Source organism: Saccoglossus kowalevskii, chromosome 21, assembly GCF_978046115.1.
Source record: "Saccoglossus kowalevskii chromosome 21, keSacKowa6.1, whole genome shotgun sequence".
Taxonomy (NCBI): Eukaryota; Metazoa; Hemichordata; class Enteropneusta; family Harrimaniidae; genus Saccoglossus; species Saccoglossus kowalevskii.
In genome coordinates, this window is record NC_140661.1 from 1,221,921 (window position 1) to 1,366,099 (window position 144,179).

The 144,179-nt window shown below is 37.7% G+C and overlaps 1 protein-coding gene and 1 long non-coding RNA gene across 2 annotated transcripts; both read left to right on the top strand.

Annotated features, from left to right (window-relative positions):
- Window positions 1–2,208: 2,208 nt before the first annotated feature.
- Window positions 2,209–82,594, top strand: LOC146729510 (uncharacterized). Its single transcript, XM_085495382.1, has 4 exons — window positions 2,209–2,379; window positions 47,892–48,002; window positions 70,602–70,665; window positions 82,491–82,594. Exons 1-4 carry the CDS (start codon window positions 2,209–2,211, stop codon window positions 82,592–82,594), a joined length of 450 nt encoding a protein of 149 aa, XP_085351508.1.
- Window positions 82,595–91,599: 9,005 nt separating this feature from the next.
- Window positions 91,600–96,210, top strand: LOC146729511 (uncharacterized). Its single transcript, XR_014928103.1, has 3 exons — window positions 91,600–91,683; window positions 93,502–93,579; window positions 94,392–96,210. It is a non-coding gene; the product is annotated as an uncharacterized LOC146729511 (long non-coding RNA).
- The last annotated feature ends 47,969 nt before the right edge of the window (window positions 96,211–144,179 follow it).

Here is a 144,179-nt window from a genome sequence, read left to right on the forward strand (position 1 = left end):
CAAGTGAGTCTGTACGTTCCTATGCGATAGCCCTAGAGGACATTCTACGTACCATTGAAGAGAAACAAAACGGAGGACTAGCTTTTCGAGATAGAGATTACAAGCTAACTCAGCAATTCATGAGGGGATTACATGACAGTACAGTCTACCAACGTCTTGCCCCCATGAAAACCAGAGAGATGTGTTTTAAAGATCTGAAAAAAGAACAAAGACACATAACATGTGAGAGAAAATACCAAGTGTTGAGAAACCAAAGAAAGCAAAAAGTCAGCCCCAATACACACACAACAATGAGCAAAAGAGTACTCCAAGTGGTGAAAATACTGCTTCTGAAATAAAACAGTGAACAGAAATGGTAAAACAGATGGCCGCCAATCAGGAAAACTATGGAAAAAGAATGTTGTCAATGGAACAGAGGATGGAGCAAATGGTAACTGTAACGGGCAGCAATACAGGCCAACATCAACAAGAAAATACCCGAAGACCAACCTATCGGCCACAGCGGAGATATGCAAATGAGCCCGTGAGATGTTTTGCATGTGGACAGGAGGGACACTATGCTAAAGAATGTGCCTCACAACCACCAACAAAAACAGATGATTCAAGCAGACAAGCTCCGTGAATGACAGCCCTAATGTAGTAGTAAACGCGCTACAAACTTCATCTGGTGAATGCCTAACTAAGAATGTTGATGGTCCCCAACTTGAAGGAACTGCTTTTATGGCACCCCATCAGCAATTAGTTGGTCCAACAAATGAGGATACATTAATGGTGAATGGTAAATTATGTATTGCCCTGGTGGACACTGGATTCATGGTCACTACAATTACAGAGACTTTTGTGCAGCAACATCCGGAACTATGTCAGCAAAAGTTGGAGCCTAGTAATGTAGAGATTGAGGGACCAGGTGGATATGCTGTTGCCCATCATGGTGTAGTTCGTTTATTAATTTCTTTCTTGGGTCGTACTTATGCAGGTGTTCCAGCATTCGTTGTCCCCCTTGATGAATATAGGAAGGATGTTCTATTACTAATTGGTACAAACCTTATTAGAGCCAGTCGAGATGAGGTGAGAGCTAAGCATGGTAGAAGCTATTTGATGCGAACCAAGCAGCAGTCTAGTCTGTGGTATGGTGTATACACACAGATTGGTAAGACACACACACAGGACCTTGAGGTGGGAATTACATGGCTATGGTTGAGAGGCCTGAAAACAGAGACTTGCCAAGTGGAATACTGGTGGGAAGAACCCTGTCTAATACTGAAAATGGGCGCGTCAAAATTTGCAACATATCTGCTAGACCAACCGTTATTTGGCCTAACACGGTGTTAGGGGAGCTGTTTGTTGGCACAAAGGTAGTTGAGACTTTGCCAGCTAATGTGAATAATAGAAATGCTGATGTTATGGTTTCAACTACAGACAGAGGTCGGCCATTACGACCAAAGTCACCCACTAGATGTTTCCAATAGCTATCATGTACAGAAAACTTTGGATGATGCTGTAATTCATAGTGAAGATGAGCGCACACAGTTGTAAGACCTGTTGTACAAAAACAGAGATGTCTTCTCAAAACACCAACTGGATTATGGGCGGACATCTACCATACAGCTTGAAATTCCGTTGATTGATGATAGACCTTTTCGATTACCGCATCGCAAGATAATCCCTGCACATTACAAGGAGGTGCGTAATGCTATTAAAGACATGTAGGAGTCTGGATCTATACAACCTAGTCAATCACCATATGCTTCACCCATAGTGGTGGTGCATAAGAAAGAAGGCACTGTGAGAATATGCGTAGACTATCGCCAGTTAAACGCTCGCACTGTTCGTGATTCCTTTCCCTTACCAAGGATTGATGATGCCTTAGAAGCTTTGGGTAATGCTAAGTATTTCTTCTCTTTAGATCCTACCTCTGGTTATTGGCAGGTGGAGGTTGCACCAAAGGATCGTCACAAAACTGCTTTCACCACACCATGGGATTGTATGAAAGTACCCGGATGCCATTCGGCTTGTCAAATGCACCAGCTACGTTCCAGAGGCTAATGATGTGCTGTTTTGGGGACCAGAATTTTGAAACTCTACTAACATATTTAGACGATATAATTGTATAATTGTCTTCCCAAAAACTTTTACAGAACACCTTGAAAGACTGCAGATGGTCTTTGATTGGTTGAGAAAGCATGGTTTAAAACTTAAATCACAGAAATGCCGTTCCTTAGGGAACGTGTCACTTATCTTGGTCATGTTGTTACCGCTGACGGAATTGAGACTGACCCTGAGAAAATAGCAAAGGCAAAACTGGAAACGACCTTCGAACCCCAAAGAAGTTCTTCAGTTTCTTGGTTTCTCTGGATACTACAGACGGTTTATCAAAGGGTATGCGCCACTGTATAGATTAACCACTGGAGATCCACGAAAACAAGTAAGGAAGAAAACAACCATATGTAAACCACCACCATTTCAGTGGACGCAAGAATGTGAGACAGCTTTCACACTGCTGAAGGAGAAACTGACCACTTCTCCAATCCTTGGGTATCCTTATTTCAACCAACCATTTCTTCTGCAAACAGATGCATCAATATATGGTTTGGGTGCAGTTTTGGCACAAATAAAAGGTAAAGAGATCATTCTCTTTATATTGATGACATTATATTGAAACTAATGGAATTGTATAGTACGTACTAGAAATAAAGTTTGTACAATGCATTGGTTCATGGTTTCTTAAATTCACCGTTACACATTGAAGAAAACAGTGACTGCAAAACATTCGAGAAATATAATACATTTTACAGCAATAATTCAAGGCAGTGAATCACTATTGCTTGAAACATCAGGTATGCTAGGGACCTTTATTTAATAGTATATATAGCACAATACCCAGTACAAATTGGCTTCCAAAGTTCTAACATGCAGTATGCTAATTAGCATATTTGCATATGTCTATATTACGAGAAAATGTTTTGTGTTTATGATTGCAATTACAATTAAGGGCTTTGTGATGCCAACATTTACATTATATAATCATGTATACAAAAATAACATGGGATATGTTTGCATCACATAACATAATGTTTGCACCTATAATATGTTTAACCCTCTTAACATGTTTGCACAATAACACATTTTTTTCACTATAACATGTCTGCACACAACTTATGCACCAAAACCTACATTTTGCATTTTTTAACATAATACTTACACACCATGACATAATGTTTACACACCGTAACATAATGTTTACACACCGTAACATAATGTTTACACGCATAACATAATGTTTACACACCATAACATAATGTTTACACACCATAACATAATGTTTACACACCGTAACACAATGTTTACACTCCGTAACATAATGTTTACACACCATAACATAACTTTTAAACACCATAGCATAATGTTTACACGCCATAACATAAAGTTTACACACCATAACATAAAGTTTCAACCCGTAACACAATGTTTACAGTATCATAATATAACATAATTCTTGCACCTTATTATACAAAACATAATGGCTGCACCTCATAACATGATGTCTGTACCCCATAATGTTATGTTTGCACACCATAACATGATATTAGTTAATATAATACATGTCACATCAATATGCTTGATTCTTAGTTGTCTGTGTATGATTATAACCATAATTTTTACGGGGTTTTCATTATCGTGCATGGAAACACATTGCGTGAGACTAATCTCACAACCATATTTCTCAACATTAATGTATAACGACAGACCGATCATCGTGATCACATCTTCGTCACGCTACTTAAGTTTCAATTGATCCATATCACAACTGAACGGAAATTGCATCTTTTTCGCCTATCATGACTTACTGCCTGGTCGAACAAACGAATGAAACGACGCTAATTGCATTACAGTAGTTAAATATCTAAATGATATCTTATGTCAAACTACGTATACGCGTGTTTGTTGACCGCTTGCTAAACGCCATAGTAACCTCTATTTTAAACAGACGTGGAATCTTCTCATTGAAGAGTTTTTTTTTAAATAAATTGCTTTCAGTCTATAAATTCACATCCATGTAAAAGAATGTGCCGTTAACCACAGTGTGATGGTGTCTATTATGTACCATACAGCGTGCCTTGTATAGTAATACATATACATCAATATGTACGTGATATGTGTATGAATCATTAGGATCATATCACCCAAGCTGTATTTATAATTTATGTAATGCTAAGATTATAGTGTAAGCTTGTGTAAATATATCAAATAAATTTGTCTTCGAGGACTTTCACATTGAATTAATATGTCGGGCTAGTTATTATACATATTCTGCGCAGCTATACATGGGAAGAAAGAAAGAAAGAAAGGAAATAAATCTATTTTCTTTCCATCGTAGCAATACCATCGTATCAGGTCTGAAAAATTAACTATATATCGAGCCATATATGAAAAGCTTTAATTCAACTACTCGTAAAATCCTCGGTCTTGTCTGCCAATAAGAGTGATTTATTTTAATCACTTTAAACAAGTAGGTGCGAAAAAAATAGCCCACTTGGATTTACAATCGAATGCTGAGAAACGAGAATCGAATCAGAAATAAATAAATAAATAAATAAATAAATAAATAAATAAATAAATAAATAAATAAATAAATAAATAAATAAATAAATAAATAAATAAATAAATAAATAAATAAATAAATACAAGCATATATTAAAACCTGCATCCATCTTTTATTATTTGGCCATCGATAAAACGTACATGCATAAGGGAGTGAGTAGAAATTACTGAATTGAATTGAATTCGTTGATAAACTCACCGCGGCAAGATTCCTCGCACAACACAAGATATCGATGTCCCTCGGTGACATGTTAGGATAAACTGAGAACATATTGTCGGTATTGACGTAAAGGAATAATTCTGAGAATATTGTCGATATTACAGTGGAGTTATATATCAACATACTTTCTACTCGCTGTATTTTCAAGTAGCATCACATTAAACACTGTTAAATTATTCATCACCAAATATCTCTTACGTGCTTGTATTATACATGTACGGTTATACAGTGAAAACCACGGGATACATGATTGGATGCATGTCACTAAATAAAGGAATTGAGAGCTGAGTTATGACACAAATCATTACCAAAATAGTGCCTTCATGACCATGAAATATAAATGTAATTACAAATATGTCTTTATTTTTATCATGTGATTGACTCTTGTATCCACAGTCTGCAGTTTCTATAATTATTTAAGGTTTGAACGGTGTTTTATTAACCACACCTAATGGCAGCATTCGGTTGTAATGATACCCGAACCCGTGAGATACCCCCATTAAGTCATAATTAATCCCCAGTTATAACTTCTACGTTCAAACGCGGTTTAAACGAGATATTAATGAAGCTATTGTAAACGAAGTCTCACTTGTCACACATTAGTGATCCGTGTTAGATCATAACGTAAATAGAGCTACGTAACGCCTGTTCATAGAAACACTCTTTAATTACACAAGATCTTATAATATATTATAAAATGTATTTATGTCATACCATTACCGCAACATGATATTATTATCAATGTATGTTCAGATACACTAATTATTATCCCCATGCTATTACACATGTCAACACATACGTAGTTATAACTGTTTGAACATATTTGTAATTATGTGAAACGTACAGGAATGGGATTTATATTATTTCTTTGTAAAATGTTATTATTTTGCGTTAGTTAGCAGCAGATTTATCTCTCAACGCTCTTTATAGACTCACTAGGAGCTTACAGATTCGTAATCATTGATGTACTTTACTTCCAAATAAACCTGCTCTGACAAGAGGTGAAGAAGGTTACACAATCAACAATTAAATCCTAGGTTTAATACATTTATTAGGTAAATTACTTTATAAGTACACTGATAGAACGAGTCATTGTTCTATAAACTCTGTTGTGAGAGGTTAATACAGAAACATCACATCTCGTTTTTGTATAGATCGTACAGTATTACATTTTTTTGCTAACTGGCTCTATACTGTTTTTATTGACATTTCGCTGTGAAAGACAAATTATTATATTATATAAACGTTGTCATTATATATTTACAACTTTTGATTTCAAGGAAGGATTATGCATGTTGATATGTTATTGTATAATTTTAATATTTAATATTCGTGGTCAACGTAGGCGGTTTTCTTGGAAATAACAACAACATACACATTGGCTCATGGTGTGTAGCGTCCTCATATTGCTATTCTACGTTGTATCATATTGCATGCTAACAGAATAGACGTGAACACTAATCTGGATGATGGAACATGTTCACAATAAGAGTTTCTTTAGAATTTTAACTGAAAATAGATTACCAATCAATCTTTCTATAGAAATTATGAACTATGTAGTTAACTCGGCCACAACGTTGCAACGTTCACCTGCTCTCATAGACTCACTGTAAATATTATATTTAAATGTTATATTTTTCAATAAAATAAAAACTTCAAATGTTATTGCTATTGTATTGAACCATGTGTAAAACCAATAGTATGATGTTATCCGCAGTAAAGATTAGCATTGCTTTTATCACAAACTGTTAACGATTGTTAATGATGGCCAATTTGAATAGAAAGAGCGTGTTTAAAATATATTTATACAACGATGCCACGAACAGATACAAAGTTACATCAATGTCATTCCTCTCAAATCGCTGCATAGAGGCAATCAATATTACGAGCAGTTTGAACGAACGTGTTCTTTATATTGTAGTAGAGTTGTTAAGCATCAAACTTAATAAAACAGTTTCTTGTGACGGCCTATGACATTTTCCGGTTATAGAAACAACGGGGAAGTGACCGACTATGGCTGACACATGCCATGGAACGTAAAACGACAAAATGTTAAAGTGGATAATATTTCACTTAATCTAAATAGTGCTAATAAATACTTACGAGACTGTAAACTGCTGTTACTAAAGTCCCATTACGTAAGGTACAGCAGCAGCATTTTGTAATGATCGCCATAATCGTCACTGTAAATAGTGTGTCTTGTCTGGAAGCGTCTTTAAAATGGTCTGCGACAGGCGACGTCAAGAACCTGTGTGTTGGAAAGAGGCTCTTCTATGTTATGTCTCCACTCGCGACATGCACTCGTCACTGTCGTCTTTTGTATACATTGTATACATTTGCTGTCTAATGTAATGTCGTCACACCCTAATCACAATGTGATGTCTATGGTGTAGAATTTATCCATTACACCATATTCGTTTACGTAAGTTTATATGTATTACAATTACAATTGTTTAATCAGTCTGATAAATGCATAAAGTAATTACAAATTATTACAACAATTATTCAATTGTTTCCGTGGTTCAATTTAATCTGACTGGATTATACATTAGATAGAAGGGCAGATAAAAAAATCAAAAAGTACGCATGGTTTGTCTACAAAAAGTGACTTGAAAAAAAATGTAATGCCTTCACATGCCTTGTATCATGTCACGTATAAGTTATTAAACTTCTATTAATAATTCACTGATTGCTACCACGCATCGTCAAAATAACGTGTATTCAAGTACATTCCATTGCGTATAGCAAATGTCCATAGCAACCGTATATTTGCCCACAGGGCTAGCAATTACTCATACATGCGTGTGTGTGATGTTACATGTACATTTCATATTCTCACCGCATTTAAGCATAGGTACTATTCATATACATGTTCTGTCCCGGGTTAGGGGTTACAACCGAAGGACATTGATCGTAACAGTTGATGGCATACGTATTTTGTACAGCCAAGTAATATAGATCGTAACAGTTAATGGAATTCGTATTTCGTACAGCTAAGTAATGTAGATCGTAACACGGGGTGGCATACGTATTTTGTACAGCCAAGTAATGTAGATCGTAATACGGGATGGCATACGTATTTTGTACAGCTAAGTAATGTAGATCGTAACACGGGATGGCATACGTATTTTGTACAGCTAAGTAATGTAGATCGTAACACGGGATGGCATACGTATTTTGTACAGCTAAGTAATGTAGATCGTAACACGGGAAGGCATACGTATTTTGTACAGCCAAGTAATGTAGATCGTAACAGTTAATGGAATTCGTATTTCGTACAGATAAGTAATGTAGATCGTAATAGTTGATGGCATACGTATATCGCACAGCTAAGTGATGTAGATCGTAACACGGGATGACATACGTATTCTGTACAGCTAAGTAATTTAGATCGTAACACGGGGAAGGCATGCGTATTTCGTACAACTAAGTAATTTAGATCGTAACAAGGAAAAGGCATACGTATTTCGTACAGCTAAATAATGTAGATCGTAACACGGGATGGCATACGTATTTTGTACAGTCAAGTAATGTAGATCGAAACAGTTAATGGAATTCGTATTTCGTACAGCCAAATAATGTAGATCGCAACACGAGATGGCATACGTATTTTGTACAGCCAAGTAATGTAGATCGTAACACGGGATGACATACGTATATTGTACAGCTAAGTAATGTAGATCGTAACACGGGATGGCATACGTATTTTGTACAGCCAAGTAATGTAGATCGTAACACGGGATGGCATACGTATTTTGTACAGCTAAGTAATGTAGATCGTAACACGGGATGGCATACGTATTTCGTACAGCTAAGTAATGTAGATCGTAACACGGGACGGCATACATATTTTGTACAGCCAGGTAATGTAGATCGTAACACGGGATGGCATACATATTTTGTACAGCCAAGTAATGTAGATCGTATCAGTAAATAGAATTCGTATTTCGTACAGCTAAGTAATGTAGATCGTAACACGGGACGGCATACATATTTTGTACAGCCAAGTAATGTAGATTGTAACAGTTAATGCAATTAGTATTTCGTAAAGCTAAGTAATGTAGATCGTAACACGGGATGGCATACGTATTCTGTACAGCTATGTAATTTAGATCGTAACACGGGGGAAGGCATACGTATTTTGTACAGCCAAGAAATGCAGATCGTAACACGGGATGGCATACATATTTTGTACAGCCAAGTAATGTAGATCGTATCAGTAAATAGAATTCGTATTTCGTACAGCTAAGTAATGTAGATCGTAACACGGGACGGCATACATATTTTGTACAGCCAAGTAATGTAGATTGTAACAGTTAATGCAATTAGTATTTCGTAAAGCTAAGTAATGTAGATCGTAACACGGGATGGCATACGTATTCTGTACAGCTATGTAATTTAGATCGTAACACGGGGGAAGGCATACGTATTTTGTACAGCTACGTAATGTAGATCGTAACACGGGGGAAGGCATACGTATTTCGTACAACTAAGTAATTTAGATCGTAACACGGGATGGCATACGTATTTTGTACAGCCAAGTAATGTAGATCGTAACACGGGATGGCGTACGTATTTTGTACAGCTAATTAATGTAGATCGTAACACGGGATGGCATGCGTATTTTGTACAACCAAGTAATGTAGATCGTAACACTGGATGGCATACGTATTTTGTACAGCTAAGTAATGTAGATCGTAACACGGGATGGCATACGTATTTTGTACAGCTAAGTAATGTAGATCGTAACACGGGATGGCATACGTATTTTGTACAGCCAAGTAATGTAGATCATAACAGTTAATGGCATTCGTATTTCGTACAGCTAAGTAATGTAGATCGTAACACGGTATGGCATACGTACTTTGTACAGCCAAGTAATGTAGATCGTAACAGTTAATGGAATTCGTATTTCGTACAGCTAAGTAATGTAGATTGTAGCACGGGATGGCATACGTATTTCGTACAGCTAAGTAATGTAGATCGTAACACGGGATGGCATACGTATTTTGTACAGCTAAGTAATGTAGATCGTAAGTTAATGGAATTCGTATTTCGTACAGCTAAGTAATGTAGATTGTAACACGGGGGAAGGCATACGTATTTCGTACAACTAAGTAATTTAGATCGTAACACGGTAAAGGCATACGTATTTCGTACAGCTAAATAATGTAGATCGTAACACGGGATGGCATACGTATTTTGTACAGCCAAGTAATGCAGATCGTAACACGGGATGGCATACGTTTTTTGTACAGCTAAGTAATGTACAGCGTAACACGGGATGACATACGTATTATGTACAGCACAGTAATGTAGAGCGTAACACGGGATGGCATTAGAATTTCCTACAGCTAAGAAATGTAGATCGTAACACGGGATGGCATTAGTAATTTGTACAGCTAAATAATGTAGAGTGTAACACGGGATGACATACGTATTCTGTGCAGCTAAGTAATGTAGAGCGTAACACGGGATGGCATTAGTATTTCGTACAGCTACGAAATGTACATCGTAACACGGGATGACATACGTATTTTGTAGAGCTAAGTAATTTAGATCGTAACACGGGGAAAGGCATACGTATATCGTGCAGTCAAGTAATGTAGAGCGTAACACGGGATCACATACGTATTCTGTACAGCTAAGTAATGTAGATCGTAACACGAGATGGCATTAGTATTTCGTACAGCTAAGTAATGTAGAGCGTAACAATTTATGGCATTCGTATTTCGTACAGCTATGTAATGTAGATCGTGAAACGGGATGACATACGTATTCTGTACAGCTAAGTAATGTAGAGCGTAACAGTTTATGGCATTCGTATTTCGTACAGCTAAGTAATGTAGATCGTAACATGGGATGGCATTCGTATTTCGTACAGCTATTTAATGTAGATCGTAACACGGGATGGTATACGTATTTTGTACAGCCAGGTAATGTAGATCGTAACACCGGATGGCATACGTATTTTGTACAGCCAAGCAATGTAGATCGTAACAGTTAAAGGAATTCGTATTTCGTACAGCTAAGTAATGTAGATCGTAACACGGACTGGCATACGTATTTTGTACAGCCAAGTAATGTAGATCGTAACAGTTAATTGAATTCGTATTTCGTACAGCTAAGTAATGTAGATTGTAACACGGGATGGCATACGTATTTTGTACAGCTAAGTAATGCAGATCGTAACAGTTAATGGAATTCGTATTTCGTGCAGCTAAGTAATGTAGATCGTAACACGTGATGGCATACGTATTCTGTACAGCTATGTAATGTAGATCATAAAACGGGGGAAGGCATACGTATTTTGTACTGTCAAGTAATGTAGATCGTAACACGGGATGGCATACGTATTCTGTACAGCTATGTAATTTACATCGTAAAACGGGGGAAGGCATACGTATTTTGTACAGCCAAGTAATGTAGATCGTAACAGTTAATTGAATTCGTATTTCGTACAGCTAAGTGATGTAGATTGTAACACTGGATGGCATACGTATTTTGTACAGCTAAGTAATGTAGATCGTAACACGGGACGGCATACGTATTTTGTACAGCCAAGTAATGTAGATCGTAACAGTTAATGGCATTCGTATTTCGTACAGCTAAGTAATGTAGATCGTAACACGGTATGGCATACGTATTTTGTACAGCCAAGTAATGTAGATCGTAACAGTTAATGGCATTCGTATTTCGTACAGCTAAGTAATGTAGATCGTAACACGGTATGGCATACGTACTTTGTACAGCCAAGTAATGTAGATCGTAACAGTTAATGGAATTCGTATTTCGTACAGCTAAGTAATGTAGATTGTAGCACGGGATGGCATACGTATTTCGTACAGCTAAGTAATGTAGATCGTAACACGGGATGGCATACGTATTTTGTACAGCTAAGTAATGTAGATCGTAACAGTTAATGGAATTCGTATTTCGTACAGCTAAGTAATGTAGATTGTAACACGGGGAAGGCATACGTATTTCGTACAACTAAGTAATTTAGATCGTAACACGGTAAAGGCATACGTATTTCGTACAGCTAAATAATGTAGATCGTAACACGGGATGGCATACTTATTTTGTACAGCCAAGTAATGTAGATCGTAACACGGGATGGCATACGTTTTTTGTACAGCTAAGTAATGTAGAGCGTAACACGGGATGACATACGTATTATGTACAGCTCAGTAATGTAGAGCGTAACACGGGATGGCATTAGTATTTCCTACAGCTAAGAAATGTAGATCGTAACACGGGATGGCATAAGTATTTTGTACAGCTAAATAATGTAGAGCGTAACACGGGATGACATACGTATTCTGTGCAGCTAAGTAATGTAGAGCGTAACACGGGATGGCATTAGTATTTCGTACAGCTACGAAATGTACATCGTAACACGGGATGACATACGTATTTTGTACAGCTAAGTAATTTAGATCGTAACACGGGGAAAGGCATACGTATTTCGTGCAGTCAAGTAATGTAGAGCGTAACACGGGATCACATACGTATTCTGTACAGCTAAGTAATGTAGATCGTAACACGAGATGGCATTAGTATTTCGTACAGCTAAGTAATGTAAAGCGTAACAATTTATGGCATTCGTATTTCGTACAGCTATGTAATGTAGATCGTGAAACGGGATGACATACGTATTCTGTACAGCTAAGTAATGTAGAGCGTAACAGTTTATGGCATTCGTATTTCGTACAGCTAAGTAATGTAGATCGTAACATGGGATGGCATTCGTATTTCGTACAGCTATTTAATGTAGATCGTAACACGGGATGGCATACGTATTCTGTACAGCTAAGTAATGTAGATCGTAACACGGAGGAATGCATACGTATTTCATACAGTCAAGTTATGTAGTTCGTAACAGTTTATGGCATTCGTATTTCGTACAGCCAAGTAATGTTGATTGTAACACGGGATGGCATACGTATTTTGTACAGCTAAGTAATGTAGATCGTAACACGGGATGGCATACGTATTTTGTACAGACAAGTAATGTAGATCGTAACACGGGATGGCATACGTATTCTGTACAGCTAAGTAATGTAGATGGTAACAAGGGATGACATACGTATTCTGTACAGACAAGTAATGTTGATTGTAACACGGGATGGCATACGTATTTTGTACAGCTAAGTAATGTAGATCGTAACACGGGATGGCATACGTATTCTGTACAGCTAAGTAATGTAGATCGTAACACGGGATGGCATACGTATTTTGTACAGACAAGTAATGTAGATCGTAACACGGGATAACATACGTATTCTGTACAGTTATGTAATGTAGATCGTAACACGGAATGACATACGTATTTTGTACAGCCCGTTAAACAACTTACTATATTAAACTTCAGCACAATATTAATCATTAATTTTATTCACATATGTTTTGTTGAGAAGCATTGTTACTTGTAATATATATTGCAAAATTGTATTGACTGAGAAAACATGTTCAGTGAAAACATGTTTAAGACCGTTGAGTAAAATTTATTTATTTGTCGGCAAATGTGTATTGATGTTACTTCTATGGATTATACAACTTACTGTTCTTGGTGACTGTTGTAGACGCCAGGTACGTCTGCTATTAACACGTATGTAAACATTTGGACACTCTTTATACATGTATAGTCATTTCCCATGGCCTACATCTGTACACGTCTGTGATAATTTCTATTGAGTCTGCAGGCCCGTAGTTTTTTTTTTTTGGGGGGGGGGGGTTCGGGGGGTTTGGTCGAACCCCCTAAATTTTTGAACTGAATAGATTTATGATCGTAGATTAGAACATAATAAAACAAACAGTATTAATTAAAATAATTATCGTTGATTAAATCACTTGACTCCGTGATGTAACTATCAGAGTAATGTAATGAGTAATGCATAGTAATGAGCATTTAGGTGGCAACGAGCTTTAAATGTCAATCTTGAAGTTATGTTGTCTCAGCTCAACAGCAGCCAACCAAAACAGGTTGTTATAAATAGGCATCTTTTATTCGGTTTTTCCGCGATGGTGTAATGAAGATCGCGTTCAAGAACCTGATGTTAAATGTTAAAACAACATTGAAACAATAATGTAATGATAGTCACTATCTGAATAATGTGGTGGTCCTGAATAGGGCAGTTTGTCTTGTGCTAATGTTCGCTCAGTTAGTAAAGTGTGGGGATCGAACGGGATTGACACGACAACACGACACTGTACTTTCCTAGTTTGGTTCATTAGTTTTGTATTCTTCAAGTTAATGATGGCATATATACTGTTTTGTTCCAAGTGTATCAGCCAAATGTAGTCAACGTATTGTATTAGTACGTGTAGCCTCTGTTATTGGACAATAGTGTACAGCTACGGGTTGGACATATTAAAAAAAATGCCGAAGATTTATCATCACGAGTTGTATAGGTCGAAGAGCTTCTTGTAGCCAACAATTTACCCTACAGTTTTGCTTCAGCACAGAAACTATGCGATGAATCATAAATTGCAAACATATTTTTTTTTACACGTTTTTTTGATGTCTCAGAAAATTTACTATATTTTTAATGGGTTTATAAAAGGAGTTGTAGTCATTGAAGTCTATTGACACCGCTGCTAAACTGCCACTGTATGCATATTATATTACCGCCCTCTAAAAACAGATTTACAGTGAACCAAATATATTTACATACTGTAAGAAACTTGGTAGTATGCCATTGGTTAGTGCATTTAATTTGTTTGATGCAAGCATTGTGCCAACTATTTCTTATGGTAGCGATATGGGGGTACCTAAATTCGGAAATCGAGATGGTACAGATAACATATTGCAGATATCTACCCGGTACTTAGCATTAATAGTTGTACAAACAATGTAGCGATGTTAGACGAATGTGGAAGGCTGCCATTGTGCTGTGGTTATTTCAAGCGTTGTATCTCATATTGGTTAAAATTACTGAAACCCCAAAACATGTTATATCATGCTTAAACGATTAGACAAGACCGGCAGACTTGCTTGGGAAACCCACATAGAAATCTCCTGTTCAAATATGGTTTCGGCATTGTCTGGTTTGAAAAACAAGTTGGAGATACTGCAAATTTCTTAGGTATATTTACTCAAAGAATAAAAAAATAGTGGCATGCCTCAATTTCACAATCATCCAAGCTGTGTACTTTTGGAAAATCAAAGTAGTATTATAACCTGGGAGATTTATTGGCAAGCAATTATAGACTAAAATATATACTGACGAGTTTTCGCTGTTTTGGCCATAAACATAATGTAGAATTAGGCAGACACAAATAGATACAGTTAGATCAATATTTTTTTAGTTTTTGCAGTGATACGATCGAATTTAGCATGGTAGAAAATGAAATTCATTATATAATGATTATATAATGATCTAAGGGCTGATCTTTTGTCAGTAACCCTATGCAATTATGCAAATACTGACAGTCTGGGCTTACTTCGTCGCTACACAAACTGCCACACCATATATCAAATAGCTCTATATTTTTTAAAAGTTTTCAAGCGACGAGATGAATATGAATTCAGCTTAACTTAGTACCATATGTTTACATGGATGTTGTATTGTGTTTAAAACGTGCTATGCACTTTTCTACCCATTACATTTTGTACAATAGGCTGAGGCCCTGTACAGAAATAAAATTACATAATACAAAATTGACTAATACTATGTGCGCTAACATCTGCGAAGAGCGAAAAAACTCGTAAGTAGCCTTCTACCTTAAAATACTTAGACAATAATGCTAAGATAAGTACAGTCTTGTCTTTTTTGTGTACAACATTTTACCGTAGTGGATCAATGGTGTGGATATGTTTGTCTGTAGGTGGGGAATGGCTCAGGACCCCTTCTCTAAAATGGGAAAATAGTCCAAATATGTTATGTGAAATATCTTACCAATGTAACGCAAAGTAAACCAATTGAATGTAGAATCGATAATATAAAAATGTCTGTAACAGAGCTCAAAAAAACTTTTTGAATATTATAAAATTCACACATTTCACATCAAATATATAATTGTTGTTTTCGAACCCCCTATTCAAAAGAGCTGGCTACGGGCGTGATCTGGGAACAGATAGTTAGAAGTGCACAGGAATATATGACATAATACAATAGCAATGCGAGTCAATTTAAACCTAATTACAACATCGTACCTGACTACTCAACCCTAACATCTAAGAATGCAATCAGAGGTCAGCTTGTTTGTTGAGTTTTCCGTTTGTACATGCTTCTACTCACGGAATAACACGATTAGCTAGTATGCGTTGAAAGCCTGATATAGTGTGGATACCTACATCAAGTACGGCATCGTTACGTTTATAACAGTCAACCCGCAACCGCGAAGTTAAGAATAGTTAACCTACAAAAAACGACTGATGCCAAGAGTAAGAAATAAAAATTACAATTGTAAAATCATTGCTTCTTTGCTGATCTGTATATGAATCATTAAATGTAACATCTTTGTTTACTATGAAGTGCGATCAATGCACAATGCAAAATGCAAAACTTCTAATTATTAATTCATTAATTCCATGACTGGTAAGTCAACTTTCCTCGAGCTGCTCAGATACGTGTCCAACTCATGTCTGCAAACGTGAACTTTTATTTAAATATTGCTGAAACGAATTATACCTGTATGCATGTGATTGGAGTTTTGTTTTTCTACTTTAGAATAATGAAATGAGAACGGAGAACTTTTATTGGGAAAAACACAACTTGCAAACAACCACAAAAACACACAGAAATGAACACAGTGACTGCGGCGAGATGTGCATATTCGTATCCATTTTTCGTCACAGAATAACACAAATTTAATTATTACTGTGGTTGTAATAAATTGCTGATATGGACTGGCTATATATGGGACGACAATACGAATGTTCACCAACCCTACGTATATCGTTGTGTTGATCGAACAGACGAAATAACATTGTTGTTGGATATCGCCTGTCCGTGTGATACTACCACCACAATTGTAACAGGTCACAAAAACAATATATTATTTTCATAAACTGTAAGGTTGACTAATTTGAATATCACTGTGACCATGAAGGTGTACTAATTTGAATATGAAAAATAGGTAATAAATGCCGGGACTGTAGTAAGTATGCAGTATCTGTGTAAATCAATTCATCAATGACCATTTAATGCGTTGTTGTGCTGGATCGGTTTAGAACAGTAATAGTAATTCCGTTGTGAATAAATCTGTTTTTTAATATGAGTTGCCTGAATTTACGCCTTGACATGTGCATCTCTATTATTTGGTGTTACCATGCGTCGTATACAGGTTAATGTTGTTTATCAATTCTTTTTCGAGAGAAGTGTCAGTCATATTAGAATCGTGGGTTAACTAGTTTAGTTATTACTACTAACTAAATAGAATTTTTGGCAACTATTGTAGGTAATTCAAATGGATATTTTTCTGCATTAAATATTAATTGTAATATCTAATTTGACATTGTCATAATTGTTTGTATGTATTTGTATTTGTATTTGTAACATCACAAATATGCCCACTGTACATCGGTATACTTTTTTCCCAATATGTCTATCAACGGGCGCAATATTTTCCCAACTCTTGTTTATGAGTAAAAATATTTCAAACTATCTGCATAAAGAAAATATGCCATGACCGGGTACAAATTCAGATGTGTTAAATGAGACACACTCGTAACATAATACTATTTTTCATGATTTTGTGTACAAAATATATATTGTATAAGCTAGTAACAAACCATATTATCAATGAAACAAAAAGAAATATTAAACCATTACAGTATTTGCACGTATGGTTTAAAGTAACCATTTACATTAACTGTTCTGTTCTATGTATCCTAGTATGGCAATGGCAATGACCTTGAAAATGTGCTTTGAAAACTGCGTTAATGCAATGAAAATGCAAACTATTCGTATACATAACAGCTGGAATACAGGAACCCCATTACTCCATTTCGAATAACACTTACGGACCACATACTCGTGTAATGCGGTGATATGTATTGTTATGTATCATGCAATTACGACTAACAGGCCTTGGACTAATAACATACATACGTACTATTTCCTTATACATAAATAAACCGCTGTGTCCACTCGTATGTGACGTCACTAATATTCCTCCTTGTGGCAAATTGTCGTATTATATTTATTGTGTTGTAAATAAGATGGTCACATGGGTCCACCTAAAGCCTTAAATCATTCTTTTTTGCCCACGAGGCGATGTCTTACGTTGGCGCACCCAACGTCCTTTGCTCTTTCATTCAGACAATTCACGCAGCGCTAGTGTTCAAATCCCATTATGAGAACAGTTTTTTGAATATGCCTAATATGCCGTCATGTGATATAAATGTGATTTTATCTATCCTCCCTGGACAATATTTTCATTTCATTATATTGAACACATTAAGTGCTTTATAAATAAGAAATTTTAGAACGAGTTATATATTCGTTTACAAATATGTGTAATATGTTGTTGTTGTCGGGATTTGAATACTTTATTTGTTGTGTTTAGGTAACACAGAGGCAGTTATAATACCACTGGTCGACAGATGGCCTGAATACTAAATAACGATCAAAACGACTACTTCTCAATATACATTACACCGCTCAATAATTGTATCACATTTACCTTTCAACAAGACTGCTAATCTACTAACTGAATATGTTTTTATTCGTTTTGAAAATCCGATATTCTCTTAAAATGACATGATCTGTTCCACATATATTATTTTTATTTTTCGGATTTTACTTAAGCCAGGTTGTGTTTGGATGACACGGTTATTCTGTTAGGAATCAATTTGTTGCACTGAAAATGTACTAAGAGCACAGAAACTCTCGCTCTTGGTCGAGGTTATATTGCATATGCCTGATACGTACGTTGTATTTACAGGCCATACAGTGAAGACATTTTCTGTATTTTACAATACGTCAAATATGTGGTCATATTTTACTTAAAAATCAAATGAACCGCACGATCTGTGTAAGATAATACGATTATATAGACAATGTTAACGCCGACAATACTTTGGTTTACGTGCAGCATATAAGGACTTCAAAAGGATGAAAAATACGCTTGATATATCGTAGCCGGCAGGGGTTGACATTTGTAGTATAACACACAATAAAACGCACAATACCGTTCACCAGTTCTCATGTAGTTAGTACATCGTTCTAATCGCGGATCGCTTTGTATTTTTAGAATAGATAATCTTTTTCAAAATAATTACAGAATTATTATGACTTTTGTAAACAACTTCTAACCAGCCATCTGGTATTGCAATAGACGACATAGTGTTCACAACTATGACATACGTGCGCGCACAAAAAAGAAAATCAGCAAACTGGGTCCATTCAGACTAACAAAAACGCAATAAAGCAAGAAGCTTAGATTACATGAAATGAATTATTTAATCTAATCACGCATGAAAGTATAATACCGCGATGAAATAAATAGAATCACACAAAATACAAATCTACGCAAGGGTTCAACATAACAGGTTAAACCATTCACGTGCCCGTTATCTGGAATATATCGAAAGTGATGAACGTTCATCTACATAGATGAAAAAACTGCACAATTAGTCCTACAGCATGGAATTGAACACTTGAAGGAGGTTTAACCGGAATGATTACATATGTCATCATATATATTAGTAATCCATGCTTAGAGATTCATGAAAGCATTCGATGATAATCCCTAAAATGCAGGCAATTTGCATACGCCACCATTTTCCAAGATGGTCGACACAACATTTCCTGAATGCTAGATTATTAATGCCGTGCAGTGTTATTGCATTTAACTATGAAAACTATATCTATACAGATCTCAGATATACAGTATGATTTGAAAGTACCACTAAACATTTTTATTAAGAGTAATAACAATTTGAGAATTTGACATTGTTCCTTAATTTGCATACTTTGGCCAAAATATTGTGTAATCGAAATACCCATTTATATTCATATCTATTAACTTATGCAAATTATTCACAAACCTCAAGTTAACCAAGCAATAAAACATGTGTTGTGCATATTGATCTCATTTTAATGCACATGTTCATAGTATTCAGAAAAAAATATAAGTAGCACTTCTCAGACAAGTAATTTGAGTGTAACTGTAGACAGTACTGTGGCCTTACTACATTATGACTACGACAACACTGTATGGTACATCTGTAGTAAATGCAAGATTGTGCGTTTACAAAGACTACAACATTGTAGCATGTGTATCATTTACAAATTTTAAAATGTAATACTAGAATTCACTAAAAAGTGCTGGAAAATATATGATAACGTGTTTCACTGCGTACAATAATTTTACTTCCACATATTTAAATGTTTTCGCAAATATTAATTTAGACTCATTACTATGGTATTCATTTATATTTACATTTAGATTTTTATAAATATTCACTGAAGTTCATAAAAACTAATACCTGGAATAATATTCCAGCTTGTGTTATAATGCTGAATAGCTTTTAACCTTTTAAACGTGATTGCATCAAAAACTTGAATAAAATATACAATTATGTATTTTAAACAATCTCCATTAACATAGCCACAACTATATTTTATATTGCCTGACTGAATACCCATAATTCAATGTCAATTCTCATATAAATAATGTCGTAATTAATTACCAAATTCAACAACTTTATGTATATCTTTAATCAGATATAAGAATCTGTTCTTTCAGTTTTTTGGTTAAGTTATGTTAATTAAAACATATTTTAAAAAGGAGGAAAAATTGTAGTGAAAATTATAGGATAGTATATGCTAAGGTAAACATTTATAATTCTGACAGACTGTCATCTACATTGCCGTTTAGACGTAAAGCGTGGAAGTATGAATAACTAGTGCAGCAAGAGTGATAATATGTATTTCATTTACTATAAACTGTCGCTATCTTCAATTTATTTTGATTATTTTCAATTGTGTTTGCAAAAGTAGAACCTTTGTTTTCATTAAACCAATTGCTTACCCAATACCACTTCAGATTACACATTTGCCTCTTATATGCAAATACTTTTAATTTGATATATTACAGAATAATTTTGGAAAGTATTTAAATTTCCTACATTGATAATGTTGCATTTAGAAAATATGAAAATGGCGGCGTATGCAAGTTGCCTGCACTTTTGTAATTTTCATCGGATCGTTTTATTTATTACATATACATGATGACACATGTTAATATTCCTGCCCACAACCTAATACACTTTCAAATACCTGCTGCAGGATTAGGTATCACCGGATTTATTTTGATTTGGTTGCTCGTGGGTACATTGCATATTCAATGCTGCCAACATAAGTTGGTAGTATAGATACCTACGATAGCTAGAATGGAATTACAATTATGCATAATAATTATGTCACATGACACACACACCCTTAGTCAAAGTTTAATGTGTACTACTATGGACGAGGATTTAATATGGCATTATAATACAATCGAAATGTAAAACAAAGTATTGATCCATAGTAACTTACAATGTGTGATATCCATACATAGTTTGACTAAATTAAGTTGTACATGAAACCGCTGCAGGATGTGACAATATACAAATGTATATTATATAACAATGTCCAACTCATTTAACTGGTTGTATTTAGTACAAATCATAAAAAAACAAATGCGAACGAAGCAACTCACTGCAAACTTGCAATATACACGCTACTCTTAAACTAAATAAGCCATTATAGATGAAGATATGTAATGTAATGACAGTGTCTTAACATCGTCGTTATACATGGTCTACTTGCTGCTTCGCTGGATACATCAGTTTATCAGTTGTTGTCAGTGCATCGTGGAAAGGGAGATTGTTTTGATTTGAATCGTGTTCCTAATGCAATAAGGAAATTAAGTTCAGTTATACCAACTTAGTTAGCATTAAAATAAAGGTTATGTTGGTTTAATCATCGTGATGTCATTTAGGTGAAGGAAAGTAAATGACCGCAAGTCATTACTATGATGAAAGCAAAGGTGACGTCTAATCCCTATTAAGCTGGGCAAATCACGATCCAGTGTATATTCAGTCAGTGCTTCCATACATTCCTAAATAGAAGGCAAACACTGTATTCTATTATATAGGCTGTTTTCTAAAATATTCTAATTATACAAGAGTAACTATTCACAACTCTCCACGACTATTACGCTATGTAATATATGATTATCTCCATATTGTTACATGTAGTTTGACACGACCCAGGTAATGTAATGCATTTAGGTCATCAGTTGTTCGATTTATTCACACATTGCAAAGGAATCAGCAATGTCACAGCTCTAACATTCGCGTTATGTCTACGAAAGCCAAAAACAATATATTTTATTCGTCACTGGGTGGTCCATGTCATATATTTCATAAAACACCATATTTATTGTATTATATCGCATACGATACTTTATTTACAATATAACGCCACATTGTAAAACATTTGGGTATTGCCTCCTAAACACTGTTCTTATTGACATCACAGAAGTATATATGAGGATGTGTGTGATTCTAATTGGTAAATACGTCACCAAATCGCCTAGCACCCCCTCAGCCATACCCTAGCTTATTTCTCACTGAGTACGTGCAACCCTACAAGGCAAATTGAATGCATACATCATACATCGGCGATGAAACCTCTCCTACCTTGTTAGTAGTACACGGCAAGATGGTAAAATAGGAAGAAGTGAGTAGCCGAGCCAATCGAGTTTATCTTCACTCATTTATCTACGAATTATTTGGGCTATGTTTCACTAATTACACAAGATCGTAGGATATACAACAAAAATAACTGAAAATTTATCTATTCAATAATTGGTTGACATATGAGTCATATTCATTTACAGTTTAGGGGTCAGATGTACTTTTGAACCACATAAAGGTAAACTGGATAGAATTAGACTGCTGCATAGCAATACAATAGGGATCGTAATCTGAAAAGTAACCATGTTACATGTAATGATACCCAAGTATAGATGAAATGTAATCATAATCGTATCATAATGTTTAATACTGCCATATGCAGTGTTGGTCTCCTTTCTGGTGATTCTTATTGCGAGAAATGCTAAATGCGATTCAAATGACATCTATTATGTCATGTGTATGTTTTCGTCAATGAGTAAATAATTACAACAGTAGCTGTTATTATCAGTCTTCTTTGTCATTCTAAATGAGGATACGAGTGAGTGGACTGTTCTGTCCGTCACCACAATGCTGATAAACCATATTTCAACTTGTAAAAGCAACAACTACCCGCGATATGTTTATGTCCGACATTTCACTTGACAATTTCTCTTCCAATCAGCCCGTTCTCGAAAATGAGTGACAAATAGTATTTTTGATTTGTGTCCAGGATTGTCAACTTGTCGATTCGTATTATTTGCTAGATATGCATCCATTTTCATTCGTTAATCAATATCCAATTGATTGGATACATATCTATTGTAGCTTACTAGATATGACAAGATTCAAGACAACTGGAAAATTAAATAATCGACTACATAAAATACTCTCCGAACAAACAAACAAACGATTGATTTCCTCCTTCATTTAACGGTAGTTATATAGTTTTAATCAATTGTACAATAACATGAGAAAACTAAATTACTGCATTGATTATGGGTGTAATGTTTAAATTGTATATCGTCAACACGTAATTGTTTAGTTGGATGATGATTATACCTGTATCAAACCTAATCGATTCGCAAATTAGGTATGTTCAAAGTTCATAATATTATTTGGCAAAATTTACAGTTTTCATAAATGTGTATATGTATTATAGAATTGTTTTTTGTTTTTTTTTTAAAAAGGAATTATAAATGTTGTTGGCATGCCAAGTACTACACATGGTTGGTGGATTAATTATCAAGTATAATGTCACTGTACTCCAGTGAATCTATGGCTGCATATGTGCTTACTATGGCAATGGCTACCTTGTTATCAGATTCACATGCAGTTTGACATTTATACAAGTAATTACTCTGACTGTCTCGGATTAGAACACATACAAGCCTCTATATGCAGACATACAGCTGTTCCATTGAGTTAATACGCCACCCTAGCTCGTTCTTATTAAGTGCAAATAACACAGACCACATATTGCGTTCAGGTGAATGCAATTCTGTTGCATTTTCTTGATTGTAACAGTATCACATTATCTCGATATATATTATTGAACCACTACGCATAGCTATAGATAAAACACTAATATGTTTAGCATTTATCAATAACATGTATATGTCAGGATTCATATGGCAATCTAAGTAATATTTCAATTATGTTAACCCAATTATGTCAAGTTTGCACAATTAGAGACTAGAATTCAAATATGCTGATTAATATAAATACTTTACACTGAATATTTGTAAATGCCATGTACAGTCCCTTGCAAATATTTGTAGTAGGGGGTTGGCCAATAGTGACCCTGGGGTGAATTTCTGGGGAAAATTGTAACATATTTATTGCCAGTGTACAAGGACAATCACAGCAACACTATGCTTATAACAAAGTCACGCATATAGAAAAAAGCAAAAAATAATATTACATATATACATTAATATCATTCTGATAGACAATTTTGCTAAAAACTAAGAGTATAACAATAACAATATTGTGTAAATCAATATACAGCGACAGTAAGCACCACAACTGTACATTATATGTCATAAGCAGAATTATATTTGGGATTAGATCAACGTTTGATGGATGAGCTTAATTATGAATCAGAGCGTAAATTATGTGTACGTATATACCCTGCAGTATAAGTCATACAACAGCTGCATGCTAATTGCTAATACGTTAAATGTCGTCAATTTAGTTAAATTTCCGTTTAAATGACCCGCCTCGGGCACAACATGTGTACTCGAATTCTTCCCTCATTAACAAATAATTTGGTCTAGCTAGCTTTAGGTGGATACCGCTTTCAGTCATATAGACTGTTATTATGGTCAGTACTCAGTCAACATGAATTGTCTTTGTTCGATATATATAATATAATGTAAATATGAATCAATATTTGCATTTTCATTTGCATATAACCATTGTAGAGAACAGCAAAGGAAATACGGTCAAATAGACAAAGATATTGTTGTTATATGTTCACTTATTCTATCTCCACGATGATGTCAATTACGAATTTAATGTGCTCAATTCAGCATACTATGTTGACGTTCACAATACATACATAATGTTTGAATGCACTATATATGTAAGTAACGCAAATTATTCAAATTTCAAGAAGCCTTGAAACCAATTATGGTTTGCAGCAACATTTCTCAAGAATTATCTAAATATGAAAATTATATTATCTTTGCTGACACCCTAAGTAAGATGATTGATTTCAACCACCGTACAATTTATTGTTAGAGTTATGATATATTTTATTGTTATTGAAATATCTCTTGTGAAGTAATTTATGACAAAGTAATACTTGGGGATTGAGTATTATATGTTAATCTGAAACAAAGTATACAATTTTACCATGCAATTAAGAAACATCACTTTCTAGTTAAAAAACGGTTTCTGCGGACAATCTGGCTGCTTCAGGACAGACAGAGATAAAACCAATGCAATTTGAATTAATCTGTTGGTATAAATAGTTATTGGATGAATGTGAGAGGGTTCCCAGGTAATAGTGAATAGCATGATTCTGTAATGCTGACGTGTGGCTGGGGTTAGTTGTGTGATTTCTTTTACAAATGTCTCTGGGCGAATAACGATTCATTGTATATTCAGTGAGTGCTTCCGTAGATTCCTAAATAGGATTTGTGTAGCTTTTCATCGATCATATATAGTTTTTGTAAATGAATTATGATGGCTTCAAAGACTGTATTGTCTCCACTGCGACCAGTATATGGAAAGCCCTTACGTAAGCGTTCCATAAAATTTTAATGAGATAACGGGGTGTGTTTTATTCCTTCATTTTAAGCATCACACTAAAATATTATATAACAATATATCTATTAATATAACTTAATTAATTAATTAATTAATTAATTAGAGTACTATAATACAATAGTTGACAGTATCTACAGTAACTTTGAAAACCAGGACGCAGTATTTAAGGTTATACCAATTTACAATTTTATGCAATTAGTTTGACCTGTCGATCTCACCAGCCAATCAACATAAACATATAATTTATAAGAAATTAAGTCTCGTCAAATAAAATCTATTTTCTATTTAAAATAAAATATAGATAATCAAACCCTCGGTACCCCACTCGCTAAACTTCAAGTTGTTCGCCGTGGCTGCATTGGGAAGAATTGGGAAATAACCGTACTTGGCTCACTCACGCTGTAAACGCTGTGTGCTTCATTGTTTTATCGGTGTATAACATTTTATCAGGTTGTAAAAATGTTCACATAAATGTATCCAAGTTGGATTTAATATCAAATTGCAACCGGGATTACACTTTTATTAGGATTGTAACAAAGGGAATCTCTTGATAACAGTGTCACTATTATTAATTGTGTTGCCAATACTCAAATCTAGAAACGTGGACGCAGCGTGCTTATGTTGCCTAACATTTGTTGTACATCAACAATCGACTTATTTATTTAAAAATATGTACAACATAAACCTCACGAGAACTGAAATGAATGAATTGTCTCTTAAATGAAATAATTACGTCTTTTATCAAGCAGTTATAAGCTTTGGGTACACGAGTGTGAGATATTCGACGAAAACAACACGGGAATTGCATAGGTCACGCAAAATGCGATATGGTCCAAAAATCCCAATTCAAACATAGTGAGTCTGTGCTTATTCACAAATCGTGTAATACGTGCGTTTTGCGTTTTTGAATGTGGCGACAGCCTCGCTCATGTCTGTCTACGCAATCGAAAATTTCCAAGCACCACCCACTGCGTTCTGGGCCGCCATTAGTTCGAATTACGTTTAATTGACCCGCACAGACTAGGATCACGTGTTCGTTTATAACTACACATGGTTATAAAGTTGTATACCAAATTAATACAATTCCTCACTTGGATAATAATGATTTGTATGAGTTAAATTCCAAACGTACAAGTTTGTGTACATCAAAACTTCTTGTTATACTCGTGATAACCATATTATTGTGCCTCTGTACAGCTTATGGACATTGTTTAGCAATCAATGCATTATCTCCAAACATTACAGGTAGCTTGTAATATGTAGTCAGTATAAGATCAATCATGATGACGTAGTTGCTGAAACACGTGTCCGCATGCCGATGGCGCTCATATAACTGTTGAGCAATGGTTCAATGGCTGACATAAAATAATTGCATGTGAACATTGCGTCGATACAACGTATTACCGTGAAAAACGATGAAATTGGTTATTTTGACAACAATTCTGAAGCTAATCTTCACTTAACAAAATGTGTCGTGTCTTACCAAAATACAAAACAAAACAACAACGCACCTTCCACTGTTGTATTGCCAATGCCATTTGTGTTTATTATCGGTAACCGTCGGCCTCCTTAACTATAAATTGGCTAAGATGTTGTGCGTTATTAGCATAAATTTACACATGATTTGTGAGGGTCTTTACGTCATAGTACGATTTATCAGTTATTCAAAAAGCTGGTTGATACGTGTAGCGTCATGGTATTCGTCAGAATATAAACACAGAAAGAGGAAACACATTTTATTCAGACTTGTATCTGTTGCCTTAGCCGTGATGAGTATGTATTCTACAAGTAAGTTCGTCGTAGTGCATTAATGAATGCAGTTGTTTTCGGCCATTCATCAGAAAATGGCAAGAATATAGCGCATAAAACGCATTGAGTGTTTGCATTTAGACAATTACCCGACAGGTTACATCATTCTGATAGATAGGGGTTATTTCCCCCAGATGACCAGCGGGCTAAATATACTAAATATGACAGACTAGAAAAAACATTATTCAAGTCAGTATAGATAGCATAATGTCAAACAATTAGGACACACACAGAATTTACTACTGTGGAGGTATTCAAATCGGTTTTATGATTTTTCTATGGTTTATTATTCTCATGAATTTAATTAATAAATAATCAAAGTATAGAGTAAAATATTGTTACAAATAACAGTTATACTAACTTTGTATCTTAGAGGATTTTCAAGGCAAAAAGTTAAAAAATAGTATCATATCGTGTACTCAATGTCATATTTAATTACGTGGTTTGAAATAGATCACCACAAACATATTTTCATGTGCTAATTATTAAAATAAGGAAATAGTATAGTTAACCTCTCAATGTTGCCTGATTGTGTTCAATCCATGCTTCATAGTAGTAATGTATTCATTGCTAGCTGAAATCAAACATGGCTTTCTTAATGCAAATACAAATAATCGCAGTGTAAGTAATTTAATTACAGTGAAATCAAACACAATCCTACGCTCTAAGTCCATTATAAAAGTGTACGTTTTTCACATTGATATGTCTCATTGGCCTTAAATTAGATCTATCATTCTATCTGGCAACTCGGTAACCTTTAATTTAAACTATATTCAGGGAGTCCTCCGCGGAGACTATGTCCGGAAATTGATGTGATGCGCCGTGAACTGAGCCGACAGCTACAATATACTTTGCCTATGTTGTTCATTGTAATGTGTTCGGAATATACGATTACTTACTCTAGCTTACCACTGAACTGCCTTGGCACATAATACAATTCCGACTGAACTTGAACTTCACTTTCCAAATGTAGCGTCATGTTCTTTTTGGCGACAATCTGCACTGTTTACTCTTTTGTAAATATGAAAAAAATTGTTCAATTATAAATAAAATTTGTATTACATAACAACATCACAAAAACAACGCAGCAAGCAGTGTTTGCAAATGACCCTTTCAGAATTAAATTTGTAAATGTTATTCAGTGCAATATATAATCAATAAATAACTATCATAACAATGTTTATGTCAGGTTTTCAATAATGTATCAATAATGTGCATCCGTATAGCAATGTAATCATCAGCAGTAATTCTGATTTTGTTTTAAGGATACGAATTGCAATTGTAAGCTGCCGAGAAGAGTCGATAGGCCACACAGCTGTGGTAATCTTGTATCGCAATATTGAATAATAGCCCGCGGACACCGGAAACACGTTGTTAAATATCGTAAACCAACTGCTTATACAGAGCAATGTTATACTGAGTTATTCCCAATAACCAGAAGCAACGCTAACCCACGATAATGATAGCAATCATTTCTGTCTCAGACATTAACTTTAATAACTTCCGCAATCGAAATGTCATCAAGCATTTATTTTCCAACTAGTATTTGAAATCACGTGATTAAAGCGGGTCTGTCATCTACTTTCCCGGGTAGTGCAAATGGTCTGGAACACATTAAAATGTAATGAATCCACAAGTTACAAGATTGTTGATTGGTTCCTAGTGTACCAGGTTTTATGTGTACACAATTAATTAGCTACTATGTGACAGGCACATATGCCATAATATTCTACGCCACAGGTTTTTTTTTAATCTTCTTTAAAGACTCAAAGCGAATGTTTAATATCAATTAACATAACTTTGTGTTATTTATAAAACGTCATAATATGCGTGACATATGAATGATACTGACCTGCAAATGACACGTATAATGCTTATAAAATTATTTTCATTTGAAATGCATACATATCATCATCTGAAATCCAATGCTCCATAATGCTGTCAATAAGGGTTGTTCGGATATTGTAATTTGACAATCATTCGTATTTAAAGTGTGTATTATCCTAATTCAATCAATCCTACCAGTGTATGTATAGAATATCGAATGAAAAATGTCAGTCATTCTCACATCATTATGTTATAACTGATTACTAATTATCTTACTCGTATAATCATAGCTCGTTTAGAGACTAAACACATTATTCTGTTACAGTTTGAAAAATTATCAATCCTAATTTTCTCGCTATATGCCGATATGCATTCACCAATATGCGTTTTTATTATAAAATCGTTTTTGTTTACGGATACGCCACTAACTCATGCCAACAAACTTAATGTTATGAAGAATGCTATTAAATAACACGACGTTCGGAAATTTTACTAAGTTTCATTATTCGTTTTCTCAAATGTCATGGCTTGTCTAATAAAAAAACGTGGTTTTAGTCACAGGTCTTGCCACTGGAAATAGTCTGGATTTAGACAGTTAGTTCTTCCCTACTAATGAGTCTGGAAAAGCAGGTCTTGCAGAACTCTGAATGCTGTTAGGGACTGAATCCTGACAAGAAGGAACACATAGACATACTATGAAATACTGGGGTGTACGAACATTCCATGAGAAACATTACTCGGTATATTATTTTTAGAATAGGCGGAACGGGTCGTTTTGGGGATACTTACGTCTCAAGCATACAAGCAAATATTGCAATAGATGCGACATATGTATGAAGACGAAATATACAGCGTGCGAACAGAAATATTTGGCTTTACGTCGCTGTAGGTCAGGTGACCTTCTGACAGGATTGGTAAATTTGAAAGTTACCTGCCCTGGTTCTCAATTTTAAGAAATTTCAAACAATGGTATAACATGGATTTAATTTACGTTTTACGGAAAAGTTTATATAAACTTAATTCTGTAGTAGTAATATAAATAATACACTTTCAATAATATGATAATATAGCGTTTTGGAGATCGCCAGAAAACGCTTTGAAAACTGTAAATCCTCGATGCAATGTTAACTTGTGGTTCAGTCAATGTGCTTACCGCGTTCATTTGATAATCAGGCTAAATTATCATATGCACAGTATTAGTCTGACACTGGCAGTGTAACGGCCAATTTAATATTATTGTATTTACATCGAGTTCCAACAACGAATTAAAGAAACAGGCGCCATCTAGTGACGGGTGTGAAACCTTGTTAAGGTCAGATGGCAGCTATAGTTTTTGTTTCGATTTTTTGCAAGATATGGTAAATATTTATGTGAAGAAAATTCATTCCTTTCACACGGTTTGATTGAGGGATTCGTTTCAGCAAGCAATGTTGCCACCGGGTTAGCTTATTAGTTTGCTACCATACTCAGATTCCTGTTATTTTGTGTTGACAGAGCTGAAAGTCCTGTTGCTATAAATATTGAAAACTGGAATCAGTGGTTTTTGTTTTCCCTGAAACTTGAAATATTGTCCATATCTATGATACATACGAATGTGCAGTATTATTTTTAAACTCAGTGCTATACTCAAATATTGTATTTTACTTTAAATTTCACTGAGACGAGTTAACACGTGGTGCTACAGTGTTATTATATAGGACGTTGTACCTGTGATTACTTTGTGTTGTAAATACTTTTTAGAACCATATTATTGGTTTGAATTATATTGCCATATTATTGAAGTCACAATGTAACCTGTATATTTTGGCCATTTATTGGATTATATCCCAGGGGGGCACCAGCTCCAAAACTGTGTAGAGGGTGCCATTCAGCCTGCTGCTGCTATTGTTTTTGTCAACTCAATGGGCATGCGCAAAATGTGCATGTAGTCATTAATATAGTTGTGTCGTCTATTTCACTCTGTGAATCTGCCTGGGCTACATAAAAGACGTCGCTAGGGGTAATCGGAACAATTTAACGATATTTAACCAAATTTCGGGCAGGGATATAGGTCTTGCATATATATTGTTTATTGTTTATTCAAAATATATACCCTGTACAGCTAAAATATGTATGCCCTGAATTTATACCTATTTGGACTGGAAATAGGACCTACATTTATACCTACAATCTTGAAAAACATAACCAATTTCAATGGCACCGCCCCACCGCCCGGAGATTATACAGGATATATTTACTGTTGTTTAATGTGATCCTCATGTAGTTATATTCCTTCTTATTATTTCAGTTATTGAGAATTTGAGAATTAAGCATTCTGAGCTCGTGGGATAAGACAACAATTCATTTGAGCTGATGCTAATGAGTGACAGGTCATTTGTAAACAAAAATAAAGTGTAGAATATTTCGTTGCCTGTGAGCACCTACACCTACACCTACACCTACACATACACCTACACCTACACCTACACCGGTGCTACCTACACCTACACCTACACATACACCTACACTGGTGCTAACTATACCTACACCTACACCTACACCTACACATACACCTACACCTACACATACACCTACACCTACACCGGTGCTACCTACACCTACACCTACACATACACATACACCTACACCGGTGCTACCTACACCTACACCTACACCTACACCTACACCTACACCTACACCTACACCTACACCTACACCTACACCTACACCTACACCTACACCTACACCTACACCTACACATACACCTACACCTACACCTACACCTACACCGGTGCTTCCTATACCTACACCTACACCAGCACCTACACCTACACCTACACATACACCTTCACCTACACCTACACCTACACCTACACCTACACCTACACCTACACCGGTGCTTCCTATACCTACACCTACAACAGCACCTACACCTACACATACACCTACACCTACACCTACACCGGTGCTTCCTATACCTACACCTACACCAGCACCTACACCTACACCTACACATACACCTTCACCTACACCTACACCTACACCTACACCCACACCTACACCTACACATACACATACACCTACACCTACACCTACACCGGTGTTACCTATATCTACACCTACGCCTACACCTACGCCTACACCTACACCTACACCGGTGCTACCTATACCTACACCTACACATACACATACACCTACACATACACCGGTGCTATCTACACCTACACCTACACCAGTGCTAACTATACCTACACCTACACATACACCTACACCTACACATACACCTACACCTACACATACACCTACACCTACACCGGTGCTACCTACACCTACACCTACACATACACATACACCTACACCGGTGCTACCTACACCTACACCTACACCTACACCTACACCTACACCTACACCTACACCTACACCTACACCTACACCTACACCTACACCTACATCTACACCGGTGCTTCCTATACCTACACCTACACCAGCACCTACACCTACACCTACACATACACCTACACCTACACCTACACCTACACCTACACCTACACATACACCTACACCTACACCGGTGCTTCCTATACCAACACCTACACCAGCACCTACACCTACACCTACACATACACCTACACCTACACCTACACCGGTGCTTCCTATACCTACACCTACACCAGCACCTACACCTACACCTACACCTACACGTACACCTTCACCTACACCTACACCTACACCTACACCCACACCTACACCTACACATACACATACACCTACACCTACACCTACACCTACACCTACACCGGTGTTACCTATATCTACACCTACGCCTACACCTATGCCTACACCTACGCCTACACCTACACCTACACCGGTGCTACCTATACCTACACCTACACCTACACATACACATACACCTACACCTACACCGGTGCTACCTACACCTACACCTACACCGGTGCTACCCATACCTACACCTACACATACACATACACATACACCTACACCTACACCTACACCGGTGCTACCTACACCTACACCTACACCTACACCTACACCTACACCTACACCTACACCTACACCTACACCTACACCGGTGCTTCCTATACTTACACCTACACCTACATCTACACCTACACCTACACCTACACCTACACCTACACCTACACCTACACCTACACCTACACCTACACCTACACCTACACCTACACCTACACCGGTGTTACCTATACCTACACCTACACCTACACCTACAACTACACATACACATACACCTACACCGGTGCTACCTACACCTACACCTACACCTGCACCTACACCTACACCTACACCTACACCTACACCTACACCTACACCTACACATACACCTACACCTACACCTACACCTACACCTACACCGGTGCTTCCTATACCTACACCTACACCAGCACCAACACCTACACATACACCTTCACCTACACCTACACTTACACCTACACCTACACCTACACCTACACCTACACCTACACCGGTGCTTCCTATACCTACACCTACACCAGCACCTACACCTACACCTACACCTACACCTACACATACACCTACACCGGTGCTTCCTATACCTACACCTACACCAGCACCTACACCTACACCTACACATACACCTTCACCTACACCTACACCTACACCTACACCTACACCTACACCTACACCCACACCTACACCTACACATACACATACACCTACACCTACACCTACACTTACACCGGTGTTACCTATATCTACACCTACGCCTACACCAACGCCTACACCTACACCTACACCGGTGCTACCTATACCTACACCTACACATACACATACACCTACACCTACACCGGTGCTACCTACACCTACACCTACACCGGTGCTACCTATACCTACACCTACACATACACATACACCTACACCTACACCTACACCAGTGCTACCTACACCTACACCTACACCTACACCGGTGCTTCCTACACCTACACCTACACCTACACCTACACCTACACCTACACCTACACCTACACCTACACCTACACCTACACCTACACCGGTGTTACCTACACCTACACCTACACATACACCTACACATACACCTACACCTACACCGGTGCTACCTACACCTACACCTACACCTACACATGCACATACACCTACACCGGTGCTACCTACACCTACACCTACACCTACACCTACACCTACACCTACACATACACCTACACCTACACCTACACCTACACCTACACCTACACCTACACCTACACCTACACCGGTGCTTCCTATACCTACACCTACACCAGCACCTACACCTACACCTACACATACACCTACACCTACACCTACACCTACACCTACACCTACACCTACACCTACACCTACACCTACACCGGTGCTTCCTATACCTACACCTACACCAGCACCTACACCTACACCTACACATACACCTACACCTACACCTACACCGGTGCTTCCTATACCTACACCTACACCAGCACCTACACCTACACCAACACCTACACGTACACCTTCACCTACACCTACACCTACACCCACACCTACACCTACACATACACATACACCTACACCTACACCTACACCTACACCTACACCTACACCGGTGTTACCTATATCTACACCTACGCCTACACCTACGCCTACACCTACACCTACACCGGTGCTACCTATACCTACACCTACACATACACATACACCTACACCTACACCGGTGCTACCTACACCTACACCTACACCGGTGCTACCTATACCTACACCTACACATACACATACACCTACACCTACACCTACACCTACACCTACACCTACACCGGTGTTACCTATATCTACACCTACGCCTACACCTACGCCTACACCTACACCTACACCGGTGCTACCTATACCTACACCTACACATACACATACACCTACACCTACACCGGTGCTACCTACACCTACACCTACACCGGTGCTACCTATACCTACACCTACACATACACATACACATACACCTACACCTACACCTACACCGGTGCTACCTACACCTACACCTACACCTACACCTACACCTACACCTACACCTACACCTACACCTACACCTACACCGGTGCTTCCTATACCTACACCTACACCTACATCTACACCTACACCTACACCTACACCTACACCTACACCTACACCTACACCTACACCTACACCTACACCGGTGTTACCTATACCTACACCTACACCTACACCTACACCTACACATACACATACACCTACACCGGTGCTACCTACACCTACACCTACACCTGCACCTACACCTACACCTACACCTACACCTACACCTACACCTACACCTACACCTACACCTACACCTACACCTACACCTACACCTACACCTACACCGGTGCTTCCTATACCTACACCTACACCAGCACCAACACCTACACCTACACATACACCTTCACCTACACCTACACCTACACCTACACCTACACCTACACCGGTGCTTCCTATACCTACACCTACACCAGCACCTACACCTACACCTACACCTACACCTACACCTACACCTACACATACACCTACACCGGTGCTTCCTATACCTACACCTACACCAGCACCTACACCTACACCTACACATACACCTTCACCTACACCTACACCTACACCTACACCTACACCTACACCCACACCTACACCTACACATACACATACACCTACACCTACACCTACACTTACACCGGTGTTACCTATATCTACACCTACGCCTACACCAACGCCTACACCTACACCTACACCGGTGCTACCTATACCTACACCTACACATACACATACACCTACACCTACACCGGTGCTACCTACACCTACACCTACACCGGTGCTACCTATACCTACACCTACACATACACCTACACCTACACCTACACCTACACCAGTGCTACCTACACCTACACCTACACCGGTGCTTCCTACACCTACACCTACACCTACACCTACACCTACACTTATACCTACACCTACACCTACACCTACACCTACACCTACACCGGTGTTACCTATACCTACACCTACACCTACACTTACACCGGTGCTACCTATACCTACACTTACACCTACACCTACACATACACCTACACCTACACATACACCTACACCTACACATACACCTACACCTACACATACACCTACACCGGTGCTACCTACACCTACACCTAGACCGACACCTACACCTACACCTACACCGGTGCTTCCTATACCTACACCTACACCTACACCTACACCTACACATACACCTACACCTACACCTACACCTACACCTACACATACACCTACACCTACACCTACACCTACACATACACATACACCTACACCTACACCTACACCTACATATACACCTATACCTACACCTACACATACACCTACACTTACACCGGTGCTACCTGCACCTACACCTACACCTACTCATACCTACACCTACACCTACACCTACACCTACACCTACACCTACACCTACACCTACACCTACACCTACACCTACACCTACACCTACACCTACACCTACATCTACACATACACCTACACCTATACCGGTGCTACCTATACCTACACCTACACCTACACATCCACATACACCTACACCTACACCTACACATACACCTACATCTACACCGGTGTTACCTATACCTACACCTACACCTACACCTACACCTACACCTACACATACACCTACACCTACACCGGTGCTACCTACACCTACACCTACACCGGTGCTACCTACACCTACACCTACACCTATACCTACACCGGTTCTACCTACACCTACACCTACACCGGTGCTACCTGCACCTACACCTACACCGGTGCTACCTACACCGACACCGGTGCTACCTACACCTACACCTACACCAGTGCTACCTACACCTACACCGGTGCTACCTACACCTACACCGGTGCTACCTACACCGGTGCTACCTACACCTACACCTACACCGGTGCTACCTACACCTACATCTACACCGGTGCTACCTACACCTACACCTACACTGGTGCTACCTACACCTACACCGGTGCTACCTACACCTACATCTACATCTACACCAGTGCTACCTACACCTACACCGGTGCTACTTACACCTACACCTACACCTACACCGGTGCTACCTACACCTACACCTACACCGGTGCTACCTACATCTCTAATAACGAACTAGCTAATGGTTGTTTACTACATACTACAGACATGAGCAAGATAAAGGGTACGGTGTCACAGATGATATGGAACATTGCAAAACTCCTGAACATGAAATGACATAGTAAGCAAAATAGTTGGAGTACAACAAGAAAGTTACGTTTGAGAAATTGATATATAAGGATAATTTAAATGAGATTAGAATAGAGTACACTGATTGGATAAAATTGTATGAAAAATTTGTTAATATTAATGACGCATACTATGAAATGCTTGTCTAAACAGGAGGAAAATGGTGACTATTTGGAATGGGGATTCAGTAGGAGGTTCAAATGATAGAATACTCTACTGAAATAGAGTTAGAATTATGGCAACTAAATTCAAGTGAAACTGATAAAAAAATATTATACTGTACTGTAAGAATAGACGTGCACCACTGGTGGTGAAACAAACTTTACTCCATGATATGAAACCATCCTCTCAAAATGCATGTCTTACATTAAATACAAGACACTCAATTCCCCGGGACAACGATAGTGGTACACACTCCAATAGTAGTGGAAAGCCATCCACAGAAGTAATTATGGCATTAGTGCAAGAACTGAAAAAAAACTTAAGTAGAGGCATTGTAATGAGAGTTCAGAAGAGAAGAGAAGAGAACAGTTTATATAAAGAAGCATATCCAAGTACATTACATTGCGATGAATATAATTCGAAAAAGTCATATTCCAGAAAACTCCATTAAAATTAAGAATAATAGTCAAGTCAGAACTTGTCCACACAGATATGCAGATGCATCAATAATCACGGTAGCTATAGTATCAAAGATGTTGGGTTACGACTAAGTGATTTACGGGGTCAACATACTATTGGCCTTCCTGTTTTGCATACTAGAATAGAATACCAGTAACCAAACAATTCGGCCCAATACACATTCGTTTTTCACAGTCGCGAGTCACCGCCATGTTGGATAAAAGCATTTTATATAGCAGGTGGCACTGCCCTGACACAATGGGGTATGTACTCCGATTTGAGCGACGCTCATATGCGTCTTTATAGTTTCTTTATAGTTCATAGTTGTGTTCAATCTTGCGTTATGACGAATTGATTCATGCGGGCGTAGTATTGCTATTTTTTATAATAAAATCATATCACAACCTGCATAGGTCTTTTTAAAAAAATGTCTCATCTCAACATTTAAGCGTTTCCATGATAGATAGTATGAACTGTTGACAAATAATCTAGGCAGATGACCTCTAATTGTTACAACATCATTTCCTGTGTAGAAGGTTATTTCATGAATCGACTACTCAGATTTATAGAAATCCCTATACGATTATTGATTATCGGCTAATGGATTGGCATGTCAGTGCTGCCTATTTGAATTTGAGACTATTGTCATGATTAACATTCATAACCGTAGACAATGTCTTATAAATTAATCCAATGGTTTGGGACGTATACATTTCCCAGGGAAGTGTTGGGATGTTATGAAACCTGCCTGTAATTTGCATCGGAAACTTGACAGATTTTACGGTGACTGGATTTTACCCAAAACTGTGGTTCATTCATTGTTCAAAATCAACTGCTAAATAACCTCACATATAGTTGATTGAATTGCGTTAATCACAGTCCCTTTATTCCTCTATAGAGGGACTGTGGGCTAATCATAGCCACATTTTTTTTTCACATTTCAGGAGTTTGATGAACTTATGTGTTAGATAATGTATGTAATTGTCTTGTAATTTATGACACAAGTGCACAAGTGCAATATAACTAAAATAAAATACAGACACTTTCCGGGGTACATTAGAAATGCCCACATTTGCAGGTCGTTATTTCCATTTAATAATGTAATGCAATTTAATGTTTGTCTATCCTCGTCTCCCTTCATCGCTTAGCTTATTTCGCCAAATACCACAATACCTATGACTGATCATATATCTACCATTAGTGGGTGGGGTTATTCGATTCAAGTCCGTCGAGCGAATTCACACGTTATTGCCCTGGATTATACCAGCAAACAAACCTAACCCACTCAGTGCTCACCTAGCCCGAGGTGTGGCACTCGTTTTATGTATGTATTTTTAGGTTTACGTATGTATATACACCTAACACGGATGTTAAACCTATGCCGGTTGTGAGACCCTAAACTCCGGTAAATAAAGTAACACCAATCATATGTTTTTGTGATACATTATGAATCTTGTCTTTTCAATAACAAGATCAGTGTTAGATGACCTGAGGCCACTATGACCCAGATCATAACAGTCAACCAAGTCACATATTAAATAAATTTCAGCAAAAATATTTAAAATTGTATAGACAGTCAACAGTACTTTTAAATGTATTTTCACAATTGCGTAGCCAAGGCAAATCATAAAGTGTACATGTAATGTGGTCAGATTCTTTTAAAATGACGAGTCTATTTGCTTCCTTTTGAACAGATTAAAGTTTATATAGCTCAAATTGAAGGCATCCATAACATTTAATATTACAGTAGTCTAATCTCGACGTCACAAATGCATGGACCAACTTCATCGTGGCCGCTTTATCCAATAGAGTCCAAATGTAAGCTGACTTACAAGATGAGTATTATGGGTGCCCCAAAATCACCACTAGTTTTAAAATGAGCTCCAAGATTGCGGACTGAGCTAGACAGATTTATGTCAGACCCACCAATTCTCAATGAGTTCAACATTTCAGTGTTCTTTTTAAAACGCGATAAAAAATGAATAATATTCGATTTCAACCAGGCACGAATATCTTAAATACACGTCTCAATACACGATTAATTGAATCGGATGGCTTATTATAAGTTACATATAGCTGAAAATTATCGGTATATAGCATCAAATCAATATCATGACGTAATAATAATGTCTTCAATGTGTAAAGTGTAAACAGAATCAGGCCAAGGACGGAACCTTGAGGGACACCGAATAACAAATTAGTTGGTAACGATGATGATAATGAGTCGAACGAGATATTGAATGAACGATCTGTAAGACAGGAAGTGAACCCTTGAAGAACTGTGCCTGTAATACCAAAACTATGTTGGAGACGATGAATTAAAATAGAGTGTTCCAAGGTATCAAACGCGGCGGAAAGATCGAGCATGGCCAGCATAACGTCCTTTTTAATGTTATCTTTAAGGAGCTTCGTATGTAGAGTATCCAAAGAACAATATTTATTTGACGATTTAGTAATGGGTAAAATCTTTAAATACCCTGTCAGGTAGAACTACTGAGCCAACTATTTTTCTCTTCACCTAGTTTTGAGATGTATTTTTTGATACATATATATTTTGCTGTTAACTACAGATATCTCAATACCCTTTAATCTAATTCAATACAGCTGGTTATATATAGCTGCAAAGATATTACAGAAATGCACTAAATCTAAATATGGAAATCTATTGCATATGACAACACACGTGTATTTATGGATGTATGTATATGTGTGTCTGTTCCACCAATATCTCAAGAACAAATAATTCAATTTTAATGATGCTTTGCGATGATGCGCAGACCTGATACGGTTTCAGTGGAAATCTGTGCTCGTTACTGAATATATTATACTGCTATACACTAACCTACTCAATAGAGAAATGTCATTCTTTTTTTGGCAAAAACTGCTGAGTGACAGGCTATTTGTTGATCATGGCAATTTTACTTTTTTGTGACAACCGCTACTCCAATTGCCTTGATAATAGATATCTGTGTATCTTGGATGGGCCTCTATTAGATTAGTTCTTTCTGTGACACTACGGGACACTTAACTAATTCATACATATATAATATCACTGATGTTGATGAATCCGCTTCATGGGTACTAATAATTGTGTTTTCTGTGATAAAACAAACACACGTGTTGAAACACATATAATAGAATGGAAACAAAGCCAAAGTCGTTTGATTCCTTACTTTGATTTTTATGTAACTATACAGAACGCTTGTTAATTTGAATGCTCATATTTAAACATCCGTTTTGTGAAATAAATGCTCGTTTTTTATATTTACTGCTCATATTTTAAATTTGAAATGTCATATTTCAATGTATTATGGTTTTAATTATAGCCCTAATGCCCTAATGTTATGGTGTGATATGAGTTATATAGTATATACTATGTCGTCTAATTATTTAAATTTATTTCAATAATAATCTTTTCTATAATAGATTCTAGATAAGATAGTGGAACATACACATTTAACCCCAGCACATTTACTACCAATAATCCATAGTTAATAGAAAGTATATCCTCCCTGAATTGACTTCATCTTCAATGTCTTCAATGTTGCTGACAAAACTCTTAATGAGTTGTGATAGTGCAGACATGTAATACATTTACTATATGCTTACCACAATTGCATTATATGTGTAATGTGTCTGATCTAATAAAACGTAAATTACTTCATTCCAAAGTGTGTATACTGAACATTTGATACGTAATCGCAATGAACATTTCAATCAACGCAATAGCAGTATAATTATAGTACAGTGCTAAGTTAGTATGTACTAAAAATGATAAACTGCCCACACCAGAACAGCAATTTAGTTGACATTGAGTGATATAATGTCAATTGACCAAATAACCCACAGTGATTACTTATATCAGTGTAAGCGTAATCTCTCGTAAAGGTTGTTTATTGTCTAGCCACATAACCTTCTCACTTGTAACCCCCTTGGAAACTAGACTTTTACGAATGATCTAGGTCTTTGTCATTAATCTTATTGTTATATGTAGAGTGTGTCCCTAAGACATTTGCATAAATGTATTTTTGTTGGCGTCAGTATATTCACAACTTAATAACGGAAACGTAATGTTTTGTATTCATGACCGAATGATTCCTTTTGCTTAGAACCACCACTTTCATAATAAAACAAAATAAAGATGACAACGGAATACTGGACTAATGACACATATGTCAACAAATCATATTGTCCAGATGTACACGGATTGTGTTTGTCTTAATGTGATAGAGTGGTTACACTGTTTGGTCCAATAGTCTAAACTTGTCTTTCAATATTGCGATGTAATTTATTGAAGTAACTATACAGTTGAATCTTTGAGTATTTGAAAAAAACAAATGCAATACAGGCGTTTTCGCTATTATGAAACAGTGTTCGTTGTGTACGCTTAATGTACCTATATCGCTTCAGTGGTCAAGATATAAGTCAAACTTAAAATGACAAATAAACGGAGCTTACTTTACAACCCCTAGACCGGAGTAAATGTAATAATATTTGTATTTAGCTATAGCGATTGGGGCGGTTGAGCGCGGTCAGGTCAACACTTATGAATCTACTTATTTAAACGGCCACAATCTATATTTACATACACCCAGTATATCCCATAGTCATTCGGCAAATCCGAAACACTTTCCTGTAGACAACAGTTGAAGCCGTTGTGAACAAATATAGGTATCGTTACCTGGAGAATGTCAACATAATAATTCTATATTTATTTTCCTCAATGTCCGTTACCATGTGTAAGTTCAAAATGTGTTGAACCCTCAGTCTGATTGCCACTTTAAGATAGGTTCGTTCGTCAAACATTTGCAAAGAATTTAGAACTAACTAGACACAAACTAAGATACATAATTGAAAATCCACAAGTACAACTGACCATTTAACATTTAACTTTACCACAAGCCTAAATTTAATTAAGGGAATTCCACTTTGTGTTAAGGGAAAATCATATCTTATCTAAAGTCCCCTAACACAAAGATAGTGTTCACCAACACTAAACAATGATATTTTTTTCTACTTTTGTTCCCCCATTGGATAGATACACATCACACTTTTCCTTTTAACTGGAACACGTGTGTGTGATCTTCTCAGCCGCTAAATTATATTCATATTTTCTGTAATATGTCAGTCAACTTTAACGTGTTATTGTCTTCATTATTAAATAGATTATTAAAATCTAAAAGTTTGTTTAAAAGTATGCATAAACAATTTTATTACACTATATACTGTTATCTTCCCTTTATTTGCCATACCAAAATTAAGATACATCTCGCAATATATCCATTACCTCGCCACACGTGAAGAACTTTTGCAGTTTCCAATGCTCAGCATAATGGAAAACAACATTTAAACATGTGACACATACAGTAATGCAATAAATATAGTCAGACCATTGATATTACTTGTCATACATCGATTTAGTCAGTATTGTGCTTAACAGACATGTATTGAAGAAACAGGTCGAGTTAGTTGTCATACCATCTTTTCACGTTCTAGTCCTGTTTCGTATGCATATATTTCCATGATTTACTCCCACTTAAACATTAAACGACTCCACTTTAGAAATATAAACAATTGATTACTGCCAATAGAAGCCCACTTAACTAATTGGGAATTCCTACTTGTTCCTAAAGTTATATTTGTTACTTGGCCAGAAGGATTCATTAGCAGTAAGGTGGGTTATTTATGTACATTTCAACGTAGAAGCAGACTCAATTTCAACATTGCAAGCGTTTGTTATTCTGAGTGTATTTTAGTGTGAGTAAAATGCGTACAGATCTGCAGGCATAGAATTCATTGTATCATGTAGTTTAATTCATTACTGTATATTCACATTTTCCCTGCATTGCACACGTGATTGTCCAATAATTCAATGCAATACAGTGCACAATTGTGACATGATTAGTTTGATGGTCTAATTACGCGTCACTAAGTCACAATGCATGCTCTAGTTCTACTTTTACCTTTGTCATGTATTGTATCTAGGCCATTCACGTAAAACGTACATATAATACAGCAATACTGTGCTGTTTCCTCACTTCTATGACAAATTACACAAACTGGCGATTGTGTTGTACTTATTATGCAACACTGTATGAGCTCAATGCAAATATTGATAAGAAAGCGATGCAATCAGGATACATGAATGTGTTATATAGTGTACTAATTTAAAGCCACAAACTAGACACGCAAAGTACATTGTATCGTTTACGGAGACCTGTACATTGACATATCACCTATATACACGTAATTAAGTTACATGGTCGTATTAGTAGCTAAGCCTTGTTTTGCTAACGAGCCATGTAGACACGCCATACTGTTATAGTTTACTTAACACATAGTATTCACTAACGGCAGCGTAATCGACCATATATATGAATGTGGTTTGTGAAACCCTTTGGCGAAAATCAATAACACCTGAAATATGTATTTCGTAATCAACAAACCACCATTAGCGTGAATAACGATCATTCATATAACCCGATATCTAAAGATGTTGTATATTACATATTTAAATTGTATGTTCATGTTGTATTCAATTAATGGTTTTCAGAGCAAATTCTATGCGTTTGTACGTACAGTTACTGCATAGTATCGAGACAATCATTGATTTATTGAACGAGTGCAGTAACGTGCATTTTACTCGTGTATATCCCGTATTCTCGTTTCAAAAAAATCTAACACAAGAATATTGCTCATTTCGTTTACACATATGATCGCCGCTCGTTAATTTATCATACGACTCGTCAAATACGCAAATTAGTGTTGCTTCGCGGCATGGATTTTTCATTTATAAAACTGCGTATGACCACTGGTTGACGACTAGATATTTTACGCACTTTGCATGTTCTAGCAGGCGTTTCACGGTCGATCGAGTACGAGTAATGAAACAAAAAATAAGGTAACATTCAACAGAGTAAACTATGGTATAACATTTGGAACCTAATGTTATGTAATCACTTTCACTCGGACATTCCTTTTACACGTGTATATCCAGGCCAATATTGTCGTGCCGACAGAGTTATTTAGTTCCAACCCAATAGAGTTGCATGGCTAGATTTAAACTGAGTAGTGTTCCACGAACTGCTACCTAGAGTGTACGTATTTGTGTCTCGTTCAAATGACGTTTGCAATGCACGCAACTAGATATAAGGTGTTTGTTCAAAAGTACACCATATATTGTGAAACAATTCATGAACTAGTGATTAAGACAGAACAATTATTTATTGCACTATGTTTTAATTAAGTTTAGTTTTTTAAATCGTGATATCTTGTGAGTTACATTGCATGTCTGATCGAGCATGTACCTATGAGACAGTATGTTATATTGCGCCTCGTAAGTTTTATGCTGAAGTATCGTATTGCCACGTCGTTCTATATGTTTAATTTGTTTTTCGTGGTTTTGGCTATAAACCAAAAACTTCAATTCTATCATTGAGTGCATGTAGCATGATATTCTGTTTGAAAAATTATTGGCCAGGGATTTCCATATGGTTGTTTACTTGGTGGCTACAAGGTCAACCACCTGGTATATGCTGATGACATTGTCATTTTTTTCTACTGGATCATATGGTCAGCAGATGTTAGTGGATGCATGTGGCCAGTTAGGTAACCGGTGTTCAGTTCTCTTTAATGAAAAGAAGACTGTATGTATGCTTTTTCAACCTCGCATTAGAATAGTTAATCCGGACGAGTGTATATCATTTTAAATGGTAGAATTCTTAAGTATATTGACGTGTATAAATATTTGGGTCATTAAATAACCTCTGATCTTAAAGATGATAGTGATATATGTAACAAGACTAAAATGTTTGATGTTAGGGGCAATGTTATTATTCGTGATTTCCTGTAAAGTGCAATTTGTTTTCTGTTTTTGTGATGTTTCATATTGTTTTTATTTATGGTGTAATTACACCATCCAGTCTTATTGTAATTTACGCAGAGCTCAGTCACAAGTTTTTCTAAAATTGTCCAGTTATAAACACTCTTCAAAGCAATAGTTTGATGTTTGTTGGTTTATCTCTTTTAACGTTTGACAAAATTATTAGGTGTTTAGGTTTTCTTTCACGTTTACACTTGTCTGACAACCCACTTGTAACAGCTGTATTATCTATTTCTATTTTGTAGGATAGTATTTTATGGAAACTGTGAAGCAAGAGAATTTTTTGATGTGTACATATTGTTTTAACTTCTATGGATTATTCCTTTTTTTAATCTGAAATAAACCTCAATAATAATAATAATAATTGTTCATAAAATTCTCATGTGCTGTTGAATAAGGCCGAAATAAGGTCTGAATGTGTTTGAGGGAGAAGGGTCAATACATTATGAAAACTACCATAACTTTTAGTATATATGAACAATTTCTTCAAATTTTGTGTGTGCATGTTTTTCTACGTTTCCATTTGCATGGCATCCTAGCAACTATAACCATAACATAGCAAATATGCATAAAAGTACCTGTTTAATGATACAAATTGACCTCATTGATATGCATACAAATTGTTACAAGCAAACAATTTTAGTTACAGGTTGCTACCAGATAGATAAGATCAACATTCAACATTAATTTTCATTATATTGAGTAAAACAGGATATCTTCACACACAGCACCCCATAGCAACCAATTTAAAACTTAGTAGTCAAAAAATCCTGACCAATACAGTTAATACTTTGATTATGCATTCATTTTGTTGAAAGTTTGTTGGTGAGTATGATCCTAATAACCACTGACATTCGTAGCAACGTAGGTTCAGTAGTTTATTGGCCCAAGCCGGACATTGCTGCTCGCAGCTATATTTTCATATTCTTGCACTCACCAGATTTGTATCACGTGATAATGAGATATGTATTACACGGAGCAACCACGATATATGGTGTAAATGTATTTACCCTTTATACAGTGTAAGTACTCGGTAAACTTTTACTTACGCAAACTATAAACACGCCTCATTCTGACAAATTGCGTAATCAAAATCGCCAGGTTTTACATATTATAGTATCCACGCAAATTACAAAAACGGATTGTCCCGATTAAGGGGATGTACACTTTACCTATGTTGCCATCGTTACAAACACTTCATAATTATTGCAGGCGTGATATTGTCGCCAACGATTTGTATCTCTGTTGTGTGCGTTACCATCGTTACATGGAATCACAACAGACGACACTGACGTGATGCTAATATGAAATCACGTGTCAAGTTACGCAACTAATTATATACAATAATTCAAAATATTGACATCGAGAAAAAAAACATCATATATAATTGTAGGAATTCATACTTATGTCCAGACTCCATTGGTTTATAAACAAAAACAGAATCTGGTATGTAGAACAATGGCGTAATTATTGCCTACCTACCTGTCATAAAAGTGATCCTAGTATTACAAATTACTAAGTTCTTCAAAATGAACATCATACCCATTGGGATCTTCGATGACATGTCAGTAATCATGTCTTGTTACACCGAGTAGATTGCGTGTGGGGCGTGATAATAATGTATGGAACTGCTGCTATATGTTTATACATGCTCAACCATAGCTTGTGCTTCAGTGACGAATGGCTACCTGGGGAATGACAAAGAATAGAACAGCATCAACTCAATACACATTTTCCCCGACGTATGTTTCCGATCTTTCAGACAGCGTTGGGTGAGGCACGGTTCCAGACGCAGTTTAGAATGGCAATTCTTACTAAATGCTGTTGTTGTAATTTACGAGTTGGGAGTTTAGTAACAGCCGTGTACACACTGGTGAGTGACATTCTGATATATATATATATTATTTATTGTAATATGTCCAAGTAACACTACTAGTGTCCTTGGCTGTGACATGCAGAACAATGTCTAACGTACAATACAGTGGCGAGACGGAGGTCACGTGATAAGAGATCTCAAATGTCAAGTTTAATTTCGTATTTATTTATTTTCTGACAGTTGTTGATTAATATCTGAATATCTCTGAAAATCATTATAATGGCAAGGTCGTTAAGATAATTATTGGTTTCTCTATATACTGTCATATTCATCGAATATGTATGGTACATCTTTTATATGTATGGTACATCTTTTTCACCTTCAGAAGTAGACATATTGCAGGATAGTCAACAAAGTGAATAGGAAAAGCATAAATTTATACTCAGATAACGACGGATATAATTGTTAAATATTCTGTAACATATGTGAAATGAATTGTTTATCTGCATATCAGTTATCTAAATGTGTAATGACGTGGTATTTTTTACAGAATTATGAATGTTTAATAACGCATGCGCACAACACCTTGCTTGACACAATCACTGAGCTATAAACATTGCCGACACATATAGAAACAACTGATTACTCCATTTTAAGAGAAGACTATCTGTCGTGAAGATCGTATATCATCATGATTTATTCTCTTTACTTATTCATAGTTCATGCGGTGGTTTTACTGCTAGTCATACGTCTATTTCGTGACACTATTAATATTATTACGCTATACCAGTTGTAGTGAAATGAAACACTAGTATACAATTAACGCAATTCTGCAAACAGTGTTAAGCATAAGGCAACTAGGGCAGTGCTGCGTGACAAATACTATTTAAATTGTTTGTATGAAGGAGGATAACTGGAATTTGTGCGTGTGGAAATGCATTCAGTTATTGTGACAATGAATGGAGTAGACAGGACACTTCTTTGCATTATGTTATATACAATTTATATTTTTTGAAAAGCAGGTGCGTCTACTCTAATCACGATATAAAATTGATTTGACAAGAAAATAAGCTGTGTTGTAATATAAACAATTTAATTTCGTGACTACTGTGTATAATTACGATGTTGTTCATATGTTTTGTTGACAATATCTCGGGGAATTGAAAATAGATAATATTTTATGTGAAATTATAATACGTATGCAATTTGAATGGACTATGTACACGCAATACGACGTTCATCAATTAGTCCTTTAACCGGCGTTGATTTCAATACGTAACTTTCTAACGAAAGGTGGGTGGTTAGACTTGAATATTACTCGTGTTGTACGGCATCTCAAGTTTCCAATGAGGAGGTCACTATATATAATACAGAGAGGGTGTTAAGGCAATGAACAAATGACTCGGAAATTGCGTAGTGGTCATATTTCAAGAAATGCTTTGTATATTTATATGTGCTATGTAATTACAACATCCACTTTGATAAGGGTCATCATTATTGGATTTGATGGTACTGAAACGTCTTTCAACAAGAGGAACACAGCTTGCCAATTACCCTTATAAGATCTCTAAATTAAATTTAGTCACTAACTTCTATATAATATAATTCATAATAACACAATATTACTGTTATGTTCGCTTATATATCTGAATATTTGTAATTTGCCAGTAGAATATTAACCATCCGTATGTTCTTGTCTACAAATAACAGCAGAGGAAAATACAGTACATATAATGTGCAGTGATAAAAACATCTGAACGTTCAGGATGTTTTCAGCTCATTATATCCTACATTATTAAATTCATTCTATATTGAGCACGATTTCTGCCTCTACTATTAAATTATTTTATTATTAACAGAATATGTGCAAATTAAGTACAGTACTAATGTGTTTTTAAAGCACGGGATCGTTTCACCGAAACCAATTCGTTGATATTATTACTGACTGTAAAATGTGTGGTCGACGCCATGAACACTCATAATTTATATCTTAAATTCAGCCGATTGTTATTAAGAAACACAACCTGTGGCAATATTAAATATACAGTACAAACTGAATAAAAAATATTTTTCATCAAAAACTATCAGGGATGTATCAAATATAAAATTTATGTTTTATTCACTCAATATATATATATATACGGCATACGATTGTTTCATATGAAAGACTAGGTCAATAATAATAATGGGATATGACTTGGGAAACGTTTATGTTTATGCTTATGTTTAGACACTCGATTTTTATTAAGTAAAGTAACATATTACTTACCTAACAGTAAGTGGTATCGGGTTAATACTTATTCAATGCTAGTAATATAAGCATACTTGTATATAAAGCACACTCGATAAATTAGGAACAACTCGAAACAGAGAGATGGTATATACCATATCAGAGAACAGTAGGTAATATTCATAAAATACTGGATATCACCTGAAATTACTGTGCGTGATTTCCCAACCTTTATACGAGTACAGGTGTGTATAAATATCCATTTATGAATACATGAGTGAGTTGCGATGTCAATATACAGTGTGTGATTTGAAGGATGTACAAGAAAGGCATATTTACGGTCAAACCGTTTAGTCAAGTCAATCTGCTCCCTTCACATAAATGCGTGTTTAACGTCATAGTCCAAGATTTGACATCGAGATTATTACACAATTTCAATCATCTTGCGTCGATGAAAAGTCTATGAATGAGGATATGGGCATCACAATACGTTAATCATTTTTGTTCATCATTTGGTCACTCAGCAAAAGCTCACTAAATCCGGGCATAAATAGCAGTGTGTATTATGAAATATGTCACAACATTCACAGAAACAATATCAATGGGTATTATTATATCATTAGTTTAAATTATTATTATTATATATTATTCAATCTGTTCATAGATACATTGTAACAACGTTAGTGCATGTAAGTGGATTATTGTCGAGTCAGAACACGATATAACTGTAAACACTATCTTACGGTATCCCTTTACATACTCAGGCAAGTGTTATACAGGCTATAACATATTACAATTCTGGATAACATTATATCGATGTGGAAAAGAAGGTTTCGTTTTATTTTGAATGAATAAAATAATCTTACATAATAGTTGGCACTGACATAACATAAATGTAAACACTCTCCGATTATTACCTTGATATCGAATCTATGTGTGTGTCTTTCTTTATGGAAATGAAACATGAAAAGAGTGATTAGCCGTTGCGACATATCCTATTTACGCGTTGCTATATAATAGAAACGAGTCATGCCCAATTATAGATAAATCTTTATGAAACATCATCGTTATTTGACCTTGTTGAAGGTATATTTATTAAGTATTGCTCAGCTAGAAATGATTTACCTTGTGTTATTTATAGCTGGGCACGTTATTGATTGCGCTGTACGTAAAGAAAATCTCCTTTCTACAATACTTAGAAAATTTATTGCGCTTTTAATATCTTCAAATGTCATCTAATGTGCGCTAATCTGAGACCAATTCAGATGTAATATGTTACCTTCATTCAGTGCGTTTATCACGTCTGCCACTCTTGATTGCTGCTACTCCTTGATGAATATGTATAAGTGGTGAATATAACACTTTACAAACCGACCATTCTACTTTTATTATGTCAATATTTCAAGTAAGGTCTGATTTTTGTATCGTTATATATCAGCACATACTAGTTGTTAGGATGTTAGTTTCACTGATAAATTGTGATATATATATATACATATGTATATATATGCATAGATTTGAAAACAAAATAATGTAAATGTGTTTGAAGTAATTACATTTCTTACAATCACGCAGAGCTATGATGCAATATATGCACAGCGTTTAGGAGAAGAATTAATCATACGGTAATAGCAAAGAGGCTGGAGTAGTATGCGTTCATACAGACTTGGATTGGCCATGATTGTCAGTCATCGTTGTATCATATGTAATGGCGTGATTCAAGGAACCTGTTGATTGTACTCCGTACACTCACATTTCACGTCTGGTTGTCTCAATTCAGGTTATCATACTCAACAGTATTGCCAAAGTAACCTTGGCAAATATTAGAAATATTGTAGACGTAATTTAGTTTGTGTCAATCATTTTTCAGTACGCATTACATAATCTTATATAAATGTGCTGACATTTTTAATCAAAGCTTATTACCAAAAGAAATTTGGAGTAAATACTGATTGGATCTTATATGAACTCTTCCTTGCTTTATATATTTTAAATTGGCCGAGAAAAAGCAATGGCAACTCGTTCAGAGATCACATAATTGCGGGTTATATTTGAACACACATGGGCCATATATATATACGACATGTTGTGTGTGTTCCTCCAAACGCAAATAGCATCCAAGGGTATCTAATTTTAGATAATACACTACACGCAGAGCTCTTGTACCCAGGCGCAAAATGGTCTCTAATAAATGTTTCAACGGAGTGTTAGACAAGAAGGTCCCTTGTCCCCATATTTGTTCATTATCTGTGTTGAATTGTTAGCTCAATCTATAAAATCGAATCCACAAATTAGGGGTGTAGTAATTTCAGGCTCACAATTTTTACTCGGACAATATGCCGATGGTACATTCACCATCATTGGTGGAACGAAAAACATTTATGCCATATGTAGAGTTCCAGCAACAATATATAATTTGAAAAGTGATTGTATTACATACCAATCGATTTTATATTCAATTCCAAAGACATGGAAAACGGAAATAGCAAAAGAAAGAAAAAATGTTAAACTCGTTAAAAATTTGGATAAGATTGTTGACACTGGAAAACTTTCAAAAAATTCAACAACCATCTAGTGAATGGAATTAAACGAATGCCAAGTAAAATCATGTATAAATGGCAATCTAAGGCGAGTCAGATAATGAATGGTATATAATATTTGCTAGACCGTTCAAAATAACTAAAGAAACCAGATTGCAAGGTTTTCAATATAAAATCATTCACAGGTCTTTAGCTGCAAACTATAGTTTAATTAAAATGGGAAAAACAGAATCGGCTTTGTGCACATACTGTGAGTCGAGTCTGGAAACAATAGAACATTTATTTTAAGAATGCGATTGCATTAGAATTTGTTGATCACTTTTTGTTAAATGGATTAAAGACCAAACTGACTATATAGATATACACCATTTTACATTAAAAGATATATTATTAAGTAATGATAGACACTCGGCACTAATAGGTAATTTGATCTTGCTCTGTAAATTGTTCACTCTAAAATCAACAAAATAAAACCTCGATTCCAATTGTAACTACCAGACAGACATCGCCATTTCTAATCTGGAAGGCCACAACAAATTTAGACAGAAGTGTGACAATGTCATGTTCACTTGACTTTTAAGGTATATTGAATTATGTAATAGTTTATGGACTCAACTAATTGTTGTATTTTTTCATTTTTCTGCTGTGTATTCCTTTTTCTTTGTTGATTGAATAAAAAAACATGGTGTAGCTACCTAAGGAATATAAACTAACAAGATATGTGGAATAATCATTACAGACAAATTGCACGGCATCTTGTTTAGGACAACCAGTTACCACTATTACAAGTGACACATTACTCAATAGCAAGCATACTTACATACATTGTTTGCTGACAAAATACACAGCCACGGTTACCCTGTTTCAGCCTCTGTGACTGTTTGACTACATTCACAAGTCACCTAGCTTGAAGCGGTAAGCATCGGCGTGGCACGCGTAGAAAGGATCACAGCGTAGAACGCGTCACAACGATCCCGGATGTGACGTTTCAGTGGCGGCCGTTCATATTTGCTCTATATAAAAAATATCCTTAATATCCATTCTTGCACGTTTGCTGTCTATTTCTAATGAATTAAGTTCCTCCAAATCTTTGAAAGCAACCCCAAAGCAACAGTGACCGGGACAGCACCAGTGTAGCGAACGACAATTTGTTATGCGCAGTAGTTTCAGTGACGTCATTCATGTGATATGCCAATTGGCGGGTAATATACAATGTAATATTCATTTTCATTCAATGTCAGGTGACTGAGTCTCAACCAATTACAGAATGCGTAACATAAGTGAAATGTGATAACTAAATAATAACACACGCCTGTGAATGTAATATGACGATTTTTGCCTGTCTTCACATGTTTATTGCACTACTACGACTGTAGATTAAGTCTGTACATTTTTATTGCTACTACTACGACAGTAGATTTAGTCTTCACATGTTATTGCACTGCTACGACTGTAGATTTAGTTTGCACATGTTTATTGCTACTACTACGTCTGAAGATTCAGTTTGCACATGTTTATTGCTACTACTACGACTGTAGATTAAGTCTGTACATTTTTATTGCTACTACTACGACTGTAGATTTAGTCTTCACATGTTATTGCACTACTACGACTGTAGATTTAGTTTGCACATGTTTATTGCTACTACTACGTCTGAAGATTCAGTTTGCACATTTTTATTGCTACTACTACGACTGTATATTTAGTCTTCACATGTTTATTGCACTACTACGACTGTAGATATAGTCTACACATGTTTATTGCTACTACAACGACTGTAGATTTAGTCTTCACATGCTATAGCACTACTACGACTGTAGATTTAGTTTGCACATGTTTATTGCTACTACTACGTCTGTAGATTTAGTCTGCACATGTTTATTGCTACTACTACGACTGTAGATTTAGTCTGTACATGTTTATTGCTACTATTACGACTGCAGATTTTGTCTGCACGTGTTTATTGCTACTATTACGACTGTAGATTAAGTCTGCACATGTTTATTGCTACTACTACGATTGTAGATTTAGTATGCACATGTTTATTGCTACTACAACTACAGCACTGTAGATTTAGTTTGCACATGTTTATTGCTACTACTACGACTGTAGATTTAGTTTGCACATGTTTATTGCTACTACTAAGGTAGCACTGTAGATTTAGTTTGCACATGTTTATTGCTACTAATACGACTGTAGATTAAGTATATACATGTTTATTGCTACTATTACGACTGTAAATTTAGTCTGCACATGTTTATTGCTACTATTACGACTGTAGATTTAGTCTGCACATGTTTATTGCTACTATTACGACTGTGGATTTAGTTTGCAAATGTTTATTGCCACTATTACGACTGTAGATTAAGTCTGCACATGATTATTGCTACTACTACGACTGTAGATTAAGTCTGTACATTTTTATTGCTACTACCACGACTGTAGATTAAGTCTGCACATGTTTATTACTACTACTACGGCTGCAGATTTCGTCTTCACATGTTTATTGCACTACTACGACTGTAGATTTAGTCTGCACCTGTTATTGCTACTACTACGACTGTTGATTTAGTCTTCACATGTTTATTGCACTACTACGACTGTAGATTAAATCTGCACATGTCTATTGCTACTACTACAACTGTAGATTTAGTCTGCACATGTGTAATGCTACTACTACGACTGTAGATTTAGTTTGCACATGTTTATTGCTACTACTGCGACAGCACTGTAGATTTAGTTCGCACATGTTCTTATTACTACTACTACGACTGTAGGTTTAGTCTGCACGTGTTTATTGCTACTACTACGATTGTAGATTTAGTCTGCACATGTTTATTGCTACTATCACGACTGTAGATTAAGTCTGCACATGTTTATTGCTACTATTACGACTGTAGACTTAGTCTGTACACGTTTATTGTTACTATTACGACTGTAGATTTAGTCTGCACATGTCTATTGCTACTACTGCGACTGTTGATTTACTCTTCACATGTTTATTGCACTACTACGACTGTAGATTTAATCTGCAATGTCTATTGCTACTACTACAACTGTAGATTTAGACTGCACATGTTTATTGCTACTACAACGACTGTAGATTTAGTCTTCACATGCTATTGCACTACTACGACTGTAGATTTAGTTTGCACATGTTTATTGCTACTACTACGTCTGTAGATTTAGTCTGCACATGTTTATTGCTACTACTACGACTGTAGATTTAGTTTGCGCATGTTTATTGCTACTATTACGAATGTAGATTTAGTCTGCACATGTTTATTGCTACTACTACGATTGTAGATTTAGTATGCACATGTTTATTGCTACTACAACGACAGCACTGTAGATTTAGTTTGCACATGTTTATTGCTACTACTATGACTGTAGATTTAGTTTGCACATGTTTATTGCTACTACTAAGGCAGCACTGTAGATTTTGTTTGCACATGTTTATTGCTACTAATACGACTGTAGATTAAGTCTATACATGTTTATTGCTACTATTACGACTGTAGATTTAGTCTGCACATGTTTATTGCTACTATTACGACTGTGGATTTCGTTTGCAAATGTTTATTGCTACTATTACGACTGTAGATTAAGTCTGTACATGTTTATTGCTACTACTACGACTGTAGATTAAGTCTGTACATTTTTATTGCTACTACTACGACTGTAGATTAAGTCTGCACATGTTTATTACTACAACTACGGCTGCAGATTTCGTCTTCACATGTTTATTGCACTACTACGACTGTAGATTTAGTCTGCACCAGTTATTGCTACTACTACGACTGTTGATTTAGTCTTCACATGTTTATTGCACTGCTACGACTGTAGATTTAATCTGCACATGTCTATTGCTACTACTACAACTGTAGATTTAGTCTGCACATGTGTAATGCTACTACTACGACTGTAGATTTAGTTTGCACATGTTTATTGCTACTACTACGATTGTAGATTTAGTATGCACATGTTTATTGCTACTACAACGACAGCACTGTAGATTTAGTTTGCACATGTTTATTGCTACTACTAAGGCAGCACTGTAGATTTTGTTTGCCCATGTTTATTGCTACTAATACGACTGTAGATTAAGTCTATACATGTTTATTGCTACTATTACGACTGTAGATTTAGTCTGCACATGTTTATTGCTACTATTACGACTGTGGATTTCGTTTGCAAATGTTTATTGCTACTATTACGACTGTAGATTAAGTCTGTACATGTTTATTGCTACTACTACGACTGTAGATTAAGTCTGTACATTTTTATTGCTACTACTACGACTGTAGATTAAGTCTGCACATGTTTATTACTACTACTACGGCTGCAGATTTCGTCTTCACATGTTTATTGCACTACTACGACTGTAGATTTAGTCTGCACCTGTTATTGCTACTACTACGACTGTTGATTTAGTCTTCACATGTTTATTGCACTGCTACGACTGTAGATTTAATCTGCACATGTCTATTGCTACTACTACAACTGTAGATTTAGTCTGCACATGTGTAATGCTACTACTACGACTGTAGATTTAGTTTGCACATGCTTATTGCTACTACTACGACTTTAGATTTAGTATGCACATGTTTATTGCTACTACTACGACAGCACTGTAGATTTAGTTCGCACATGTTTTTATTACTACTACTACGACTGTAGGTTTAGTCTGCACGTGTTTATTGCTACTACTACGACTGTAGATTCAGTTTGCACTTGTTTATTGCTACTACTACGACAGCACTGTAGATTTAGTTTACACATGTTTATTGCTACTACTACGACTGTAGACATAGTCTGCACGTGTTTATTGCTACTATTACGACTGTAGATTCAGTATGCACATGTTTATTGCTACTACTACGACAGCACTGTAGATTTAGTTCGCACATGTTTTTATTACTACTACTACGACTGTAGGTTTAGTCTGCACGTGTTTATTGCTACTACTACGACTGTAGATTCAGGTTGCACATGTTTATTGCTACTACTACGACTGTAGATTTAGTCTGCACATGTTTATTGCTACTATCACGACTGTAGATTAAGTCTGCACATGTTTATTGCTACTATTACGACTGTAGACTTAGTCTGTACACGTTTATTGTTACTATTACGTCTGTAGATTTAGTCTGCACATGTGTATTGCTACTACTATGACTGTAGATTTAGTTTTCATGAGTTTATTGCACTACTAAGACTGTAGATGTAGTCTGCACCTGTTATTGCTACTACTACGACTGTTGATTTACTCTTCTCATGTTTATTGCACTACTACGACTGTAGATTTAATCTGCACATGTCTATTGCTACTACTACAACTGTAGATTTAGTCTGCACATGTGTAATGCTACTACTACGACTGTAGATTTAGTTTGCACATGTTTATTGCCACTACTACGACTGTAGATTTAGTCTTCACATGTTTATTGCTACTATTATGACTGTAGATTTAGTCTTAACATGTTTATTGCTCTACTACGACTGTAGATTTAGTTTGCACATGTTTATTGCTACTACTATGACTGTAGATTTAGTCTTCACATGTTTATTGCACTACTACGACTGTAGATTTAGTCTGCACATGTTTATTGCTATTATTTACGACTGTAGATTTAGTCTACACATGTTTATTGCTACCAGTACGACTGTAGATTCAGTTTGCACATGTGTATTGCTACTTTTATGACTGTAGATATAGTTTGCACATGTTTATTGCTACTATTACGACTGTAGATTTAGTCTGAAAATGTTTATTGTTACTATTACGACTGTAGATTAAATCTGCACATGTTTATTGCTACTACTACAACTGTAGATTTAGTCTGCACATGTGTAATGCAACTACTACGACTGTAGATTTAGTCTGCACCAGTTATTGCTACTACTACGACTGTTGATTTAGTCTTCACATGTTTATTGCACTGCTACGACTGTAGATTTAATCTGCACATGTCTATTGCTACTACTACAACTGTAGATTTAGTCTGCACATGTGTAATGCTACTACTACGACTGTAGATTTAGTTTGCACATGTTTATTGCTACTACTACGATTGTAGATTTAGTATGCACATGTTTATTGCTACTACAACGACAGCACTGTAGATTTAGTTTGCACATGTTTATTGCTACTACTAAGGCAGCACTGTAGATTTTGTTTGCCCATGTTTATTGCTACTAATACGACTGTAGATTAAGTCTATACATGTTTATTGCTACTATTACGACTGTAGATTTAGTCTGCACATGTTTATTGCTACTATTACGACTGTGGATTTCGTTTGCAAATGTTTATTGCTACTATTACGACTGTAGATTAAGTCTGTACATGTTTATTGCTACTACTACGACTGTAGATTAAGTCTGTACATTTTTATTGCTACTACTACGACTGTAGATTAAGTCTGCACATGTTTATTACTACTACTACGGCTGCAGATTTCGTCTTCACATGTTTATTGCACTACTACGACTGTAGATTTAGTCTGCACCTGTTATTGCTACTACTACGACTGTTGATTTAGTCTTCACATGTTTATTGCACTGCTACGACTGTAGATTTAATCTGCACATGTCTATTGCTACTACTACAACTGTAGATTTAGTCTGCACATGTGTAATGCTACTACTACGACTGTAGATTTAGTTTGCACATGCTTATTGCTACTACTACGACTTTAGATTTAGTATGCACATGTTTATTGCTACTACTACGACAGCACTGTAGATTTAGTTCGCACATGTTTTTATTACTACTACTACGACTGTAGGTTTAGTCTGCACGTGTTTATTGCTACTACTACGACTGTAGATTCAGTTTGCACTTGTTTATTGCTACTACTACGACAGCACTGTAGATTTAGTTTACACATGTTTATTGCTACTACTACGACTGTAGACATAGTCTGCACGTGTTTATTGCTACTATTACGACTGTAGATTCAGTATGCACATGTTTATTGCTACTACTACGACAGCACTGTAGATTTAGTTCGCACATGTTTTTATTACTACTACTACGACTGTAGGTTTAGTCTGCACGTGTTTATTGCTACTACTACGACTGTAGATTCAGGTTGCACATGTTTATTGCTACTACTACGACTGTAGATTTAGTCTGCACATGTTTATTGCTACTATCACGACTGTAGATTAAGTCTGCACATGTTTATTGCTACTATTACGACTGTAGACTTAGTCTGTACACGTTTATTGTTACTATTACGTCTGTAGATTTAGTCTGCACATGTGTATTGCTACTACTATGACTGTAGATTTAGTTTTCATGAGTTTATTGCACTACTAAGACTGTAGATGTAGTCTGCACCTGTTATTGCTACTACTACGACTGTTGATTTACTCTTCTCATGTTTATTGCACTACTACGACTGTAGATTTAATCTGCACATGTCTATTGCTACTAATACAACTGTAGATTTAGTCTGCACATGTGTAATGCTACTACTACGACTGTAGATTTAGTTTGCACATGTTTATTGCCACTACTACGACTGTAGATTTAGTCTTCACATGTTTATTGCTACTATTATGACTGTAGATTTAGTCTTAACATGTTTATTGCTCTACTACGACTGTAGATTTAGTTTGCACATGTTTATTGCTACTACTATGACTGTAGATTTAGTCTTCACATGTTTATTGCACTACTACGACTGTAGATTTAGTCTGCACATGTTTATTGCTATTATTTACGACTGTAGATTTAGTCTACACATGTTTATTGCTACCAGTACGACTGTAGATTCAGTTTGCACATGTGTATTGCTACTTTTATGACTGTAGATATAGTTTGCACATGTTTATTGCTACTATTACGACTGTAGATTTAGTCTGAAAATGTTTATTGTTACTATTACGACTGTAGATTAAATCTGCACATGTTTATTGCTACTACTACAACTGTAGATTTAGTCTGCACATGTGTAATGCAACTACTACGACTGTAGATTTAGTTTGCACATGTTTATTGCTACTACTACGACTGTAGATTTAGTCTTCACATGTTTATTGATACTATTTCGACTGTAGATTTAGTTTGCACATGTTTATTGCTACTATTAAAAATGTAGATTTAGTCTGCACATGTTTATTGCTACTACTACGACTGTAGATTTAGTATGCACATGTTTATTGCTACTACTACGACAGCACTGTCGATTTAGTTTACACATGTGTATTCCTACTACTACGACTGTAGACATAGTCTGTGCATGTTTATTCCTACTATTACGACTGTAGATTTAGTATGCACATGTTTATTGCTACTACTACGACAGCACTGTAGATTTAGTTTACACATGTTTATTGCTACTACTACGACTGTAGACATAGTCTGTGCATGTTTATTGTTACTATTACGACTGCAGATTTTGTCTGCACGTGTTTATTGCTACTATTACGACTGTAGATTAAGTCTGCACATGTTTACTGCTACTACTACAACTGTAGATTTAGTCTGTACATGTGTAATGCTACTACTACGACTGTAGATTTAGTTTACACATGTTTATTTCTACTACTACGACTGTATATTTAGTCTGCACATGTTCATTGCTACTACTACTACTGTAGATTTAGTCTTCACATGTTCATTGCACTACTACCACTGTGGATTTGGTCTGCACATGTGTAATGCTACTACTACGACTGTAGATTTAGTTTGCACATGTTTATTGCTACTACTACGACTGTATATTTAGTCTGCACATGTTTATTGCTACTACTACAACTGCAGATTTAGTCTTCACATGTTTATTGCACTACTACGACTATAGATGTTGTCTGCAAATGTTTATTTCTCGTATTATGACAGTAGATTTAGTCTTAACATGTTTATTGCTACTATTACGACTGTGGATTTCGTTTGCAAATGTTTATTGCTACTATTACGACTGTAGATTAAGTCTGTACATGTTTATTGCTACTACTACGACTGTAGATTAAGTCTGTACATTTTTATTGCTACTACTACGACTGTAGATTAAGTCTGCACATGTTTATTACTACAACTACGGCTGCAGATTTCGTCTTCACATGTTTATTGCACTACTACGACTGTAGATTTAGTCTGCACCAGTTATTGCTACTACTACGACTGTTGATTTAGTCTTCACATGTTTATTGCACTGCTACGACTGTAGATTTAATCTGCACATGTCTATTGCTACTACTACAACTGTAGATTTAGTCTGCACATGTGTAATGCTACTACTACGACTGTAGATTTAGTTTGCACATGTTTATTGCTACTACTACGATTGTAGATTTAGTATGCACATGTTTATTGCTACTACAACGACAGCACTGTAGATTTAGTTTGCACATGTTTATTGCTACTACTATGACTGTAGATTTAGTTTGCACATGTTTATTGCTACTACTAATGCAGCACTGTAGATTTTGTTTGCACATGTTTATTGCTACTAATACGACTGTAGATTAAGTCTATACATGTTTATTGCTACTATTACGACTGTAGATTTAGTCTGCACATGTTTATTGCTACTATTACGACTGTGGATTTCGTTTGCAAATGTTTATTGCTACTATTACGACTGTAGATTAAGTCTGTACATGTTTATTGCTACTACTACGACTGTAGATTAAGTCTGTACATTTTTATTGCTACTACTACGACTGTAGATTAAGTCTGCACATGTTTATTACTACTACTACGGCTGCAGATTTCGTCTTCACATGTTTATTGCACTACTACGACTGTAGATTTAGTCTGCACCTGTTATTGCTACTACTACGACTGCTGATTTAGTCTTCACATGTTTATTGCACTGCTACGACTGTAGATTTAATCTGCACATGTCTATTGCTACTACTACAACTGTAGATTTAGTCTGCACATGTGTAATGCTACTACTACGACTGTAGATTTAGTTTGCACATGCTTATTGCTACTACTACGACTTTAGATTTAGTATGCACATGTTTATTGCTACTACTACGACAGCACTGTAGATTTAGTTCGCACATGTTTTTATTACTACTACTACGACTGTAGGTTTAGTCTGCACGTGTTTATTGCTACTACTACGACTGTAGATTCAGGTTGCACTTGTTTATTGCTACTACTACGACAGCACTGTAGATTTAGTTTACACATGTTTATTGCTACTACTACGACTGTAGACATAGTCTGCACGTGTTTATTGCTACTATTACGACTGTAGATTCAGTATGCACATGTTTATTGCTACTACTACGACAGCACTGTAGATTTAGTTCGCACATGTTTTTATTACTACTACTACGACTGTAGGTTTAGTCTGCACGTGTTTATTGCTACTACTACGACTGTAGATTCAGGTTGCACATGTTTATTGCTACTACTACGACTGTAGATTTAGTCTGCACATGTTTATTGCTACTATCACGACTGTAGATTAAGTCTGCACATGTTTATTGCTACTATTACGACTGTAGACTTAGTCTGTACACGTTTATTGTTACTATTACGTCTGTAGATTTAGTCTGCACATGTGTATTGCTACTACTATGACTGTAGATTTAGTTTTCATGAGTTTATTGCACTACTAAGACTGTAGATTTAGTCTGCACCTGTTATTGCTACTACTACGACTGTTGATTTACTCTTCTCATGTTTATTGCACTACTACGACTGTAGATTTAATCTGCACATGTCTATTGCTACTACTACAACTGTAGATTTAGTCTGCACATGTGTAATGCTACTACTACGACTGTAGATTTAGTTTGCACATGTTTATTGCCACTACTACGACTGTAGATTTAGTCTGCACATGTTTATTGCTACTATTATGACTGTAGATTTAGTCTGCACATGTTTATTGCTACTATTATGACTGTAGATTTAGTCTTAACATGTTTATTGCTCTACTACGACTGTAGATTTAGTTTGCACATGTTTATTGCTACTACTATGACTGTAGATTTAGTCTTCACATGTTTATTGCACTACTACGACTGTAGATTTAGTCTGCACATGTTTATTGCTATTATTTACGACTGTAGATTTAGTCTACACATGTTTATTGCTACCAGTACGACTGTAGATTCAGTTTGCACATGTGTATTGCTACTTTTATGACTGTAGATATAGTTTGCACATGTTTATTGCTACTATTACGACTGTAGATTTAGTCTGAAAATGTTTATTGTTACTATTACGACTGTAGATTAAGTCTGCACATGTTTATTGCTACTACTACAACTGTAGATTTAGTCTGCACATGTGTAATGCAACTACTACGACTGTAGATTTAGTTTGCACATGTTTATTGCTACTACTACGACTGTAGATTTAGTCTTCACATGTTTATTGATACTATTTCGACTGTAGATTTAGTTTGCACATGTTTATTGCTACTATTAAAAATGTAGATTTAGTCTGCACATGTTTATTGCTACTACTACGACTGTAGATTTAGTATGCACATGTTTATTGCTACTACTACGACAGCACTGTCGATTTAGTTTACACATGTGTATTCCTACTACTACGACTGTAGACATAGTCTGTGCATGTTTATTCCTACTATTACGACTGTAGATTTAGTATGCACATGTTTATTGCTACTACTACGACAGCACTGTAGATTTAGTTTACACATGTTTATTGCTACTACTACGACTGTAGACATAGTCTGTGCATGTTTATTGCTACTATTACGACTGCAGATTTTGTCTGCACGTGTTTATTGCTACTATTACGACTGTAGATTAAGTCTGCACATGTTTACTGCTACTACTACAACTGTAGATTTAGTCTGTACATGTGCAATGCTACTACTACGACTGTAGATTTAGTTTACACATGTTTATTTCTACTACTACGACTGTATATTTAGTCTGCACATGTTCATTGCTACTACTACTACTACTGTAGATTTAGTCTTCACATGTTCATTGCACTACTACGACTGTGGATTTAGTCTGCACATGTGTAATGCTACTACTACGACTGTAGATTTAGTTTGCACATGTTTATTGCTACTACTACGACTGTATATTTAGTCTGCACATGTCTATTGCTACTACTACAACTGCAGATTTAGTCTTCACATGTTTATTGCACTACTACGACTGTAGATGTTGTCTGCAAATGTTTATTTCTCGTATTATGACAGTAGATTTAGTCTTAACATGTTTATTGCACTACTGCGACTGTAGATTTAGTCTGCACATGTTTATTGCTACTACTGCGACTGTAGATTTAGTCTTCACATGTTTATTGCTACTACTGCGACTGTAGATTTAGTCTGCACAAGTTTATTGCTACTATTACGACTGTATATTTAGTCTTAACATGTTTATTGCTACTACTACGACTGTAGATTTAGTCTTCACATGTTTATTGCACTACTACGACTGTGGATTTAGTCTGCACCTGTTATTGCTACTACTACGACTGTAGATTTAGTCTTCACATGTTTATTGCACTGCTACGACTGTAGATTTAATCTGCACATGTCTATTGGTACTACTACAACTGTAGATTTAGTCTGCACATGTGTAATGCTACTACTACGACGGTGGATTTAGTTTGCACATGTTTATTGCTACTACTACGACTGTAGATTTAGTCTTCACATGTTTATTGCACATTATGACTGTAGATTTAGTCTTAACATGTGTATTGCTCTACTACGACTGTAGATTGAGTCTGCACATGTTTATTCCTACTATTACGACTGTAGATTTAGTCTGAAAATGTTTATTGCTACTATTACGACTGTAGATTAAGTCTGCACATGTTTATTGCTACTACTACAACTGTAGATTTAGTCTGCACATGTGTAATGCAACTACTACGAATGTAGATTTAGTTTCGACATGTTTATTGCTACTACTACGACTGTAGATTTAGTCTTCACATGTTTATTGCTACTATTTCGACTGTAGATTTAGTTTTCACATCTTTATTGCTACTACTACGACTGTATATTTAGTCTGCACATGTTTATTGCTACTACTACAACTGCAGATTTAGTCTTCACATGTTTATTGCACTACTACGACTGTAGATGTTGTCTGCAAATGTTTATTTCTCGTATTATGACAGTAGATTTAGTCTTAACATGTTTATTGCACTACTGCGACTGTAGATTTAGTCTGCACATGTTTATTGCTACTACTGCGACTGTAAATTTAGTCTTCACATGTTTATTGCTACTACTGCGACTGTAGATTTAGTCTGCACAAGTTTATTGCTACTATTACGACTGTATATTTAGTCTTAACATGTTTATTGCTACTACTACGACTGTAGATTTAGTCTTCACATGTTTATTGCACTACTACGACTGTGGATTTAGTCTGCACATGTGTAATGCTACAACTACGACTGTAGATTTAGTTTGCACATGTTTATTTCTACTACTACGACTGTAGATTTAGTATGCACATGTTTATTGCTACTACTACGACAGCACTGTAGATTTAGTTCGCACATGTTTTTATTACTACTACTACGACTGTAGGTTTAGTCTGCACGTGTTTATTGCTACTACTACGACTGTAGATTTAGGTTGCACATGTTTATTGCTCCTACTACGACTGTAGATTTAGTCTGCACATGTTTATTGCTACTATCACGACTGTAGATTAAGTCTGCACATGTTTATTGCTACTATTACGACTGTATATTTAGTCTTAACATGTTTATTGCTACTACTACGACTGTAGATTTAGTCTTCACATGTTTATTGCACTACTACGACTGTGGATTTAGTCTGCACATGTGTAATGCTACAACTACGACTGTAGATTTAGTTTGCACATGTTTATTTCTACTACTACGACTGTAGATTTAGTATGCACATGTTTATTGCTACTACTACGACAGCACTGTAGATTTAGTTCGCACATGTTTTTATTACTACTACTACGACTGTAGGTTTAGTCTGCACGTGTTTATTGCTACTACTACGACTGTAGATTTAGGTTGCACATGTTTATTGCTCCTACTACGACTGTAGATTTAGTCTGCACATGTTTATTGCTACTATCACGACTGTAGATTAAGTCTGCACATGTTTATTGCTACTATTACGACGGTAAATTAAGTCTATACATGTTTATTGCTACTACTACGACTGTAGACTTAGTCTGTACACGTTTATTGTTACTATTACGACTGTAGATTTAGTCTGCACATGTGTATTGCTAGTACTATGACTGTAGACTTAGTTTTCATGAGTTTATTGCACTACTACGACTGTAGATTTAGTCTGCACCTGTTATTGCTACTACTACGACTGTTGATTTACTCTTCACATGTTTATTGCACTGCTACGACTGTAGATTTAATCTGCACATGTCTATTGGTACTACTACAACTGTAGATTTAGTCTGCACATGTGTAATGCTACTACTACGACTGTGGATTTAGTTTGCACATGTTTATTGCTACTACTACGACTGTAGATTTAGTCTTCACATGTTTATTGCACTATTATGACTGTAGATTTAGTCTTAACATGTATATTGCTCTACTACGACTGTAGATTGAGTCTGCACATGTTTATTGCTACTATTACGACTGTAGATTTAGTCTGAAAATGTTTATTGCTACTATTACGACTGTAGATTAAGTCTGCACATGTTTATTGCTACTACTACAACTGTAGATTTAGTCTGCACATGTGTAATGCAACTACTACGACTGTAGATTTAGTTTCGACATGTTTATTGCTACTACTACGACTGTAGATTTAGTCTTCACATGTTTATTGCTACTATTTCGACTGTAGATTTAGTTTGCACATCTTTATTGCTCCTATTAAAAATGTAGATTTAGTCTGCACATGTTTATTGCTACTACTACGACTGTAGATTTAGTATGCACATGTTTATTGCTACTACTACGACAGCACTGTAGATTTAGTTTACACATGTTTATTGCTACTACTACGACTGTAGACATAGTCTGTGCATGTTTATTGCTACTATTACGACTGTAGATTTAGTATGCACATGTTTATTTCTACTACTACGACAGCACTGTAGATTTAGTTTACACATGTTTATTGCTGCTACTACGACAGTAGACATAGTCTGTGCATGTTTATTGCTACTATTACGACTGCAGATTTTGTCTGCACGTGTTTATTGCTACTATTACGACTGTAGATTAAGTCTGCACATGTTTATTGCTACTACTACAACTGTAGATTTAGTCTGTACATGTACAATGCTACTACTACGACTGTAGATTTAGTCTTCACATGTTTATTGCACTACTACTGTTGTAGATGTTGTCTGCAAATGTTTATTGCTAGTATTATGACAGTAGATTTAGTCTTAACATGTTTATTGCACTACTACGTCTGTAGATTTAGTCTGCATAAGTTTATTGCTAGTACTACTACTGTAGATTTAGTCTTCACATGTTTATTGCACTACTACGACTGTAGATTTAGTCTGCACATGTTCATTGCTACTACTACTACTGTAGATTTAGTCTTCACATGTTTATTGCACTACTACGACTGTAGATTTAGTCTGCACATATTTATTGCTATTATTTACGACTGTAGATTTAGTCTACACATGTTTATTGCATCCAGTACGACTGTAGATTCAGTTTGCACATGTTTATTGCTACTTCTACGACTGTAGATTTAGTATGCACATGTTTATTGCTACTATTATGACAGTAGATTTAGTCTTAACATGTTTATTGCACTACTACGACTGTAGATTTAGTCTGCACATGTTTATTGTTATTATTTACGACTGTAGATTTAGTCTACACATGTTTATTGCTACCAGTACGACTGTAGATACAGTTTGCACATGTTTATTGCTACTTCTACGACTGTAGATTTTGTTTGCACATTTTTTATTGCTACTCTTACGACTGTAGATTTAGTCTGCACATGTTTATTGCTACTATTACGACTGTAGATTTGATCTGCAAATGTTTATTGCTATTACTACGACTGTAGATTTAGTCTGCACATGTTTATTGCTACTACTACGACTGTAGACATAGTCTGTGCATGTTTATTGCTACTATTACGACTGTAGATTTAGTATGCACATGTTTATTGCTACTACTACGACAGCACTGTAGATTTAGTTTACACATGTTTATTGCTGCTACTACGACTGTAGACATAGTCTGTGCATGTTTATTGCTACTATTACGACTGCAGATTTTGTCTGCACGTGTTTATTGCTACTATTACGACTGTAGATTAAGTCTGCACATGTTTATTGCTACTACTACAACTGTAGATTTAGTCTGTACATGTGCAATGCTACTACTACGACTGTAGATTTAGTCTTCACATGTTTATTGCACTACTACTGTTGTAGATGTTGTCTGCAAATGTTTATTGCTAGTATTATGACAGTAGATTTAGTCTTAACATGTTTATTGCACTACTACGTCTGTAGATTTAGTCTGCACATGTTTATTGCACTACTACGACTGTATATTTAGTCTTCACATGTTTATTGCACTACTACGACTGTAGATTTAGTCTGCACATATTTATTGCTATTATTTACGACTGTAGATTTAGTCTACACATGTTTATTGCATCCAGTACGACTGTAGATTCAGTTTGCACATGTTTAATGCTACTTCTATGACTGTAGATTTAGTATGCACATGTTTATTGCTACTATTATGACTGTAGATTTAGTGTTAACGTGTTTATTGCACTACTACGACTGTAGATTTAGTCTTCACATGTTTATTGCTACTATTATGACTGTAGATTTAGTCTACACATGTTTATTGTTATTATTTACGACTGTAGATTTAGTCTACACATGTTTATTGCTACCAGTACGACTGTAGATACAGTTTGCACATGTTTATTGCTACTTCTACGACTGTAGATTTTGTTTGGACATGTTTATTGCTACTACTACGACAGCACTGTAGATTTAGTATGCACATGTTTAATGCTACTACTACTACGACTGTAGATTCAGTTTGCACATGTTTATTGCTAATACTACGACTGTAGATTTAGTCTGCACATGTTTATTGCTACTAATACGACTGTAGATTAAGTCTGCACAAGTTTATTTCTACTATTACGACTGTAGATTAAGTCTGTACATGTTTATTGCTACTACTACGAATGTAGACATAGTCTGTGCATGTTTATTGCTACTATTACGACTTTAGATTTCGTCTGCACGAGTGTATTGCTACTACTATGACAGTAGATTTAGTCTTCACATGTTTATTGCACTACTTCGACTGTAGATTTAGTCTGCACATGTTTATTGCTACTATTACGACTGTGGATTTAGTCTGCACATGTTTATTGCTACCAGTACGACTGTAGAGTCAGTTTGCACATGTTTATTGCTACTACTACGACTGTAGATTTAGTTTGGACATGTTTATTGCTACCAGTACGACTTTAGATTCAGCTTGCACATGTTTATTGCTACTACTACGACTGTAGATTTAGTCTGCACATGTTTATTGCTACTATTGCGACTGTAGATTTAGTCTGCACATGTTTATTGCTACTATTACGACTGTAAATGTTTTCCAAAATGTTTTAGTCTGTTAAAAACTAATCCACATCAAATAGGAATATATGATAGTCGTTTAATTACAGACCAAAACTAGTAGAAGGAAGGGCATCCTATAGATGTCACATAGCTATCCAGCCCGTGAGAATTCAACTGCAAACATACTGCATTTCGCGATAACTACGTAAACATATATACGTGTATAGAACGATAAACATACTATCCATATACTGATAGAAAATATTGACGCAATGTAAACATCTTCAACAGGGATACAGTAACAGAAGAATTAAATAAGCAGTTGGAAACTTGTAATGTATTATGTGTGTGTTTGTATTGCAGATTATTTCTTGCCTACAGCTTGGACTAAATTCGTACTTAGTTGTGTTTGCTCCGTTTACCACAGGTGAGTGAGACTGGTAATACAATTGTATATGACTGACTTCATTCAATGCTGCTTACAGAACATAATGACTTGCATTGACTGATCTTTTTTATGTTTTGTAAGTTGTGATTTTTTTATAGAAGGACATTTAATGCAAATCTCCTGATTAAGACTTCAATATGTTCTCTATTCGATGTTATTAGCGATATAGTGATTAATCTCGATTCCTAACGTGAATTACTTGTCATATTTCAGATATACAAACATTTTAAACTTGATTTCCAATAAATATAGTTACATATTGTCTGAGTCGTATGTGACAAATTTCACAGTTGATGGTACTTCAATCAAACCAAAATATTGGATTTAATCCATTGACATCAAATATTCATACTCTACAAAATTGTTCTATAAATAATAAATAATATGTCGTCCCTGTATAAAATAGTACATTTTCCAGGTCCAATTAGTGTTTATCATACACTATTTTGCTTTTAGCTTTCTCAAAATAAAGGTCACGACTTGACAACAATGTGACGGCTGAGTGGACGGTGGCTGAAGTGAGTCATTTCAGTGTTATGTGTATGGATGAATCGAGGCATACTTACATAGAATTGTCAAGTTATTTCGACATGATACAACACGATTATTTCATAAGTTTATCAAGAAGAGTAAAAAATATTCTACTCAAATGAGTCTAGAACAAATATAAATTCTAATAAAATAGAGAACTAATATTAAGAAATTATATAAAATATTTCTCAAAACCTAAAGTTGTGGTCGACTGCCTGTCATTATTTCTCTTCATCCGGATACAATTAAAAATGTAAACTATACTCGAACAACCATAACGAGAGTATTAATAAGTTTGCATTTGTGATCGAATAAAGAATATTATTATACATTTGTCACCATGGCTTTGAACTTCGCTGTGCGTCGGTCGATACTCCCGCTGTACTCCCGCTGTCACCTTGGCAAACCATGCAGTCTCACGTCGGCAAAACATGCCGTGTCACATCGGCAAACCATGCCGTGTCACTTCGGCAAACCATGCCGTGTCACTACGGCAAACCATGCCGTGTCACTACGGCAAACCATGCCGTGTCACATCGGCAAACCATGCCATGGCACATCGACAAACCATGCCGTGTCACATCGGCAAACCATGCCGTATAACTTCGGCAAACCATGCCGTGTCACATTGGCAAACCATGCCGTGTCACATTGGCAAATCATGCCATGTCACATCGACAAACCATGCCGTGTCACATCGGCAAACCATGCCGTATCACTTCGACAAACCATGCCGTGTTACATTGGCAAACCATGCCGTGTCACTTCGGCAAACCATGCCGTGTCACATCGGCAAACCATGCCATGGCACATCGACAAACCATGCCGTGTCACATCGGCAAACCATGCCGTATAACTTCGGCAAACCATGCCGTGTCACATTGGCAAACCATGCCGTGTCACATTGGCAAATCATGCCATGTCACATCGACAAACCATGCCGTGTCACATCGGCAAACCATGCCGTATCACTTCGACAAACCATGCCGTGTTACATTGGCAAACCATGCCGTGTCACTTCGGCAAACCATGCCGTGTCACTACGGCAAACCATGCCGTGTCACAATGGCAAACCATGCCGTGTCACATCGGCAAACCATGCCATGTCACATCGACAAACCATGCCGTGTCACATCGGCAAACCATGCCGTGTCACTTCGGCAAACCATGCCGTGTCACATTGGCAAACCATGCCGTGTCACATTGGCAAATCATGCCATATCACATCGGCAAACCATGCCGTGTCACATTGGCAAACCATGCCGTGTTACATTGGCAAACCATGCCGTGTTACATTGGCAAACCATGCCGTGTTACATTGGCAAACCATGCCGTGTCACATCGGCAAACCACGCCATGTCACATCGAAAAACCATGCCGTGTCACATCGGCAAACCATGCCGTATCACATCGGCAAACCATGTCGTGTCACTACGGCAAACCATGCCGTGTCACTTCGGCAAACCATGCCGTGTCACATTGGCAAACCATGCCGTGTCACTTCGGCAAATCATGCCGTGTCACATCGGCAAACCAGGCCGTGTTACATTGGCAAAACAAGCCGTGTTACATTGGCAAACCATGCCGTGTTACATTGGCAAACCATGCCGTGTTACATTGGCAAACCATGCCATGTTACATCGGCAAACCGTGGCGTGTTACATTGGCAAACCATGCCGTATTACATTGGCAAACCATGCCGTGTCACATTGGCAAACCATGCCGTGTCACATCGGCAAACCACGCCATGTCACATTGGCAAATCATGCCATGTCACATCGACAAACCATGCCGTGTCACTTCGGCAAACCGGCATGGTTACATGCAATGTGTTACATTGGCAAAACAAGCCGTGTTACATTGGCAAACCAAGCCGTGTTACATTGGCAAAACATGCCGTGTTACATTGGCAAACCATGCCGTGTTACATTGGCAAACCATGCCATGTTACATCGGCAAACCGTGGCGTGTTACATTGGCAAACCATGCCGTGTTACATCGGCAAATAATGCCGTGTTACATTGGCAAACCATGCCGTATTACATTGGCAAACCATGCCGTGTTACATTGGCAAACCATGCAGTGTCACATCGGCAAACCATGCCGTGTTACATTGGCAAACCATGCCGTGTCACATCGGCAAACCATGCCGTGTTACATTGGCAAACCATGCCGTACTACATTGGCAAACCATGCCGTGTTACATTGGCAAACCATGCCGTGTCAAATCGGCAAACCATACCGTGTTACATTGGCAAACCATGCCGTGTCACATCGGCAAACCATGCCGTGTTACATTGGCAAACCATGCCGTGTTACATTGGCAAACCATGCCGTATTACATTGGCAAACCATGCCGTGTTACATTGGCAAACCATGCCGTGTTACATTGGCAAACCATGCCGTGTTACATTGGCAAACCATGCAGTGTCACATCGGCAAACCATGCCGTGTTACATTGGCAAACCATGCCGTGTCACATCGGCAAACCATGCCGTATCACTTCGACAAACCATGCCGTGTTACATTGGCAAACCATGCCGTGTCACTTCGGCAAACCATGCCGTGTCACTACGGCAAACCATGCCGTGTCACAATGGCAAACCATGCCGTGTCACATCGGCAAACCATGCCATGTCACATCGACAAACCATGCCGTGTCACATCGGCAAACCATGCCGTGTCACTTCGGCAAACCATGCCGTGTCACATTGGCAAACCATGCCGTGTCACATTGGCAAATCATGCCATGTCACATCGGCAAACCATGCCGTGTCACATTGGCAAACCATGCCGTGTTACATTGGCAAACCATGCCGTGTTACATTGGCAAACCATGCCGTGTCACATTGGCAAACCACGCCATGTCACATCGAAAAACCATGCCGTGTCACATCGGCAAACCATGCCGTATCACATCGGCAAACCATGTCGTGTCACTACGGCAAACCATGCCGTGTCACTTCGGCAAACCATGCCGTGTCACATTGGCAAACCATGCCGTGTCACTTCGGCAAATCATGCCGTGTCACATCGGCAAACCAGGCCGTGTTACATTGGCAAAACAAGCCGTGTTACATTGGCAAACCATGCCGTGTTACATTGGCAAACCATGCCGTGTTACATTGGCAAACCATGCCATGTTACATCGGCAAACCGTGGCGTGTTACATTGGCAAACCATGCCGTGTTACATCGGCAAACCATGCCGTGTTACATTGGCAAACCATGCCGTATTACATTGGCAAACCATGCCGTGTCACATTGGCAAACCATGCCGTGTCACATCGGCAAACCACGCCATGTCACATTGGCAAATCATGCCATGTCACATCGACAAACCATGCCGTGTCACTTCGGCAAACCGGCATGGTTACATGCAATGTGTTACATTGGCAAAACAAGCCGTGTTACATTGGCAAACCAAGCCGTGTTACATTGGCAAAACATGCCGTGTTACATTGGCAAACCATGCCGTGTTACATTGGCAAACCATGCCATGTTACATCGGCAAACCGTGGCGTGTTACATTGGCAAACCATGCCGTGTTACATCGGCAAACCATGCCGTGTTACATTGGCAAACCATGCCGTATTACATTGGCAAACCATGCCGTGTTACATTGGCAAACCATGCAGTGTCACATCGGCAAACCATGCCGTGTTACATTGGCAAACCATGCCGTGTCACATCGGCAAACCATGCCGTGTTGCATTGGCAAACCATGCCGTATTACATTGGCAAACCATGCCGTGTTACATTGGCAAACCATGCCGTGTCAAATCGGCAAACCATACCGTGTTACATTGGCAAACCATGCCGTGTCACATCGGCAAACCATGCCGTGTTACATTGGCAAACCATGCCGTGTTACATTGGCAAACCATGCCGTATTACATTGGCAAACCATGCCGTGTTACATTGGCAAACCATGCCGTGTTACATTGGCAAACCATGCCGTGTTACATTGGCAAACCATGCCGTGTTACATTGGCAAACCATGCCGTGTTACATTGGCAAACCATGCCGTGTTACATCGGCAAACCATGCCGTGTCACTTCGGCAAACCATGCCGTGTCACTACGGCAAACCATGCCGTGTCACATTGGCAAACCATGCCGTGTCACATCGGCAAACCATGCCATGGCACATCGACAAACCATGCCGTGTCACATCGGCAAACCATGCCGTATCACTTCGGCAAACCATGCCGTGTCACATTGGCAAACCATGCCGTGTCACTTCGGCAAACCATGCCGTGTTACATTGGCAAACCATGCCGTGTCACTTCGGCAAACCATGCCGTGTCACTACGGCAAACCATGCCGTGTCACAATGGCAAACCATGCCGTGTCACATCGGCAAACCATGCCATGTCACATCGACAAACCATGCCGTGTCACATCGGCAAACCATGCCGTGTCACTTCGGCAAACCATGCCGTGTCACATTGGCAAACCATGCCGTGTCACATTGGCAAATCATGCCATGTCACATCGGCAAACCATGCCGTGTCACATTGGCAAACCATGCCGTGTTACATTGGCAAACCATGCCGTGATACATTGGCAAACCATGCCGTGTTACATTGGCAAACCATGCCGTGTCACATCGGCAAACCACGCCATGTCACATCGACAAACCATGCCGTGTCACATCGGCAAACCATGCCGTATCACATCGGCAAACCATGTCGTGTCACATTGGCAAACCATGCCGTGTCACTTCGGCAAACCATGCCGTGTCACATTGGCAAACCATGCCGTGTCACTTCGGCAAATCATGCCGTGTCACATCGGCAAACCAGGCCGTGTTACATTGGCAAAACAAGCCGTGTTACATTGGCAAACCAAGCCGTGTTACATTGGCAAACCATGCCGTGTTACATTGGCAAACCATGCCGTGTTACATTGGCAAACCATGCCATGTTACATCGGCAAACCGTGGCGTGTTACATTGGCAAACCATGCCGTGTTACATCGGCAAACCATGCCGTGTTACATTGGCAAACCATGCCGTATTACATTGGCAAACCATGCCGTGTCACATTGGCAAACCATGCCGTGTCACATCGGCAAACCACGCCATGTCACATTGGCAAATCATGCCATGTCACATCGACAAACCATGCCGTGTCACTTCGGCAAACCGGCATGGTTACATGCAATGTGTTACATTGGCAAAACAAGCCGTGTTACATTGGCAAACCAAGCCGTGTTACATTGGCAAAACATGCCGTGTTACATTGGCAAACCATGCCGTGTTACATTGGCAAACCATGCCATGTTACATCGGCAAACCGTGGCGTGTTACATTGGCAAACCATGCCGTGTTACATCGGCAAACCATGCCGTGTTACATTGGCAAACCATGCCGTATTACATTGGCAAACCATGCCGTGTTACATTGGCAAACCATGCAGTGTCACATCGGCAAACCATGCCGTGTTACATTGGCAAACCATGCCGTGTCACATCGGCAAACCATGCCGTGTTACATTGGCAAACCATGCCGTATTACATTGGCAAACCATGCCGTGTTACATTGGCAAACCATGCCGTGTGAAATCGGCAAACCATACCGTGTTACATTGGCAAACCATGCCGTGTCACATCGGCAAACCATGCCGTGTTACATTGGCAAACCATGCCGTGTTACATTGGCAAACCATGCCGTATTACACTGGCAAACCATGCCGTGTTACATTGGCAAACCATGCCATGTTACATTGGCAAACCATGCCGTGTTACATCGGCAAACCATGCCGTGTCACATCGGCAAACCATGTCGTGTCACATTGGCAAACCATGCCGTGTCACATTGGCAAACCATGTCGTGTCACACCAGCAAACCATGTCGTATCGCATCGGCAAACCATGCCGTGTTACATTGGCAAACCATGCCATGTCACATCGGCAAACCATGTCGTGTCGCATTGGCAAACCATGCCTATAAATTGGACAGACTAAAGACAGTTTGGGTCGATCATTTCCACTTGGTGTCCGTCACTTAAACTTGCTTTCCTTTGTGTTCTGCTACGATACGATATTACAGGCTACAACCATCATTCTGTGAGACTTGTATGAACTGCTCTACGATCTCCTTCTGTCAGCGGTGCCCTCCAGAATACCAGCGTTCCTCTGCAGGCAAGACTCCTGTATTTCTGCGTTGTTGTATTGAAGAAACCATTGACTGTCGTCCAATAATACATCCTGGAACTGTGAGTTATCACCAATGCACGCTTCCCTAAGCAATCCCCTATTTTAGTGACTTTATTCATTGTATTTTCTGTGCTTTATTTCTTGTAATTATTTTGAGAGGTATTAAAAACCAGGAGCTTTAACCCGATATTTTTGTGTATGTGTATTTCATTTCCAGTACTATTGTCTTGTCTACCCCATACTAGCAGTGAACGAACCCCCTGTCCAGTGTGAGTTTTGTGGGTGGCCCTCTCAATTGCGATAAGCAGGCTCTTACACTGTGACACCGTGTCATATTGGAAAACCATGCCGTGTTACATTGGAAAACCATGCCGTGTTACATTGGTAAACCATGCCGTGTTAAATTGGCAAACCATGCCGTGTTACATTGGCAAACCATGCCGTGTTACATTGGCAAAACAAGCCGTGTTACATTGGCAAACCAAGCCGTGTTACATTGGCAAACCATGCCGTGTCACATCGGCAAACCATGCCATGGCACATCGACAAACCATGCCGTGTCACATCGGCAAACCATGCCGTATCACTTCGGCAAACCATGCCGTGTCACATTGGCAAACCATGCCGTGTCACTTCGGCAAACCATGCCGTGTTACATTGGCAAACCATGCCGTGTCACTTCGGCAAACCATGCCGTGTCACTACGGCAAACCATGCCGTGTCACAATGGCAAACCATGCCGTGTCACATCGGCAAACCATGCCATGTCACATCGACAAACCATGCCGTGTCACATCGGCAAACCATGCCGTGTCACTTCGGCAAACCATGCCGTGTCACATTGGCAAACCATGCCGTGTCACATTGGCAAATCATGCCATGTCACATCGGCAAACCATGCCGTGTCACATTGGCAAACCATGCCGTGTTACATTGGCAAACCATGCCGTGATACATTGGCAAACCATGCCGTGTTACATTGGCAAACCATGCCGTGTCACATCGGCAAACCACGCCATGTCACATCGACAAACCATGCCGTGTCACATCGGCAAACCATGCCGTATCACATCGGCAAACCATGTCGTGTCACATTGGCAAACCATGCCGTGTCACTTCGGCAAACCATGCCGTGTCACATTGGCAAACCATGCCGTGTCACTTCGGCAAATCATGCCGTGTCACATCGGCAAACCAGGCCGTGTTACATTGGCAAAACAAGCCGTGTTACATTGGCAAACCAAGCCGTGTTACATTGGCAAACCATGCCGTGTTACATTGGCAAACCATGCCGTGTTACATTGGCAAACCATGCCATGTTACATCGGCAAACCGTGGCGTGTTACATTGGCAAACCATGCCGTGTTACATCGGCAAACCATGCCGTGTTACATTGGCAAACCATGCCGTATTACATTGGCAAACCATGCCGTGTCACATTGGCAAACCATGCCGTGTCACATCGGCAAACCACGCCATGTCACATTGGCAAATCATGCCATGTCACATCGACAAACCATGCCGTGTCACTTCGGCAAACCGGCATGGTTACATGCAATGTGTTACATTGGCAAAACAAGCCGTGTTACATTGGCAAACCAAGCCGTGTTACATTGGCAAAACATGCCGTGTTACATTGGCAAACCATGCCGTGTTACATTGGCAAACCATGCCATGTTACATCGGCAAACCGTGGCGTGTTACATTGGCAAACCATGCCGTGTTACATCGGCAAACCATGCCGTGTTACATTGGCAAACCATGCCGTATTACATTGGCAAACCATGCCGTGTTACATTGGCAAACCATGCAGTGTCACATCGGCAAACCATGCCGTGTTACATTGGCAAACCATGCCGTGTCACATCGGCAAACCATGCCGTGTTACATTGGCAAACCATGCCGTATTACATTGGCAAACCATGCCGTGTTACATTGGCAAACCATGCCGTGTGAAATCGGCAAACCATACCGTGTTACATTGGCAAACCATGCCGTGTCACATCGGCAAACCATGCCGTGTTACATTGGCAAACCATGCCGTGTTACATTGGCAAACCATGCCGTATTACATTGGCAAACCATGCCGTGTTACATTGGCAAACCATGCCATGTTACATTGGCAAACCATGCCGTGTTACATCGGCAAACCATGCCGTGTCACATCGGCAAACCATGTCGTGTCACATTGGCAAACCATGCCGTGTCACATTGGCAAACCATGTCGTGTCACACCAGCAAACCATGTCGTATCGCATCGGCAAACCATGCCGTGTTACATTGGCAAACCATGCCATGTCACATCGGCAAACCATGTCGTGTCGCATTGGCAAACCATGCCTATAAATTGGACAGACTAAAGACAGTTTGGGTCGATCATTTCCACTTGGTGTCCGTCACTTAAACTTGCTTTCCTTTGTGTTCTGCTACGATACGATATTACAGGCTACAACCATCATTCTGTGAGACTTGTATGAACTGCTCTACGATCTCCTTCTGTCAGCGGTGCCCTCCAGAATACCAGCGTTCCTCTGCAGGCAAGACTCCTGTATTTCTGCGTTGTTGTATTGAAGAAACCATTGACTGTCGTCCAATAATACATCCTGGAACTGTGAGTTATCACCAATGCACGCTTCCCTAAGCAATCCCCTATTTTAGTGACTTTATTCATTGTATTTTCTGTGCTTTATTTCTTGTAATTATTTTGAGAGGTATTAAAAACCAGGAGCTTTAACCCGATATTTTTGTGTATGTGTATTTCATTTCCAGTACTATTGTCTTGTCTACCCCATACTAGCAGTGAACGAACCCCCTGTCCAGTGTGAGTTTTGTGGGTGGCCCTCTCAATTGCGATAAGCAGGCTCTTACACTGTGACACCGTGTCATATTGGAAAACCATGCCGTGTTACATTGGAAAACCATGCCGTGTTACATTGGTAAACCATGCCGTGTTAAATTGGCAAACCATGCCGTGTTACATTGGCAAACCATGCCGTGTTACATTGGCAAAACAAGCCGTGTTACATTGGCAAACCAAGCCGTGTTACATTGGCAAACCATGCCGTGTCACATCGGCAAACCATGCCGTGTTACATTGGCAAACCATGCCGTGTCACATCGGCAAACCATGCCGTGTTACATTGGCAAACCATGCCGTGTTACATTGGCAAACCATGTCGTGTCGCATCGGCAAACCATGCCGTATTACATTGGAAAACCATGCCGTGTTAGATTGGCAAACCATGTCTTGTCATTTCGGGCTGGTAGCTATAAGTGGGTTCACTTATCCAAGATGGCAGAACACGAATGGGAAATGCGATTTTTTTCATTCATCTTTTGGACATACCTTTCATTTCGAAGTTTTTGTGCGAAAAGTGTGGAGGTGGTTATTGTATCTCAGATGTCTCCTGGAATAATATCGATTATTTTAATTGGCCTGCAACGTGATCCGTCATTATGTTGATTGTTCTTGTCGAGATTAGATTTTGACTTAAAATAGATTTCATCACTACGTTGAGAAAGTTGATATGTAGAAACATTAATGAATGGAATAGTTTCAATTTCCATAGAACATCTTTGAAGGTAAATTGAGAAAAAAACATGTTCATTCGAATGAATCGCATTGCAGACAGTCACAATTGTCGTGAACTAGCAATGTACAGTATAGGTTGAATGTATTATTGCGTTACAAATGTGTAATGGTATTATTTTGATCACTTTCACATCATTACACTACATTAGATTATGTTTCTTGTACCCCCTTGTTTCCAATACGACATTCACTGTGTATGTAACTTAGTTGTGTTGACTGCATAATGACTGTACAACTGCTTACCATGTGAGCTTATTAACTAATTGATTTGTAAAACACGGCGAATTGGTCGAGAGCGAAATGTCTGCAACATTCTACATACAATCTGTTGCGTTTGCGTAATTGTGCTTTGCAAAATGCAAAGTGCTGGATACATCCAAGATAGTGGTCGCAAATTTGACCTTACATTGATTAATCTCAATTACAACAATGCACGTGTTTTAACTCTTTGTTCCCGCGGGCATTCTATGACAGATTGTCCCAGTGCGGGACAAAACCAAAATAATGCCTACACGCCCTCTAGATACAAGTCAACACTCGTGTCATTTTAGAGATCATAATTCTCTGTAATCCCATATATTTATGGAAAATACTATAATATATTTATAGAATAGACATAATTCAACACTCACAATAAAACAGGGAAGTGGTCATATGTCATGGAGTGTCACACATGGGAAATTAAAAACCGCCTAATAACACCGAGAATTCGTAATTTCAGCTTTCTTATTCAACTCCTCTTGAATCAACTTTCGAGACATAGTAGGATAAAACTAACCTGTATCACGACAGTCTAAACCAAGCTAACGTTCAGTGATATACGTCTTTCCGTGGTTCATAAGCGTGCCTGAAACAAATTTAGTAAAGAAAATCATGAATAAATAAATAAATAAAACTCAAAAACGTCACTATGCCAAACAAACAGGTCACTGAGCGGCAAGTGTCCTACATTGTCTGCACTGGTGAATGAAAACCTCCTTGTTTGCACAAAATAAATTTGCAAATATCTGAATCAATAAAATTATTACACATATTATATATATATATGAATAAATATATGCACTTCACAAACCATAAGTTGGCATAAATGAAGGTATTCAGGGTGTTGTGTGAATGGTTCAATAGAGCTGTACATTGTGTTGTACGACATGTGTTACTATGTTTTCCATTGTTGTATGGCTCTCTTCCAGACATACCGTGATCTGAAGTCTCATCCCTCGTACATTAGCTTTTGTCATGAATCAGTCATGGTTCAAACTCATTGTTAGTTCGGTAGCTGTTTCGAGTGAACAGTAACAACAATTGTCCCTACGGTAACAGAATTAAATGAACAAAGAGAATATTCATATTGTTGTCATTGGAGGAAAACACGCACGTAACGTAGACGTTAAGTTCCAAATATAAAAACACGTAATTTTCCGGGTTTACACAATCTTTATTATTGGAGGTAAAATAAACCACTGTATAAAACAACTTTGTACAATTATAAATAAATAAATAAATTTCTTTTCTTCTTTTCAGTGATTGTAATCAGCTGTGCGATTAATTTAGCTTCATTTGGATTACTTTTTGTATTTTCTATCTTATTGGTCATAAGTAATCGAAAGGTAAGTGTTACTGAATAATTTAGTTTTAGTTTCGCAGTTGTTCCCTTAACGCCAGAAAAATATTTCTGATATATTCTGTTTGAACGATATTGTTTAACACTTGTAGTAGTTATTACCAAACTTGTAGGTAAATGTATAATAATTCCTCCAAAAAACAATGTTGTAATTGGATCAAAACAACACTTATAACAACATGTTGCAAAGCCTGACTACCTTTCTGTCGCCGAATTAGTCTATCGGCCTAACAATCAAACAATGGAACACACCTAACTGGTCGTTATTCAGAATAAAAGGTCGACACTGAATACAGTTTATTAATTTTCAACATTGCTAAAATTGTTGGTGTAACTAAAACACTGTGTTCTGGGTATCAACTTACCCATGAACCAATGGTACTTTTTTGATAATCAAAAATGTTTTATTCAGTTGTCAGATAAATAAATATACCCCAGCTTCTAACATATATGTATGCAACACTGCACTCGTAAACAAAAAATAGGATACATATAAACCGAACTTGTTACACTTGGAGACTACGCCAATCCAAGCATTGGGTCTTTCAATCTGGTTGTACAGATGAAAAAACTTGTACCAATCTCCACAAGATATGATAAATTACTGACAATGTTTTCTGTACAAAGAAATACATAATAATTTGATACCATGGATGAAAGAGGCAATAGTTGTGAATTGAACATTTATTGTGCAAATATGACCAAAAATTACTGAAATATTGTTTTGGATTGCAGGGACAAAATGGTCCTACACCATTCTAATATAACATATAATGCCGCGCGTAAACGTAAGGTCACGTGACGGGGACATTAGAAAATTAAAACGCACGACGCACACTATTATGTAAAGTGACAGATGGTATCACTAATGATCGACCGTTAGAGAGATGGCAAATGATGACAAAGTATTCGACATTTCACCAACGGCGAGCAGTAAGTTGCCGTATTGTATCGTAATCCGTGAGATTCGCTTGAGAAAATCGGATGTCTGTAGATGGCGCGCTCTGAAACCTTGACGCAATCCCGCTACCATTTTTTTCACTTGCAAAGTTTAAGATGCATCGTCGGTATATAGCGTGTATGCTAAGCTTTCATATTTCAATGACTGCCGTTACACTAATGACATAGAAAATGTTTCATTGAAAATGAGCATCAAAAAAAAAAGATCAATCTTAAATTTGCATATTTGTTGTAAATTACATCGTATACAAGTATGTGGTCATCAAATATATTCTAGATATTTCATATAGTTCACTTGTTTTTAAATTCCTGACATACTTTTATATTTAATAGTATAGAAGCTTTCATTTGCATAATACAAATCATCATCTAATAATCGTATGAAACATAATATCCGCACGTTCTGCAATAATAATCAGCTGTGAAGCAATTGGCATGTATCGGGTTTTGCTGTGACATGTCTCGTCTATTATGATAATACGGTAATGCAAAGAAGAAATGTTATTTCTTAGATATTTCCATTAGTTTAAATGGGTCGTCATTGAAATACGTTTCTACAGCATCGTTAGTGGTTGCTGTATAAATATACGATTGAGTATGATTCCTGCCTACTTCTTTGCACAGAGTTGTACAGATGTGCTGTTGTTACAGCAACACGCGAGACAAACTTCACCCACGCACCCATGCCGGGTGAACTGATTTTCGACATGATTAATTAAGTCGATTATATCGAGATCACGGAGTGGGGATAACATATTCGCCAATAACTGTAAATCATTCCGAAGACTTAACAATGAAGGCTGCACCACTTATTTTTGATAATATAGCATGTCTGACTAAAATAGTGAAACAGTGTTTAGTCACGTAAATATCAGTTACAATACACATTTGCTTATCTTGGCATTTTTTTAAAACTATAAATAAATAATTATCACAACACAACCTATTAATTTTTTATCACAGTTGACTAGATACTCAATGATAATTATTAGGTTTCCATGGCAATACTAAAAATAATTCTAATATCAATATCATCATACGTATATTAAATATACATATGTCTGGGTGTCGCATACAACTTGTTTACCACTTACGTGTCACTGAGAATGTTCTAGAACCATACTGTGTCTGGGTGGAATATTCTAGATTTTTTTTAGAAACTGGTTGAATATGCAATAGAACACTGTAGAAGGCAATAGAAGGTAATGGAACATTCTAGAAATTTGTAGTAAATTCCAGACTCATTATGTATGCTGATGTAATGGTCTATTTACAGACAGTGGGGGTATATATAGGGGAGTTGTTCAGCACTAAGTTCAGATCGGAGATCTCGTTGAATTGTATTGGAGTTTAAGTATCTAGTTATTGGAGTAGTGGAGTTTTACCGCGTTATTGTACTTGATGTTTGCAGAGTACCAGTACCAGTTGAAAGCTCACCTGTTGGCTCCGTGTTCGTATGTTATCATCACCGTCAGGGAAGTCTTTCTGTTTCTGTTGCCATTTTGGTATTTGAACCATAACACCTGTACTATACCAATTACGGTAATATTACGTTGCGTGTGACACTGGGATGGTTTTATGATATCATAACTTTGTGGGATTGATGAAAATATATATAACAAAATAATCAACTTACTTCAAATACATTTTCTCTAACGTATTATGCACGTTCGATTGTTATGTTATTCTAGTGGAACAAATATCTAATTGAAAGTTGTAAATACGGATTTGTCACGAAGTATTTCCTTTAATTGAGGGTGATATGCAAAGCACGTCATGTTTCCGATTCGAGAATTAGGAAATAATATTAGAATTACAATTTTATGAGTAACTCAAATTGAATCCTGATATGAATATTTGTATATATTTGAACAATTTTACCGAAGTAATCTACACAGTTACACGTTTACTCGCGACTGTAAACATGCGAATTGTAGATGAATACGAATTTCGAGTAAAAGCTAACACCAGCTAGCCACAGCAAGGAGTCCATGGTTCTTGCATATGTCAGATATACATACCCAATGTCATAGCAACGCATTGTTATGGGGTTTTTATTAAATGTTTCACAACAGTGAAACAGTCTTTTGATTTTCCCCGAATTCTATTAGATTTGTTCACAAATTGATACTCCTACAGTGGGTGTGGTGGGTTGCATTTTGCACGCATGAGTACAGGAAATATTCGTGACTTTCTCTCTGTGCGATGATATTTGTAATATCACCCACGTTATTGAAAGATGCGACGGTTATTCTAGCGACTCTATTGTTTACTCTTTACGTGTGTTCAACGAAGGAGTGAAACACCGCTGACTAACATGCAAATTGCTTTGACAAAAAAACTATGTACAACATTACTTAATCCAGATGTTTGTCTTCAGTCAAAGGATAATGATCGAAGGTAATCCTGGTAATGTCATCTGATGTGTCACTACAACGGTTACTAATGTACACGTTTGTTCAATTAACCTTTGAAAGCGTAATTTTTAAGAAATGTATTCTGCTCGTTTTAAATAAATTCCATTAAATAAAATCTACTTTTGGCAGAGTCATTAAATCATAGCATGCATAGATTCAATTTTTTTCAAACACATTGTGTTCTGTTTATAGGATATTGTCAGCTTACATCTGCCATGGATCGCCATTATTCTGTTTGTCACAATTATACAATTTACAGTGGTTATAATTCTGATCATAATCATGGTAAGTTGTTTCCATATTGTTATATACAATCACAATTTGTCATACAAATTAATAATATATAATCGCCAAAATTCTACAATATTAATACTTGACAAGTGTTGTTATGTGTTGTATCATTATATGTGTCGTATCAGTAATTTCTTTGGAATTCGGGTAAATAAAATGAAAGACAATCACATTAAAGAAACCAAAACGCAATGTAAGAAGGCTGGTGACACCGGATTGCGCAATTCAATAGAAAATTTAAACATTCAAAAGCACAGGATAAGTAACATAAAAATATACGCTGTTGCGTTGAACCTGGGAAGCACCGGCTTCGTTATTAACACCCGTACTTGAGGGTTATTGTGCAGGTTCTTGAAAACATAAAATCGATCTAATTCTCCTTGCAGTGGGATTAAAAGATCGGAAAAATATTTCTCGAGAATATCACTTATATAAGGAAAAAACAAATATCCCTTCACACAACATTCGATCACAGCAGCGTGATCTCATTGACATTCCATTGAAATTGTATGTACAAAGAGTTGAAAACACGGATGAATGCATCACGGAGACCATTAGCATTGTACGTTGCACTAGAAATGAATATATCCATGCCTATGTTTATAAAGGTAATATCAAATAACAGGTGCAATGTATTTAGAAAGAGCGTTGCTTAAAATTCAACAATGTGAATGGCATTAGTTTTGCTGTGATTTTTTATCCTGTCAAATAATCGTTGAGTATGCCGAGAGTAGAAATATTGGACAAGGTGCTTTGTAAGTATTTAAATAAAAAACCCTTTTATGTTTCTAATATAGTGGAGACGTTAAATAACCTTTAATAGTTTTAGTGGTTATGTTGGATTCAGATGAACCTAAAGCACATATATCTGACATAATTGGACCCCCCCCCGTCAATATAATTTGATTCATCATATTGCGACTCATGGTAAATTTAGATGTAATCACAAATTGTAATTTCAAAACACGGGTCTGATGGGAGGGGGATAATTTCCTTCACCTCACTACATTCGACCTTGCTTTTGTAAAGCAAATTCAGCATAGACACGAATAGTAACATCACCTAAATCATTGACTGAGTGATCGACCAAGGTAAAATGGATTCGTACAATCCTTTCGTCAGACGCATTTGTTTTCTAGACAAGATTTTCACCTTTGTTACATCTTTTGTTTTTTTGTTTTTATCTGTTACCAACATGTAATCACTAGTAGTGTGGAACTATTATTAGCTTCAAGTGCCATGATTCTGATTTTCATTTCAGTGTATCTATTAATATATTCATCCCAAGTTACATAAATACCTATATCTTCAACCTTAACAGACAATAAACCTTTAACATTACCTTATTCAAGTGAATTGAAACATGCCAGTGGAACAATCCTACATGTTTTGTAGTAGGTCGCTTACAGCAAGGTCGAAAAGAACCTCACCTTTTTTAAATCCAGTCATTAATGGTGGTACAAAAACACATTAGTTCCTCTGTGTTTGTATATGCTAACCTCAAATGTTGATACCCACCTAACAAACCATAATACACGAAGCACGACGGCAAGGCTCGTAAACCTGCATCAATAGAACTATCACCGACTAATTCAACAACTTTCTCAGCATAATGGTGTAATTTTCAGGTATTGAATAAAAATTAAATTAAATTTATGATCGTTCTCGAGGTGAGTGTGGAAGATGACCTATTTGAATAGTGCTTATGTGGGGTTAAGAGTCAGCTAAAGTGGGTATATTTTACATTTTACTTGTGTTATAAACAAGTCTTGCTACTCGTTATTCACAATAAGACATGATATGAGGGGAATAAAGAAAAACGACTGAAAGAAAGAAAAAAAACGCCACGTGCTCTTTCTCATTTAACTCTAAACTGAAAGTAGAATACTTATCTTATTTATCAATAATATTTTCGTTTCGTTTATTTGTGCAGAGTGTATCTGTTTCCATCCTTGTCAATCATATTCGTTACAGTGATTATGTTTGTTGAATTTAATGTAAATTCATCTAATAGTATCAGTAGTGTTATATTAGTACTTATTGTTATAGATAAATTAGCATTATTTAATGGTTAGTACATAAGTGGCATTTGTTCGTGAATTGTATTGTGGACTTTCATGATTAATTTTAAAGCGCGGTAGTCGTCGCGTTGCGCATGTGCGAGATATATGAGTCTCATATAAACAAAGATGGCGACTTTGACTGTTGCGCAGATCAACTAGTGCGAACTGACACGTTTCCAAGCTTTAATTGGGTAATTTTCATGTGATTGAAAGGTTTCGAAGGAGTCACCGGCGGTAATTAGTGCAAGTCGCGCCCAGGTCAACCTCATACTTACGATTTCCATTTGAAGAGCGCATTGGATTGTGGGAAAATCAATGTTTATCAACACAAATGTCGAACATGCGCAGCGCGACGACTACCGCGCTTTAATAACCATAACATCCATACTATTACTGTGTATTCATTCAATCATAAATGCCCTCAATATTTGATATTCGACTTACAAAATCAGCAGGTAATAAACCCAGTTATATTTACATTATTCAAATGGATAATATGCCGTTGATGAGAATATGCGTTTTATGGTAGGTCATTTACTTAAGTAGTATCGAACGAACCACACACACAGATACGTGTATCTGAGGTCACCTCGCTACAGGCCCGATGATCAACGGCGAAATTGAAGATGTCAAGAAACATCAACAAATATCTCAAATAAACAGAGAAACAGCAATACAAACACAGACCACAATAAAGTACACGCCACTCTGATCACGTTGTATTGTATTCGATATGTTCAATGTTTGTAATGTACATGTTCCATGGTTTGATAGTGTGGGTGTGTATATACATAACGTATTCCATAGTTTCATTGTGTAGGTGTGTACACACGGTACGTATTCTATAGTTTGATTGTGTGCGTGTGTACAAACAGTACGTGTTCCATAGTTTGATTATGTCGCTGTGTACACACGGTACGTATTCTATAGTTTGATTGTGCGGGTCTGTACCCACGGTACGTGTTCCATAGTTTGATTGTGTGGGTGTGTACACACGGTATGTGTTCCATAGTTTGATTGTGTGGGTGTGTACACACGGTACGTGTTCCATAGTTTGATTATGTCGCTGTGTACACACAGTACGTGTTCCATAGTTTGATTATGTCGCTGTGTACACACGGTACGTATTCTATAGTTTGATTGTGCGGGTGTGTACCCACGGTACGTGTTCCATAGTTTGATTGTGTGGGTGTGTACACACGGTACGTGTTCCATAGTTTGATTGATTGGGTGTGTACACACGGTACGTGTTCCATAGTTCGATTGATTGGGTGTGTACACACGGCGTATTCCATAGTTATATTGTGTCGGTGTCTACACATGATACGCGTTCCATTGTTTGGTTGATTGGGTGTGTACACACGGTACATGTTCCATAGTTTGATTATGTCGCTGTGTACACACGGTACGTGTTCCATAGTTTGATTATGTCGCTGTGTACACACGGTACGCGTTCCATAGTTTGATTATGTCGCTGTGTACACACGGTACGTTTCCATTGTTTGATTGTGTGGATGTGTACACACGGTACGTTTCCATTGTTTGATTATGTCGCTGTGTACACACGGTGCGTGTTCCATAGTTTGATTATGTCGCTGTGTACACACGGTACTTGTTCCATAGTTTGATTATGTCGCTGTGTACACACGGTACGTATTCCATAGTTTGATTATGTCGCTGTGTACACACGGTACGTGTTCCATAGTTTGATTATGTCGCTGTGTACACACGGTACGCGTTCCATAGTTTGATTATGTCGCTGTGTACACACGGTACGTTTCCATTGTTTGATTATGTCGCTGTGTACACACGGTACGTTTCCATTGTTTGATTGTGTGGATGTGTACACACGGTACATGTTCCATAGTTTGATTATGTCGCTGTGTACACACGGTACGTGTTCCATAGTTTGATTATGTTGCTGTGTACACACGGTACGTACTCCATAGTTTGATTGTGTAGGTGTGTACACACAGTACGTGTTCCATAGTTTGATTATGTCGCTGTGTACACATGGTACGTGTTCCATAGTTTGATTGTGTAGGTGTGTACACACGGTACGTATTCCATAGTTTGATTGTGTAGGTGTGTACACACAGTACGTGTTCCATAGTTTGATTATGTCGCTGTGTACACACGGTACGTGTTCCATAGTTTGATTGTGTAGGTGTGTACACACGGTACGTATTCCATAGTTTGATTGTGTAGGTGTGTACACACAGTACGTGTTCCATAGTTTGATTATGTCGCTGTGTACACACGGTACGTTTCCATTGTTTGATTGTGTGGGTGTGTACACACGGTACGTGTTCCATAGTTTGATTATGTCGCTGTGTACACACGGTACGTTTCCATTGTTTGATTGTGTAGGTGTGTACACACAGTACGTGTTCCATAGTTTGATTATGTCGCTGTGTACACACGGTACGTGTTCCATAGTTTGATTGTGTAGGTGTGTACACACGGTACGTATTCCATAGTTTGATTGTGTAGGTGTGTACACACAGTACGTGTTCCATAGTTTGATTATGTCGCTGTGTACACACGGTACGTTTCCATTGTTTGATTGTGTGGGTGTGTACACATGGTACGTGTTCCATAGTTTGATTATGTCGCTGTGTACACACGGTACGTTTCCATGGTTTGATCGTGTAGGTGTGTACACACGCTATGCCTTCCATAGTTTGATTGATTGGGCGTGTACACACGGTACATATTCCATAGTTTGATTGTGTGGATGTGTACAGACAGTACGTGTTCGAAAGTGTATTTGGTTGGGTGTGTACACACCGTACGTTTTTCATAGTTTGACTGATTGGGTGTATACACAAGTAACGTGTTCCATAGTTTGATCGATTGGGTGTATACACCTGGTACGTGTTCCATAGTTTGATTTATTGGGTGTGTACACACGGTACATAATCCATAGTTTGATTGTGTGGATGTGTACAGACAGTACGTGTACGAAAGTGTATTTGGTTGGGTGTGTACACACCGTACGTGTTCCATAGTTTGATTGATTGGGTGTGTACACACGGTACGTATTTCATAGTTGTATTGTACGGATGTGTACACACGATACGTGTTCAAATAAATTCCAAGTATGTGTGTTTTCTAATAAGTAAAAGTGTTTCTCAGATCATTTAATTTGTACTCCTTGAAAAATTAATAAAAGTAGTAAACGTCACAGAAGTGTCTGAATAAAATCATTCAGAACAGGAAACACACACACATTCAGTTCGACAAGTATGCATATGTACAGCGGCGTAATCTGACTTATGTATGTCTGTTTCTTTACCCAGGGTTTCACTGTTTTCACACTGGCCAGTTTAGCCTTATGGGTCGTCAGCGCTTGTCTCAATGTGAGTATTCATCCTAACACTGTATATTTTATATAACCATGAATAAATTACTCCATGTTTTTTTTTTATAAAAATAATATTAGATCTAATAATCTTTTCAATATGTCACTTCCTCAAGCGACAAAATGCTAATATGGCGTCAAAATCACGTAGAAGGTATAATATCGTTAAAGTCAACAACTATAGCTGTTCTTTATTGTTCAGTTTTGAAGCTGTAAATGTTGACCCTTTACTCACGTGACAGAACCACGTATGGTAATCCAAACGTACGTCTGTTTTAAAATTCTCCATATCAGTCTAAATCTCACACCCATGGTTATTGAATTTCATCCACATTTCATATAGTTTGTATTTTGTAAAATTCATCCGTGAGTAAGTGTTTGTATATTTTTCGGGTGAAAACACATACTATAAGGTTATTACGAAGATACCTCAAAGTATGCCCGAAGACAGTACAGCGGCAGTATCGACCGACGCGCAGCGGAGGTCGATGCGACAGCGTACTGTCTGAGTGCATACTTTGAGGTATCTTCGTAATCATCTTATTATTATACATCTTTTCCTACTAAGGATACATCATGGGAATGCCGAAATCCAAAAAAATTAGAACAGAATCAGCGAACTTCTTTGTGTGAAGTCCAGTCAAACCCTGGTGGCAGCCATCATTTTTGTTTTTATTATGAGAGGACGCTTACGCGAATAATCATTCCATATTTGAAATTCGCATTTCCTAATATGGTAGGATGAAAATACCCCGTAAAATACCGCAAAATTACGGCATGCTGTAACTTATGGCGTTACGGTAACAGATGTAACAGCCCAGGGGGTTCTTTTGTAAGATTTATAATAATTGTTTCAGTATTACATACAGTGGCGTAGTGCTCCATTACGACTCCAATGGAGGTAATAACGTGTACTGAATAATTTAATGTAACATTAGCTGCATGTTATTGTCTCTACCAGTTCTTTTATATATTGAATCAGAATAAAAATAATACAGAACAGTGCACACTAATCTGTTTAAGACAATGCGATAACGTCTATTATCCTTTGCGTATAAACCAATTATAAACGTGTGCAATAATTCAATGGCAGTTAAGGTATTCTACGCCACTCAATATAGATGTATAATAATATATATGTGTTTTCAGAAAGCTGTTATTTAGGAATATATAATATATTTTCGTTTAATATTTGCCTAAATTGCCGAAGTTTCCGTAAACCGTCGGATTGGATCTTTTCGCGCTGGTCAAAACCAATATATCGTATTGTTATTGACTCGCCTGAGATGCGATGGTTGCAATCTTGTAGCTATAACTCAAAATAGCTTATATAACGCATATCAGAGTGTATTTTATCCTATTTATCGGTGATATAATTTGATGACTTCCCAATAAAGTCACTATAGTTAAAAAATGCCAAAATACAATCTTCGTATTTTGCCTCGTATAAACAACTAATTTATTATCAAATGCACAAATATCTAAAGTACTAGTATATATATAGTATTGATATTCCGTAAAAATACAACTAACTAATGAAACAAGATGACGTATGGCACAAAAACTGATTTATTCTAGAGCATTCTTATGTAAAATTAAACTAAAATTACGAACCAACCAACCAAATAATTGAAGAATGCAATATAATGTTACATAATCATAACATTTGAATTTTTTTTTTTTTTGTGTCAGAAATCCATAATTCCAAATCATAAATATACGTCCTGCAGACTAATGTATATCAACTAGTTATCATGTGTATGTTCCCTAAAACAATAAATTGTTTTACATTTGGTAATTTGTTTCGTATTTGAAGGTGTATGGATTTCTCTGTGTATTTTCGCATTATCAAGATCTAAAAACTGGAAGAGGAAATGACAGGCATGTACAGGAGGTGAGGGCATGCATTCAATGAAAGTGGATTTTAGTTTCTGTTATTAAATAATATATAATTATATTGATAAGATGTGATGTTATGAACCAGTATATTTATTAGAAATGTCACCTTTATTATGCTTACAAAGACTCCCTGGAGCAGTCCTAACAATGCCCTAGTGCAGGCTTAACGGGTGTTACAATGTTGACAGTTGCCATGTGAATTAATCCGATACGCTAGAATATGCGATTCGATTAAATGATTATCGACTCGTCTTGCGGTATTCGCATTATCTTCGTTCAATTCCATGTTATTTTAATGAAGCCCCGTGATTTTATAATCGACTAAATGCCTCGTCACTTGCTGTAACTTTTCAAACAGAGCAGCTTGAACTAGTGTGTACTCACTATGACCAGATGCACAACTCGAATCTCTGAGACGCAGAATTAATTTCTACACACAAATAAATGCATGTATATCATGGTCAGAATTACCTACTAAATTACCCTTGAAATAATCTTGGATGGAATCGCATTTAACCTAAATAACATAAATTTAATATGTAATCCATCGTGTATATACGTTTTAGTATTTAATTATAAAAACAGACGAAACTATTTATGTAAAGTAAAAAGAATTGCTAATTTTAGTATTGTAAATATAAAAACCAATACATTATATGTTACAAGCAAAAAGCAATTAGTCCACGACGGTCGGATTGTAAACCGATTATTTCGTACATTCCACATACTGCATGGGAATTGTCTCTTTGTGATGGGTCAACAGATTGAAATCAATAACCTAATTAACTAGATCGATTTTCACTCTAGGGTGACGCTTTGTCTAGATCACAAAGGGAGCAGCAGTACACGTGTACTAGACCATGCAAAGACGAGCAACAAGCCATATACATGGGTGAACCAATATCACGAAGCAACAGCAGTGAATGAAATCTCAGATTTGTGTCGAGGCAAGCGTGTGGGGAGGTACTGGGCACAGACACTGAGAATTCACTTCGCAATATTCTTAGATGTGTTTAAACGGACATTATACAAGCAGTTGGAGGCATTATAATTTAATCGCATATTTATAAATTTCGGTTTGTAACAAGAAGTTGGTAATATAATAATCTGTAATCTGTGTAAACCTGCTTACCTTCCTAGATTACAAAATAGAGAAACAGATATTTGATTTTTGTTTACTTTTTCATTTAAATAACAATTGACAAAGCTTTTTGAACGATGTGGACAGTCCCAATAAATGTGAACTAAGTTCGTTTTCTCCTTGATCGTTTGAATTTATATTTCAGTTCTACTTTTACTACTGGGATGGCAGTTACACATGCTTTAGATGCTTATAATAGAGTAGCTGTTCAACCTTATTTACTTACATATTTGCTCTGAATGTACTGTCATGGCGAACATATATTTATCCCTGTACATATTTGTACTTTTTTGCTTTAGCAGATTGAAGCATGTTTCAAAATTAAACTGACATAAAGCTGCCATTGTTTGCAATGTAATACTTGTTATATCAAATGATGGAGCACATGGCAATATGCCATAACAAATGTATATATATATATATATATGAACCAACTATTCACGCAGAATGTTTATTTATTTATTTATTAGACGTTTATTTATTATTATTATTATCGAAAGATTGTATTTTAAACTGGGGGATTCATTATAGATTAAATTGTGAAAAACTGACATATAGGGCATGTTGTGTCATATCTATACCGATAAACAATATTCAATATGATGTTTTACACTTTTACGAAGTTTTACGATTTCCTATTGTTCAGTAAATTAGGCAGACGTATTCGACAACTTCAAAGCATATTTTAAAATATTTCTTTTATTCAGAACAGAAATTTTCTACTATACCTTGCATAAATACTCTCATTATGAAATGAACTGTGAAAATATTTCTCCCAATATGAAACGTATTAAGCTATGTAAATTATATTCAAATTTTGTGTACGAATATTGCAGAATAGACAGGAAATTGACTAGAAATGAAAAAAATGAGAAGTCTTAGCCAGGTCAGCAAGGACTATTACATCTGTACGTCGCGTTTATGGTTGTCCACGAGTCTGCTTTGAAAAGACATTCTACAGTTAAGTTATTTGGAAATTACCATGTGTAATTTGTTAAGTGAACCTTTTGAGTAAACTATTACTCTATTTATTTGCTTAATTACCAATAATCACGTTACAGCTGAATTCTATGTGATGTCTTATTCTGCCTTCGTTATGTCTGTACGAAGCGTTCTTTCCATACTACTGGAAACGGAACACACACATGTCAGTGACGAGCAGAACACAGATATGAAACCAGAATAACAAAGTGTGTAAAACATAAACCCGGCGTTGCCAATTCAAATGAGAACTGTTTTTGTTTAAAGATTGTGTTCAGTATTTGTGTGTACTGGACTTTTTGTAATTTCCTTTTCGCGGGACATCATGCTAGTCTTAGGGTATTGTACGTAGAATGTATGGTACACCTTGAATCATACTTATATGTTAACGATTTGAGCGAAAATAATTCAAGTTTCCGCTTCAAAAAAACAATTTTATTTCGTGTAATGTCTTTATATTATTATGTGTGTACCAGCTCCATATAAAACATTTCTATACATCAATTGAATAGTCTGCTTTGTTTTTTTTATATCCTGATCTGCTGTTCTTGATTTGTTATTTAATCTAATATTTAAATCAGGTTTATCAATTGTGTATTAGCTCAGTAGTTGAGTTGATGAAGTCGTATATTATCGGGTTGGAGATTCGCCGAGTTTTACTTGTTCTATTATCAGGGGGAAATTCTTCTCCACAGGGTTCTCCACACTTGTCAGGGGGGAATCTCGTCTCGTCTCTCTATCTCGTCCCCTTGAGGTACGGGATCGGGAAAGTCACTTTAGCTTTACAGTCAAATAAGACACACACAACGAAATACGTTTCAACTCTCGTCTTAGTCGATCTTTTGGAGCACTCTATAAGACACAGCGCCCTGGGGAAAAGTCCCCAAGACTCTCACAAGGCTGAACCAAGACTCGCCCAAGACTGGACTGCCTCAAGGCTCGCCCCTGGACTGGACTCTCGACTCTCCAGGACTGCACTCTCTCTTCTGACTCTATCGTGCTGTGCTCCCCAAGACCAACTCAAACTCTCTTTATTCATTTTCACAACTCTAACCAATTACAAAGCAGTAAAAAGACTCTAGGGCGTAACCTTCAATCATAAAGCCAATCACACTAAGTACTGAATACGTCATATCTTTTGATTAATCGTTCACTACATTAATAACTATGGATACCAACTGTCAGAATCGCGACGGATATCTCGTAATTAGTTCCAAATCACTGAGCCAAGTTCCGTCCAAAACTTCAAATAGGCCTAAACGATGACAGACATAACACAGCAATTCAGCTAATAATCAACTAATTAAGTCGGTCAACAGATACGCAAAAACAAATTCATGACACTATTTTGGTTTCCAATGCTTGACAAAAAATACCTAATTCAATGTACATATAAACACGAACAAAAAACTACATTTGAATTCACCTTACATTGCATCAAATTGAACACGAGTCTGAACTTGTATCCATACGTACATAACATGTTCACAACAACCCACGGCACCGGTAGCCTCAAATTAGGCAGCTATTCGAGGCTGAGATGCGAGGGTAACGTGTCTACCTCCAGAAGGTAATTATTTCATGTTGCTCCAGCGGATTCCATGGGACTACAAATACTAAAAAATGATATCGTTAGGATGTGACTGTTGCAATATAATGGCCAACCATTCATACACCCCTAACGCGTCGAAACATGCTGAATTTATTCAAGGCAGTTCACAGTAATCAAACACATTTCCATACAGTGTAATATATTCCAAATAATCTGATTGGTCCTTGCCAGCATATAATATACAACTTTGTTACATCATGACTGACAATCCCGAAATACACCATCTCAGTATGTTGGGGAGTTGCATTTTGTAAATTGTATACTAGTATATGCGGGGAACGCCATTATTAGAGCACCCAATCTCAACTCGTTTATCCCAAACTGTAAAGATCACGGATTATTGACCCCAACTACTACCGTTACCAATGCGTCTGCAAAATCGTACATTGATTGCTCCAGGCATAACATTGCATGGGGGTAAACTGTTGGTAATTGATGTTCATTTATGCAAAAGGCCTAGTACAAAGTATGATTTATTGTATATCGATTATGTACCGTTAGAAAATGTTTTTTGCATTCATGCAATATTCAGTGTATAGATAATTACATAGCTGACGCCGAGCAATTGCGTCAGTACACAGTAGACAGATCAGTAGGGGTCACTGCCAGTTACTGGTAATGTTATGGCTGTAACGCATTCCATTAGCGTCTGTATTTGAAAGATTTTTGTAATTTGAGAGTTTACTACATTGGAAAAAATAAATAACAGACTTGTAATAAAATTTGCAATCCTACAGTTTGTAGTAGAACCACTTATCCTAATTAAACTACCATCTTTTGTAGACACATTCTCATGGCCCCAGAGATTTACTTGATGTTAGCAAATATTGTACTACATGAGGGTTACCTTATCAATAAAAAATCACGATAATTTCGTTTTTTTGTAATCAGTCAAATTAATGTTTCAAATGTCATCAGATTCACAAATTGGTACATGAAATATAAGTTACAGTATGGAAACTCGAAATGATTTTTCATCTGAGCCTTGTTATCCCCTGCTTCACTCACTGTAGCTTTCAGTTCAAATGTTGAAATTATGGTTAACGAGATAAAGCAAGTGACTCAATATTCACATGTGACTAAGTATGTATAGTTTAGGGTACACGGTAGGTTATTGGTTGAAAACTCACCGAGAGTAATTATGTACATACATGAATCTGGACAGAGGTAAATTGCAAGGCATACAAACACAAACGTCTGTGCAAATATCGGTGTACCCGATGAGCAAGTGGGAACAAGGACTAACAGATACATAAACGAAAACGATACATCGATATCTAAGTTGTTTTGCTATCACACAAATGTGTTTTCATACGGGGTTTTACCGTTCTGCATATAATAATGTGACCTATGAGCATATGGGAAGACCGTCTGCATGGAATTATCGTGCCGAAATCGGTTACCAAATATTCATGAAGTTTGCGAAATGTATCATTCTTCATAGTAAACACATTTTTGAGGGGGTTATCTTCTATTTTATGATATCACAGTTTTGAACATTATGATTTTATTTTTATTATTTTTTAAAAATTTAAAATATGTACATTATATTTTCAGTGAAAAATGTTAAATAAGCAATTATCAATGACTAACATAGAGGAGTTCCGATCTCTTAGCAATTCTTTGTTATATGAACTGTTTAGTGTACACAATAACGTCTGGGTACACCAATTAGATTATTAACGCCTCGATATCACCGTTATTGTCGTTTTCGGTAGAGAGTGAAATAGTAAATGTGCTATTATATTCTATATAGACTGGATACGGCCTTTGTGGCCTTGGATCGCGCGGCGGAAACACCTGAGCTTGCGAGGGCCGAGAGCCACAAGAGACGTATCCAGTCTATAAAGGACGTAGTATATACCTCCTAGGGACCATTGAAAATAAATTCAATGTTTCTCTGGTGTTTCATTTATCACCAGAGAAACCCGCTAAGCCCGACCATAATTCGTAATCGGGAGGAACATGATAAGTTGCGATATTACCTGATATAATCGATGTAGTCGCTGCAAGTTAACAAATTATCTATTCAGAGCAACTTTTACATAATGTAGCAATATTAATTAAAGGTACCAAAGCCAGTAGTCACGGTAATCGAAAGACACCCAGGTCTGAAATGTGTTCAAGTAACGAAATTCATCCGTTTGTTTGATTGTAATGAAGAATTCCCCCATAAATTAGGGCGTCATTAAGTCGATGAGTCGCGTGTTCTATTTGTAAAATTCACTGGTCGTTACTACTAAGACGCCATGTTGAAGACTGATAATATTTATTCAAGACTTATCAATGACGTAATATATATTAACAAATGAGCATCGGTACAAGCATGAATACATACATTACACGTTCCCTTCTGAGCTTGTTTTTTTTCATTACAGTAGTAGTACATGTTTAGAAAAATAATGACCATTCAGTTCTTAGTGTGCACTTTTCTCACATTAATGGCAACATAGTTATCAAATTGTTTCACAAAACATTATTAAGTAACGAAAACTATAAACACTATTTAAGTAACAACATACAAAACTGTAATCATATCCAAAATCTTTACGGCATCAAATATCGAACAACACAACTCAAATCAACTGGTGTCATTTCTACAAATCTAGCTTACGAGGTGGTTTGTTGAGTCTACCCGATCTAGTGAAAACTTGTTTAGTTTTCGTTGTGTTAGCGGTAGGTTTCAACTCTGAATTATCATAGTTATCGGGCTGTTTTATGTCATGAAAATTGTCATTCTTATTTGTGCTAAAAGAATTCTCAATATGAATATAAGGTTTGCTTTGACCACTCATATGATTGTCACTAGAGTCAATATCGATGCACATATTCTGATCACGTCGAGTAGCATGGCGACGGTTACGTCTGAATAATTTGCCCTCAGGAGTTTCTATTATGTAACTGCGTGGTATATTTTGACATTTATTCTGGATTGTACCGTACTTCCATTCTCCCTTCAATGTACGGATTCTCACATTATCTCCTGGAATGAATGTTTAGTTGTACTTGCACGCATATCGTAATAGTATTTCTGAGTCATCTGGCGTTGTCTGAGCTTTGCGTGTGCATTTTCAACGGCTTCTGGTTTGAGCAACTCTTCAGTTTTGATGCCAGTCTACGACTTTGCAGTAGTTGTGTTGGCGATTTATTTACTGTGTCTGCTGGTGTGTTTCGGAAGTTTCTTTATCATCTCTTTCACGGTCTGAACTGAGCGTTCTATTAGCTTGCGCATAACCTGGACTTGAGGTTGTGTGACAAAATCCCCATTGTTTTGCAAAATCTGCATACTCATGCGATGAGAATTGAGGACCGTTGTCAGTAACAACTTCTTTCGGTATTCCAAAACGTGCAAACATTGACTTTGTTGCAGAGATTACTGATTGACTACATGTATTGGGGAGCAAATACATGTCTGGAAATTTTGAATAATAATCAACGGATAACAAATAATTTCTTCCCTTGTATACGAATAAATCAGATGCAACTTTGGCCCATGGAATGCCTGGAATGTCATGCGGTATCATTGGTTCAGCTGGTGGCAATTTGCGAGAGCTCTGACATGTGGCACAACGCGACATCATATCTTCTATTTGGCTACTAATACCTGGCCAAAATATGATATCACGGGCTAATTGCTTTGATTTGACAATACCAGTTGTAATGCTGGGTCTGCTGCGGTTGCATCTTGCAACTGAACTGTACAAAGTTTACCTCTATTGTGTCATCAAACAAATCTGCAGTTGAATTGTCTCTAATGAAATCACGAGACAACGTATCTGCTGAGAACATTTCATTTCCTTGACGATGTACGAGGCTAAGATCATAACACTGAAGTCGCATTCTCATACGTTGCAATCTTGCGGATAGCTTGTGAATAGACTTTGCCATAATAGCTAATAATGGCTTATGGTCGGTTTCTAACTTGTTTGCCATAGATGTAGTTGTGAAATTTAGCACAGCCAAAACAAATGGCAAGCAACTCTTTCTCAATGACGGCATACATGCGTTGAGTGTCATCGAGTGCTTTAGATCCAAACACTATGGGGTGTCCATCCTGTAGTAAGGCTACACCGAGACCATATTTGCTAGCGTCTGTCTGAATAGTAACAGGTTTGTTTACGTCATAGAACTTGAGGATTGGTGCTTGTGTGACGAGCGATTTAAGTTTGTCGAACGCATTGATTTGTCCGTCTTGCCAGTGCCATTCAACTTTGTCTTCAAGTAATTCTCGCAATGGCTGCGTTACCGTTGATAGAATGATAACTTATCATGGCTACAAATCTGCGTATGTCTTCCTTGCAAGTAGGAGTTGGCATGGTAACAATGGCTTTGATTCTCTCTGGGCTAGGCTTGAGACCTTCTGCTGATAGTATGTGTCCTACGTATTCAACTTAGTTGAGACCGATCTTTGTTTTCTGCGGGTTTAGCTTGAGGCCAACTTCACGTGCACGCTTCAAAACATTCTCCAAATTCTGGTCATGATTGCGCCTATCACTGCCGTGAACACAAATATCGTCAACTATCATCTCTACGCCTTCTAGGTAACCCAATATATCTTGCATGACTTGGTTAAATATGTCACCACTTGTGTTGATGCCAAAATGTAGCCTGGTGAACCTATAACGCCCCCACGGTGTGTCGAAAGTGCAAAGTTTGGAGCTTTGTTCATCGAGAGCGATTTGCCAATAACCTGATCGAGCATCAAGTTTCGAGAACAACTTTGCATTTGGCATTTTTTCGGCTATTTCTTCAATGGTTTTGGTTGGATGATGTGCTCGGTGAATTGCTTTGTTCAGCTTTTTAGGGTTCATGCAGATGCGAATTTGGTTGTTGGCTTTCCTGACTATGGTCACACTGTTCACCCAAGGAGTTGGTTCAGTTTCTAGCATTATTACACTTATCTCTTGCATACGATCTAGCTCTGCTTTTACTTGATTGCGAATAGCGTAAGGGATACGGCGAGGTGGATCTGTACTGGGTTGTATAGACTCGTCTACATGAAGGTGATAGTTGTTTTTGATGCATCCAAGACCAGTGAATACATCGTTATACTCTAACTGAATATGCTCTGTTGTCATATTACTTGTGACGGCATTTACATGGCGAACGCGATTAAGCCTCTGGCATGTATCACGGCCTAAAATCGGTTCTCGTCTGTCAACAACTTGGAATGTTACATTCTCGCCGTTGATGTCAACTGTAGTTTTACCTATCAAGGAAATATGATGACCTGAGTATGAAACAAGCTTGCATTGCCTTGGTCTGAGTGGAGTTTGAATCCGCTCGTTATTCTGCAGTGGCAAAATGTCAGTTTCACTGCCAGTGTCTAACTTGAAATTTATGTCTTGGTTACAAACTTTGAATATCTGAGTCCATGGCTTGCATTGGTCAATTTTGTCAATATTGATGCTTACTCTTGTGATCTCACCCACAGGCGCTCGGAACGTTTCCTGGATAATAAAAAATGACCTAAAGTGGGATCGGCATAGTTATAGTCAGTCGCCGGTAAATTTCCCTACTACTCATATAATAACACAAGGTAGGAAAGCGTTGACACCATGGCATCGAAACTTCCCGAAAATAACACGATTTTCCAAATTATATTTCGATCCGCTTCACAAAACTCAAGCATGGTATCGGTTGAAACTATCGATCGACTTACATTACCTTTATTCGAACTAAAACGGGTTATATCCTGTGAAAATCGAAAAACCAGAGCAATATGAATCAACCCGTCTACGCGGATATTTTGAAGCAGAGGCCCGAGCATGCGCAGTTCCATATACATATACGCGCGTACTGCGCCGTCTCACAATTTGAATATCTAGGCCCAGTACATATTCACAGATGATACCGATGTACCTGTTTTTAAAGTTGTATCAAAATTTAGAAATTATTTCTTTAATAGAATAAAATAAGGAAAAAAGGGTGAAGAAAAATGTACAAGTATGGCTTTATAAAATATAATTGATTGTGAATAGAAGATGAAATAAAAAAAATAAGTGTACTGTACTGCTTATTATTGTTTTGAATCTTGAATTTGTAGAAATTGGCCTTTGTAATGTTTTTTCTCACAAAATTTATCTTCAGCAGAAAATATAAAAGTTAATGCCTGTATAACTTTATTTTTTGTTCACAGTAGGCTAACTTCCTGAAATTATTTTCTGCAAATGTTAGTATGTATTGCCTTTGTGATATTCACTTCTACATGCTGCATTATTGACGATTCATGGATATTTCTTTTGTAATTTTTATAATTAGTTTATAATTTTCCAAATGAACCAGTGTTCTCAAGAAATGTATTATGTAATATGTTATAAGCAAACATTTTATATTGAAGCGTGCTTGTTTAATTTTATTTTGATTTTTGATTTTATATTATAATAAGGTTACTTGTATTTCCAATTTCCAATTTTTTTTTTTTTTATTTTGTCTCATCAGAGTAAAACTGAAACACAAATAAAGATTATGAACACTGACGAACAAATGCAATGTGTTTGATATTATTGATGACATGCTTACCAAGTTGCTGCGAATGAATTTGTATCAGACATCTTTATTTCTCGGCATCAACAGGTACATCGGTATCATCTGTGAATATGTACTGGGCCTAGATATTCGAATTGTGAGACGGCGCAGTACGCGCGTATATGTATATGGAACTGCGCATGTTTGGAGCTGCGCATGCACGAGCCTCTGCTTCAAAATATCCGCGTAGACGGGTTGATTTATATTGCTCTGGTTTTTCGATTTTCACAGGATTTAACCCGTTTTAGTTCGAATAAAGGTAATGTAAGTCGATCGATAGTTTCAACCGATATCATGCTTGAGTTTTGTGAAGCGGATCGAAATATAATTTGGAAAATCGTGTTATTTTCGGGAAGTTTCGATGCCATGGTGTCAACGCTTTCCTACCTTGTGTTATTATATGAGTAGTAGGGAAATTTACCGGCGACTGACTATAACTATGCCGATCCCACTTTAGGTCATTTTTTATTATCCAGGAAACGTTCCGAGCGCCTGTGATCTCACCCATAAATAACTGAACACCTGCTATGTCATCATCACTGTCACTTTGATTTGATGTGTCAATGTCATTCACTTTGTGAGAGAACGATGTGCGATGTGCGTTTGATGAATCTAGAGCGAGATTTGCAAACTGATCTGAAATGCCCTAATTTGTGACAGTATAAACACTCTTTCCCATATGCTGGACAATTGGCTCTCTTTGTATGGAAAGGACCACCACGGGACGCTGGGCGCGATGTCGGTAGAATCGACCATTTTGTTTTACTGCATGTACACTGGCTTCAGGCGTTTTCAACTGCGACGCGCTGATTTCACTAAAAACGACAAATATTCACAGCTTTTACGAAAGATAAATCTTCAGTCTGGAGCAGTTTCTCACGCACACTCTCATTACGAATACCACAAACGATACGGTCACATAGTAATGAATTTTCCAACATGTTGTATTCACAGTCTTTGACTTTCTGACGCAATTCAGTGAAAAATGTATCGAATGTTTCACCTGGGTTCTGTATGGTAGAATTAAATGGGTACCTTATGACAGTAATGTTGCGTTTACCCTTGCAGTAATTCAGAAATTTGTCGTGGTGATGTGCTATTTTGTAGATATTTTCATCGGCGAATGACCATGTAGCGTGTACTTTCTGTGCGGCATGTCCGGCGACATGAAGAAATACGTTGCACTGTACTTTCTATGGAAAGCCGTACGGGACCCTGCTGCGTCAATATAAATTGCATGGCAAAACATATAGCTTCAAAATTATGCTGCTTCTTCAACAAAAGTGCGATTCCCGATGTCTACGTTTACTAATTGTAGTAGTAGCAATCAGCGCAAAACTTATTCACAGTCGTCGCTAATTAATTAGTAGTTGTCGCAAAGCGAGTTGTAGTAGTCGCGATTTAACGGGTGATGATTTGTAGAAGTCACTAACACACTACAGCGTATTTGTCGTTGACGCGGTTCCTTAATTTATAGATGACGACATTTCATTTTCCAAGTAGTCGAAGCAAACAAGTCCCCCTAGTAGACGACGCTACTTGCTATTTTCAAGTTGTCGACGCAAAACGAGTCCCTCTAGGTGTCTTTCCTTTTTTCATTTCAAGTTGACGCAGACGCATTTTTTGCTAGTAGTCGACGACGCACGTTAGCATTTTCAAGTTGACGCAGACGCACTACACATTCTCAAGTTGACGCACATTGCATTTCCAAGTAGACGACGACGCAAATACGACGCAACTTGCACTTTTCAAGTTGTCCACGCAAAACGAGTCCCCCTAGGTGACTTTCCTTTTTTCATTTCAAGTTGACGCAGACGCATTTTTTGCTAGTAGTCGACGACGCACGTTAGCATTTTCAAGTTGACGCAGACGCACTACACATTCTCAAGTTGACGCACATTGCATTTCCAAGTAGACGACGACGCAAATTGCATTTTCAAGTTGACGCAGACGCGTTTCCTGGTAAACGACAACGCACAGTGTATTTTTCAAATTGACACCAACGCAACATTTGAGTTAGGGTGCGGATGATAATCTTCGCAGAGAAAATTTTAAGAAAAACCAAGTCAGAAATAATATTTATATAAAATAAAACCTGTGTATAGTAGCAACCGCCCAATGAAACAGTCTTGATATGGAAGACTATTGGAGGTTGATATTGTATGGAAAGCCGTACGGGACCCTGCTGCGTCGATATAAATTGCATGGTAAAACATATAGCTTCAAAATTATGCTGCTTCTTCAACAAAAGTGCGATTTCCGATGTCTACGTTTACCAATTGTAGTAGTAGCAATCAGCACAAAACTTATTCACAGTCGTCGCTAATTAATTAGTAGTTGTCGCAAAGCGAGTTGTAGTAGTCGCGATTTAACGGGAGATGATTTGTAGAAGTCACTAACACACTACAGCGTATTTGTCGCTGACGCAGTTCCTTAATTTATAGACGACGACACTTCATTTTCCAAGTTGTCGAAGCAAACAAGTCCCCCTAGTAGACGACGCAACTTGCACTTTTCAAGTTGTCGACGCAAAACGAGTCCCCCTAGTAGACTTTGCATTTTTCATTCCAAGTTGACGCAGAAACACTTTTTTTCTAGTAGACGACGATGCATATATCATTCTCAAGTTGACGAAGACGCATTTTTTCTAGTAGACGACGACGCACATTGCATTTTCAAGTTGACGCAGATCGTTTTTCTGGTAGACGACGACACCATTTTAATGGTTTTACTTACTCACTTTTGGGCCTATTAAAAAAAAAAAAACGCGACCCGATATTTTATTATTTCATATTTTTCGTTCGGTCGCTGAGGGCAACAAAACAATTTTTGTTGCCTTATTTGTTTTCGTGTAGACCACGCAAAATGGGACAATGTTTATCGCTGCTGGTTATTTGTGTTGCCTTTTTCTTATAACTTAAGGGGTTGGTAATTTTAAATCATGGGTGGTTGCTGAACATTTTCTTGAAACAAATAATTTACAAGTTAGACACAGGGAAAGAAAATGCATGAAAGAAGGAAATTCAAGATAAATAAAAATGTACATATAAAACAATATGAAAAGAGTATTGCATTGGTCACACGCTTCCATCTCCCTATATTTTAAATGCTCAATCCCCTATGTTCTGCTATTTAATATACACCTGAGCTGAAAACTGGTGTTTCATAATTACTTGCTATAGTTTTCAGCTCACCTGGGTCTGACTATTCTATTTATTCATTGTTTTAATGTCTATCAAATGATATTATTGAGAATCTAGCGGGCTATTTTATTATGGTGAATCCACATGAAAAAATGCACAATGATCTCTTAACCATCATGTATATTAACTACCCTGCCATCGGCAGTTCCTGGCCGCTAGTACGACGTCAAACTACTAGGACCTGAACAAATTAAACTAATAATGACTTTATGTCTTTTTATATGGCGAACATGTAAATAAACACATATGTTCCAGGCGCCCTACCCCTTCAGCCCGCAAACAAAAAATTGATAAACCCAGCCCACGTCAACAGTAGCGCCCCTTACCGAATTTCTGGATCCGTCAGTGTATATACGTAAGTGATCTCAAATTGTAGTGCAGCTATATTCATAAAAATAATTATTTTTATATTGATGCCATTTAGTATTGGTAACTTTTCATTATAATTGAGAAGATAAGTATGATAGAAACTTGAGAAGGGGAAATAGTAAATTATATTCTCACTCATTTGTGTGCTAAATTTCTGTTTTAATGCAGTTTTTTATATAGTTTAAAACTGTGTTAGTGAACTTTTCTATATTATATAAAGCCTAACTAGTTATATCGAAACCTTTAGGCAGTTTCAAGACATAACGTGTGATCATGGAGGTGGTGGTATGATCAACTTATAGAAAACCTATCTTACGTGGTTACTCACGAATATTTTTGCAGATTCTTATTTGCTCAGTGACCTAAATAATTAGCATGCCACTGACAAAACAACCTTTAAATTTCCTCAAGTCACATTTCTTTTATTTATGACAAATATAGGAGTTGGAGATCCATATACAAATATCAACCTCCAATAGTCTTCCATATCAAGACTGTTTCATTGGGCGGTTGCTACTATACACAGGTTTTATTTTATATAAATATTATTTCTGACTTGGTTTTTCTTAAAATTTTCTCTGCGAAGATTATCATCCGCACCCTAACTCAAATGTTGCGTTGGTGTCAATTTGAAAAATACACTGTGCGTTGTCGTTTACCAGGAAACGCGTCTGCGTCAACTTGAAAATGCAATTTGCGTCGTCGTCTACTTGGAAATGCAATGTGCGTCAACTTGAGAATGTGTAGTGCGTCTGCGTCAACTTGAAAATGCTAACGTGCGTCGTCGACTACTAGCAAAAAATGCGTCTGCGTCAACTTGAAATGAAAAAAGGAAAGTCACCTAGTGTGTACACTGGATATTTCAGCGATATTTGGTGGAACTATGAACATAATACCAGTCAATACTTGATTGTGCTCGTTTGCCTGGGAGAAATACTAAAACCGATTAATAACATACAGTATTGAACATGACCAACTCGGATCAGGTCGATCGATGACTATACTTCCAGGTTTTTGTCATTTACTTATTCTCGACAGATGCGAGATATCGAACTTGAAAATGCACTGTACATTTTGCGTCGCCGTCTACCAGGAAAACGGTCTGCGTCAACTTGAAAATGCAATGTGCGTCGTCGACTACTAGCAAAAATGCGTCTGCGTCAACTTGAAATGAAAAATGTAAAGTCTTCTAGGGGGACTCGTTTTGCGTCGACAACTTAAAGTGCAAGTTGCGTCGCCTACTAGGGGGACTCGTTTGCTTCGTCAACTTGGAAAATGAAATGTCGTCATCTAGAAATTAAAGAATCGCATCTGCGACAAATATGCTGCAGAGTGTTAGTGACTTCTACAAATCATCACCCGTTAAATCGCGACTACTACAACTCGCTTTGCGACAACTACTAATTAATTAGCGACGACTGTGAATAAGTTTTGTGCTGATTGCTACTACTACAATTGGTAAACGTAGACATCGGAAATCGCACTTTTGATGAAGAAGCAGCATAATTTTGAAGCTGTATGTTTTACCATGCAATTTATATCGACGCAGCAGGGTCCCGTACGGCTTTCCATAATATTTGTATATGGATCTCCAACTCGTATATTTGTCATAAATCAAAGAAATGTGACTTGAGGAAATTTAAAGGTTGTTTTGTCAGTGGCATGCTAATTATTTAGGTCACTGAGCAAATAAGAATCTGCAAAAATATTCGTGAGTAACCACGTAAGATAGGTGTTTTATAAGTTGATCATACCACCACCTCAATGATCACACGTTATGCCTTGAAACTGCCTAAAGGTTTCGCTATAACTAGTTAGGCTTTATATAATATAGAAAAGTTCACTAACACAGTTTTAAACTATATAAAAAGCTGCATTAAAACAGAAATTTAGCACACAAATGAGTGAGAATATAATTTACTATTTCCCCTTTTCAAGTTTCTATCATAATTATCTTCTCAATTATAATGAAAAGTTACTAATAGTTAATGGCATCAATATAAAAATAATTATTTTTATGAATATAGCTGCACTACAATTTGAGATCACTTACGTACATACACTGACGGATCCAGAAATTCGGTAAGGGGCGCTACTGTTGACGTTGGCTAGGTTTGTCAATTTTTTGTTTGCGGGCTGAAGGGGGTAGGGCGCCTGGAACATATGTGTTTATTTACATGTTCGCCATATAAAAAGACATAAAGTCATTATTAGTTTAATTTGTTCAGGTCCTAGTAGTTTGACGTCGTACTAACTGTCAGGGACTGCCGATGGCAGGGTAGTTAATATACATGGTTAAGAGATCATTGTGCATTTTTTCATGTGGATTCACCCTAATAAAATAGCCCGCTAGATTCTCAATAATATCATTTGATAGACATTAAAACAATGAATAAATAGAATAGTCAGGCCCAGGTGAGCTGAAAACTATAGCAAGTAATTATGAAACACCAGTTTTCATCTCAGATATATATTAAATAGCACAACATAAGGGGTTGAGCATTTAAACTATAGGGAGATGGAAGCGTATGACCAATGCAATACTCTTTTCATATTGTCTTATCTGTACGTTTTTATTTATCTTGAATTTCCTTCTTCCATGCATCTTCTTTTCCTGTGACTAACTTGCAAAATATTTGTTTCAAGAAATTTTCCAGCAACCACCTATGATTTAAAATTGCCAACCCCTTAAGCTATATACCCGGTAGCGATAAACATTGTCCCATTTTGCGTGGTCTACACGAAAACACATAAGGCCAAAAAAAAGTGTTTTGTTGTAAAACAAAAGTAAAAACTCACCATTTTAAGCAGTCAAAATATGTTTTCTCTAAAAATTAACGATCCCGGATGTTATGTTTAGTAATTGACAAAAACACTGTCTCTAGCTACTACTTCTAAGAACTGATTTATTCAACCCCAAATAACAATAAGTAAACAAGGTTACATAATTTGCATAAACAGGACTTCCTGTGTGTATAGGGTCAATTGCCATATGTTCATAATTAACATGCTTTGTTGATTACATTGTTTGATCCCCAGGGTTTCCGGGAGGATAAGTGGCGACTTTGAACCTCGGGTTGATCTGTATTTTTCTAACATGTTCCGAATACTATTTAGTCTGAAAAGCAAACACGTCTTTTGCATTTCAGGCCATTTTGACATTTGCGATTCGAATGATAGCTGGTGCACAATATTAAAAATATCGCCGCACCGAGTATTTTATTAATTGAATAAAAACATTATTGACAAAAACAATACGTTTGTTGTAGTAAATATAATGTTTAATACATGAAATGCATAAATTTTTATGGAATTTACAAAAAATGACATTTTATATTAAAACTCTCATCCGCTCTTACATCACAAACAAAACGACGGCTTTTGCACGTTGTTTTAGCGCTGTCATTATTCGCACTTCCGGTTTTGTCTTCGTGTGTACGTACCAGTGGCGAATCTAGGGGGAGGGTCGCCCCCCCCCCCCCGTTAAAAAAATGTATTCAATTTGTTTTTGCGACCGACCGACCCGATTTTTCAATTTTCCGACTTGAAGGCAACATAAGTGTTGTTGTTTTTTTTGTCATAACGGGTGACGAGATATTTTAGTGTGTACACTGGATATTTCAACGATATTTGGTGGAACTATGAACATAATACCATTCAGTACTTGATTGTGCTCGTTTGTCAGGGAGAAATACTAAAACCGATTAATAACATACAGTTTTGAACATGACCAACTCGGATCAGGTCGATCGATGACTATACTTCCAGGTTTTTGTCATTTACTTATTCTCGACAGATGCGAGATATCGAACTTGAAAATGCACTGTACATTTTGCGTCGCCGTCTACCAGAAAAACGGTCTGGGTCAACTTGAAAATGCAATGTGCGTCGTCGTCTACTAGAAAAAATGTGTCTGCGTCAACTTGAAAATGCAAATGTGAGTCATCGACTACTCGCAAAAATGCGTCTGCGTCAACTTGAAATGAAAAATCTAATGTCTCCTAGGGGGACTCGTTTTGTGTCGAGAACTTAAAGTTGCGTCGCCTACTAGGGGGACTTGTTTGCTTCGTCAACTTCAAAAATGAAATGTCGTCATCTAGAAATTAAAGAATCGCGTCTGCGACAAATATGCTGCAGAGTGTTAGTGACTTCTACAAATCATCACCCGTTAAATCGCGACTACTACAACTCGCTTTGCGACAACTGCTAATTAATTAGCGACGACTGTGAATAAGTTTTGCGTTGATTGCTACTACTACAGTTGATAAACGTAGACATTGGAAATCGCATTTTTGTTGAAGAAGCAACATAATTTTGAAGCTATATGTTTTACCATGCAATTTAAATTGACGCAGCAGGGTCCCGTACGGCTTTCCATAGTATGACTTTCTCGTCTTTTGTTGTGACACCACTAGCAATTGCGTAGATTTCGTATGCTCTGAGCCAGTTCTTGTAGTTCTCGTGAATGTTGTCTTCTAACTGGAGCGGTCCTGGAGCTTTCATTCCCGTTGTCATTGTTGCAATATCCCGATTCAGACACCATGTCAAATTGACTGGTCGTGACTACTATGACGCCATGTTGAAGACTGATGATATTTATTCAAGACTTATCAATGACGTAATATATATTAACAAATGAGCATCGATACAAGCATGAATACATACATTACAATTTGTATCAGACAAAGTGCACTCTTACATTCATCAGCAAGTCAGACGGGAATTCCAGGAAATTCGATTTTCAACTTACATAATTTCCACATTTCCTAAGTGCTATTTTCTTTCTGAGTAAGGCCATGTATATACATTTCGAGAAAACAAATGTTACGTTTATCTATTGAGATATCCAACGCTTTCTTGGCCCTTTTACTATCTCTGTATTCGTGGTGACTCGTCTATAATTTGGGAATACTAAAACATTATTGAACGGGTGTATCTTTTAACAGGACAGGTTTGTTAGTGCTTGTTACCAAACAATCAACTAATCAGTTATTTGATGAACTTAATTGAGAGAATACAGATCACCAGAGTATACAAGTTTAATTTAGAAATTTATGTCAATTTCCACAGAAATCTTTTTCTGTGGCTGATAATGTGAAAGATGAATACAATTTTCTAACTACAGATTTTAACATGACAAATATATAATATGTTTACTTGAGAGACGAAATAATTCAAACTGAAAGAAGCTCTAAAGCGACTTAAAAGACTATCTAGGATAAATTAAATTACAAAAAAATTAAATAACGAAAGTAGAAAAGCAAAGACTGAAAGACAAAGCAAAGTATCAACTAAAAGACGAACAGAACATATTGAATGGCGAAGCAAAGCAGAGACGGAAGTACTAAGCAAAGAACCAACTAAGTAATAGTAAGAAGGCATAGCATATTCTAAAATGACAGATAATTAAAGCACAGAACAAACTACGCAAGGTCCAGTTTAAGTGACTAGCAAATCACACCTGAAATAAAAATACAATAAGCGAAGTGAGCAAACTGAGCAAAGCAAACGTATTGTGAATGACTGAAAGTGGTTCGTCATTACACGTGCATGTATTAAGGTGTGTTTTCTGTACATTACTTTATTATTCTTTTACAAATAAGTAATATAGCAGGCATAATTTGTATGCAACAATGTTCAAGCAACGAACGCTCGTTGACAGTGGCTCGCCATTACATACCAGGTGCGTGTTAGAATTGAAGTAATGCGTCAGTGGAGGAGGGGAAAACTGGACAAAGCGATTATTCGATTCAATTGAAATTACCTGCATATGGGCTAGATGCATTTATACTCGATATACACAATATTGGTACTTGCATGGAGGTTATATGTACATTCTGAATGCCTCGGGGACGACCGACCAAATCCAAGGGTCACATTAATTTCAAAAGTTCAACATATTTTATTTATTCCTCAGAAGAGGGGTCCTCCTGTCGTTTTTATCCTGACATGTGTACACTTGTTTAATTTCCGAAATATTACACTGACTACTAGTCTAGTAATTCGATTGTACTTCAAACCGTAGGCTCAATTTTATTTTTTTATTTATTATTTTTATATTTTATTTGTCATTTGTTTATTTATGACTATTTTTTGGTTGTACTTGCCGTGTTCAGTTTTTTATATATGCATTTCGGTTGCCTTAACTACATCTGTCTAAATGCAGTTCCAATCTCGTGTAAAATTCAACCAATCAGAGCAAGTGTTACATACTCCTCAAAATGTAACAAGGAGAGAAACAACCTGATTGACTCGCTGAAAACGCAGCTGGAGGCGATGAACGTTTACCGATTAAACCAGTATCAGTATGAGTGGGCAATTGTTCACGTTTAGGTAAATACAACTTTGTTTTTATATGCTTATATAAGATGCATTTCTAATAGTCTGAGTATATATGCAAAGTAAAACCTACATCTCTTACTGAAATAAATATGTACTAACTACGATGCAATATTTGTGTGTTTTTTAATTTATAAAATCTTGATATGAACTCAAAGCAACTTAAATAGGTCGCTCTACAGTAGAAGATCAAAAATCCCAAAAGCTTATGCAGAATTCTTCGCTTAGTATCAGATTTTAAGCCTTACTCAAGCACACGTCACCAGTCACGTAATTTGATCTTGAAACAAATATATCCTTCTGCATACAAGTTTAATATGTTTGTTTAAATTCGAGACAAGGCTTAGTAATGCGCCAAGACATAACGACATACAAATCATAACTGTACCTGGTGAATGTACAAGTACAATTGAGAGACCAAAACCATTGAATAAATTGCTTTTACAACAAAGCCCAAGACTGTGGTAAAGACTAAAAAAATATAAACATACACTTTGATAGTATTTTTCTAGAATGCAAAGACAATAGTGAATTTCACAATTAGAGCATTCCCACATAAAAACTGACGTTTAAATGATGATCAAAAAGCTCAATTTAATCAACTATCCAATTACTATATGGATGCATGTTAAATGTGTCTTGAAATAATTAAATTGTATCACTTTTAGTAATTTGCAGTCGCGAGGCTCAAAAATATGATTTACATTCTTTCACCTTCTGGTACGGCTCTAATTACCGCCTGACATTGCAATGTACAAATGAGTGTTACAAGAGATTACTATATATTTACGTATATAAACGTTAATATTATGCACAAAGATACGCAATTATTACGTAAAATCGACCAAAAAAATTATTACAATAAACGTTGAACCTAACTGATATCTGATATCTGGTGGCGTTTGTATGGGCGTGTACAATGCAAAGCACTGAGTGTATATATGGGCGTGTACAATGCAAAGTATCGAGTGTTTGTATGGGCGTGTACAATGCAAAGTACTGAGTGTTTTTATGAGCGTGTACAATGCAAAGTATCGAGTGTTTGTATGGGCGTGTACAATGCAAAGTGCCGAGTGTATATATGGGCGTGTACAATGCAAAGTATCGAGTGTTTGTATGGGCGTGTACAATGCAAAGTACTGAGTGTTTTTATGAGCGTGTACAATGCAAAGTACTGAGTGTTTTTATGAGCGTGTACAATGCAAAGTATCGAGTGTTTGTATGGGCGTGTACAATGCAAAGTGCCGAGTGTTTATTTGGGCGTGTACAATGCAAAGTATCCCATGTTTTATGGGCCTGTACAATGCAAAATACTGAGTGTTTGCATGGGCGTGTACAATGCAAAGTATCGAATGTTTGTATGGATGTGTACAATGCAAAGTACTGAGTGTTTGTATGGATGTGCACAATGCAAAGTACCGAGTGTTTGTATGGATGTGCACAATGCAAAGTATCGAATGTTTGTATGGATGTGCAAAATGCAAAGTACTGAGTGTTTGTATGGATGTGCACAATGCAAAGTATCGAGTGTTTGTATGGATGTGTACAATGCAAAGTACTGAGTGTTTGTATGGATGTGCACAATGCAAAGTACCGAGTGTTTGTATGGGCGTGTACAATGCAAAGTACCGAGTGTTTGTATGGGCGTGTACAATGCAAAGTACCGAGTGTTTGTATGGGCGTGTACAATGCAAAGTACTGAGTGTTTTTATGAGCGTGTACAATGCAAAGTATCGAGTGTTTGTATGGGCGTGTACAATGCAAAGTACCGAGTGTTTGTATGGGCGTGTACAATGCAAAGTACTGAGTGTTTTTATGGGCGTGTACAATGCAAAGTATCGAGTGTTTGTATGGGCGAGTACAATGCAAAGTGCCGAGTGTTTATTTGGGCGTGTACAATGCAAAGTATCCAATGTTTTATGGGCCTGTACAATGCAAAATACTGAGTGTTTGCATGGGCGTGTACAATGCAAAGTATCGAATGTTTGTATGGATGTATACAATGCAAAGTACTGAGAGTTTCTATGGGCGTGTACAATGCAGAGTACCGAGTGTTTGTATGGGCGTGTACAATGCAAAGTATCGAGTGTTTGTCTGGATGTGTACAATGCAAAGTATCGATTGTTTGTATGTGCGTGTACAATGCAGAGTACCGAGTGTTTGTATGAGCGTGTACAATGCAAAGTACTGAGTGTTTGTATGAGCGTGTACAATGCAAAGTATCGAGTGTTAGTATGGACGTGTACAGTGCAAAGTATCTAGTGTTTGCATGGGCGTGTACAATGCAAAGTATCGAGTGTTTGTATGGGCGTGTACAATGCAAAGTACTGAGTGTTTCTATGGATGTGCACAATGCAAAGTATCGAGTGTTTGTATGGATGTGTACGATGCAAAGTACTGAGTGTTTGTATGGATGTGCACAATGCAAAGTACCGAGTGTTTGTATAGATGTGCACAATGCAAAGTATCGAATGTTTGTATGGATGTGCAAAATGCAAAGTACTGAGTGTTTGTATGGATGTTCACAATGCAAAGTATCGAGTGTTTGTATGGATGTGTACAATGCAAAGTACTGAGTGTTTGTATGGATGTGCACAATGCAAAGTATCGAGTGTTTGTATGGATGTGTACAATGCAAAGTACTGAGTGTTTGTATGGATATGCACAATGCAAAGTACCGAGTGTTTGTATGGATGTGCACAATGCAAAGTATCGAGTGTTTATATGGGCGTGTACAATGCAAAGTATCGAGTGTTTGTATGGATGTGTACAATGCAAAGTACTGAGTATTTGTATGGATGTGCACAATGCAAAGTACCGAGTGTTTGTATGGATGTGCACAATCCAAAGTATCGAATGCTTGTATGGATGTGCAAAATGCAAAGTACTGAGTGTTTGTATGGATGTGCATAATGCAATGTATCGAGTGTTTGTATGGATGTGTACAATGCAAAGTACTGAGTGTTTGTATGGATGTGTACAATGCAAAGTACTGAGTGTTTGTATGGATGTGTACAATGCAAAGTACTGAGTGTTTGTATGGATGTGCACAATGCAAAGTACTGAGTGTTTGTATGGATGTGCACAATGCAAAGTATCGAGTGTTTGTATGGGCGTGTACAATGCAAAGTATCGAATCTTTGTATAGATGTGCACAATGCAAAGTACTGAGTGTTTGTATGGATGTGTACAATGCAAAGTACTGAGTGTTTGTATGGATGTGTACAATGCAAAGTACTGAGTGTTTGTATGGATGTGTACAATGCAAAGTACTGAGTGTTTGTATGGATGTGCACAATGCAAAGTATCGAGTGTTTGTATGGGCGTGTACAATGCAAAGTATCGAATCTTTGTATGGATGTGTACAATGCAAAGTACTGAGTGTTTGTATGGATATGCACAATGCAAAGTACCGAGTGTTTGTATGGATGTGCACAATGCAAAGTATCGAATGTTTGTATGGATGTGTACAATGCAAAGTACTGAGTGTTTGTATTGGCGTGTACAATGCAAAGTATCGAATGTTTGTATGGGCGTGTACAATTCAAAGTACCGAGTGTTTGTATGGATGTGCACAATGCAAAGTATCGAATGTCTGTATGGATGTGTACAATGCAAAGTACCGAGTGTTTGTATGGATGTGCACAATGCAAAGTATCGAATGTTTGTATGGATGTGTACAATGCAAAGTACCGAGTGTTTGTATGGATGTGCACAATGCAAAGTATAGAGTGTTTGTATGGATGTGCACAATGCAAAGTATCGAATCTTTGTATGGATGTGTACAATGCAAAGTACTGAGTGTTTGTATGGATGTGCACAATGCAAAGTATCGAGTGTTTGTATGGATGTGTACAATGCAAAGTACTGAGTGTTTGTATGGATATGCACAATGCAAAGTACCGAGTGTTTGTATGGATGTGCACAATGCAAAGTATCGAGTGTTTATATGGGCGTGTACAATGCAAAGTATCGAGTGTTTGTATGGGCGTGTACAATGCAAAGTATCGAGTGTTTGTATGGGCCTGTACAATGTAAAGTACCGAGTGTTTGTATGGATGTGCACAATGCAAAGTATCGAATGTTTGTATGGATGTGTACAATGCAAAGTATCAAGTGTTTGTATGGGCGTGTACAATGCAAAGTATCGAGTGTTTGTATGGGCGTGTACAATGCAAAGTACCGAGTGTTTGTATGGGCCTGTACAATGCAAAGTATCGAGTGTTTGTATGGGCGTGTACAATGCAAAGTACCGAGTGTCTGTATGGGCGTGTACAATGCAAAGTATCGAGTGTTTGTATGGGCGTGTACAATGCAAAGTACCGAGTGTCTGTATGGGCTTGTACAATGCAAAGTATCGAGTGTTTGTATGGGCCTGTACAATGCAAAGTATCGAGTGTTTGTATTGGCGTGTACAATGAATAACATCAGTGTTTGTATGGGCGTGTACAATGCAAAGTATCGAGTGTTTGTATGGGCGTGTACAATGCAAAGTGCTGAGTGTTTGTATGGATGTGCACAATGCAAAGTATCGAGTGTTTGTATGGATGTGTACAATGCAAAGTACTGAGTGTTTGTATGAATGTGCACAATGCAAAGTATCGAGTGTTTGTATGGATGTGCACAATGCAAAGTACTGAGTGTTTGTATGGATGTGCACAATGCAAAGTACTGAGTGTTTGTATGGATGTGCACAATGCAAAGTATCGAGTGTTTGTATGGGCGTGTACAATGCAAAGTATCGAGTGTTTGTATGGGCGTGTACAATTCAAAGTACCGAGTGCTTGTATGGATGTGCACAATGCAAAGTATCGAATGTTTGTATGGATGTGTACAATTAAAGTACTGAGTGTTTGTATGGATGTGTACAATGCAAAGTATCGAGTGTTTGTATGGGCGTGTACAATGCAAAGTATCGAATCTTTGTATGGATGTGCACAATGCAAAGTACTGAGTGTTTGTATGGATGTGTACAATGCAAAGTACTGAGTGTTTGTATGGATGTGCACAATGCAAAGTACTGAGTGTTTGTATGGATGTGCACAATGCAAAGTACTGAGTGTTTGTACGGATGTGTACAATGCAAAGTACTGAGTGTTTGTATGGATGTGCACAATGCAAAGTACTGAGTGTTTGTATGGATGTGCACAATGCAAAGTATCGAGTGTTTGTATGGGCGTGTACAATGCAAAGTATCGAATCTTTGTATGGATGTGCACAATGCAAAGTACTGAGTGTTTGTATGGATGTGTACAATGCAAAGTACTGAGTGTTTGTATGGATGTGTACAATGCAAAGTACTGAGTGTTTGTATGGATGTGTACAATGCAAAGTACTGAGTGTTTGTATGGATGTGCACAATGCAAAGTATCAAGTGTTTGTATGGGCGTGTACAATGCAAAGTATCGAGTGTTTGTATGGGCGTGTACAATGCAAAGTATCGAATCTTTGTATGGATGTGTACAATGCAAAGTACCGAGTGTCTGTATGGGCGTGTACAATGCAAAGTATCGAGTGTTTGTATGGGCGTGTACAATGCAAAGTACCGAGTGTCTGTATGGGCTTGTACAATGCAAAGTATCGAGTGTTTGTATGGGCGTGTACAATGCAAAGTATCGAGTGTTTGTATTGGCGTGTACAATGAATAACATCAGTGTTTGTATGGGCGTGTACAATGCAAAGTATCGAGTGTTTGTATGGGCGTGTACAATGCAAAGTGCTGAGTGTTTGTATGGATGTGCACAATGCAAAGTATCGAGTGTTTGTATGGATGTGTACAATGCAAAGTACTGAGTGTTTGTATGAATGTGCACAATGCAAAGTATCGAGTGTTTGTATGGATGTGCACAATGCAAAGTACTGAGTGTTTGTATGGATGTGCACAATGCAAAGTACTGAGTGTTTGTATGGATGTGCACAATGCAAAGTATCGAGTGTTTGTATGGGCGTGTACAATGCAAAGTATCGAGTGTTTGTATGGGCGTGTACAATTCAAAGTACCGAGTGCTTGTATGGATGTGCACAATGCAAAGTATCGAATGTTTGTATGGATGTGTACAATGCAAAGTACTGAGTGTTTGTATGGATGTGTACAATGCAAAGTATCGAGTGTTTGTATGGGCGTGTACAATGCAAAGTATCGAATCTTTGTATGGATGTGCACAATGGAAAGTACTGAGTGTTTGTATGGATGTGTACAATGCAAAGTACTGAGTGTTTGTATGGATGTGCACAATGCAAAGTACTGAGTGTTTGTATGGATGTGCACAATGCAAAGTACTGAGTGTTTGTATGGATGTGCACAATGCAAAGTATCGAGTGTTTGTATGGGCGTGTACAATGCAAAGTATCGAATCTTTGTATGGATGTGCACAATGCAAAGTACTGAGTGTTTGTATGGATGTGTACAATGCAAAGTACTGAGTGTTTGTATGGATGTGTACAATGCAAAGTACTGAGTGTTTGTATGGATGTGTACAATGCAAAGTACTGAGTGTTTGTATGGATGTGCACAATGCAAAGTATCGAGTGTTTGTATGGGCGTGTACAATGCAAAGTACTGAGTGTTTGTATGGATGTGCACAATGCAAAGTATCGAGTGTTTGTATGGGCGTGTACAATGCAAAGTATCGAATCTTTGTATGGATGTGTACAATGCAAAGTACTGAGTGTTTGTATGGATATGCACAATGCAAAGTACCGAGTGTTTGTATGGATGTGTACAATGCAAAGTCCTGAGTGTTTGTATGGATGTGTACAATGCAAAGTACTGAGTGTTTGTATGGATGTGCGCAATGCAAAGTACCGAGTGTTTGTATGGATGTGCACAATGCAAAGTATCGAATGTTTGTATGGATGTGTACAATGCAAAGTACTGAGTGTTTGTATTGGCGTGTACAATGCAAAGTATCGAATGTTTGTATGGGCGTGTACAATTCAAAGTACCGAGTGTTTGTATGGATGTGCACAATGCAAAGTATCGAATGTCTGTATGGATGTGTACAATGCAAAGTACCGAGTGTTTGTATGGACGTGTACAATGCAAAGTACTGAGTGTTTGTATGGGCGTGTACAATGCAAAGTATCGAGTGTTTGTATGGGCGTGTACAATTCAAAGTACCGAGTGTTTGTATGGATGTGCACAATGCAAAGTATCGAATGTTTGTATGGATGTGTACAATGCAAAGTACTGAGTGTTTGTATGGATGTGCACAATGCAAAGTATCGAGTGTTTGTATGGATGTGTACAATGCAAAGTACTGAGTGTTTGTATGGATATGCACAATGCAAAGTATCGAGTGTTTGTATGGATGTGCACAATGCAAAGTACCGAGTGTTTGTATGGATGTGTACAATGCAAAGTACTGAGTGTTTGTATGGATATGCACAATGCAAAGTACCGAGTGTTTGTATGGATGTGCACAATGCAAAGTATCGAGTGTTTATATGGGCGTGTACAATGCAAAGTATCGAGTGTTTGTATGGGCGTGTACATTGCAAAGTATCGAGTGTTTGTATGGATGTGTACAATGCAAAGTACTGAGTGTTTGTATGGATGTGCACAATGCAAAGTATCGAGTGTTTGTATGGATGTGTACAATGCAAAGTACTGAGTGTTTGTATGGATATGCACAATGCAAAGTACCGAGTGTTTGGATGGATGTGCACAATGCAAAGTATCGAGTGTTTATATGGGCGTGTACAATGCAAAGTATCGAGTGTTTGTATGGGCGTGTACAATGCAAAGTATCGAGTGTTTGTATGGGCCTGTACAATGTAAAGTACCGAGTGTTTGTATGGATGTGCACAATGCAAAGTATCGAATGTTTGTATGGATGTGTACAATGCAAAGTACTGAGTGTTTGTATGGACGTGTACAATGCAAAGTACTGAGTGTTTGTATGGGCGTGTACAATGCAAAGTATCAAGTGTTTGTATGGGCGTGTACAATTCAAAGTACCGAGTGTTTGTATGGATGTGCACAATGCAAAGTATCGAATGTTTGTATGGATGTGTACAATTCAAAGTACTGAGTGTTTGTATGGATGTGCACAATGCAAAGTATCGAGTGTTTGTATGGATGTGTACAATGCAAAGTACTGAGTGTTTGTATGGATATGCACAATGCAAAGTACCGAGTGTTTGTATGGATGTGCACAATGCAAAGTATCGAGTGTTTGTATGGATGTGTACAATGCAAAGTACTGAGTGTTTGTATGGATATGCACAATGCAAAGTACCGAGTGTTTGTATGGATGTGCACAATGCAAAGTATCGAGTGTTTATATGGGCGTGTACAATGCAAAGTATCGAGTGTTTGTATGGGCGTGTACAATGCAAAGTATCGAGTGTTTGTATGGGCCTGTACAATGTAAAGTACCGAGTGTTTGTATGGATGTGCACAATGTAAAGTATCGAATGTTTGTATGGATGTGTACAATGCAAAGTACTGAGTGTTTGTATGGGCGTGTACAATGCAAAGTACCGAGTTTTTGTATGGGCGTGTACCATGCAAAGTATCAAGTGTTTGTATGGGCGTGTACAATGCAAAGTATCGAGTGTTTGTATGGGCGTGTACAATGCAAAGTACCGAGTGTTTGTATGGGCCTGTACAATGCAAAGTATCGAGTGTTTGTATGGGCGTGTACAATGCAAAGTATCGAGTGTTTGTATGGACGTGTACAATGCAAAGTACCGAGTGTCTGTATGGGCGTGTACAATGCAAAGTATCGAGTGTTTGTATGGGCGTGTACAATGCAAAGTACCGAGTGTCTGTATGGGCGTGTACAATGCAAAGTATCGAGTGTTTGTATGAGCGTGTACAATTCAAAGTACCGAGTGTTTGTATGGATGTGCACAATGCAAAGTATCGAATGTTTGTATGGATGTGTACAATGCAAAGTACTGAGTGTTTGTATGGATGTGCACAATGCAAAGTACTGAGTGTTTGTATGGATGTGCACAATGCACAGTATCGAGTGTTTGTATGGATGTGCACAATGCAAAGTATCGAATCTTTGTATGGATGTGTACAATGCAAAGTACTGAGTGTTTGTATGGATGTGCACAATGCAAAGTATCGAGTGTTTGTATGGATGTGTACAATGCAAAGTATCGAGTGTTTGTATGGATGTGCACAATGCAAAGTATCGAGTGTTTGTATGGATGTGCACAATGCAAAGTATCGAGTGTTTGTATGGATGTGTACAATGCAAAGTACTGAGTGTTTGTATGGATATGCACAATGCAAAGTACCGAGTGTTTGTATGGATGTGCACAATGCAAAGTATCGAGTGTTTATATGGGCGTGTACAATGCAAAGTATCGAGTGTTTGTATGGGCGTGTACAATGCAAAGTATCGAGTGTTTGTATGGGCCTGTACAATGTAAAGTACCGAGTGTTTGTATGGATGTGCACAATGCAAAGTATCGAATGTTTGTATGGATGTGTACAATGCAAAGTACTGAGTGTTTGTATGGGCGTGTACAATGCAAAGTACCGAGTTTTTGTATGGGCGTGTACCATGCAAAGTATCAAGTGTTTGTATGGGCGTGTACAATGCAAAGTATCGAGTGTTTGTATGGGCGTGTACAATGCAAAGTACCGAGTGTTTGTATGGGCCTGTACAATGCAAAGTATCGAGTGTTTGTATGGGCGTGTACAATGCAAAGTATCGAGTGTTTGTATGGACGTGTACAATGCAAAGTACCGAGTGTCTGTATGGGCGTGTACAATGCAAAGTATCGAGTGTTTGTATGGGCGTGTACAATGCAAAGTACCGAGTGTCTGTATGGGCGTGTACAATGCAAAGTATCGAGTGTTTGTATGAGCGTGTACAATGCAAAGTATCGAGTGTTTGTATTGGCGTGTACAATGAATAATATCAGTGTTTGTATGGGCGTGTACAATGCAAAGTATCGAGTGTTTGTATGGGCGTGTACAATGCAAAGTGCTGAGTGTTTGTATGGATGTGCACCATGCAAAGTATCGAGTGTTTGTATGGATGTGTACAATGCAAAGTACTGAGTGTTTGTATGGATATGCACAATGCAAAGTATCGAGTGTTTGTATGGATGTGCACAATGCAAAGTATCGAATCTTTGTATGGATGTGTACAATGCAACGTACTGAGTGTTTGTATGGATGTGCACAATGCAAAGTATCGAGTGTTTGTATGGATGTGTACAATGCAAAGTACTGAGTGTTTGTATGGATATGCACAATGCAAAGTACCGAGTGTTTGTATGGATGTGTACAATGCAAAGTACTGAGTGTTTGTATGGATGTGTACAATGCAAAGTACTGAGTGTTTGTATGGATGTGCACAATGCAAAGTACCGAGTGTTTGTATGGATGTGCACAATGCAAAGTATCGAATGTTTGTATGGATGTGTACAATGCAAAGTACTGAGTGTTTGTATGGGCGTGTACAATGCAAAGTATCGAGTGTTTGTATTGGCGTGTACAATGAATAATATCAGTGTTTGTATGGGCGTGTACAATACAAAGTATCGAGTGTTTGTATGGGCGTGTACAATGCAAAGTGCTGAGTGTTTGTATGGATGTGCACAATGCAAAGTACCGAGTGTTTGTATGGACGTGTACAATGCAAAGTACTGAGTGTTTGTATGGGCGTGTACAATGCAAAGTATCGAGTGTTTGTATGGGCGTGTACAATTCAAAGTATCGAGTGTTTGTATGGATGAGCACAATGCAAAGTATCGAGTGTTTGTATGGATGTGTACAATGCAAAGTACTGAGTGTTTGTATGGATATGCACAATGCAAAGTACCGAGTGTTTGTATGGATGTGCACAATGCAAAGTATCGAGTGTTTATATGGGCGTGTACAATACAAAGTATCGAGTGTTTGTATGGGCGTGTACAATGCAAAGTATCGAGTGTTTGTATGGGCCTGTACAATGTAAAGTACCGAGTGTCTGTATGGGCGTGTACAATGCAAAGTATCGAGTGTTTGTATGGGCGTGTACAATGCAAAGTACCGAGTGTCTGTATGGGCGTGTACAATGCAAAGTATCGAGTGTTTGTATGAGCGTGTACAATGCAAAGTATCGAGTGTTTGTATTGGCGTGTACAATGAATAATATCAGTGTTTGTATGGGCGTGTACAATGCAAAGTATCGAGTGTTTGTATGGGCGTGTACAATGCAAAGTGCTGAGTGTTTGTATGGATGTGCACCATGCAAAGTATCGAATGTTTGTATGGATGTGTACAATGCAAAGTACTGAGTGTTTGTATGGATATGCACAATGCAAAGTATCGAGTGTTTGTATGGATGTGCACAATGCAAAGTATCGAATCTTTGTATGGATGTGTACAATGCAAAGTACTGAGTGTTTGTATGGATGTGCACAATGCAAAGTATCGAGTGTTTGTATGGATGTGTACAATGCTAAGTACTGAGTGTTTGTATGGATATGCACAATGCAAAGTACCGAGTGTTTGTATGGATGTGTACAATGCAAAGTACTGAGTGCTTGTATGGATGTGTACAATGCAAAGTACTTAGTGTTTGTATGGATGTGCACAATGCAAAGTACCGAGTGTTTGTATGGATGTGCACAATGCAAAGTATCGAATGTTTGTATGGATGTGTACAATGCAAAGTCCTGAGTGTTTGTATGGGCGTGTACAATACAAAGTACCGAGTGTTTGTATGGACGTGTACAATGCAAAGTACTGAGTGTTTGTATTGGCGTGTACAATGCAAAGTATCGAGTGTTTGTATGGGCGTGTACAATTCAAAGTACCGAGTGTTTGTATGGATGTGCACAATGCAAAGTATCGAATGTTTGTATGGATGTGTACAATGCAAAGTACTGAGTGTTTGTATGGATGTGCACAATGCAAAGTATCGAGTGTTTGTATGGATGTGTACAATGCAAAGTACTGAGTGTTTGTATGGATATGCACAATGCAAAGTATCGAGTGTTTGTATGGATGTGCACAATGCAAAGTACCGAGTGTTTGTATGGATGTGTACAATGCAAAGTACTGAGTGTTTGTATGGATATGCACAATGCAAAGTACCGAGTGTTTGTATGGATGTGCACAATGCAAAGTATCGAGTGTTTATATGGGCGTGTACAATGCAAAGTATCGAGTGTTTGTATGGGCGTGTACATTGCAAAGTATCGAGTGTTTGTATGGATGTGTACAATGCAAAGTACTGAGTGTTTGTATGGATGTGCACAATGCAAAGTATCGAGTGTTTGTATGGATGTGTACAATGCAAAGTACTGAGTGTTTGTATGGATATGCACAATGCAAAGTACCGAGTGTTTGTATGGATGTGCACAATGCAAAGTATCGAGTGTTTATATGGGCGTGTACAATGCAAAGTATCGAGTGTTTGTATGGGCGTGTACAATGCAAAGTATCGAGTGTTTGTATGGGCCTGTACAATGTAAAGTACCGAGTGTTTGTATGGATGTGCACAATGCAAAGTATCGAATGTTTGTATGGATGTGTACAATGCAAAGTACTGAGTGTTTGTATGGACGTGTACAATGCAAAGTACTGAGTGTTTGTATGGGCGTGTACAATGCAAAGTATCGAGTGTTTGTATGGGCGTGTACAATTCAAAGTACCGAGTGTTTGTATGGATGTGCACAATGCAAAGTATCGAATGTTTGTATGGATATGCACAATGCAAAGTACCGAGTGTTTGTATGGATGTGTACAATGCAAAGTACTGAGTGCTTGTATGGATGTGTACAATGCAAAGTACTTAGTGTTTGTATGGATGTGCACAATGCAAAGTACCGAGTGTTTGTATGGATGTGCACAATGCAAAGTATCGAATGTTTGTATGGATGTGTACAATGCAAAGTACTGAGTGTTTGTATGGGCGTGTACAATGCAAAGTATCGAGTGTTTGTATTGGCGTGTACAATGAATAATATCAGTGTTTGTATGGGCGTGTACAATACAAAGTATCGAGTGTTTGTATGGGCGTGTACAATGCAAAGTGCTGAGTGTTTGTATGGATGTGCACAATGCAAAGTACCGAGTGTTTGTATGGACGTGTACAATGCAAAGTACTGAGTGTTTGTATGGGCGTGTACAATGCAAAGTATCGAGTGTTTGTATGGGCGTGTACAATTCAAAGTATCGAGTGTTTGTATGGATGAGCACAATGCAAAGTATCGAGTGTTTGTATGGATGTGTACAATGCAAAGTACTGAGTGTTTGTATGGATATGCACAATGCAAAGTACCGAGTGTTTGTATGGATGTGCACAATGCAAAGTATCGAGTGTTTATATGGGCGTGTACAATACAAAGTATCGAGTGTTTGTATGGGCGTGTACAATGCAAAGTATCGAGTGTTTGTATGGGCCTGTACAATGTAAAGTACCGAGTGTCTGTATGGGCGTGTACAATGCAAAGTATCGAGTGTTTGTATGGGCGTGTACAATGCAAAGTACCGAGTGTCTGTATGGGCGTGTACAATGCAAAGTATCGAGTGTTTGTATGAGCGTGTACAATGCAAAGTATCGAGTGTTTGTATTGGCGTGTACAATGAATAATATCAGTGTTTGTATGGGCGTGTACAATGCAAAGTATCGAGTGTTTGTATGGGCGTGTACAATGCAAAGTGCTGAGTGTTTGTATGGATGTGCACCATGCAAAGTATCGAATGTTTGTATGGATGTGTACAATGCAAAGTACTGAGTGTTTGTATGGATATGCACAATGCAAAGTATCGAGTGTTTGTATGGATGTGCACAATGCAAAGTATCGAATCTTTGTATGGATGTGTACAATGCAAAGTACTGAGTGTTTGTATGGATGTGCACAATGCAAAGTATCGAGTGTTTGTATGGATGTGTACAATGCTAAGTACTGAGTGTTTGTATGGATATGCACAATGCAAAGTACCGAGTGTTTGTATGGATGTGTACAATGCAAAGTACTGAGTGCTTGTATGGATGTGTACAATGCAAAGTACTTAGTGTTTGTATGGATGTGCACAATGCAAAGTACCGAGTGTTTGTATGGATGTGCACAATGCAAAGTATCGAATGTTTGTATGGATGTGTACAATGCAAAGTCCTGAGTGTTTGTATGGGCGTGTACAATACAAAGTACCGAGTGTTTGTATGGACGTGTACAATGCAAAGTACTGAGTGTTTGTATTGGCGTGTACAATGCAAAGTATCGAGTGTTTGTATGGGCGTGTACAATTCAAAGTACCGAGTGTTTGTATGGATGTGCACAATGCAAAGTATCGAATGTTTGTATGGATGTGTACAATGCAAAGTACTGAGTGTTTGTATGGATGTGCACAATGCAAAGTATCGAGTGTTTGTATGGATGTGTACAATGCAAAGTACTGAGTGTTTGTATGGATATGCACAATGCAAAGTATCGAGTGTTTGTATGGATGTGCACAATGCAAAGTACCGAGTGTTTGTATGGATGTGTACAATGCAAAGTACTGAGTGTTTGTATGGATATGCACAATGCAAAGTACCGAGTGTTTGTATGGATGTGCACAATGCAAAGTATCGAGTGTTTATATGGGCGTGTACAATGCAAAGTATCGAGTGTTTGTATGGGCGTGTACATTGCAAAGTATCGAGTGTTTGTATGGATGTGTACAATGCAAAGTACTGAGTGTTTGTATGGATGTGCACAATGCAAAGTATCGAGTGTTTGTATGGATGTGTACAATGCAAAGTACTGAGTGTTTGTATGGATATGCACAATGCAAAGTACCGAGTGTTTGTATGGATGTGCACAATGCAAAGTATCGAGTGTTTATATGGGCGTGTACAATGCAAAGTATCGAGTGTTTGTATGGGCGTGTACAATGCAAAGTATCGAGTGTTTGTATGGGCCTGTACAATGTAAAGTACCGAGTGTTTGTATGGATGTGCACAATGCAAAGTATCGAATGTTTGTATGGATGTGTACAATGCAAAGTACTGAGTGTTTGTATGGACGTGTACAATGCAAAGTACTGAGTGTTTGTATGGGCGTGTACAATGCAAAGTATCGAGTGTTTGTATGGGCGTGTACAATTCAAAGTACCGAGTGTTTGTATGGATGTGCACAATGCAAAGTATCGAATGTTTGTATGGATGTGTACAATGCAAAGTACTGAGTGTTTGTATGGATGTGCACAATGCAAAGTATCGAGTGTTTGTATGGATGTGTACAATGCAAAGTACTGAGTGTTTGTATGGATATGCACAATGCAAAGTACCGAGTGTTTGTATGGATGTGCACAATGCAAAGTATCGAGTGTTTATATGGGCGTGTACAATGCAAAGTATCGAGTGTTTGTATGGGCGTGTACAATGCAAAGTATCGAGTGTTTGTATGGGCCTGTACAATGTAAAGTACCGAGTGTTTGTATGGATGTGCACAATGCAAAGTATCGAATGTTTGTATGGATGTGTACAATGCAAAGTACTGAGTGTTTGTATGGGCGTGTACAATGCAAAGTACCGAGTGTTTGTATGGGCGTGTACAATGCAAAGTATCAAGTGTTTGTATGGGCGTGTACAATGCAAAGTATCGAGTGTTTGTATGGGCGTGTACAATGCAATGTATCGAGTGTTTGTATTGGCGTGTACAATGAATAATATCAGTGTTTGTATGGGCGTGTACAATGCAAAGTATCGAGTGTTTGTATGGGCGTGTACAATGCAAAGTGCTGAGTGTTTGTATGGATGTGCACAATGCAAAGTATCGAGTGTTTGTATGGATGTGTACAATGCAAAGTACTGAGTGTTTGTATGAATGTGCACAATGCAAAGTACTGAGTGTTTGTATGAATGTGTACAATGCAAAGTATCGAGTGTTTGTATGGATGTGCACAATGCAAAGTATCGAATCTTTGTATGGATGTGTACAATGCAAAGTACTGAGTGTTTGTATGGATGTGCACAATGCAAAGTATCGAGTGTTTGTATGGATGTGTACAATGCAAAGTACTGAGTGTTTGTATGGATATGCACAATGCAAAGTACCGAGTGTTTGTATGGATGTGTACAATGCAAAGTACTGAGTGTTTGTATGGATGTGTACAATGCAAAGTACTGAGTGTTTGTATGGATGTGCACAATGCAAAGTACCGAGTGTTTGTATGGATGTGCACAATGCAAAGTATCGAATGTTTGTATGGATGTGTACAATGCAAAGTACTGAGTGTTTGTATGGGCGTGTACAATACAAAGTACCGAGTGTTTGTATGGACGTTTACAATGCAAAGTACTGAGTGTTTGTATGGGCGTGTACAATGCAAAGTATCGAGTGTTTGTATGGGCGTGTACAATTCAAAGTACCGAGTGTTTGTATGGATGTGCACAATGCAAAGTATCGAATGTTTGTATGGATGTGTACAATGCAAAGTACTGAGTGTTTGTATGGATGTGCACAATGCAAAGTATCGAGTGTTTGTATGGATGTGCACAATGCAAAGTATCGAATCTTTGTATGGATGTGCACAATGCAAAGTATCGAGTGTTTGTATGGATGTGTACAATGCAAAGTACTGAGTGTTTGTATGGATATGCACAATGCAAAGTACCGAGTGTTTGTATGGATGTGCACAATGCAAAGTATCGAGTGTTTATATGGGCGTGTACAATGCAAAGTATCGAGTGTTTGTATGGGCGTGTACAATGCAAAGTATCGAGTGTTTGTATGGGCCTGAACAATGTAAAGTACCGAGTGTTTGTATGGATGTGCACAATGCAAAGTATCGAATGTTTGTATGGATGTGTACAATGCAAAGTACTGAGTGTTTGTATGGGCGTGTACAATGCAAAGTACCGAGTTTTTGTATGGGCGTGTACAATGCAAAGTATCAAGTGTTTGTATGGGCGTGTACAATGCAAAGTATCGAGTGTTTGTATGGGCGTGTACAATGCAAAATACCGAGTGTTTGTATGGGCCTGTACAATGCAAAGTATCGAGTGTTTGTATGGGCGTGTACAATGCAAAGTATCGAGTGTTTGTATGGACGTGTACAATGCAAAGTACCGAGTGTCTGTATGGGCGTGTACAATGCAAAGTATCGAGTGTTTGTATGGGCGTGTACAATGCAAAGTACCGAGTGTCTGTATGGGCGTGTACAATGCAAAGTATCGAGTGTTTGTATGAGCGTGTACAATGCAAAGTATCGAGTGTTTGTATTGGCGTGTACAATGAATAATATCAGTGTTTGTATGGGCGTGTACAATGCAAAGTATCGAGTGTTTGTATGGGCGTGTACAATGCAAAGTGCTGAGTGTTTGTATGGATGTGCACAATGCAAAGTATCGAGTGTTTGTATGGATGTGTACAATGCAAAGTACTGAGTGTTTGTATGGATGTGCACAATGCAAAGTATCGAGTGTTTGTATGGATGTGCACAATGCAAAGTATCGAATCTTTGTATGGATGTGTACAATGCAAAGTACTGAGTGTTTGTATGGATGTGCACAATGCAAAGTATCGAGTGTTTGTATGGATGTGTACAATGCAAAGTACTGAATGTTTGTATGGATATGCACAATGCAAAGTACCGAGTGTTTGTATGGATGTGTACAATGCAAAGTACTGAGTGTTTGTATGGATGTGTACAATGCAAAGTACTGAGTGTTTGTATGGATGTGCACAATGCAAAGGATCGAGTTTGTGTATGGATGTGTACAATGCAAAGTACTGAGTGTTTGTATGGATATGCACAATGCAAAGTACCGAGTGTTTGTATGGATGTGCACAATGCAAAGTATCGAGTGTTTATATGGTCGTGTACAATGCAAAGTATCGAGTGTTTGTATAGGCGTGTACAATGCAAAGTATCGAGTGTTTGTATGGGCCTGTACAATGTAAAGTACCGAGTGTTTGTATGGATGTGCACAATGCAAAGTATCGAATGTTTGTATGGATGTGTACAATGCAAAGTACTGAGTGTTTGTATGGGCGTGTACAATGCAAAGTACCGAGTGTTTGTATGGGCGTGTACAATGCAAAGTATCAAGTGTTTGTATGGGCGTGTACAATGCAAAGTATCGAGTGTTTGTATGGGCGTGTACAATGCAAAGTATCGAGTGTTTGTATTGGCGTGTACAATGAATAATATCAGTGTTTGTATGGGCGTGTACAATACAAAGTATCGAGTGTTTGTATGGGCGAGTACAATGCAAAGTGCTGAGTGTTTGTATGGATGTGCACAATGCAAAGTACCGAGTGTTTGTATGGACGTGTACAATGCAAAGTACTGAGTGTTTGTATGGGCGTGTACAATGCAAAGTATCGAGTGTTTGTATGGGCGTGTACAATTCAAAGTACCGAGTGTTTGTATGGATGTGCACAATGCAAAGTATCGAATGTTTGTATGGATGTGTACAATGCAAAGTACTGAGTGTTTGTATGGATGTGCACAATGCAAAGTATCGAGTGTTTGTATGGATGTGTACAATGCAAAGTACTGAGTGTTTGTATGGATATGCACAATGCAAAGTATCGAGTGTTTGTATGGATGTGCACAATGCAAAGTATCGAATCTTTGTATGGATGTGCACAATGCAAAGTATCGAGTGTTTGTATGGATGTGTACAATGCAAAGTACTGAGTGTTTGTATGGATATGCACAATGCAAAGTACCGAGTGTTTGTATGGATGTGCACAATGCAAAGTATCGAGTGTTTATATGGGCGTGTACAATGCAAAGTATCGAGTGTTTGTATGGGCGTGTACAATGCAAAGTATCGAGTGTTTGTATGGGCCTGAACAATGTAAAGTACCGAGTGTTTGTATGGATGTGCACAATGCAAAGTATCGAATGTTTGTATGGATGTGTACAATGCAAAGTACTGAGTGTTTGTATGGGCGTGTACAATGCAAAGTACCGAGTTTTTGTATGGGCGTGTACAATGCAAAGTATCAAGTGTTTGTATGGGCGTGTACAATGCAAAGTATCGAGTGTTTGTATGGGCGTGTACAATGCAAAATACCGAGTGTTTGTATGGGCCTGTACAATGCAAAGTATCGAGTGTTTGTATGGGCGTGTACAATGCAAAGTATCGAGTGTTTGTATGGACGTGTACAATGCAAAGTACCGAGTGTCTGTATGGGCGTGTACAATGCAAAGTATCGAGTGTTTGTATGGGCGTGTACAATGCAAAGTACCGAGTGTCTGTATGGGCGTGTACAATGCAAAGTATCGAGTGTTTGTATGAGCGTGTACAATGCAAAGTATCGAGTGTTTGTATTGGCGTGTACAATGAATAATATCAGTGTTTGTATGGGCGTGTACAATGCAAAGTATCGAGTGTTTGTATGGGCGTGTACAATGCAAAGTGCTGAGTGTTTGTATGGATGTGCACAATGCAAAGTATCGAGTGTTTGTATGGATGTGTACAATGCAAAGTACTGAGTGTTTGTATGGATGTGCACAATGCAAAGTATCGAGTGTTTGTATGGATGTGCACAATGCAAAGTATCGAATCTTTGTATGGATGTGTACAATGCAAAGTACTGAGTGTTTGTATGGATGTGCACAATGCAAAGTATCGAGTGTTTGTATGGATGTGTACAATGCAAAGTACTGAATGTTTGTATGGATATGCACAATGCAAAGTACCGAGTGTTTGTATGGATGTGTACAATGCAAAGTACTGAGTGTTTGTATGGATGTGTACAATGCAAAGTACTGAGTGTTTGTATGGATGTGCACAATGCAAAGGATCGAGTTTGTGTATGGATGTGTACAATGCAAAGTACTGAGTGTTTGTATGGATATGCACAATGCAAAGTACCGAGTGTTTGTATGGATGTGCACAATGCAAAGTATCGAGTGTTTATATGGGCGTGTACAATGCAAAGTATCGAGTGTTTGTATGGGCGTGTACAATGCAAAGTATCGAGTGTTTGTATGGGCCTGTACAATGTAAAGTACCGAGTGTTTGTATGGATGTGCACAATGCAAAGTATCGAATGTTTGTATGGATGTGTACAATGCAAAGTACTGAGTGTTTGTATGGGCGTGTACAATGCAAAGTACCGAGTGTTTGTATGGGCGTGTACAATGCAAAGTATCAAGTGTTTGTATGGGCGTGTACAATGCAAAGTATCGAGTGTTTGTATGGGCGTGTACAATGCAAAGTATCGAGTGTTTGTATTGGCGTGTACAATGAATAATATCAGTGTTTGTATGGGCGTGTACAATACAAAGTATCGAGTGTTTGTATGGGCGAGTACAATGCAAAGTGCTGAGTGTTTGTATGGATGTGCACAATGCAAAGTACCGAGTGTTTGTATGGACGTGTACAATGCAAAGTACTGAGTGTTTGTATGGGCGTGTACAATGCAAAGTATCGAGTGTTTGTATGGGCGTGTACAATTCAAAGTACCGAGTGTTTGTATGGATGTGCACAATGCAAAGTATCGAATGTTTGTATGGATGTGTACAATGCAAAGTACTGAGTGTTTGTATGGATGTGCACAATGCAAAGTATCGAGTGTTTGTATGGATGTGTACAATGCAAAGTACTGAGTGTTTGTATGGATATGCACAATGCAAAGTACCGAGTGTTTGTATGGATGTGCACAATGCAAAGTATCGAGTGTTTATATGGGCGTGTACAATGAAAAGTATCGAGTGTTTGTATGGGCGTGTACAATGCAAAGTATCGAGTGTTTGTATGGGCCTGTACAATGTAAAGTACCGAGTGTTTGTATGGATGTGCACAATGCAAAGTATCGAATGTTTGTATGGATGTGTACAATGCAAAGTACTGAGTGTTTGTATGGGCGTGTACAATGCAAAGTACCGAGTGTTTGTATGGGCGTGTACAATGCAAAGTATCAAGTGTTTGTATGGGCGTGTACAATGCAAAGTATCGAGTGTTTGTATGGGCGTGTACAATGCAAAGTACCGAGTGTTTGTATGGGCCTGTACAATGCAAAGTATCGAGTGTTTGTATGGGCGTGTACAATGCAAAGTACTGAGTGTTTGTGTGGATATGCACAATGCAAAGTACCGAGTGTTTGTATGGATGTGTACAATGCAAAGTACTGAGTGTTTGTATGGATGTGTACAATGCAAAGTATCGAATCTTTGTATGGATGTGTACAATGCAAAGTACTGAGTGTTTGTATGGGCGTGTACAATGCAAAGTATCGAGTGTTTGTATGGACGTGTACAATGCAAAGTACCGAGTGTCTGTATGGGCGTGTACAATGCAAAGTATCGAGTGTTTGTATGGGCGTGTACAATGCAAAGTACCGAGTGTCTGTATGGGCGTGTACAATGCAAAGTATCGAGTGTTTGTATGAGCGTGTACAATGCAAAGTATCGAGTGTTTGTATTGGCGTGTACAATGAATAATATCAGTGTTTGTATGGGCGTGTACAATGCAAAGTATCGAGTGTTTGTATGGGCGTGTACAATGCAAAGTGCTGAGTGTTTGTATGGATGTGCACAATGCAAAGTATCGAGTGTTTGTATGGATGTGCACAATGCAAAGTATCGAATCTTTGTATGGATGTGTACAATGCAAAGTACTGAGTGTTTGTATGGATGTGCACAATGCAAAGTATCGAGTGTTTGTATGGATGTGTACAATGCAAAGTACTGAATGTTTGTATGGATATGCACAATGCAAAGTACCGAGTGTTTGTATGGATGTGTACAATGCAAAGTACTGAGTGTTTGTATGGATGTGTACAATGCAAAGTACTGAGTGTTTGTATGGATGTGCACAATTCAAAGTACCGAGTGTTTGTATGTATGTGCACAATGCAAAGTATCGAATGTTTGTATGGATGTGTACAATGCAAAGTACTGAGTGTTTGTATGGATGTGCACAATGCAAAGGATCGAGTTTGTGTATGGATGTGTACAATGCAAAGTACTGAGTGTTTGTATGGATATGCACAATGCAAAGTACCGAGTGTTTGTATGGATGTGCACAATGCAAAGTATCGAGTGTTTATATGGGCGTGTACAATGCAAAGTATCGAGTGTTTGTATGGGCGTGTACAATGCAAAGTATCGAGTGTTTGTATGGGCCTGTACAATGTAAAGTACCGAGTGTTTGTATGGATGTGCACAATGCAAAGTATCGAATGTTTGTATGGATGTGTACAATGCAAAGTACTGAGTGTTTGTATGGGCGTGTACAATGCAAAGTACCGAGTGTTTGTATGGGCGTGTACAATGCAAAGTATCAAGTGTTTGTATGGGCGTGTACAATGCAAAGTATCGAGTGTTTGTATGGGCGTGTACAATGCAAAGTATCGAGTGTTTGTATTGGCGTGTACAATGAATAATATCAGTGTTTGTATGGCCGTGTACAATACAAAGTATCGAGTGTTTGTATGGGCGAGTACAATGCAAAGTGGTGAGTGTTTGTATGGATGTGCACAATGCAAAGTACCGAGTGTTTGTATGGACGTGTACAATGCAAAGTACTGAGTGTTTGTATGGGCGTGTACAATGCAAAGTATCGAGTGTTTGTATGGGCGTGTACAATTCAAAGTACCGAGTGTTTGTATGGATGTGCACAATGCAAAGTATCGAATGTTTGTATGGATGTGTACAATGCAAAGTACTGAGTGTTTGTATGGATGTGCACAATGCAAAGTATCGAGTGTTTGTATGGATGTGTACAATGCAAAGTACTGAGTGTTTGTATGGATATGCACAATGCAAAGTACCGAGTGTTTGTATGGATGTGCACAATGCAAAGTATCGAGTGTTTATATGGGCGTGTACAATGAAAAGTATCGAGTGTTTGTATGGGCGTGTACAATGCAAAGTATCGAGTGTTTGTATGGGCCTGTACAATGTAAAGTACCGAGTGTTTGTATGGATGTGCACAATGCAAAGTATCGAATGTTTGTATGGATGTGTACAATGCAAAGTACTGAGTGTTTGTATGGGCGTGTACAATGCAAAGTACCGAGTGTTTGTATGGGCGTGTACAATGCAAAGTATCAAGTGTTTGTATGGGCGTGTACAATGCAAAGTATCGAGTGTTTGTATGGGCGTGTACAATGCAAAGTACCGAGTGTTTGTATGGGCCTGTACAATGCAAAGTATCGAGTGTTTGTATGGGCGTGTACAATGCAAAGTACTGAGTGTTTGTGTGGATATGCACAATGCAAAGTACCGAGTGTTTGTATGGATGTGTACAATGCAAAGTACTGAGTGTTTGTATGGATGTGTACAATGCAAAGTATCGAATCTTTGTATGGATGTGTACAATGCAAAGTACTGAGTGTTTGTATGGATGTGCACAATGCAAAGTATCGAGTGTTTGTATGGATGTGTACAATGCAAAGTACTGAGTGTTTGTGTGGATATGCACAATGCAAAGTACCGAGTGTTTGTATGGATGTGTACAATGCAAAGTACTGAGTGTTTGTATGGATGTGTACAATGCAAAGTACTGAGTGTTTGTATGGATGTGCACAATGCAAAGTACCGAGTGTTTGTATGGATGTGCACAATGCAAAGTATCGAATGTTTGTATGGATGTGTACAATGCAAAGTCCTGAGTGTTTGTATGGGCGTGTACAATACAAAGTACCGAGTGTTTGTATGGACGTGTACAATGCAAAGTACTGAGTGTTTGTATGGACGTGTACAATGCAAAGTACTGAGTGTTTGTATGGATGTGCACAATGCAAAGTATCGAGTGTTTGTATGGATGTGTACAATGCAAAGTACTGAGTGTTTGTATGGATATGCACAATGCAAAGTACCGAGTGTTTGTATGGATGTGCACAATGCAAAGTATCGAGTGTTTATATGGGCGTGTACAATGCAAAGTATCGAGTGTTTGTATGGGCGTGTACAATGCAAAGTATCGAGTGTTTGTATGGGCCTGTACAATGTAAAGTACCGAGTGTTTGTATGGATGTGCACAATGCAAAGTATCGAATGTTTGTATGGATGTGTACAATGCAAAGTACTGAGTGTTTGTATGGGCGTGTACAATGCAAAGTACCGAGTGTTTGTATGGGCGTGTACAATGCAAAGTATCAAGTGTTTGTATGGGCGTGTACAATGCAAAGTATCGAGTGTTTGTATGGGCGTGTACAATGCAAAGTATCGAGTGTTTGTATTGGCGTGTACAATGAATAATATCAGTGTTTGTATGGGCGTGTACAATGCAAAGTATCGAGTGTTTGTATGGGCGTGTACAATGCAAAGTGCTGAGTGTTTGTATGGATGTGCACAATGCAAAGTATCGAGTGTTTGTATGGATGTGTACAATGCAAAGTACTGAGTGTTTGTATGAATGTGCACAATGCAAAGTACTGAGTGTTTGTATGAATGTGTACAATGCAAAGTATCGAGTGTTTGTATGGATGTGCACAATGCAAAGTATCGAATCTTTGTATGGATGTGTACAATGCAAAGTACTGAGTGTTTGTATGGATGTGCACAATGCAAAGTATCGAGTGTTTGTATGGATGTGTACAATGCAAAGTACTGAGTGTTTGTATGGATATGCACAATGCAAAGTACCGAGTGTTTGTATGGATGTGTACAATGCAAAGTACTGAGTGTTTGTATGGATGTGTACAATGCAAAGTACTGAGTGTTTGTATGGATGTGCACAATGCAAAGTACCGAGTGTTTGTATGGATGTGCACAATGCAAAGTATCGAATGTTTGTATGGATGTGTACAATGCAAAGTACTGAGTGTTTGTATGGGCGTGTACAATACAAAGTACCGAGTGTTTGTATGGACGTGTACAATGCAAAGTACTGAGTGTTTGTATGGGCGTGTACAATGCAAAGTATCGAGTGTTTGTATGGGCGTGTACAATTCAAAGTACCGAGTGTTTGTATGGATGTGCACAATGCAAAGTATCGAATGTTTGTATGGATATGTACAATGCAAAGTACTGAGTGTTTGTATGGATGTGCACAATGCAAAGTATCGAGTGTTTGTATGGATGTGCACAATGCAAAGTATCGAATCTTTGTATGGATGTGCACAATGCAAAGTATCGAGTGTTTGTATGGATGTGTACAATGCAAAGTACTGAGTGTTTGTATGGATATGCACAATGCAAAGTACCGAGTGTTTGTATGGATGTGCACAATGCAAAGTATCGAGTGTTTATATGGGCGTGTACAATGCAAAGTATCGAGTGTTTGTATGGGCGTGTACAATGCAAAGTATCGAGTGTTTGTATGGGCCTGAACAATGTAAAGTACCGAGTGTTTGTATGGATGTGCACAATGCAAAGTATCGAATGTTTGTATGGATGTGTACAATGCAAAGTACTGAGTGTTTGTATGGGCGTGTACAATGCAAAGTACCGAGTTTTTGTATGGGCGTGTACAATGCAAAGTATCAAGTGTTTGTATGGGCGTGTACAATGCAAAGTATCGAGTGTTTGTATGGGCGTGTACAATGCAAAATACCGAGTGTTTGTATGGGCCTGTACAATGCAAAGTATCGAGTGTTTGTATGGGCGTGTACAATGCAAAGTATCGAGTGTTTGTATGGACGTGTACAATGCAAAGTACCGAGTGTCTGTATGGGCGTGTACAATGCAAAGTATCGAGTGTTTGTATGGGCGTGTACAATGCAAAGTACCGAGTGTCTGTATGGGCGTGTACAATGCAAAGTATCGAGTGTTTGTATGAGCGTGTACAATGCAAAGTATCGAGTGTTTGTATTGGCGTGTACAATGAATAATATCAGTGTTTGTATGGGCGTGTACAATGCAAAGTATCGAGTGTTTGTATGGGCGTGTACAATGCAAAGTGCTGAGTGTTTGTATGGATGTGCACAATGCAAAGTATCGAGTGTTTGTATGGATGTGTACAATGCAAAGTACTGAGTGTTTGTATGGATGTGCACAATGCAAAGTATCGAGTGTTTGTATGGATGTGCACAATGCAAAGTATCGAATCTTTGTATGGATGTGTACAATGCAAAGTACTGAGTGTTTGTATGGATGTGCACAATGCAAAGTATCGAGTGTTTGTATGGATGTGTACAATGCAAAGTACTGAATGTTTGTATGGATATGCACAATGCAAAGTACCGAGTGTTTGTATGGATGTGTACAATGCAAAGTACTGAGTGTTTGTATGGATGTGTACAATGCAAAGTACTGAGTGTTTGTATGGATGTGCACAATTCAAAGTACCGAGTGTTTGTATGTATGTGCACAATGCAAAGTATCGAATGTTTGTATGGATGTGTACAATGCAAAGTACTGAGTGTTTGTATGGATGTGCACAATGCAAAGGATCGAGTTTGTGTATGGATGTGTACAATGCAAAGTACTGAGTGTTTGTATGGATATGCACAATGCAAAGTACCGAGTGTTTGTATGGATGTGCACAATGCAAAGTATCGAGTGTTTATATGGGCGTGTACAATGCAAAGTATCGAGTGTTTGTATGGGCGTGTACAATGCAAAGTATCGAGTGTTTGTATGGGCCTGTACAATGTAAAGTACCGAGTGTTTGTATGGATGTGCACAATGCAAAGTATCGAATGTTTGTATGGATGTGTACAATGCAAAGTACTGAGTGTTTGTATGGGCGTGTACAATGCAAAGTACCGAGTGTTTGTATGGGCGTGTACAATGCAAAGTATCAAGTGTTTGTATGGGCGTGTACAATGCAAAGTATCGAGTGTTTGTATGGGCGTGTACAATGCAAAGTATCGAGTGTTTGTATTGGCGTGTACAATGAATAATATCAGTGTTTGTATGGGCGTGTACAATACAAAGTATCGAGTGTTTGTATGGGCGAGTACAATGCAAAGTGCTGAGTGTTTGTATGGATGTGCACAATGCAAAGTACCGAGTGTTTGTATGGACGTGTACAATGCAAAGTACTGAGTGTTTGTATGGGCGTGTACAATGCAAAGTATCGAGTGTTTGTATGGGCGTGTACAATTCAAAGTACCGAGTGTTTGTATGGATGTGCACAATGCAAAGTATCGAATGTTTGTATGGATGTGTACAATGCAAAGTACTGAGTGTTTGTATGGATGTGCACAATGCAAAGTATCGAGTGTTTGTATGGATGTGTACAATGCAAAGTACTGAGTGTTTGTATGGATATGCACAATGCAAAGTACCGAGTGTTTGTATGGATGTGCACAATGCAAAGTATCGAGTGTTTATATGGGCGTGTACAATGAAAAGTAACGAGTGTTTGTATGGGCGTGTACAATGCAAAGTATCGAGTGTTTGTATGGGCCTGTACAATGCAAAGTATCGAGTGTTTGTATGGGCGTGTACAATGCAAAGTATCGAGTGTTTGTATGGGCGGGTACAATTCAAAGTACCGAGTGTTTGTATGGATGTGCACAATGCAAAGTATCGAGTGTTTGTATTGGCGTGTACAATGAATAATATCAGTGTTTGTATGGGCGTGTACAATGCAAAGTATCGAGTGTTTGTATGGGCGTGTACAATGCAAAGTGCTGAGTGTTTATTTGGGCGTGTACAATGCAAAGTATCCAATGTTTTATGGGCCTGTACAATGCAAAGTACCGAGTGTTTGTATGGGCGTGTACAATGCAAAGTACCGAGTGTTTGTATGGGCGTGTACAATGCAAAGTACTGAGTGTTTTTATGAGCGTGTACAATGCAAAGTATCGAGTGTTTGTATGGGCGTGTACAATGCAAAGTACCGAGTGTTTGTATGGGCGTGTACAATGCAAAGTACTGAGTGTTTTTATGAGCGTGTACAATGCAAAGTATCGAGTGTTTGTATGGGCGAGTACAATGCAAAGTGCCGAGTGTTTATTTGGGCGTGTACAATGCAAAGTATCCAATGTTTTATGGGCCTGTACAATGCAAAATACTGAGTGTTTGCATGGGCGTGTACAATGCAAAGTATCGAATGCTTGTATGGATGTGTACAATGCAAAGTACTGCGAGTTTCTATGGGCGTGTACAATGCAGAGTACCGAGTGTTTGTATGGGCGTGTACAATGCAAAGTATCGATTGTTTGTATGTGCGTGTACAATGCAGAGTACCGAGTGTTTGTATGGATATGCACAATGCAAAGTACCGAGTGTTTGTATGGATGTGCACAATGCAAAGTATCGAGTGTTTATATGGGCGTGTACAATGCAAAGTATCGAGTGTTTGTATGGGCGTGTACAATGCAAAGTATCGAGTGTTTGTATGGGCCTGTACAATGTAAAGTACCGAGTGTTTGTATGGATGTGCACAATGCAAAGTATCGAATGTTTGTATGGATGTGTACAATGCAAAGTACTGAGTGTTTGTATGGGCGTGTACAATGCAAAGTACCGAGTTTTTGTATGGGCGTGTACAATGCAAAGTATCAAGTGTTTGTATGGGCGTGTACAATGCAAAGTATCGAGTGTTTGTATGGGCGTGTACAATGCAAAATACCGAGTGTTTGTATGGGTCTGTACAATGCAAAGTATCGAGTGTTTGTATGGGCGTGTACAATGCAAAGTATCGAGTGTTTGTATGGACGTGTACAATGCAAAGTACCGAGTGTCTGTATGGGCGTGTACAATGCAAAGTATCGAGTGTTTGTATGGGCGTGTACAATGCAAAGTACCGAGTGTCTGTATGGGCGTGTACAATGCAAAGTATCGAGTGTTTGTATGAGCGTGTACAATGCAAAGTATCGAGTGTTTGTATTGGCGTGTACAATGAATAATATCAGTGTTTGTATGGGCGTGTACAATGCAAAGTATCGAGTGTTTGTATGGGCGTGTACAATGCAAAGTGCTGAGTGTTTGTATGGATGTGCACAATGCAAAGTATCGAGTGTTTGTATGGATGTGTACAATGCAAAGTACTGAGTGTTTGTATGGATGTGCACAATGCAAAGTATCGAGTGTTTGTATGGATGTGCACAATGCAAAGTATCGAATCTTTGTATGGATGTGTACAATGCAAAGTACTGAGTGTTTGTATGGATGTGCACAATGCAAAGTATCGAGTGTTTGTATGGATGTGTACAATGCAAAGTACTGAATGTTTGTATGGATATGCACAATGCAAAGTACCGAGTGTTTGTATGGATGTGTACAATGCAAAGTACTGAGTGTTTGTATGGATGTGTACAATGCAAAGTACTGAGTGTTTGTATGGATGTGCACAATTCAAAGTACCGAGTGTTTGTATGGATGTGCACAATGCAAAGTATCGAATGTTTGTATGGATGTGTACAATGCAAAGTACTGAGTGTTTTTATGGATGTGCACAATGCAAAGGATCGAGTTTGTGTATGGATGTGTACAATGCAAAGTACTGAGTGTTTGTATGGATATGCACAATGCAAAGTACCGAGTGTTTGTATGGATGTGCACAATGCAAAGTATCGAGTGTTTATATGGGCGTGTACAATGCAAAGTATCGAGTGTTTGTATGGGCGTGTACAATGCAAAGTATCGAGTGTTTGTATGGGCCTGTACAATGTAAAGTACCGAGTGTTTGTATGGATGTGCACAATGCAAAGTATCGAATGTTTGTATGGATGTGTACAATGCAAAGTACTGAGTGTTTGTATGGGCGTGTACAATGCAAAGTACCGAGTGTTTGTATGGGCGTGTACAATGCAAAGTATCAAGTGTTTGTATGGGCGTGTACAATGCAAAGTATCGAGTGTTTGTATGGGCGTGTACAATGCAAAGTATCGAGTGTTTGTATTGGCGTGTACAATGAATAATATCAGTGTTTGTATGGGCGTGTACAATACAAAGTATCGAGTGTTTGTATGGGCGAGAACAATGCAAAGTGCTGAGTGTTTGTATGGATGTGCACAATGCAAAGTACCGAGTGTTTGTATGGACGTGTACAATGCAAAGTACTGAGTGTTTGTATGGGCGTGTACAATGCAAAGTATCGAGTGTTTGTATGGGCGTGTACAATTCAAAGTACCGAGTGTTTGTATGGATGTGCACAATGCAAAGTATCGAATGTTTGTATGGATGTGTACAATGCAAAGTACTGAGTGTTTGTATGGATGTGCACAATGCAAAGTATCGAGTGTTTGTATGATGTGTACAATGCAAAGTACTGAGTGTTTGTATGGATATGCACAATGCAAAGTACCGAGTGTTTGTATGGATGTGCACAATGCAAAGTATCGAGTGTTTATATGGGCGTGTACAATGAAAAGTATCGAGTGTTTGTATGGGCGTGTACAATGCAAAGTATCGAGTGTTTGTATGGGCCTGTACAATGTAAAGTACCGAGTGTTTGTATGGATGTGCACAATGCAAAGTATCGAATGTTTGTATGGATGTGTACAATGCAAAGTACTGAGTGTTTGTATGGGCGTGTACAATGCAAAGTATCGAGTGTTTGTATGGGCGTGTACAATTCAAAGTACCGAGTGTTTGTATGGATGTGCACAATGCAAAGTATCGAATGTTTGTATGGATGTGTACAATGCAAAGTACTGAGTGTTTGTAT

What these genes read in the sequence shown, in the direction of transcription:
- LOC146729510 (XM_085495382.1), top strand. Translation starts at nt 2,209, where the DNA reads ATGCCGTTCCTTAGGGAACGTGTCACTTATCTTGGTCATGTTGTTACC. An exon ending in TAACAGCCGTGTACACACTG is followed by an intron (nt 48,003 to 70,601) that starts GTGAGTGACATT and finishes TTTGTATTGCAG; the next exon opens with ATTATTTCTTGCCTACAGCT. An exon ending in GTTTGCTCCGTTTACCACAG is followed by an intron (nt 70,666 to 82,490) that starts GTGAGTGAGACT and finishes TCTTCTTTTCAG; the next exon opens with TGATTGTAATCAGCTGTGCG.